General features: G+C 33.8%; 13 protein-coding genes and 1 long non-coding RNA gene across 17 annotated transcripts; 4 read left to right on the top strand and 10 right to left on the bottom strand.

The window, feature by feature from the left end:
* On the bottom strand, positions 118 to 1,552 carry LOC108663569. 4 transcript variants are annotated; one of them, XM_018128707.1, is made up of 3 exons: positions 1,175 to 1,552; positions 624 to 764; positions 118 to 511 (listed from the first exon to the last, which is right to left on the bottom strand). In XM_018128707.1, exons 2-3 carry the CDS (start codon positions 705 to 707, stop codon positions 185 to 187), a joined length of 411 nt encoding a protein of 136 aa, XP_017984196.1. In that variant the 5' UTR covers positions 708 to 764; positions 1,175 to 1,552; the 3' UTR covers positions 118 to 184. The 4 variants fall into 4 exon arrangements, with proteins under 4 accessions (XP_017984196.1, XP_017984197.1, XP_017984198.1 ...); XM_018128708.1 differs by having other exon boundaries at positions 624 to 761; XM_018128709.1 differs by having other exon boundaries at positions 1,413 to 1,552.
* LOC18587454 (phenylalanine N-monooxygenase) lies at positions 19,565 to 20,908 on the bottom strand. Its single transcript, XM_018128936.1, has 2 exons — positions 19,880 to 20,908; positions 19,565 to 19,744 (listed from the first exon to the last, which is right to left on the bottom strand). Exons 1-2 carry the CDS (start codon positions 20,906 to 20,908, stop codon positions 19,565 to 19,567), a joined length of 1,209 nt encoding a protein of 402 aa, XP_017984425.1.
* Positions 25,965 to 30,921, bottom strand: LOC18587453 (U-box domain-containing protein 62). Its single transcript, XM_007011229.2, has 8 exons — positions 30,246 to 30,921; positions 29,851 to 30,157; positions 29,272 to 29,353; positions 27,961 to 28,018; positions 27,384 to 27,472; positions 27,079 to 27,174; positions 26,907 to 26,977; positions 25,965 to 26,397 (listed from the first exon to the last, which is right to left on the bottom strand). The coding sequence occupies exons 1-8, from the start codon at positions 30,784 to 30,786 to the stop codon at positions 26,274 to 26,276; spliced, it is 1,368 nt and encodes a 455-aa protein (XP_007011291.2). The 5' UTR covers positions 30,787 to 30,921; the 3' UTR covers positions 25,965 to 26,273.
* LOC18587452 lies at positions 31,278 to 33,704 on the top strand. Its single transcript, XM_007011228.2, has 4 exons — positions 31,278 to 31,518; positions 31,598 to 31,727; positions 32,370 to 32,494; positions 32,865 to 33,704. Exons 1-4 carry the CDS (start codon positions 31,414 to 31,416, stop codon positions 33,315 to 33,317), a joined length of 813 nt encoding a protein of 270 aa, XP_007011290.2. The 5' UTR covers positions 31,278 to 31,413; the 3' UTR covers positions 33,318 to 33,704.
* LOC18587451 (pentatricopeptide repeat-containing protein At1g79490, mitochondrial) lies at positions 33,598 to 36,866 on the bottom strand. The gene has a single exon (XM_018129278.1). The coding sequence runs from the start codon at positions 36,274 to 36,276 to the stop codon at positions 33,814 to 33,816; it is 2,463 nt and encodes an 820-aa protein (XP_017984767.1). The 5' UTR covers positions 36,277 to 36,866; the 3' UTR covers positions 33,598 to 33,813.
* LOC18587450 (probable LRR receptor-like serine/threonine-protein kinase IRK) lies at positions 39,224 to 43,638 on the bottom strand. Its single transcript, XM_007011226.2, has 2 exons — positions 41,680 to 43,638; positions 39,224 to 40,961 (listed from the first exon to the last, which is right to left on the bottom strand). Exons 1-2 carry the CDS (start codon positions 43,176 to 43,178, stop codon positions 39,512 to 39,514), a joined length of 2,949 nt encoding a protein of 982 aa, XP_007011288.2. The 5' UTR covers positions 43,179 to 43,638; the 3' UTR covers positions 39,224 to 39,511.
* LOC18587449 (aminoacyl tRNA synthase complex-interacting multifunctional protein 1) lies at positions 49,446 to 56,030 on the top strand. Its single transcript, XM_007011220.2, has 12 exons — positions 49,446 to 49,617; positions 50,025 to 50,123; positions 50,393 to 50,563; positions 51,129 to 51,194; positions 52,412 to 52,477; positions 52,780 to 52,896; positions 53,327 to 53,478; positions 53,614 to 53,704; positions 53,840 to 53,908; positions 54,726 to 54,817; positions 55,266 to 55,329; positions 55,594 to 56,030. The coding sequence occupies exons 1-12, from the start codon at positions 49,537 to 49,539 to the stop codon at positions 55,696 to 55,698; spliced, it is 1,173 nt and encodes a 390-aa protein (XP_007011282.2). The 5' UTR covers positions 49,446 to 49,536; the 3' UTR covers positions 55,699 to 56,030.
* LOC18587448 (two-component response regulator ARR17) lies at positions 59,069 to 60,351 on the top strand. The gene is made up of 5 exons (XM_018128543.1): positions 59,069 to 59,519; positions 59,609 to 59,688; positions 59,771 to 59,848; positions 59,934 to 60,004; positions 60,153 to 60,351. The coding sequence occupies exons 1-5, from the start codon at positions 59,390 to 59,392 to the stop codon at positions 60,247 to 60,249; spliced, it is 456 nt and encodes a 151-aa protein (XP_017984032.1). The 5' UTR covers positions 59,069 to 59,389; the 3' UTR covers positions 60,250 to 60,351.
* On the bottom strand, positions 61,639 to 62,645 carry LOC108663554. The gene is made up of 2 exons (XR_001929636.1): positions 62,307 to 62,645; positions 61,639 to 62,231 (listed from the first exon to the last, which is right to left on the bottom strand). It is a non-coding gene; the product is annotated as an uncharacterized LOC108663554 (long non-coding RNA).
* Positions 64,681 to 72,856, bottom strand: LOC18587443 (putative F-box/FBD/LRR-repeat protein At4g13965). Its single transcript, XM_018128935.1, has 3 exons — positions 71,894 to 72,856; positions 64,806 to 65,768; positions 64,681 to 64,719 (listed from the first exon to the last, which is right to left on the bottom strand). Exons 1-3 carry the CDS (start codon positions 72,854 to 72,856, stop codon positions 64,681 to 64,683), a joined length of 1,965 nt encoding a protein of 654 aa, XP_017984424.1.
* LOC108663676 lies at positions 81,158 to 83,436 on the top strand. The gene is made up of 3 exons (XM_018128934.1): positions 81,158 to 81,667; positions 81,887 to 82,638; positions 82,734 to 83,436. Exons 1-3 carry the CDS (start codon positions 81,158 to 81,160, stop codon positions 83,434 to 83,436), a joined length of 1,965 nt encoding a protein of 654 aa, XP_017984423.1.
* Positions 96,122 to 98,435, bottom strand: LOC18587446 (F-box/LRR-repeat protein At3g26922). Its single transcript, XM_018128933.1, has 3 exons — positions 97,473 to 98,435; positions 96,306 to 96,420; positions 96,122 to 96,150 (listed from the first exon to the last, which is right to left on the bottom strand). The coding sequence occupies exons 1-3, from the start codon at positions 98,433 to 98,435 to the stop codon at positions 96,122 to 96,124; spliced, it is 1,107 nt and encodes a 368-aa protein (XP_017984422.1).
* Positions 104,955 to 107,494, bottom strand: LOC18587445 (F-box/LRR-repeat protein At3g26922). Its single transcript, XM_018128931.1, has 3 exons — positions 106,517 to 107,494; positions 105,244 to 105,403; positions 104,955 to 105,125 (listed from the first exon to the last, which is right to left on the bottom strand). Exons 1-3 carry the CDS (start codon positions 107,492 to 107,494, stop codon positions 105,118 to 105,120), a joined length of 1,146 nt encoding a protein of 381 aa, XP_017984420.1. The 3' UTR covers positions 104,955 to 105,117.
* Positions 112,527 to 113,728, bottom strand: LOC18587444 (F-box/LRR-repeat protein At3g26922). Its single transcript, XM_018128930.1, has 2 exons — positions 112,766 to 113,728; positions 112,527 to 112,607 (listed from the first exon to the last, which is right to left on the bottom strand). Exons 1-2 carry the CDS (start codon positions 113,726 to 113,728, stop codon positions 112,527 to 112,529), a joined length of 1,044 nt encoding a protein of 347 aa, XP_017984419.1.

Here is a 129,253-nt window from a genome sequence, read left to right as displayed (position 1 = left end):
ATATAGAGCAGCAATTGATTTCAGAAGAGGTAACAAAAATGATGAATTTAACTTTTGGAAAATTAAAGAATCATTCTTTTGATAGAAATCATTGAGTTGTATATTCATCTTCTCAATTATTACTGCAGTCACAAATGAATGCAACAATGACCATATTTAAGTTACAACATGAGCAGAAATGATTTTAGAAAACAAAGAACAAAGATTTCAAAGGTAAGCTCACCAGATATGCCCGGAAAGTACTCTGAATCTTAATAGCAGCCAAGTTTCTATCCCTTGTTGTGAAATGAGGGAAAGGCTTGGAGGCACCCGCTAGACGGACAACCTCAGCTGCCGCTTGGGCAGCAGCAACTGCAGCCTCTGCTGCAGCAGCTGTCGCAATGGCAACATTCAGAGCATGCTTTCTTTGCTCCTCTGTTGCTTGACAAAATGATGTCTGTGGTGCTGGAAGTGCAGGGTGGTATTGCTTAAGCTTCAGCCTTCCAAGAATCCATCTCCACCTCCTTGATTTCTGGAAGGTACAACCCATGATTACACAAACACACAAAAAGTACCAAAAAGATCAATCAAAACTGTTATGTGGAAAGGGGGGAAAATAAACAGAAACAGTCATATTTATGAACCTTTTCTGTTTTTGTTTTTGCATCAGAAGTGAATATCTTCTTCACCCAACTAAACCAGCTCCTTTTCTTTCCCATTGAATTCATGGAAGGATTTTAATCAAATTCATTGCAGAGCATCTTTTATACATGAAGTCACACCTACTGATTGAGAAGAAAAAGAAAGGTTACTTGAGTATAGAGGACAGCTAAAGAAAGTGAATAAAGGAGGGCAGTTGAAGAGAATTAACTATCAGAGAAGCCAAAACACAAGTTCAAAACGATTTCAGTTGACAGCTATGAATGAAATCTAAAACATCTTGGCAATGATATATAAGCACCTACATCTCCAAATCTAACCCAGAATCCAAAAAGGGAAAGAAATCGAGTAGTTATTCTATCAAATAGAGAAAGTTCATCAAAAATAGGAAACCTCTCAAGTTTAAAAAAAAACAAAGAAAAAAATGCATCAGAATATTTCAAAAGTCCTACTTCTCCATAATATCAAAGAACACTACTGAACTGAAAAACCCAGAACAAGCTGAACAAAAAAATATATAATGAACAAGACAGACCTGAATTCCTTGTTTCATAATATTGAAACACCTCAAACAAACCCACAGACAACCTTCACCATATATATTGATGATGATAATCAAAGTGGGTCATTCCTCTTACTTTCTCTATTGAATTTGCAGCTCTGAATATATATGAACATTGCCTTGTTTTTCAACTAGGATAATCAAATGCTGATGGAAAAGCAAAAAAGAGTGGACTTGAAACAGAAAAGAAAGTATGAAGTTTTTGCATTACCACATCAACTCATTTCCAATGATGTGGCAAATGCAGGCACTATGACCTCCTCAAATGAATCATGACTTAAAGAGCAAAGTGTATTTTCCCTTTTTTTTTCTCTCTCTTTTCTCTTTCTGTCCCAACTGTCGCCATCACAACTGCCCATCACCTCCTCAAATGTCTGTTGTATGGAATTTACAGTCATCTCCTCAGTTCATATGCTTCATTTCGTCACGTAAATTCAGCACATAGGCCCCTCACCTTTTGCTAGATAATGGTAACTCGACCCCATTGAGTTCACGGCTGCCTGGTGGCCTATTCCATCCATTCAAACTCCCATTTTACATGTTAGTTAATTAGTCAATTAGCCAATTAGGTTGCAGATTTCCAACATGACCCAAAGATTCTGTTGGAAATCATCTTGAGAATTTATTCTAGTCATCTATATTAGTAAATGAAGTGATGATTAATTGAATTGGGTATCATGTAAATATTTTTAATTTAAAATTCAATTTTTTTTTATTTCTTCCTAACTCTTTTTTATAATAAAATATTTTTATTTTTTTAAAAAAAAATCAAAACTTGATTTTTTAAACAAAGAGACACATACATTCATCATGAAGTCAAATATTAAAACGTCATGATATTATAATAAAGATAATAATTCTTTCGTAAATATGTTTGAGGTGTTTCCATATGCCTATGTCAAACTGCAAAGAACATAATATAGTGTATATGGCATTAGAAAGGCAACACCAATAGAATTAAGTGAATGAATGGAGTGAGATTGTACGATTATTCAAAATCCATTTCCATGTAATGCAATGTTACATTCAGTCTTTTAGGATGTAGACTTAAGACTTTGGACCCAACTGTCACAGCAACTCCTGAATTTTGAAGGGGAAAGAGGAGCCAATGTTGTTCTGAAAATTAATTATGTTGGTTTAAGTCAAACAAGGAGGCCCTAAAACTCATATTGAATTCAAAGTTGTTTGAATATTAAATGTATATATCCCCACTTCAGTTGACAAAACAATCAAAGATATATCACATAATTACTTTACATATTGAAAAGAATAAATATATAATTGTAATTGAGAATGACATGCTTTGCCAATAATATGGTATAATATGTAAACATAAATAAAATAATATCTAATAATTTATTTATTTACTTATTGATGTATGACCTCCAAAAGATTTGAAAACTTTATCAAAGCCATGCCAAAAAGCCAATGGGTTGAGACCGTTTTGTTCTTTCAAAACTCGAGAATATTCAAGTGATCAGTTATTTTAAAAAAAAAAATTGTATTTTGATAGTTTGTGATTATGATAGAGTATTTATTTGTTGTTTGAAAATGTTTATGCTAACAAAAATAATTTGGTGCAACGTGGTGAAATAACCAAAGAATATATATTTTAGGAATGAAGGGAGATTCTTGAACAAATCATTGTTTTTATGAATAATTATAAAGAAATAAGATTAAAAACTAATTATTTTTATGAATATTGAGTTATCATCCTATCACTAATTTGAGCTTTTGTCTCCAATGGGGCATACCAGTAGTTAAAACTTAGGATTTCTTTTTTGAGGTCTCGAATCCGAATCCATAAATGGGTAAGTGTGGGATTTCATGGAATGAAAAAGCTACCTCTAACTGTGTAACTCAGTATCACATGTATGCAAAAAAATAATAATAATTTGAGGTTCTGTGTTTTTTTATGTTTGGTAAGTGTTTGAGTTGAGAATAAAAAATCAATACCTTTCCTCATATATGTGAAATCCCATATTATGTTCTTCTTTTATCTATTTTGCTTAGTTTCATTCATAACTTTAAATCAACAAAGTAGTAGAGCAGATTGATTAGGTAACCTTTCATCTCATAATGTGTGTGTCTTGGATTATACAATGAGAGATAAGTTTCTTTATATCACATAAATTTCATCATCTCCATTAAACTAAAATTTGAAGTTCCAATCAAGGAGATGCCATTAATTACTGAAAAACTATTCTAATTTCAAAGCATAGTATGTTTGAAGAGCAGATTGTTGCACTTGGAAGCATTCTTTTGCAATCCCATTGTTATTATGTCTAGATACATTGGAGTATCCACTTCTATTGCATTGCTTTTGTTGGTTTATAGGGAAAAAAAAAATATGTCCAGAGGGAGGTACCTCTCTTAGTTTCTCCCATCTCATAAACAATATATTCTCTCCTTTCTAAAGTTTTAAAAAAAATTCTCAAATACTAATTATCATACATTTTATAAGTTGATTTATAAAAAATAGAATAAGTTATCTATTTTTGAAAAATTTTATTTTGATCATTCAATTTTTATAATAACAAGTTGATTACTATTGTTGTATAAATGATACATTCTCAATGATCTAACTGTTAAATATTAATGGGTTATATTTGGACAGTCTACAAAAGGATAACATATCAAAAGGGTGACAATAAGTGCATCATTATATATATATATATATATAGCTGATGATCAAAATATTATTTTTTGAAAATTAAGATGACTAAATAGATAAATTTATTTATTCTTGCTTAAATTATAGCATTGCAAAGAAAAAGTAAAAGGAAGAAGTGAAAAGTAGTGTTCTTTTAGGAGGAGAAAAAAAAAAAAGAGAAAATGCTTAATGTTGCACAAAAAATGCAGCATCTTTTTGAGGGTAATGTGGCTTTGAAGCTGTGTGGAATGGCCCTCAGCAAAGCAAGGCCATGGCCTAATTGACCTGCTATGAGTTGTCCTAATTACAAACAAGGAAAAAAGTAGCTTTTGAGCTGTTCACAGTCACAACCACAACAATAATCTATAAAATAAATAAAAAAAAACTCATAATTTTAAAAATATTATTTGACATGTAATACTATTTTTTATTAGCTAGATTCTGTTTAGGTCCCAAACTATCAAATTAAACAAAACATATTTAAAAATGAAGTATTTTTTAAAAACTTAATTTGAATTGAAAATTACTTACAATTAAAGCCTAGATGAGTTATTTTGAAAAGTAAAAAATGCAACCAAAGACCAAGAAGAATAAGCGACACTACAAGTTTTAAAAGTAAGATTTGAATTTTTAGACAAGTAGAGTAATTTGGGTTTAGCTAAATATGCAAATAAGCCCCCGAACTATACCAAGAAAGTCAATTTAACCCTTATCTTTTTATTGCATTCAAATAAACACCTAAACTTTTATTTTGAAATCAAATAATCCCTTCACACTAATCATTGACTAACTTCCGTTAGTCAACAGCATAATCAGCAATTTTTTATGCCACGTCATCTTTCATGTGGCATGTTGACATATCATCTTGATGACGTCAATGTCATGTGGTAAATAGTGAGACATTAAAATTTGTTGACTAGAAATTGGATTTTTTTCTTTTTGTCTATCCAAATATCCAAATATTATTTATTAAGGATTTGAAACCAAAAGTTAAAAAAAAAACTAATTGTTTTAAACTGATTACCATCGTTTCTTAAATTATTACTATCTTCTTAATTTAACTTGTGCTTTACAGTCGAATTTATTATTCTAAATATATATATGTATTTCTAATTTAAATAATGATAAAATTATTGTTTTTATTGAAAGTCAAAATAACCCAATATCAACTGCCCATAAAAGAAAAAAAGTGTCATCCCCTAAATCAAATTAAACCCATCATTATATCCCCTTAATTTCTCCCCTAAAATCAAAATTCTATCCTCAAACCCAATAACATAACACTCTATTGGTCCAATGTAGAAACCCAGATCCATTCATTCTTTCCCCCTTCCCCTTCAACCCAAACCTTTACTCTTTAACCAAATACATTTTTAGCCAATACATAAGCCCAACAACATAGAGCAAAACTCAACCTACCTATTTTAATCCATCAAATCTCCACAATCAATCTAATAATACCTCAATTATCCCAAAAATTAAAGCCACTTGGCAATCGACTAGAGAGCCAATTTTTTGAAGTGTCCACAATGTTATTGATTTGGGGAGCAGGAATGAAATATGAAGGCTGTAACACCTCGTATCCTCGTTTAATCGTCAATAAGACCTATCAACAAGACAAAGGGATAATTGATGTAAATTTAGGTGTCGGAGAGCGATTACGAACGAAAAGAATATTTTAAAAATAAAATATTATCAATTACGAAAATTAGTTTGAAAATGGGCATATGCTTAATTTAAGTGGGGGAGAGTTTATATGTAAACTTTATTATTTTGAGAAAATAAAATAATTAAATTATGAGATAAATATATATATATAATAATAGTAAGAATAATTTTTTTTAAGTAATGAATTGGGTAGTAGGGGTCGGCCATTTGAGGAACAAAATGGCTATGCTTCTTATGAAATTTTAAGTTATAAAAATATATATGATTCAAATAATAATACGGATTAGTAAAGGTGTACAATGAGTTACGGAGAAATTTCTTTCAAGCTTGTTCGGGACTTAGCGAGATCTCCCGGAGGTCTCGAACGTCGGTAGCTACTGAGGAGGGGTCGTTATAAAGTTGGTATCAGAGCCCTAGGTTTAGTCGAGTCCTAGGATGTTTTTGTGTTAAGTAGCGGAGTAGTTGAGTAGACGTAGAGTCTTGCTTATAGTTAGTGACTGCAGCACCGATTATAGGCAAGAGGCTACGTAGACTCTTTATCTTTAAAAAACCACCTTGTATAATTATAATGTGATGATTAAATAATGATATTTGACTGTTGATGTCCAGGTTTGAGATGCCGCCTCGGACTCGAGAATCTACAAGGGTTGCGGGTAGATCAAATGCTCCCAGAGAAATCGATGAGCGATTGCGAATTTCTGCCCCGCGAGGGAGAGGCCATTCGAGAACGAGAGGAAGGGAAAGTTCCTGATGATCTAGTGAGGGTAGCTCGAGTGGCTGAAGAAGTGCTAGTACCGATAGCACAGGAGCAGGTAGACGTACGTTGGAGAGTGTCACTCTGGATGAGTTAGCTGTCGGATTGTGAAATTTGACCCAGTAGTTTACCGAGTTTACTCAACGATGTGCTAGTCCAGCTGAGGACTATATGGATTTAAATTTACAAGATCCAGATTATGATCCGAATGTAGATATGATTGAGGAAAAAGAATCAGAGGAGGAAGAGTTGGAAGTGGATAATGATTCAAATGAAGACGAGGGAGATGATTCAGTTTCCTTATCAACATTTATGAAGCTACAACCTCCGTCTTTTACTGGTTCCATTGTGGGAAAGGACCCACACAGATTTTTAGATACCATGGAGAAGATCTGTCGTGCCTTAGGAGCTTCGAGCACAAGATCAGTGACATTGGCTAGCTTTCATCTTGAGGACGTAGCACAACAGTGGATTACATCATACCTATGAGGTAGACCTAGTGATGACGGTCCACTTGGGTGGAAGGAATTTGATAAAGCTTTTATGGACAGATTTTTGCCTCAAAGTGTACGAGCGGCTAAGGCTAGGGAGTTTGAGGCTTTAAAACAAACGCCCGGAATGACGGTGCCTGAGTATGATGTACAATTCACACAATTATCTAGGTACGCCCCATACCTAGTATTTACAGAAGAAATAAGGGTAAATCGATTTGTGGCTGAGTTATCCGAATATTTGTTTAGAGCGGTTGCTTCGCAGAGATTCAATTCATACTCTGATGTTGCGAATTGTGCCCGATTAATAGAGGGACGCAGTATAGAGGCTAAGGCACTTCGTGAGAGCACTGGACGGACTAAGGTTGAAGGACAGACTAGTCAAAGGCAAGGTGGTCGAGAAATGACTTTTGAAAGGCCAAGTCGATCTGATCGAAGGGAGAATATGCAGAGTATAGGGCAAACGTCAACTAGATTTCAAGGGTCGAGAAGAAATCCCTAATTCAATAGTCCACCTCGTTGTGGGAACTTTTCAGGAACAAGTAACCATCGAGGACCTAGTAATGAAATGACCAGCCTTGACAGTCGACAGAGGGGCTAGAGAAGTCCTTATTGTACGCATTGTGGTACTACACATGTGGGGCCCTGTGGTCAGACTTATAATGTATGCTTCAACTGTGGTCAACCGGGGCATATGCGAAGAGATTGGCCATACGAAAGGAGATTCCAAGGAACTGGTCGTGGGTATGCACAATCAGCATCAGTGGTAGCATTTGCAGTTTCACCTCTAGCTAGGAGAGGTCGACTTGACAAAGGTAAAGGAATAGCTTCTACCTCTCGATTTCGACCTATGGAGTCAGTGTCGCAGGGTACTTCCGAGGGAGGACAAGCGAGAGTGTTTGTTATGGGTTCGCAAGATGTGCTTGCTTCTAATGATGTGGTGACAAGTACTCTTCTAATGATGGATAGCATGTGCTGGTAGCAATCTTAGGAAATTGTGGTTTCAAATTACGTTTAGAAATTGGTTTGAATATATATATGTATAAATTATATGTAAAGTGTTTATGAAATCGGGAAACAAGCCCTTTATACTTTTTACATCAAAATCTATGCCTTATATTTGTGCAGTATGCATTCATGGTTATATTATTTATTCACCATGCGAATTATTATTTTAAAATTCATGCATAAATATATTTTAAGAAAATGATAGATTTTATCATACCTTGTGTTGAATACTTTGAAAATAATTTTAAGATGAGATTTCAAGGACATAAAGCGATTTCTAAAATGATTTTTTTTTAAAATCGAGAAATTCGAGAGTTGACCGGATGTCACATCGGTTAAGTGTGGCTCTCGTGCACAAGTGTGCTCTAGCTAGAGAACCTTCGAGTCACTGACGCGGTTAGGCGTTGTTGGGGCCACGGCCTGTGATATTTGTATGTGTGGCTAGGCCACCAGATGATTTCACGGTTATGACCGTTTGATTCTCCGATGTCGGCCAACATCGTGAGATTGCCATGGCACATGGGAATCCGATGGAAGCAATGCTCCCAGATGTTATTACGTGGGAGNGTTTATAAAAACGGGAAACAAGCCCTTTATACTTTTTACATCAAAATCTATGCCTTATATTTGTGCAGTATGCATTCATGGTTATATTATTTATTCACCGTGCGAATTATTATTTTGAAATTCATGGATAAATATATTTTGAGAAAATGATAGATTTTATCAATTCTTATGTTGAATACTTTGAAAATAATTTTAAGACGAGATTTCAAGGACATAAAGCGATTCTAAAATGATTTTTTTTTAAAATCGAGAAATTCGAGAGTTGACCGGATGTCACATCGGTTAAGTGTGACCCTCGTGCACGAGTGAGCTCTAGCTAGAGAACCATTGGGTCGCTGACGGGCGGTTAGGCGTGGTTGGGGCCACGGCTTGTGATATATGTATGCGTGGCTAGGCCACCAGATGATTTCACGGTTATGACCGTTTGATTCTCCGATGTCGGCCAACATCGTGAGATTGCCATGGCACATGGGAATCCGGTGAAGCGATGCTCTTGGATGTTATTACGTGGTAGCGAGACCACGGGTTTATATTCATTCCCTACTCGAGAGTGGCATCTCTGGATTTTCAAACTCATATTTCTTTGCATGGTGAAAACGAAAATTAACAGTTTTTCTGCAGCTCCATTTATTTTTACGGTGAAATGAATTTTAACTCCTCGGGTGCGAGGTGATTTTTGATTTACGTATAAGTTTGATTAACATTTGATTTCATGGGAGCTTGCCGAATATACTGATTTGATTTGAGTAAAATGTCAATTGATTTTGACGACGGAATTTTCTTTATGTAAAATTATTTTAATTCAATATTTCAAATGATTGACTTGAATAAGGTTATTGATCGGTTTTATAGCAAAGTTTTTATCTACCTTGGTTGATTTATCAATTGAAGTGTTTACAATGCATAAGAAATCCTTGGTTTTTCATATAAGGCACAAACTCCCGTTTGAAATAAATTATGTTTTTAATCTTGCATTTTTATAATCAATTGATCTGCTATTTGCTTGTTTCTCATCTATGCCCTACTCACGGAGCCGATGATCACTGAGTCTATGAGATTCACACCCCTCTTTTTCCTCTTTTGCAGACAAGGATCGACCTAACGAGTAATCATCAGCGCATTCGGCCCACCGCAAATAGGTAAAGGCATCTCTTGGCCTTTTATTCCGAGTCACTCCGCTTTTAGAGATTGAGTTGTAGTACTTTGGTTTTACTATGTAAACAAATATTAGTTTTGATAAAAACATAAATTTTAGATTCTTGAACTTAATGTATTTAACTGTGATATCATGACTTAAAGTCAAAATTTAATGGCTATGCTTCTTGTGAAATTTTAAGTTCTAAAAATATATATGGTTCAAATAATAATACGGATTAGTAAAGGTGTACAATGAGTTATGGAGAAATTTCTTTCAGGCTTGTTCGGGACTTGGCGGGATCTCCCAAAGGTCTCGGACGTCGGTAGCGACTGAGAAGGGGTCGTTACAAAGGCATTTTGCAGAAAGAAAATTGATTTGGGTGAAAGCATTCCAAGCAGCTGGCTTACCAGGATTGTTATGGCTGGTAATGTGTAAATAGATCTTAAAGCAGCTAAAAGTTGTTGCAAATTGATTCATCACCACTGAACTTACAACCTTTAGGACTAATCTATTATCTTGCGTTACTCAAATTTATAATTTATATTTTTAATGATCGTACCAATATATATCACGGGACCATTACTCTCTTTTCAAAAAATTAACTCATTAGAATATGCAGCATTCACAGTTATAAGCTTTTCAAAATTTCTCTACCTGCCCAATGTGAAATTAAAACATCTTATCTACTTTTTCAGAAACACTTGACATGACATTCTCTCTCAATTGATCCAATGACGCTCTCAGCACTGTCTTCCTCTAAAATGTTTAACACGACATTCTCTCTCACCCAATGCTAGAGTCGTTGTCAACTACCCTTCTTACCTCCCTCTAAAGGTACTTGACATAAAATGGATCCAAGTTAAATCCACTTTGATACCACTTCATCATAAATTCATTACTCTCCTTTCAAAAGATTAACCTATTGAGCTGTGCAACATCCACATTTATAGATTTCTTAATATTCTCCTACTTATTGGATATAGAATTAAAACATTTTATTTACTTCCTTTAAAATGCTTGGCGTATCTATATATATAACAACTATTACAAAACAATTGTAGGTCAATTATTTATGTTTCATTTTCTTCAAAAAAAAACTATTACAAAAAATTATATATAAGGTACTTATTGACATCTCTACATGCACGTATCTATATATACATACATATATATATAATTGACCTAAATCTAATAAAAAAAGGAATAAAAAATCATGCAGGCTGAATTATAATTAGTCATTATTGGTAATTGACAATAAAACTTTAATAACTTATAGTGTTTTTTCTCAACGATAACTCATTGTTATACTGAAAGGAATCTCTTTTTATTGAAATTTGTCTTAATAGTAGGTCATTTGTCAAAGTTTCATTTTCTTTTGAAAAATACTATTACAAAAAGTCATATATACCAATTATTTAGTCTTTGTAATAAATGTTAGAACTTTAATAACTTATTGTTTTATTCAAACGACTTCATTTTTCTCGAAATTGTGTCAATAGTAGTTCATTTATTTAAGTTCCCATTTTCTCAAAATAAAATAGTTACTAAAAATCATACGGATCGGTTTATTAGTTTTGTATTGCAATCAATGTTAAAACTGTCAAACTCACTGTAATACAAGAAAGAATTTGTTTTTCTCGAAATTCATTTTAATAGGTCACTTATTCAAGTCCTCACCTTTTTGAAAGGCAACGGTTGCAGAAAATCATATAGACCAAGTAATTAGTCTTATATGACAATGAATTGTAGAACGTTGATAACGTATTGTTATATTAAAAGAAACAAGAACCAGTTTTATATAATCCAAAATGTCTCTTCTCATTAATTTCTCTTATGGGTAATCAATCTTGTATACCTTATTTAGACACTAGATACTCTGAATTTGGAGTAGTAGGACAAACTTTACAATAATAGTATTTACCTTTTTAGGATTTTCATCATAAGAAGAATTCTTTCTTACAGATTTCGCATCTGTCAAAATGGATTTTATGGGATTTTGTATTGATGAAAACAGATGTAGAATTTTTCTTAATAATTCAGAGAAAAATTATGAGCCAATTACGTGCCGCCACGTGGACTTGATGATGTCATAACTGTGTAATTAATTATAAAGTAATTAATTTATTGGTTGGATTATTTCTAAGACACATAGTTGAACCAATTCAGTTATGTGTCATATATTTATCCCTTGATATGATTTGAAGATAACATTTAAAGTGGACTAATCAAAACTTAGTTATTGGTCATTCAATTTGTCTCTAAATAAATCAAGTTAATTTAAAGATAATATTCATATTTTTGACCAATCAAAAATTTAATTATTAGTATCCAATTTTTCTCTAAAACAAATCAAGGTAATTTAGAGATAATATTCATATTTTTAACCAATCAAAATTTAATTATTGATCATTTAATTTATCTATAATAATTTTGATATTTTAGAGATAAAAATCAAATTTGATTATTTAATTTACTCTAAATAAATTGAGCATAATTAAGAGATAACACCTAACTTTTGCCAATCAAAATTCAAGGACTCAAAGTCCTGCCAATCAAAAGACTTTCAATGAGTCATCATAATTTGTCTCTAAATAAATTAAAATAGTTTAAAGATAATTCAAAGAGATTACATTCTCATCAAAGTCTCCCACTTAGCATTATAAATAGGGGGCTCCTTTAAGCCATTTTCATTCATTCGAAAGCATTCGAAGATTGGGAGGCATTTGAAGATTGAGAGCATTTCAAAGATCAAGAAGAGTAGAAGATTTATGAAGTGAAGATCAAGCGGCAACAAAGTTCGTGATCAAGATCGAGCGGCAGTGAAGTTCGTGATCAAGATTAAGTCATAAAGACCCTTGAAGTGAAGATATTAAGTGTTCGTGATCAAGATTAAGTCGTAGAGACCCTTGAAGTCAAGATCAAGCAAAGTTCGTGATTAAGTCATCAAACAAAGTTAAGTGTTCATGATCAAGATTAAGTCTTAAAAACCCTTGAAGCGAAGATATCAAGTGTTCATGATCAAGATTAAGTTGTGAAAACCCTTGAAGCAAAGATTAAGTAAAGTTCGTGATCAAGACTAAGTCCGGGTTCGTGACTCTTGAAGAAAAAGTGAAGAAATTAATCAAAAGAATTTCTAGAGAATATCACTCACATCAAAAATTTTGTATTTGTCTCATCATTTTGAAGTCCAGAAATTTCAACAAGAAATTTGTTTGTACAAATTTCTAGCATGCCCAGTGGGACCATCTCTACCTCTCATCTTCTTTCTTCAAACAAATCTCTAAATATCTCCATGTTGAAATGGCTCTTAAGAAGAATCTCGCCTTTAAACCCACTGTCAATAAACCTACTATCAAGCTGCTCGAGTGAATCTTGTAGTCTTTCCAACTTCATTATCAAGCATGGATGTTCCAACACATCCATATGGCACTCGGAGAAAGATAAAAGCTCTTACTAAATTGTATGAACAAAGTTCTAATCATCAACCAAAATCCTTTATATGATGCTTCTTCAACAAGTTTTGAAGAAGTTTCCTCCTTACAACTTGCTTCCTCTAAAAGATCAAGTACCAATCAACTCAAGGAACAGGATGGCTATTCAAGCAACAGCTCTGTTTCATCGTCACCTCGCCAAAGTTCTTTGACAAAAGTGAATTTTGAAGCGATACTTGTCATGACAACTAGAATAGCATTTCTAGAAGAACAAGTTTTGCTTCTTGCGAAAACTGTGAAATCTTTTATAACAAGCATCAAAGAAAAAGATGAACAAGTTGCCTCAAAGATTGCAAAAATTAACAGCCTTACTGGAAAGGCACCAATGGATCTTGGTCAAAATCAGCGTCAAGATAATGAAGAGAATTCCACTACAAAGGTGGAAAATAATCTCCAACAAAAATCTAACGAAGTGGTCACCACTAACCAATTGAAGGAATTCATCAAGGAAGCCATCAAGGAACAAGTGGAAAATGTCTCTTAGCCTTTACATAGTATGCCAAGCGATACTCTCAGAGGATTGATAACTCTATTATATAGAGTTATTTTGACACATTCTGGGGGCTTAAGTAGTTAGATCTTTGAGATTTTAGGTTCAAATCATAGCATTTTAGGTGTTTTTCTAATTTAAGTTTGATTATATGTTGACTAGTTAATTTACGTTATTTTAGTTAAATTTTATGTTATTCTGTTTTAAATTACTTTAAGAGTACTATTGGTAATTTCTCTTATTGCTTTTGTAGGAAGTTTAATGAAAAAGGCTCATTTGATCCAAATATGTGTAAGTATGGTGATGGCTTCATTCATATATGTTGCGGTATTTTGACCATATCTCTATTTACAGAACTTCAAATGAAGTTATTCTTCAACCACTAGACTTATAAGAGGAAGGGCTACAACTTTTATGTTTACCACTTTAACCAGTTTGGATTGGATCATGAACAAAATATTTGTCTAAATCGGAGCACTACAGCAGAACGCATGGACTGAATATGATGCAGTATTTGGAGTATATCTTTCAATCCAGAAGCTCAATTAACATGATTCCTAACCCATTGGAAATTTAAGAGACAGGGCTACAACTTTTTTGTTTTCAACTTTTCCTATTTCGAAACAGATTAGGGTGAAAACTACCAATGAATTTGATAGACCTTCGCAGCACAGGGAAAACAAGGCTGCAGTGCTGGTGAAAGGAAGCTCACCATACAATTTTCCCAAGAGCACAACACTACACTGCTACTGTAGCAAAAAATCTAGCGCCGTAGCGCTAAGAAATCAAGGTTGCGGTGTTGGGCGATTTTCCAAAAGTTAAAATTTTACAGGATTTTGCAAATTAGGTTACTTGGAACCAATTTAAAGGACCTTTTTCAAAGGTTTTAAGAGAGAAGCAGCAACCAACTATTCTGGAGATTTGGAGCCAAGAACAAAGCAAGTAAACTAGAGAATTTGAGAGAGAATTGAAATTGCAAGCTTCAATAATTAGTTTCTTTCTCTTCTTTTGTGTTTCTTTTATTTTCTTTGACTTGGATTCATAGCTAAATTTCTTGGGATGTTGTTTTTATTAGTTATTATGAGCTAAATTATCTTTCTAAGATTGTGGTGGATTTCAACTTATTAGTTTCTTTTTTATTTACCATGAATGGGTGTAGTTTTGCTTATTCAAATTTGTTTTAATGCTTTTAATTGCTTAGCCAACAATTAACTGATTGGTGAATCTAATTGAGACTCAACAGAAAGATTTTAGATTGGACTAAAGTTTGAATAGTGTATGTTCACGTCACTTAGGTGATTTGATTTGTGATTCGGGTAGACATACGCCAATTGCCATACATAGCCACATTAGGACACTTGCTTAATGAACTTAATTTAATTGATTCCTATAAACATATAGTGAACTAATTAAGATAGGTATTTGTACAAGCAACTCGACAGAGACTTATCCATAGCTTTGGATTCTAGGTTAGTAAAACCACCTAGGAAAGATAAATAACAAGAAAAGCTCCTATGAGATGAAATGTTAAATGAACCCATAATCCTAGGTCTTTAATATATTGCTTTTCTCAACTTATTTAGTTTGTTAGTTTATTTAGTGTTTATTTTTAATTGTTTTTAATTAATTTTTCTTTAATTTTTGGATTACTTAAATAAGATTAATTTGTTTTATAATTTTAGTGCTTAATGAAACTTTAGAAACAAATCTTCGTGGGAACCATACTCTACTTTATCACTATATTACTTGTTCGATACGTATACTTGTGTATGCAAAATCGACAACAAGTTTTTGGTATCGTTATCGGGGATTCTATTTTCTTTGTTAATTGCTAATATTAAATTTTACAGATTAGTCTTAATTTAAGTTTATTTTTGTTTTGCAGTTATGTTTAGCTGTTGTATGAGAAGAGCAAACGGTTTAGACACTATCCCGTGTGATCCAAAAATTAAGAGAACATTTCGTAGACTTCGATGAGAAAATCAACAAGGTGTTCCTCTAATAAATACAACGGCTGATCAACAAGGTGGATAGCAAATCCAAGAGCGCGTAGTAGCTGACAATCATTGCTTAAGGGATTATGCTATTCTTTTGGTTCAAGGAATCCATTGCGCATTCGAAGGCCAACTGTTTAAGCAAACAATTTTGAAATCAAGCCAGCTATCATCACCATGATTCAAACATTGATTCAATTTGGGGGTCTTCCAACAGATGATCCTAATGGCTAGATAGCAAACTTCTTGGAGATTTGTAACACGTTCGAGCACAATGGTGTCACAGATGATGCAATTCAATTGAGGCTTTTTCCTTTCTTCTTGAGGGATAAAGCTAAGGCATGGCTAAATGCACTCCCTATTGGCTCCATAGCAACATGGGATGATCTTGCTCAGAAATTTCTTGCCAAATTCTTCCTTTTGGCTGAGATAGCAAAAATGCAAAATGACATTACATCATTCATGCAACAAGATTCGGAATCATTGTATGAAACCTAAGAAAGATACAAAGAATTGCTTAGGTGTTGTCCCCATCATGGGCTCCCAAAATGGCTTCAAGTGCAAACTTTTATAATGGTTTGAGTGGGCATTTTCAGACTACCATTGAAGCTGCTACAGGAGGAGCTTTGATGGCTAATTGATCGATGAGGCATACAATTTGTTAGAAAAGATTGCTGCAAACAACTACCAGTGGCCAACAAAATGAACAATGCATAAGAAAGTAACTGGAATACATGATGTAGATGCATTTCAGCGTTATCCACTCAGGTAGCAACTTTAACTAAAACTCTTAAATCTTTTGGTATTAATAGTTTTGCTTATTCAAATCTGTTCTTAATACATTTGATTGTTTGGCCAACAATGAACTGATTTGAGAATCTAATTGAGACACGATAGAGAGATTTTATACTAGACTAAGGTTCGAATAGTGTATGTTCACGTCACTTAGGTGATTTGATTTGTGATTCAGGTAGACATACGTCAATTGCATGCATAGCCACATTAGGACACTTGCTTAATGAACTTAAATTTAATTGATTCCTATAAACATATAGTGAACTGATTAAGTTAGGTATTTCTACAAGCAACTCGATGGAGACTTGTCCATAACTTTAGATTCTAGGTTAGTAAAACCATCCAAGAAAGATAAATAACAAGAAAAACTAGTATCAAATGAAGTGTTGAATAAACCCATAATCCTAGGTCTTTAATATACTGCTTTTCTTAACTTATTTGGTTTGTTTGTTTATTTAGTGTTGATTTTTAGTTGTTTTTAGTTAGTTTTTCTTCAAATTTTTGGATTACTTGAATAAGATTAATTTGTTTTATAACTTTAGTACTTAGTGAAACTTTAGAAACAAATCTCCGTTGGAATGATACTTTACTTCATCACTATATTACTTGTTCGATAGGTATACTTGTGTGTGCAAAATCAAGAACAAGGATGCCACCAAACTATCAGCCACCAAAGTTCCAACAGTTTGATGGTAAAGGAAATCCTCGTCAATATGTTGCACATTTCATAGAAACTTGTAACAACGCTGGCACTTATGGTGATCTTATGGTGACGCAGTTCGTTTGCTCTTTAAAGGGCAATGCCTTTGATTGGTACACAGACTTAAAGCTTGGGATGATTGATAATTGAGAGCAATTAGAACGTGAGTTCCTCAATTGCTTCTATAGCACTCGACGTGTGGTGAGCATGATTGAACTTACAAGTTCGCACCAATGCAAAGATGAGCTTGTGATTGATTATATCCACAACTGGGGAAATCTCAGTCTTAATTACAAAGAGCGACTATCCGAGTCCTCAGCTCTTGACATATGCATCTAAAGGATGAATTGGGGATTATGCTAATTCTTCAAGGCATTAAGCCTAAGACTTTTAAAGAATTAACTACTCGCTCTTAGGACATGGAATTATGCATGTTAGCAGCTAGAAATCAAGGACCTCTAATGCAAGAACCAAGGAAAGGTAAGCAAGATGTCCTTAAAGAGGGCAAAGCTTTGGTAGATGAGGGTGAAGGAAAACAATCTATGACTATAAATACCAAACCCATCAAGGTGAATGCCAACTCAAAGAAAACCAAAAAGCCAAAAGTTGGCCTTTCACAAGATAAAAGGAAAGCATCTCTGAAAGAAAGACAAGAAAAAAAGTGTCCTTTCCCTAACTCAGATATCGCAAGAATGTTGAAAAAACTTTAGAAAGCTAACCTCATTCAATTACAAAAGATGAAGTAGCCGGAAGAAATTGAACAAGTAAATGACCCTAACTATTGCAAGTACCATCATTTAATTGGTTACTTCATAGAAAAATGTTTTGTCTTAAAAGACAAAATCATGGGTTTATACCAAGATGGGAAAATTGAGTTTGACGAAGAAACGGCTACAGCAAATGTAGCATCAGCAACTAGCATGCTTTCTCCAGTTAATGTGTGGAGCAAGATAAAATTCGAATCCTTCGACTGTATAATGTTGGCTCCGAACGTTGAAGAGACATCCAATCCTCAAGATAATGGGGGCAAAGCTTGTGGTTCTACAATTAAGGATCCAAACAACGAAGGATGGATTTTAGTTACTCATCGAATAAGAAGAAAGAAAAATCCTCCCAAGGACAAGCAAGCACCAATAAGATCCAAAATTGTGAAACAGCCATCTAGGAAAATGATGCCAAAGGTAATGCCCAGAAAAATAAGAACGAGCAGACGTGAAAATTTGGTGGTGCAAAGGCCTAAACGACCAAGCACCTTGAATGACTTCATGCCAATCAAATTCAGAAATCAAAATCCAATTCCCACATCATGTTTCAAAATTGATGAAGATGTTGGGAATGAAGAAAAAATTAAGTTTGATTCTAATTTATCTTATGGTGTAGAAATTACATTTTTTAATGAAAACTTATCGTTAGGGTATACCCCTCACAATCGACCTCTTTTTGTTCAAGGATACAGTCGTGAACAAAAGATCAATCGAATCCAAATAGATGATGGATCTACTGTCAACTTACTCCCACTAAAAACAATGAAAGAGCTTGGGATGCCTCTCGACGAATTATCAAAGAGTCGCTTGATGATCCAAAGTTTCAATTTTGAAGGGCAAAAAGTTGTAGGAAAAGTTAAACTTCAACTTTTCATTGATGATATGGAATCTAATCCATTGTTTCATGTAATTGATACTAACACAACATACAACATGTTATTAAGGCGACCTTAGATACGTCAAAATGATGTATTATCATCAACACATCATCAATTCTTCAAATATTGTAGAAATGGTCAAGTGAAGGCAGTCATAACGGATGCTAAACCATTTACTACAGTAGAAGCCCATTTGGCTAATGCTAAGTTCTATTTGAAAAGTACATTTATGAAAAGGTATAACCCAAAGGTGATCAGGGAAATGATGAAGAAAAATCATCAAAGGAAAAGGGAAAGAAACCATCTTCATCTATAAAGGAAAATGGTGGTCTTATCAAAGGCTTAAAAAAATTGACTTTCCCACTTACTAGCCTAGAAGAGTCAAAACTCATTAAGTCTCCATTGAAGGGATTTGTAAGGCCAACAAAAGGACCATTGGTTGAACATGATGATCTTCTCTTTCAAAGAGTTAATGGTTTCGACCTTAATGCTTATAAGCTCCTAATAAGGGCTGGCCATAAGTAAGAATAAATTTCAAAGTTGGTACACGAGCTTAGTGAACCAACCAAAAAAACTCCACAAGATCCGTCCAAGAATCATATAGTTTGGCAGAAAAAGATAAATGTTGTCAAAGCTACAAATCAAGGTTTGGATTTACACCCCTAAAGTTGAAGATTCACAAAAAAGCTTCAAGATATACAATGACTAAAGAAATCGATAACAAGGAAGAAACCTCAGCGGAGTCATCTAGACTTTCAATTTTCAATCGCTTGGGCACAGCCACAACTCGAACTTCAGTTTTTGATTGATTAAGCATGTCTTCAAATCGAGGTTCTATGTTTAATCATATCAAGGAAGATTCTACAAAAAGGACCTCAAGAAATTCTATCAGTCCAGGGCTAAAACGAAAACTTTCACAACAGAGGAATAAAAAAAGCCTCATGATACATGAACTAAAGGATTTCCATAGAATCATCCCTTCACGNCGTAGTTGAGTTTGGGAATGTCAGCTTCTTGAACCAGCCTCTCTTTTCCTACCACAGCATCTATTTCCTCGACAGCTTTCAGGAGAATTTCAGGCTGGTTGATCATTTCCGCCATTGCCCATTCCACAGCATTTGAAGGATTGTCTACGGTTGCAAGCATTAACTCCTACATAAACAAAATAACATTCATAGAATTATACCAAACGCAAATTTGATGATAAATAACTAATCAAAATAATTTTTGTTATAACTAGACCAAAAACACATGGCGAAAAAGGCACGTATGGTTAGATTATCTCACCGTGCATTGGGCTTTAATCTCTTCGATTGAAAGAGCCGGCTTCCCATTCGAATCCTTGGCTAAAATGAAGGCATCAAGGAGGTCTTCAGACTCCGTCCTCTTGCCTTCCCTCCACTCTTGGACCCTCTCGTCAATCAAGGGATCCTGGTAGTCATTCACAATTTTCATGGCCTTCCTTACAGTCTTCTCATGGCCCTCCAAATCAAATGATCTCAACCAGGGTATATAGTCTGATAAGATGAAAGAGTAAAGGTGCTTGAGCACTGTGAAGAGTGATTCCACATGCTCTTCTTCTTCATATCCAGGCCCTCCATCTTTTCTACCTTCCCCAAAGTATCTTCGGTTGAATATCATCTTCCTGATGACATTCCCGCTGTATTGCCTCATTGCAAGTCTTAGATTAACGACTGCTGAGGCAGTGGAATTATCACCGCCATTGCTCTTGCATTGGTTGTAGATGAACCTAACAAGGTTATCAGCTTCTTCGGTTCTGTTCTCAAGTAAAGAGTGAAGTTTGGATGCGCTGACAATCTCACAGGTTACAACCCTTCTCATTTTCTTCCATTGATCTCCCCACGGAACCACAGCTATTGTCAAGAACCTTCGGCTGGAGTACTCGGTTGCCATCGTAACAGGCCTTGATGCAAAAACTGAATCATTTTTCTTCAAGAACTCCCGAGCAATGGCAGGCGAAGTGACAGCGACGACATGAGTGCTTGCAAGGCGGACACAAAGAATATCGGTGTGGAGTTCTTTCATAAGGCCATGAATCCACCGAAAGGCTGGCCTCTTTCTCCATATCTCCGGAAGGTTTCCAATGATTGGCCAGGGGGTTGGGCCTGGAGGGAGAGGTGCTTGGTCGCTCTTTCTCTTGCTGGCTTTGCCCTTTGCTTTGACAACAGAAAGGGATATAATGAGAAGCACGAAGAGAAACGTTGAATGAAAAGAAACAAGTCTAGATGTAGCAAAATCAAGCAAGCCCCATGACAACAATGAAAAGGTAACATTTTCTGAGGAAGTATTTTCCATGGCTGAGAGCAAGGCTTCCTTCGGATTTAAAGAAAGCTGATAGTATCTGGGGAAAAAATAGCTCTAACTGGGTGACAATGGAAGATTTTTCTCAACTTCTCCTTAGAATGTGAGGTCTGGAATGAATAGAAAGCCAGGGGAACCAGGTTTATATAATCGAAAACGTCTCTTGTCCTTAATTTCTCTTTTAGGTAATCAATCATGTATAACTTTTTAGACATTAGATACTTTGAATTTGGAGTAGTATGACAAACTTTCCAACATAAGTATTTACCATTTCAAGATTTTCTTCATAAGAAGAATTGTCTGTCAAAGTGGATTTTATGGGATCTTGGATTGATGAAAACAGATGTAAAATTTTCCTTAAGTATCCATTTTCACATCTCTACACACACACACTTAATAGTGGGTCAATTATTTATGTTTCATTTTCTTCAAAATAAAGTTATTACAAAAAAAACCACATATATATATATATAATTGACATAAATCTAATAAAAAAGAATAAAAAATCACGCAGGTTGAATTATAATTAGGCACTAATGGTAATTCACGATAAAACTTTAATAATTTATTGTTTTTTTTCTCAGCAATAACTTATTGTTATACTAAAAGGAATCTCTTTTTCTTGAAATTTGTCTTAATATTAGGTCATTTGTCTAAGTTTCATTTTCTTCTTAAAAAAACTAGCACAAAAAATCATATATACCAATTATTTAGTCTTTGTAATAAATGTTAGAAATTTAATAACTTGTTGTTTTAATAAAACGAATTCGTTTTTGTCGAAATTGTCTCAATAGTAGTTCATTTATTCAAGTTCCCGTTTTCTTGAAAGAAAACGGTTACAGAAAATCATACAGACCGGTTTATTAGTTTTGCATTGCAATCAATGGTAAAACTGTCAAACTTACTATAGTTCAAGAAAGAATTCCTTTTTCTCGAAATTCGTTTTAATAGGTCACTTATTCAAGTCCTCACATTTTAGAAAGGAAACAGTTGCAGAAAATCATATATACCAAGTAATTAGTCTTATATGACAATTAATTGTAGAACTTTGATAACTTATTGTTATATTAAAAGAAACAGGAACTAGGTTTATATAATCAAAAAGGTCTCTTTTCATTAATTGCTCTTCTAGGTAATCAATCTTGTATACCTTATTTAGGCACTAGATACTCTGAATTTGGAGTATTAGGACAAACTTTTCAACATAAGTATTTACCTTTTCAGGATTTTCATCATAAGGAGAAATGTTTCTTACATAATTAGCATCTATCAAAGTGGATTTTATGGGATCCTGCATTGATGAAAACAGATGCAGAATTTTTCTTAAGTATCCATTTTTGCATCATAACGAGCAAACAATGTAGACATATACAACTCAAGTCAAAGCAACTTACATTGGATGCACCAAATGTCAGTGTAATGACTAGATTCACAATACATTTGTACAAAATTAGAAAAGAATTGACATCTCTACACACACACACACTTAATAGTAGGTCAATTATTTATGTTTCATTTCTTCAAAAAAAAACTATTACAAAAAATTATATATTTATGTAAGGTACTTATTGACATCTCTACATGCACGTATCTATATATACATACACATATATATAATTGACCTAAATCTAATAAAAAAGGAATAAAAAATCATGTAGGCTGAATTATAATTAGTCATTAATGGTAATTGACAATAAAACTTTAATAATTTATTGTGTTTTTTCTCAAGGATAACTCATTGTTATACTGAAAGGAATCTCTTTTTATTGAAATTTGTCTTAATAGTAGGTCATTTGTCTAAGTTTCATTTTCTTCTGAAAAATACTATTACAAAAAGTCATATATACCAATTATTTAGTCTTTGTAATAAATGTTAGAACTTTAATAACTTATTGTTTTATTAAAACGAATTCTTTTTGCTTGAAATTTGTCTCAATAGTAGATCATTTACTCAAGTCCCTGTTTTCTTGGAAGGAAACAGTTACGAAAAATTCTACAAATCGGTTTTTTAGTTTTGTATTGCAATTAATGGTAAAAACTCTCAAACTTATTGTAATATTAAAAAGAATTCCTTTTTTCTCAAAATTCGTCTTACCAATATGTCACTTATTCAAGTCATCACTTTTTCGGGAGGAAACAGGTATAGAAAATCATATAGACTAGGTAATTAGTCTTATATGACAATGAATTGTAGAGCTTTGATAACTTATTGTTATATTAAAAGGAATTCCTTTGTCTAAAAATTTGTCTCACTCGGAAGTTGTTTATTCAAGTTTCAATTGTCTTAGAAAAATAGTTACAAAAAATCATGCAGACGAATAAAGATTAGTCTTGTATGGCAATTAACCATATTGCATTGATATTCGAAATTTTTATCAACAATGGGTCATTTATTCAAGTCTCCATTTCTTCGGGAAAAAAAATAGTTGCAGAAAATTATATCTACATAGCAATTAGTCTTATATAATATTAATAGAACTTTGACAATTCATTGTTGTATTGAAAGAAATTCCATTCTCTCGAAATTGGTCTCAGTAGTAGGTCATTTATTTAAGTTCTTAGTTTTTCAAAAAAAAAACAATTATAGGAAATCATTAGACCAAGTAATTAGTATTAGATTAAGAGAGATGAAACCACTTGAAAAGAAGAAGGAAAAAGAGGATCAGAGACTAACTCAAGAATTTTTCTGAGTGATGTTATTACTAAAATAATAATAATTTTTGAAAAAATTTTCCTCAATCTAGGAATTGCCGAGAGAGTACTTAGATCAAATTCAACATGACTTGCTTAGAAGATTGTTGAGTACCATCATTAGTAGAATTATTTTGTTGTTGCCCAAAACTTGAGTTTTGTGAGACAATTTTTTGTATTTTAAAATATTTTTTCATTACTTATTTATCCAAAAATCTGTTAAAAATTACTACTCATTTCTCATTAGCAAATTATCAAGTTCAATAACAAACAATTTGAAAAATTTATATTCATTGATCAGAAGCATCCACAAACCACATAAAATTAAATACAAAAATCAAATAATCAAACAATATATCTATAAAATAAATAAAAAAACTCATATTTTTAAAATATTATTTGACATGTAATACTATTTTTTATTAACTAGATTCTGTTTAGGTCCCAAACTATCAAATTAAACAAAACATATTTAAAAACGAAGTATTTTTTAAAAACTTAATTTGAATTGAAAATTACTTACAATTAAAGCCTAGATGAGTTATTTTGAAAAGTAAAAAATGCAACCAAAGACCAAGAAGAAGAAGCAACACTACAGGTTTTAAAAGTAAGATTTGAATTTTTGGACAAGTAGAGTAATTTGGGTTTAGCGAAATATGCAGATAAGCCCCCGAACTATACCAAGAAAGTCAATTTTACCCTTATCTTTTTATTGCATTCAAATAAACACCTAAACTTTTATTTTGAATCAAATAATCCCCTCACACTAATCATTGACTAACTTCCGTTAGTCAACAGCATTGTTGACATATCATCTTGATAACGTCAATACCATGTGGTAAATAACGAGACATCAAAATTTGTTGACTAGAAATTGGGTATTTTTCTTTTTGTCTATCCAAATATCCAAATATTATTGATTAAGGATTTGAAAACAAAAATTAAAAAAAATAATTATTTTAAACTGATTATCATTGTTTCTTAAATTATTACTATCTTCTTAATTTAACTTGTGCTTTGCAGTCGAATTTATTATTCTAAATATATATATGTATTTCTAATTTAAATAATGATAAAATTATTGTTTTTATTGAAAGTCAAAAAAACCCAATATCAACTGCCCATAAAAGAAAAAAAGTGTCACCCCCTAAATCAAATTAAACCCATCATTATATCCCCTTAATTTCTCCCCTAAAATCCAAATTCTATCCTCAAACCCAATAACATAACACTCTATTGGTCCAATGTAGAAACCCAGATCCATTCATTCTTTCCCCCTCCCCCTTCAGCCCAAACCTTTACTCTTTAACCAAATACATTTTTAGCCAATACATAAGCCCAACAACATAGAGCAAAACTCAACCTACCTATTTTAATCCCTCAAATCTCCACAATCAATCTAATAATACCTCAATTATCCCAAAAATTAAAGCCACTTGGCAATCGACTGGAGAGCCAATTTTTCGAAGTGTCCACAATGCTATTGATTTGGGGAGCAGGAATGAAATATGAAGGCATTTTGCAGAAAGAAAATTGACTTGGGTGAAAGCATTCCAAGCAGCTGGCTTACCAGGATTGTTGTGGCTGGTAATGTGTAAATAGATCTTAAAGCAGCTAAAAGTTGTTGCAAATTGATTCATCACCACTGAACTTACATCCTTTAGGACTAATCTATTATCTTGCATTACTCAAATTAATAATTTATATTTTTAATGATCGTACCAATATATATCACGGGACCATTACTCTCTTTTCAAAAAATTAACTCATTAGAATATGCAGCATTCACAGTTATAAGCTTTTCAAAATTTCCCTACCTGCCCAATGTGAAATTAAAACATCTTTATCTACTTTTTCTGAAACACTTGACATGACATTCTCTCTCAATTGATCCAACGACGCTCTCATCACTGTCTTCCTCTAAAATGTTTAACACGACATTCTCTCTCACCCAATGCTAGAGTCGTTGTCAACTACCCTACTTACCTCCCTCTAAAGGTACTTGACATAAAATGGATCCAAGTTAAATCCACTTTGATACCACTTTATCATAAATTCATTACTCTCCTTTCAAAAGATTAACCTTTTGAGCTGTGCAACATCCACATTTATAGATTTCTTAATATTCTCCTACTTATTGGATATAGAATTAAAACATTTTATTTACTTCCTTTAAAATGCTTGGCGTGACACTTAACACTTACCTTACTTTCCCTGTCTTGATGAAGATTCAACTATCCATCACAGCTTTGTTCAAGCTCATATATCCCAAAGACAACCTACATTACATACTCATTCTGAAACATACAAGCACACAAGGGTGTGAAAGAAAGAGAGAGAATCAACAGTTAGCAGCAAGTTTGACAGAAGAACAATGGCATTGCATTCATATTTGTACACTGGCTATTTGTTAAATACAAAGATATCTGCTCAGATATATGGAACAAAAATGATTACATATATTCAACTCTTGCATGTAACATTAAAGGTTCCTCAAGCTACAATGTGAGACAAGGCTTTTCTATAATTTACAAGGCTCGTACCACAAATCTTGGTTTTCACGAAACACTATAATAATGATACAGAGAAATATTTCAAGTTAGATTAAATATCGAACCGTGGCACACGGGGAACAAAGTATCACTTGACCATCTTATGAACTGCGGGTCTACAACCAGTTTGGTCCCATCTTGCTTGCCATTGGCTTCGAGGATGGATCGTCTGGAACTTTGGCAAGTGACCGATACTGCAACTTAACACTCTCTGCATTGTCCAATGTCTTCACAACGTACCTGCAAATGGATATTGTAATAAGCAAGAAGGATCATTTTATTTTGCCTTAACAAGATAATTCGACAGACTGGGGCTGAGATCAAATTGCTAATGTGATTCCCTGTCTGCAGTGCTGTCCATTTTCTTCATATGAACAACCCACATATATAATACAACCTCAAGTCCCAAAAACAGGATAGCTCCCGTTATGCTCTATCCAAAGCCTACTCCCAACTACTACTGTTATGGAAATCGAGGCCAATGTCACATATGCTCTACTTTGCCAACCAATTGATAATCCCATGCAAATTGATACACTAGTATCCACATAATAGAGTTTTATCTTTGGCAGAGGTATATGAGTTGATCAAAGATTTTGCAACCATTAAGAGAAAGTGAGAGACTCCAGCCAAAAAAAGAAAAGAAAAGGGCAATGCAGCATTTTCAAGACATAAATGCAGAATCCTATATTAATAACATGTTTATTTAATCCATTGTTGATGGGAGCAGAAAGATGATAGTGCCTAACCATCCATTCAAGCATTGTGTTGTTACAACAGCCTCACGTCCAACAAAGCGCTGTGGTGTCCTCTTGTTCCCCTGAATCAATTTACCTCAAGTCACGGAATTCAACTATCTAAAACAGGCATTAAAAGAAACCAAAAAAAAAGAAAACATGGGATTTTCACTAGATATAATACCTTTATGATAACCCGATCTGTCACAGCAAATGGAAACTGGACACCTCTACCCCTTGGAGGATCCATCATATTTGAGTCACCATAGTTGCTCTTATCCTACAAGAACAGACAAGTAAAAGGAAGAGTCAGGGATGACAAAACAGAAGGGGCAACAGCAACAGCAACAGCAAGTTGCCAAGTATAAAGCAAGATAATTGAAGTGCATGCAAAACTGGAAACGGTTAACAGAATGCTACAAGCAAATTTTGAAAGATAGTTCTTTAGAAAGCTAACAACACCAAAATGAGGTATGATAAAAGAGAAACCTGGTCAAATCTGTCTCTCCTCCTTTTAGGTGAGCGATAGAACTGTAACTCTTCTTCCCGACGAAATGCCTGCACCGCAGCTCGGAGAGCTGCGTCATGAACATCAACAAAAATAAATAAATAAGTCCATAGAATAGAAAATTTGTATACATAGCACAGCCCATGGATACTTTGTGCATTATTGAATTGTATAATAGCCCTGCCAATTATAACTTCATAATTTTCACCACGTGTTTGCCCCTTCCTCTGAATTATATCAAATAGCATCCACATCAATGTACGCAATCACTACACATCCAGAAATCCTAGGTTATCTTGACAAACCTTTTCATGTAATACATGTGAGACAGGGATGAAAATAGACGTCCAAGAAAAATAGAAGCTTGCAAAATGGCAACTGGGAAACAGTGTAAGACACACAAAGATGGGATGCCTAACACCAATAGGATACTGGTCTATGCATATCATCATTGCATAGAAATATGTGCAAATTAGAGTAAAAGTTCACAAAAATAACCAAGATTCAAAAATTAAAGGGGACAAAGATTTTCCTTTGAAACAGAAGAATATTACTTACAAAGATTTGGAGCCACCGACTCCTCTGATACTGAATGCGAACAAGTGTAGCAAACTTTCTGCCAATGCATTCATGATATCACAATTAATATACAGTTACAACCATTGTTAACAAATGGCTGGGCGTAGGCTGACCAAGCAGTTTCAACCCAAAAGCTAGTTAAATAATCCAGAAAAAAAGATAAATGATACGATTAAAAAAATTACCATTCAACAGTTATTTAATGAAAATAATATGCTAAGGCACCTCAAAATAAAGTTCATCAAATCAGATATACAAGACCTCACTAAGAATAGTATAAAAGAGGAGAAAACTTCAGATGCCAACAATCAATCACAAAAATCAAATTGAAAGGTCATTCTTGATATTCTTCAGGCCAATGCATTATACAGCATCTACAGCACCAATATGTTTTTCAGTCCAATGCCATAGAGTGAAACCCAGCAAATAAAAGTTAAACAGAATGATTCACACCATGACTAGCAATTCACCCAAGAGACAATGCTTAAGAATGACTTCTAGGATTGCAGGGAGAAAAAAGATATGGGTACACAGGGAGGTACAATTATTATACTGGTGAAAAGACTATAAGTTCAATTTTTTCTGAAAGATAACAATCACCCTGACAACAAAATCAGACAATAAGCACAAGTTTGGCACAATGATGCACACTTATATACAGGCTCCTCATATTATTTGTTTCAAAATGGTAAAAAGCAGTGTCTCACCAAGAATATAACCACTGTAAAGAGGTAAGCAATCTCAAATTGTACCAATATGCCGAGCCAAATATTTTTCATGCTAGATTGCTTTAGAGCTGATTGTCAGACTGAGATGGCAGACTTACATATTATGGCTTGGCATGGGCGTTCAGCTAAAATGGTGGAACTCAACCAGTAAATAAAGAATACAAAGATTGAAAATTGTACAGATTAATCACACCCATGATTTATAGTGCAGCCAGGAAGCAATACTTCAAACATGGCCTGGACCAAAAGCCATAACTCATCTTATATCAGAGTATCAAATGCACCAATCTTAGCCAAATGCGCTCACGTGGAGGTACAACTAGTTCACAGAATCGGAAAGAATGTAATCAATTTCATTATATAACTAAAGCTATGTGCATCTGTGACAACATAGAACACATATATAAATAGCCAATGTTGGAGTCAAACCCATCATTTGTAGTGATTCAAACCATTCCTTGGCCAATCAAAATCATTCTTCAAAGCATACCACAAACTTCATCAAGCACTAAGCATCATAATAAGGACCAAATATGATAAAAAGGTTTCACCAAGAACTCACCAGTCTAAGAACATGCTGTATTCCAGCAGCACCAAAGGAATGTCCACAAGGTAATATCATTGCATCATCCATGAGAGTTCCCCTGAATTTTTCAGAAGGCAAGCAAACAGTAAAAACATAAGTCCAACTATTCTTTTCCCCTTCTTTCTGTAAGTAAAACTATTCCTTGATAAGAAGTGACAAACATCAACAGACCAGTTAAAAGTGCGAGAATGGGATCTAATCTTTTAGCATTAAAAAAAATTTTTAAATGATCTCAGATAAAAGAAAGCATATTTCTCCACAGTCCTACTTGTTCCATAGCCTTGCACATACAACTTGCTGCACAGTAACTTATACAACTACTATCAACTTTCCCGCATCTCAAAATCTCAGTTGAAGCTCACTAGTCAAGGAACTTGAAGAATTCACTACTATATGAACTAGCTCAGCATTACATATTAATACATAAAACCGAATGGTCATTAAACAACTATAATATCACGACCGTACCCTACTGAAAATATCACCAAATTCAACATCAGGGAGTAGAAATCAAACAAAAGCACTGATTTTTCATCAACATTTAAAGATACTTACGTGACAGGATCGGACAAAATGGCCCGCAAGGACTCACCGGACTCACTCGAAAAGGAAACATCTTTCCTCCCACTAAACCCACATCCACTACCACCATTCTCCACCACAATATCCTTCTGCCCACCACCACCACCACTACCACCAGACCCTTCTCCACCTTGCAAATACTGTGTGTAATAAATATCCCCATCCGGATCCGCAATCGTCACCGCATTCTGATAATTATTGTTACTGTTACTCTCTCTCACCCCTTGCCCCAGACCACTCCCTCCTTCCTTCACTACCAACTCCCTGCAGCTCTCTCCCACTTTCCAATAATAATTTTTTTAAAAAATCAATAAAATTTCTAAACTTTAAAACTAAATAAAACATAACAGAAATAACAGAAAACTTACCAAAGGAATGCTTTGCTTTTCCATTTCCCATTTTTTCGGGATTTGTAGTTCCTGCATTATTTACAGTCTCATTTCCACTATTAATTTTATTTTTATGATTATTTATATTAATATCACTACTGTTATTATTATTAGCAGTTTCGTCGCCATCTCCTCCTTCATCGTCATCGACATCGTCATCCTCGTCTTCCTCGTCGTCGACATCGTCTCCGTCGGATTCGTCGTCGCCGCTGTGCGTGGAACCACCTCCGGCGCTGCTCCCCCAATTTCGATGGTGATGCGTGGGCGGGTCTCGGCGGTCTGCGGAAGCGGCGGCAGCAGCGGCGGCGGCCGCGTAGATGTTGGAGGAGCGAAAATCAGGAGGTTGAGAAGGGGGGAAGGAGAACATCTTGTCGTCGATGAAGCCGGTGAGTTCTCGGGTTTTAGGGCCCGGTCGGGTGGTGGTGGTCGCGGTGGAGGTGGGTCCGCAATTGAAGGCCCGTAACGGGTCGTCTTGGAAGACGTTGAGTCCGTTCTGGAGGGAGATTTCCTCGGAGGACATGGCTGGTTAAGGGTAATTTTGCATCTTTTCAGGGGTAAAATTGACAAATTGAGGAATCAAATTTCGGGGATTTACCAAAGAGCACGAGCCGTAGGGTTTTAGATTTTTCCTTCACAGTTCACATTCTTGGGGGAAGGAGAAGAAGGAACGGAATCCGAATCAGAAACCAAAACGACGTCATGTCGAGTCCACCAAAACAAAACTCAGAAAAAACCTATGAAGCAAACGACGTCGTTCCAGGAGTTCCTGTCCGGGGCCCTCGCATCTCATAGCTTGGTTGGCACGCTCTCACCGTCGTACGGGCAACATTATACATAGATTCCATGAAAAACGATGTCGTTTTACAATCTCCAATATTTCGGGAGTGGGACCGGGAATTTAGCAAAAAACAGTCTAAGATTCTGCCACGTGGCTAACAAACGAGTCTGCCCAGCGTGTAAAAGAAGACAAAGGGTCAACGGAAAAGCCAGCGGAGCCATCGAAGAAGAAGAAGAAGAAGTCAAGAGAAAATTCCACCCCAAGCTTTGGATTTGACCTTAGAAGAAACGAACAAATGGAAATTCTTGTAAATGGAGACTTAAAGGGGAGAGGTTTAGGGCTCAGAGAGATCAAAGACTTGGAAGTAAAATGGATTCCAAGAAAATCCTTTCAACTTTTTTCTTCTTCTTTTTCACTCTTCTTACGCTCTCTCGTCAATCCCGTGTTCCATCTCCGGATTCTGTATCTCCGCTGGTATTTTTTTTAATTTTCTTTTTTTTTCTATTTTGCAAGAGCATAATGAAAATTTGGCTGCTTTTTTCCCTTTTTTAAGCCTTCTCCGTCGCCGTCTCCGTTGCCGTCGCGGTCACCGGCTCCCGGGCCAAGTGATGCGGGGTGTTGGCTTTTTTCAGAGAGTTGCCGTAACCGTAGTTTAGCGGCGTGCATTGATCCTTCGTCATCCGGTAAGTTTAGAAAATCGCCGTCGTAATTGATTAAATATGAACAAATGATTAATTCTAAGTTTGTTTTATTTTATTATTCAGGTAAAATCGTGAACGTCGTTCTTCCAACATATTACTAGTATTTGAAGCTTGAACCTTTAATTTCAATCGATTTCATCGGATTGAACTTAAAATTTCAAAAAAAAATCAAATTAATAAATTCTCGTAAATAATCAAACCGACCGATTTATATTTTAACATTGAAATAATCGAAATCAATTTATATCTGATCGGTTTAATTACATTTATTATTGTTAATAATAATAATATTTAGATATTAAAAATTGATCGAAATAATCGAATAATTCGATTATTTTCAGTTTAATTTTCACCTCTAGTCTTGAGAAAAATGGAAAATGATAAATTTTATTTAAACTGGCGTCAACTCTTGCCCTTGTGAGAAATAATATATGGACTGCGCTCTTGCCCTTTTGCTATGAATTGCTTACTGGGTAACTTTCCTTCTACTTGCTTGATGCTGTCATGGGGAAATTTGGAAGAATTGGCTACTTGCTTGATGCTGTCATGGGGAAATTTGGAAGAATTGGCTTTCTTTATGTGAGGGAAATGCTGAAGTAATATTTCTTTGTTTTTTGCATGTAGCTTCAAAGGAATTATTACTACTTGTCAGGAATGATGGTGAGAAACCCCTAGAAGTGAAAGTCACTGTCTCACATGCTAAGCTTCTCATCAAGAACATCCCAATAGCAGCACACAAAATAAATAAGGTTTCATTTCTATGGCTTCTGTTGCTTTTCCTCGAACTCTTTTTTTGTATGACAGGGGAAAAAGAACTTCATTTTTGGTTGGAAAAGGTTTGGATGAAAGATGTTAAATTAGGAAGAAACGTGTTGAAAAATATCTGAAGTGTTCTATTTTAGAGAAAGATGGCTAAATGCTTTGAGCATATCATATATGCACTTTATCATTGAATCAAATATCCGACTCGTAACAGAAATGATTTAGAAGTGAAAGCTTCATTCAGTTGTACTGCTGCAAATATGGAACTACTCAAAAGCAAGTTCAAAACATTGGGTCATTGATTTGATTTGAACCTTTTATTTTCAATCAGTCATACTGCTGCTTTTGTTGTTGTAGGTTAATGTTTCAGCAAATCTTGGAGGAAATTCATCCATACTATTAGATGCTGGAGAGTTGAAGTGTGTAATTCGCATAAGATCACCAGCATCAAGTGGTGGCATCTTCGATTATATCCCTTTTGCCACACACATAACCCGTATCAATGGAGCTTACTTACTGCTTCTAACAGGTCTGATCTTTGGTAGTACCTGGGCCTGCTACAAGCGGGGGAGCAGGGGACAGCAGGGCGATGGAATCCCATATCAGGAGCTTGAAATGGGGCAGCAACCTGATTCACCTTCAGCTAACAATGTGCGAACATTTGGGGGTTGGGAACAAGAATGGGATGGTGACTGGGATGAGTTAAAGTCAGACACAGCAATAGGACATCAAATGGCAAATGGATCAGGTAACATCCTTACTTCCAGGCCACCCAAAAGAGATGGTGAGACAAATACTTGGGATGATTAGGATGAGAATCAGCAACAGGGGAAAATGAAAAGTGTTGTAGAACAAAAAATTAGATATCAGTACCGCCTTTTTTCTCTCACGGGGAATGAAAAATTCAAGTGTTCCTTGTGTCTACTGTTTAAGTTAGAAGCAATGAAAACAATTTTGGTCTATAAAACTTTGTTCAACAGCAAACCAGCTCTCAATGCAAACTTGAAGATGTCTGTTGCTAACAAGTTTCTCACTCTTATCACAATTGAGGATGCAGCTTTTGATAGAAAGTTCATAAACAAGAATTTGAACTCAAACCAAAAAACCTCTTGTATTAATAAGGATATCAGGCTATGACCAAAGACTATAAACATCTTATTCCTCTTTGGACGATATGTTAAACTGAATTTATAAATTTAAAAAAAAAAAAAAGAGAAAAAGAATGAGGATGAAAATAAACCAGCACCTTACAATCAGGCTTCACACATAGGTAGCCTCTGCACTCCCAGCTAAATTTCATACATGGTTACATTGCCTTCCCTGCAATGAGAGGTTTAGGCGGGGACAATGATCTAATTTCAGGTGCAGAACTGGGAAAAAGTATATTCAGCTTGTGCATGAGGATGTCAGCCCTTGATGGAATCTCATTCAAAAGGAATTGCTGAACAATTGGCTTTTTAAACCAGTCCATCACAGAGTCCCCGGGTGCCCTTAAAACAACCTTACTTACTTCAAATGGGGATTCTACAGAGCTCAGCATCTGTGCAACCACAATCTTCAGAGTGGGTCCTGTAACCAATTTGATGCGCCTAGGGATAACTCCATAATACAACATTCGCTTCCTAAATCTGTGGAGGGTGTGCGCGACAGCTATAAGAGCAGCTCCCACTGACAAGTTTCTAACATCAAGAGACCAAGCAATATGCTGATCAAAAACTATTGCCTTTGGGAAAAGCTTATTCTCATAGGCGACTTTCCAAACACAGCGAGCTCTGTTTATCTGTCCCATGAGAACAAGGTAATTGAGGAGAACATTGACAAAGTACCTTGCAGCCCCCTCTTCCAACTCATAATCAATACCTTGAAAAAATTCTCTCACAAATGATAAGACTGGTTGTTTTCTCTGTTCGGGGCCGGTAAAGAGTCCACACATAAAAGCATGAGCCTTGTGCTTTGTAGCACCAAGGATTTCCATCAAATGTCTCTCATTGTGCTCTTCCTGGCATCGTACCAGATAGGCAAGAATTGATGTGTAAAGAACTAGATCCACCTTTGCAGCGGAGCTCACATAGGTTTCAAGGAGAGGCTTTGCTGACTCATATAAACCACTCTTCATACATGATTCAAACAACTGCCTAACTATGAAATTATTTGTTCTAATCCCTGATGAACCCATAAACCTTAACCACTTCAAGGCAAGCTCAATGGAACCATCCTTAATATAAACCATTAGAACATCACTAGCACTCACATCAACAGAAAATCCCATGGACTTCATTTCAAGTAATATTTTTGCTGCAACATCCACAAGTTTCTTATTAGCCAATAGTGTTAAAAGGGCAGTATACGTGCTCAATCCAGGCCTCAAGCCTGCATTTATCATTGAGTTATAAAGCTTCATTGCAGAATCCACCTGTCCAGAGGCTGCATGCATTTCCAAAAGACATGAGTAGGTAGATGGAGTGGGTAGAAATCCAGCTTTCTCCATGTCTTTAAAAATAGAGGTTGCTGTTTCAAGCTTTCCTGATTTTGCATGAGACTCAATTATCATGGTGTATAAGCCAAAATTTGGCCTAAAACCAGCATTCTTCATCTCATTCCAAAGCCGAAGCGAAGTATCTAGCCTCCCAGCCTTTGCATAGGACTCAATCAAAGAAACAAACATAGTAGCAGATGGCCGTAGCCCAGATCCCTGCATTTCCATGTAGATTTTCATTGATGTGTCCAGTCTCCCAGCTTTCCCCATTGAATCAACAAGTGAGGTAAAGATGCTAAAGCTTGGCTGAAACTTCCTTTCTTTCATCTCTTGGAAGAGCTTAAAAGCTGCATCAAGACGTCCTGATTTTGCTAAGCTAGGTATTATCAACTCATAGGTTGATCCATCCAACAAACATCCTGCCGCTTGCATGCTCTCATATATCTCAAATGCCTTATAAGGCAAACTTTTATTCAAGAATAAGATCATAAGAGCATTGTACGTTTGTGTATCAATTTTACAACCATACTCCTGAGCCTTCTTGAAACAACAAAATGACACCTCCAATTTATCAGCTTTAGCTAAATACTGAATCACCCTATTATATGCAGTAAACAAGGAAACACCATTATCACTAGACTCTTGAACCATCTCCTCAAACAGTGACTGAATCGCATCAAAATCTCTACTTTGATTTAACCCATCAAACAATATGTCATAGCACTCATCACTCGGAACATACCAAGATTGTCTCTTAGCCCATCTAAACAAACTCAATGATGCATCACTATCTTTAACAACCTTCATGGCTTGAGTTACATGAATCATTTTAGGCATAAACTGTAGTTTATCCAATTGGCTCTCTAATTCTGGTCCCCATTTCCACCTCTTAACAACCTCAACAATCTTAGCAACTGCTGAGGCATTCATAATTGGCTTCTTTAACCCACCCACCATGACATGATCATCAAGCCCCGGCTCAACAGACCGAATACCTTTACCGGAGTATATAACAGTCCCCGATTCATCTAAGTACTCTATATCCTCGGTCCACTCACGAGAACAGTAACTTCTAACAAAAGTAGGGTTTGTAACAAATTTGGGGGTTTTCAATAAAGGAACAAAGGGGGAAATTTGATCGATACCCATTGACGAGCTGAAAAAACTGAAGGTAATGGAACACTTATCGATTCCATTTTTGCTAGAATTAACTTTTCTTGAAGAGCTAGGGTTTAGTGTCAGAGTGATGTAGAGATTTCTAGGGCAAAATCTACGACTTAAACGATGAAGCATTGAAATTATCAGGTGGAAAATATTGGGGTTTAGTTGATGTAGAAATTGCTTACCAGATAGTCTTCAAGTGTTCTGCTTTGTTAATCTCCTCAAGGCCCCTAAACCCTTAAACCCTACAGTTCTTACTGAGTTAGCAATGGAGGAACTTTTTTTTTTTTTGAGCCCTCTGGGGTTCTGACGTGGCAATTCTAATTTCCTATTGACAATGCTGGGAAAGAAGGAACAGTTTGTAATGGGCATCCGGCCCACAGCAGGAGCTTGTAATGGGGCAAGCCTGACTCAGCTTAGGCTAATCAAACAATCCTGAAACACTGGAACCAGCTGTAAAGTTGAGAAGAGATTGGCTGATTGGAATGAGATCAGGCCCATATGGGAAAAGCCACCACATGAAACGCCAAACTGGGGGAAAAATGGGTCACCTAATGGGTTTGCTTCTAGTTTATAGGTCTACCATGAGTGATGGATGAGAAAATGATTGGGATGATTAAAGAAAAGACTGAGAACTTGTTATATTTAGCAATAAATGGAGACGTCTTTGTTATATCTATACGTCAAGATAAAGTGTAAGGATAATGGACTTATCACGAAAATGATAACCATGAGAAGGACAACACCTACTTTGATATTTTAAGAATTAGATATAAGAAAGTGAGTATTCCTTGTGTCACACTTGTGTGTTTATTTCAGCAGGCTTTGAAGTGGACTAATGAAAACAACTTTGGTCTTTTAAATCAAAGTCTGATGCTTTTTTAAAAAAGAAGTTATTCAGTTGCTATTCAATCTTTTCCTTTGATGTATACTTTGATTAACTCTTCAAAGAAGCTGTGATATGACTTTTTTTTTTTGTTTTTGTTTTCATTTTACTGCCTTGAATTTGATTCTAGAAAAAGTGGAAAAAGCCAAGATTTGTGGAACAAAACAATAGTCTTTTGTCCCACAATGATTATTGTCCAAGCAGATTGTTTTAACTGAACAACAAACCAGCTCCCCACAGTGATTTATGCTGTTTGCTGATAACAAGATTTTAACTTTCTTGATCACATCTGAGGATGCAGCTTTTGACAGAAAGAGAACAAGAATTCAAACCAAAATTTTACCCCCCACCCTTGGTTTATGAGAATGTTGATCTTTGCTGAATCATTGAACTTGCTTTAGGCCTTTGGGCCAACTCTGCTCAAGCTCCAATATTTTCTCCTGGAAAGTAGAAAATAAAAATGCCAAGCTTGCTCAATGGCTGATATTAATAATCTGCATGACTGCATCGAGTGGGTATCTGTTGGGAGGGGTGCATTGGCCTCTCCGGGCACCAACCCAACATCATAAACTCCAAAACCATCCCCACTGCTCTATGTTCTTGGCAAAAAAGTTGAGAAGTAGTTTTCATTTTAGCCACTCAATAAAAAGCAAGGATTTTCCATATCCTAATGAGCAAACACTTTATCCTCAACTTACAACTGTTTGCCTCAGTGATACCCCTATCCCTAAGCCGCAAAAGTTGGCAAGCAAGTTTTGGGAGAACAAAAAGAAGGAAAAAGAAGAAGTTTATTTCACTTTCAAAACAAAAAGCTACAGGAACTAGCCTAAGGGCTTAATTTGATTTTCAAATCTGATGCCTGAGACAGCAGCATTGTGCCTATGTGTTTAATCATGTAGCTATTCTAAAACTCCATGTTGCCCCACTACAAGTTGATCAAATCAATGATAAGCTGGTGGGATGATATATGGAGATTAAATATATATAAAAACATTAGCAACAAATACTATGCTTAAGCACTTTAAAGTACTACCCCAAAAAATAAAGAATAAAAGTAGGTACTTTCTTTCTGTCATTTCCAGGGATGAAGAGGATTTGGATATTCCATTTTTACAGAAAAAATTGAGATTTATGTTAAGATAAGAGCACCCATGTGGCTTAGTTGATTATGACAATTCCAATCAATTTGGCTATCTTGGGCCCAACAACCATTTTATTTTCATAACTTTTGGCTGACTGCCCTAGGTACACAACTCATTGCTTTGTATGCACATGGTTATGGGTATTTATATTCTTTGACTCCCCACCTCCAACTCCAAGAAGAAGGCGGTTTTTTTTTTCTTCCACAAGGTGAAATGTTCTTTTTTACAGAACAAGAAACTGTGGGTAAACTACAAAAATGCTTTAACTTGTCCCTCTGTCAACCCTCCACTTTCCAACTGCACGAATCTTGTGAAACATAATAAGTTAAAGGGTAGCATCACATTCATTAAAGATCCTCTCATGGCAATGAACAGTGGGAAAGAGAAGAGCAATCCATGTGACAGGATGGAAATAAAGAGAGCTAACAAAGACTAAACAAAAAAGAAAGAGTGGGTTTTTGAACCTATATTTACACATGGTTGGCAAAACATGAAAGGAGAACTTCTATTCCGACAGGAATCATAATATGATATTCTATTTCCACACCTTCAACATCGTTATCTTAAAGGCACTACTAACTCTTTTCCTTCTTTAATCCTACTTTTTCAACTTTTGCATTATTCTATTCAGCACTAACGATAAAATTGCCTCAGAGTGGGTGCTGAGAATCTCTGGCAGTCTTCAGACTCTTTAAGTCACTTTTGACTTGTAACATATGTGTTTTCCATGTCTTCACCATTTGCTATCATTGAAAACACATGACTTTGGTATGTGGAACTAGCATTTTTTATGAAGCCATGAAAATTCAGATTTGCCCTAGACTACAATATCAAAACCACTACCAGGCTATTCTGGGAATTATAGAAGATCATCGTTTTAAAGACCAATTATATCAAAACAATTAGCCATGGACAAGTAAACCTCCAAAAGATGTAAAGAATGCCTTCTGTTGTGCAATGGAACAGAGCTCAGTTCCCAGCTCAATTTGGTTACTGGCTATCATATAGAACCTAATGATACTATCAGTTCATCATATGAAACAATGCCAAGGGAACAAAAATTGCAAAAGACTGCAGATTAGTAACTTGGTAACAATATCCAAAGGGGTCCCAAAATGGAACCCGGTGAAAAAGAATCCGGCAACCTAACTATAACATAGAGAAGAAATCACAAAGGTGAACTGGAAAATCAAAAAGTGAAGAAACAATACAACAAAAGGGAAAAAAACGATTCCAACAAACAAATATTTCTTCTCTTTGATCGAATGAACAAACCGGATTCTTCTTCGCCGGATAACCCCTTATAAATCTTTCAATTCCTTAAAGTATTAGTTAAAACTCATCCCATATCCTCTTGGCCTTCTGAGGGGCATCTGATCAATTCCAATATATTAACTACTTCTCCCATATCTGGCCGATTTGATGGTACTTGTGACGTGCAGATCAAGCCTAGTTTCATCACTGGAATTGCCTCCTCGGCTGGGAATTTTCCTTGCAGCCTTCCATCAACACATTCGTCCACCCTGCCTTCTTCCAGTGCTCCTCGGACCATGTCACAAAGCACCACCACATCATCTTCCATGTACTCAACAGGCCTCTTCCCAGTAACCACTTCCAAAATCAAAATGCCAAATCCATACACATCACATTTCTCAGTAATTTTCACTGTTCGGCAGGCAAACTCAGGTGCCATGTAGCCGAGAGCACTCTGAATCTTGCTGCTTAAAACATAGCGGTCTAGCATAGGCAACAACCTTGCTAGGCCAAAATCTCCCACTTTAGGTTCACCTGAGCCATCAATAAGGACATTGCTTGACTTTATATTGTAATGAATAATGTTTGATTGGTGCAAGTGAGCCAAACTTTTCGCTGTCCCTAGAATGATACTGAACCTGTCATTCCACGAAAGATAATTTCCACCTGATCCTTCATGGAGATGTTTGTACAAACTTCCACCAGACACAAATTCATAAATGAGAAGCTGCAGCGAGGGAGTCCAGTAATAGCCTTCAAGAGCCACAAGATTAGGGTGCCTTATTTTCCCTAGTTTTTTAACTTCCCTTTCAAATTCTTCTTGTGACTTGACAAGACTTGAGACAGTGAGCTTCTTGATTGCCACCGAGCGCCCATCTCGCAAAACTGTTCGATACACTGCTCCAAACCCACCACGCCCAAGCTCACAATCCTTGTTAAGCAGAGCATGTGCTCCTGTACTAAAGTCAGGCTCACCAGAAAACATGACAAGTTTGCCAGAATTGGCATCTGTAGTCGGGGAACGGCTAAAGTCGTCCCCAGCATATAAAGTGAGGGCTGCAGCAGACCGGGATGTTGATGACCTGACACGTAGATTAAGGACAGTGATGGCAATCACTCCAACAACAATGACCGCAGCTGCACCAATAGCAATCAGGGCAGAGATACTGAGAATTATCCTTTTGTGACCAACATTTGGAGGTAAATCACCAGAAATGGAGTCAGAAGAGGAGTTAGGATTTAGGACAATGGGTTTAGGGAGAACAGCAGGGCAAGATTTGTTAACCGCAGATCCACAAAGTGAGGGATTGCCAGAGACAGCTGTGGGTGATATGGTGTTAAAAAATCCACCAGCAGGCAGTTCTCCTTGTAAATTGTTGTGAGAAATGTTGAAGGACAAGAGGTTGGGAAGATTGGCCAATTGCTTGGGTAAGGTTCCTACAAGGCCGTTGACAGACAAATCCACATTTTGTAGGTTGCTCAGTTTTCCAATTGCTGCAGGTATCGTGCCACTCAGGTTGTTTTGAGATATGATCCTACACAATTCAACAACAAAAGAAAATGGAAAAGAAAGTTAGAATGATGTACCACGTCCTTTCAGCAATATTGAATCTGATGTAAAATTGACAGCTGAATACTAAAGCATTCAACGACAACAAATTTGGACATTCTCCTGTTTCTAGATTTAGAGGTAAATATGTTTCTGAAGCCCTGATGTCAACAAATTCAAACTTAATTAGTTCTTAAGTAGCATATAACTCTACAATCACATATATGAACAGTCCAAAAGGAAAGAAGACCCAACAGACACGTGCAGCAACCAAATTTTCCACACAGATGTGCGATCGAGAGAATGTATGACACATCAACGCATCATTGCAGGAAAAGCTTTCCACATGTTTTTTATATCAAACACCAATAAAATACCAGTGCAACAGAAAACCAGACCACAAAAATGGAGATTTCAAATTTAAATTAATTATGTCGAAGAAACATAATCCAGAACTCATAAAACCTTTGAGCAAATAGATCAAAGCTTACCCACCAAAACTCATCTTCGCTTTGAAGGTAACTCTATGACTATAAATTAAGTTATCAAAATATCAAGGTACTAATTGAGTATAATAACACACTCTGAGCATTAAAAAAACTACAAATTGACCTAACTACATGTAGATCAATGCAGACAGCCTACCTAAAATTGAAAGAGAAGTTAAAAAGCACAAATCATATTAAAGACAAGGAGAAACTTACAAAGACATTAGCAAAGTACAATTCTCGATTGACATAGGAATTTTCCCTTCTAGAAAATTCTCATTGAGCCTCAGATCCTTCAAGGAGTAAGCTCCTCCAATTTCCATAGGAATGCTTCCATTAAGCTGATTTTGACTCAAATCAAGAACAGCCAACGCCTTCAACTCTCCAACAGTTCCTGGAATACGCCCAATGATGGAGTTCCTTGACAGATTCAAGAGCTGCAAGCCGCTTAAAGCCCCAACATCAGATGTTATTTCCCCAGAAAACGAATTGTGAGATAAATCCAAGACTTGAATCTTTTGAAGGGAGGTTCCTGGTGAAGTTGAAATGGGATTATCCACATTTGCACCAAGCTTTTTCTCCGAAAGTGAAACTTGATTCAAACCTGATTTGAAAATCCACGCAGGAAGGTCACCAGTCATCAAATTTTGGCTAAAATCCAATGCCAAAAGATTCACATTGTTTCCCATAGATGCAGGCAAGCTTCCAGTTAAACCGTTAGCAGAGAAATTTAACACCTTCAAAAACTTAAGATTTCCTATAGAATTAGGAACCTGACCAGAAAACTTATTCATAGAGAAATCCAAAGTCTCAAGACTTTTCATTTCTCCTATCCATTCAGGAACCTCACCAACAAACGAATTCATACTCAAATTCAAATAACTACACAAGCTAAGCTTCCGCATTGTCTGTGGAACTGACCCAGAAAGCAAATTCATGCTAAGATCAATCGATCTCAACAACAAACAACTTCCAACCCCATCAGGAACCTGCCCAGAGAACCTATTCTTACCCAAATTAATGGATCTCAAATTATTCAAAGCCTCAATCCCTTTTGGAATCTCTCCTTCTAACAAGTTTTCAGACAAATCCAATGACCTTAAACCACTCAAAGCCCAAATCCCACCAGGCAATGACCCTGAAAACTGATTCCTGGACAAGTTAATAGCAGCGAGAGTAGCACAAGAGCCTAAACTCCCAGGAATCTTACCCGAAAACCGGTTGTTAGCTAAAGAAATGGACCTCACAGACCCACATTGTTTAAAAAAATCATCAGGAATAGAACCTGAAAGAGAATTCTCACTCAAGTCAATGATTCTGAGACTTTCAAGCTTTGCCAAGTTGGGGCTTATACTTCCAGTGAGATTGTTCTTTGCTAAAGAAAGTTTCCTTAAGAACTCCAACTGCAAAAGGCCACGGCCGATCCGACCCGAAAGAGAGAACCCGTCAAGGTTGAGCTCAGTAACCCGGTTCAACCTTGGGTTACATTTGACACCAAACCAGTTACAAGGAGTGTCATCATCTTCATTCCAAGATAAAAGCTTTTGGTTTGGATCTAGAATGTCTGCTTTGAAGACTATTAGCCCCAAAACGTCATCGTTCAAAGATGGGCTCAAAGATCTCACTGGAAAAGAAGCAGCAACCAAAAGAACCAGCCAAAATAGAAGTAAAGTTAAAAGACTTTTCACCTTCATCTTCTTCTTCCTATTCAGCATTTCAAAAACTCCATTTTCATTTAGCTTCACAGAACAAAAGGTTGACAGTTGCAAAGAAAGAAAGTTGGAGAAGCCAAAAATGTGGCTTAAAACAAGGAGATTCTTTTGGCAAAGTAAAGCAGTAGGGAACAAAAAGGAACCCAGAGGAGAAATATGGGAGGGGAACAAGAAACACTCTTCAAAAAGCTAAGATTTTTGAGGTTTAAGAACAAGAGAGAATGGAGTTTTTTGAAAACTAAATCTGAGAACTATTAACTGAAAGGTAGAGGGAAAAATGTTTGGTTTCTTTCAAGTTTCAAACATTTCAAGGAAAACCCATTACTGAGAGCTCCACCGGTGGTGCAGTTCCGGTTAGAGTCTCCGGAAAAACGGAAGAGTCGTGGAGAGAGAGGAGAGAGTAAGAGTAAGAAAGGCTTTGGCTTTGTTCTGTTTTTTGGTAAGAGAGAGAGAGAGAGAGAGAAAGAGAAGTGAGGAACAGAAGAAGAATGGCTTTGTTCGTAATTAATAAAAAGAAATTTATTTATTTATTTTTTAGTTTTTTTTAATTAAATAACGGGAAAGAGAGGATAGTGGGCCCCTGTAGTGGGTGGGGGCAATTTAATGAAAGGAAGATGAGGCAACGTGGAGAAATCTAACAGGTGGATGAAAATCCTACGTGGCAGACACGTAGTCATTGTCAGTGATGCTTTTGAGGTGGTACATGGTATGGGTGGGGAAGCTTGGTCTTGTAACGAGGAAAAGTAGTACAGCAATCGACCCTATATTTCGCGGGGAATTACGGATACGCCATTTGTAACGGACCAAACCAAAATCTGAAGGTTGCCCTAAACTGGTAGTTGTAGGAATTTTTGCAGGGAAAGGACCGATCATATGTTTTGTTTTTCCGGTATTTAACTGCCAACATCAATGTGTGTTTCTTCCCAATCAAGTAATGCTAGATCAATTTATTATTTGGAAAATTTTCCGATACTTGATCGGGGTCGTTTTAAACTTCATCGACGAGATTAGAGAGTTGTCACATATTTTATTAGATGATATTTTAAAAAAAAGTTAATATTTTAATTTCATTTATAAAACTCTATTGATGATATATAAAATAATGGTCAAGAAATTTTATGTCTCTTAAATTGTAAAAATAAGGACAATGTTAGAATGCTAAATAAATCTCATAATTATTTCAAAACTTTTTTTAAAAATTTGTATCTTTTTATTACATCTAAAAACAAATTTATATTTTATGACTTTTATTCTTCTATTCTGCTTGAGAAGTCATTACCTTGACATTAAAAAAGAGTTCGACTCAATGCTTTGTATTACAAAACAATGTCACACAACACATGTGACCTTCACAATCATAAGTACGCTCATGATCGACTCACATTTTTCGCAATTATAAAAGATGGTACGGTTTTTTTAATATGACAAAATTGATTAATTGAAATGATCATACTTAAAAGATAAAACACCTCATTTAACTAATTTTGTTATGTAAAAAAAATTCACATCAATATCCATGTGTACAGAAAATGCTAGTTGGTCAAGAACCAAACAACCGTTAAAGTCATGTAACAAACGTATCATTATTTCGTCAATACCATAAGTTATCTGGCTACAAATAATAAGATAGGGATATTTGAATAAATAAGAAAAGATCAAGAGCTTATATAGTATTGCAATATAAATAAAATTAATGGCAAACAAATGGAGCTATTTAACCTCATGTACTCTCAACTACCTAAATAAAACTCAAAAAACATGAAGGCATATTGGGCTACTAAATTAGCCTTTTCTATTTGAATCCATCCCATTCTACACTATAACAAGACAAAAAAAAAGAAATCATTTATTAAAGGTCCCCCCACATGCATTAAGTATTCATCATTACAAAAAAACTGAAATCAGGTATTACCATGTTAAATGTGAAAAATTCAATTCAAAAGTTTGGGACAATGATTAAACTTTATTCATGATTTCCCACCATGCTCTCCTTATCATTAAAATTAATTGCACCCAATTAAATCAAAACATTTTGCATCTTATACATGAAAAAGGTGATGCCATATAGTTATTATTAATTAGTATCAGGCAAACATTATGATTTATGTCTACTACTTAGATTAATAAACTTTGGATTTCCCTAACGACTATCTCAAACACTCTTTAATGCAGTAGTTGACAAATAATATGATGATTTATGATTCATTGAAATAAGATGTAACTTTAGTACTCTTTAACTATATAAGATTATATAATAAGAGACCGTCATCTCTCGTCTTATAAATCATACAAAAAATCGAAATCGAGACTTAAATAAAATGATCCTTTACAACTAGTATGACCATTATGATTATTACATCCTTTTCCAATTCAAGTTTTTTGAAAAAAAAATTTGATGATTAAAAGTTGGCCGCTGTCCTCTAAATGGGACCAGAAAAAGGGGTAGTGATGGCAGTAGAGGTGAATTGAAGGAAAGGAAAGGGCAGCATGGGATAATGGGGAAACAAAAAATGTAAGGATGCTGGAAAAAGGAGGAATGAGAAAGCAAAAGGCAATAAAAGCAGACAGGTGGCTTGGTGGGTAGTGCAATAAAGGGGAGGGTATTGTGAGCAGCTGCTGCTGCTGGTGCTGCTGGGGGGTTACAGACTGCAGCAGCAGCAGGAGGGGCTGTTTGGAGAGGGACTCAACTTTTGCTTTTAAGCTTTTCTTAGGTTCCATTCAACAAAAAACAGAGAAAAACAACAAAATAAATAAATAAATAAAGGGTCCTCTCCTCTTCTCCTGCCCCCATCCTTCCTCCTCAGTTCCTCAATTCCATAATCATAACTGTTCTGCTTTGGCTTTGCTTTAAATGCACATTCACATGCCCTATCTAGGCTCACTTTTTAACCTTGATTGAGGAAACTTCTCTTCTGTTTTTGTGTGGGTAAATTCATTGTCACCCCCCATTTGTCAAAAGAGAATTCTTTTTTTTATCAAAATACGAACCCTAATGATTTCATATGGTGGATGGAGAATTCACTGTTTTTTTTTTTTTTTACTTTGATTTAGTTAAGTGTGGGAGTTGGGTTGGTAACATTGATTTATGTGTTTCTTTTTAAGACAAATGGATGATCAATTATTTTTGTTATATCTGAATTTTAAGTATAATTTGAATAAATGATTAATGAATATAATTAGAGATCATCGATGAACATTTTTAGTAACTACAAAGGAAAAGTAAAAAAAATATTTTTAATATTTAAATATGAAACTTATGTTCACATATTGTGTTAAAGATATCGAATATGACATGATAATTTCGTGTCTTAAATAGGTTAAATCTTATTAACTCTCATATAACATGTTTAACGTGTTTCGTTAATCGTGTTATCTTGTCAATTAGTATAATATGATCTATTTAACTTTGTTTATGAAGTCCATTTAAACAAGTTAATCGTATTTTAAAAATGAGTTTATAGTGTCATAATCGTATCGTATAAAATTTAATTCGACTTATTTAATAAATGTGTTAATTGTATCATATATGTGTAATAAAAGTATCTATATATCGTGTCATATATTATATTTACTTGTATAATTTTTCATTCTCAACTTAAATGTCATGGGTTGAAACTTAAAGTCCAACCTTGTGTAACCTTAAACTCTAAAAATAAAGTTTAACTAAGCCTATAAAATCACGAGTTTATATTCTCAACCCAAAAGATATATATAATAGGTGGTGAAAAGACTCATGTTTATATACCCAAGACTTACCCCATCTCTTATTGATATGAGATCCTTGACATACTACCCTACCCAATTGTACAATGCTTCAATTGCACTGGTTGAAAATAAAATTTAAATAAGTTTATAAATCACGAGTCCATATTCTCAATCAAAAAGATATGCTTGCCTCTCGATACATTTCTTATGGGGGTTTATATCGGTGAAGATCTGGGTCTATTCTAATACCACTTATCATGAGTTAGAGTTTAAGTAAATTTATAAATTATGAGCTCATATTTTCAACTCAAAAATATATACCTAATAAGTGATGAAAAACACATATTTATATATCCAAAACGTATCACATTTTTTATTAATGTGAAATTTGTGACATTAAACACACGCTATTATAATCCGAAAACACGAATTACCAATCTAACTTGATCATACATAGATTAGAGAGAAAGCTTGGAGTGAGGGCCAAGATGGCGTCGAGGTGGGTTTGTTCATATCTTCTCTAGCTAGCATACTTTTGTCTTGAAGCATGTATATATTTAGTATAACTTCCAGATATGTGGTCGACTCTGGTAACAAGTTTGGAATTTATGCTAAAGCAGAGGAATCTACTCTTCTGCTCTTCTGCATTACACATTTCAATCCATAGAATTTCTTTCTTGACCTGTTACTGTCATCTGCACATCCTCCTACAAATGGGTTTTCTTTCTTTTAGAATTATCAATAAAAAGGACAAATTTTTAAAATTTATACTTACTATTTATGTATATTTTCTTACACAATGAGAAGTACTAATTACAACTCAAATCGAAACCCTATCAAAACCCGAAAACCTAATTCTTTATCATTTGAATTAAGTTCGAGTTGCTTATATGTAAATTACATCTATAAACGCTCGTTAATTGAATCCAAATTTTATTAATAGACGTTGACGGGTGCCGTTAACATGTGTTTATTCACATTCGTTAAAGTGATATTTATTAAAAAAAAGTAAAAAATAAAAAAAATATATGGAGAGGAGGAGAGTGACAAGAGTCAAAGTCAGAGAGTGAAAGTGGATTTCCATGTGAGGCAAGGGGGCAAAATTCTAACAATCTGTCAATGGTGTTTTAGGGTTTCTGTTCCTTCAAGGTTTAATAAGTGAGAAATCCAAGTACTTTAATTTTGGCTATCCCCAGGGGAAAATAAAGACAGGCAGCAAAAGGACACACCTTCTTCCATGCTTGTTTTGTTTTCTTCCTTTTGTTTTTACCTCTTTTTAATTTGCATTGGTCAATCCATGGTGGTCGGCGGGAATTTTTGGGCCAAATAAACCCTACTTTCATATATTTTCTTTTGTTTTTTTCTACATTCATTATTTGGTTCTCCTTATTCCAAATTTAATGCTAATCAATATATCATATCACAGAAGACATAAACCCTAAAAAATGTTCTTGTACTATGCTCATTTATTCAGTTAAACTTTTCACTTTTTATTACATTTAAACGGATTTGATTTAGGTCCGATAAACCTTTAACTCTAATAAAAATTTAATTGTCTTTAGATTTATTACTGATAAATTTTTTTTTTATCTAAATGGCATATGATTTGATAAGTTGACGTGATAAAAAATAAAATTAACGTATTTAGTCACATCAATTGTCACGTGACTTTGATAGCTCGTTAAATTACAAGTTAGGTGAAAAAAAAAAAGATTGGATGGTGTTGAATCTTACAGTGGTTAAGAGTTTACTTGGATCTAAATTCGAGTTTGAAGGTTTGTTTGAATGGTAGAAATTTACTCTCAAATGGTACTAACTTTCTTTTTTGTTACATAATGGTACAACATAAGTACATAGAGATAAAAGCTTGCTCCCAAATAATTTTTGGGATCCAAGAATGAATGAATCTGGCCTATCAATATCATATGTGGTATGTCTACACTCTACATGTGCATGTAAGATGGTACTTTTTGTCACTCTCTTCCTCCCTCTAATTTTTTAATCTTGTCAAACAAAAGGTAATTTTATTTTATAACTTTGAAATTCTCTTTCCAAAATGAAATTTTTGTTCTTGAAATTCCTCGTTCAAAGGCGCCCTTGTTGTTTGGCAATGTCATGACTCGTAAAACAAATCAAATGTCGGGATAGTTTATTTTTCTCTTTGATTAACGATATGGTCTTGATATTTTATATTTATAATTACACCTACATAAACAGGATAATCATATCCTTTTCTTTTATTTTCTTACTTTATTGTTATCTAAACATTCCTATTTGATCAATCTTGTCAACTTCCTTTGCAAAAAGATTACAAATGAATCTTCTTGTAAACAATAATTTAAGGAACATATTGCAAGGAAAGAATTTCAAAGCAAAGTCCATGTCCACTAAGGTGATATATGGGCTCAAAATGCTCTAATATATCTTTCACAAGTTTAAAGTTCATTAGGCTAAGCCTAGTCAACTCAAAACCCAACAGCATGTGCACTCAGACCCAGCTGTCATCAAAGCAGGCTGAGTCCAACTATGTCATCAGGCTTTCAAGCACAAAAACCCTATAAATCTTGGTATAGAGTAGCAGTCCCTTAAACTGCTGAGTGCAGGAAGAGAAATTAGACTTCAAAGTTCAAAGGGAAAGGAAGAAAAAGTAAAACCCATGGCAACCAGTGGAAACAATGATCCCAAAAGGAGGCAGTTGATAGTATCATCTATTTGCAAACACTTCTCTTTGGATCCTGTAAGCAAAATAAGCATCACCCCATTTTTTATTTTCATCCATTTTCATGTTTGCATGTCATTTTCTATCTGTATACCTTTGTGAGGTTTATGACAAATCTCTTTCATTTTTGCTTAAAAAAGTTGTTTTTATTGTGTTTGACTTGTTTTTATGTGATGGGTTCTACTTCAATTCAGTTATTCTTATGTTAGCTTTGGTTGTTGAGTGCTGCTTAGGAAGCTGTTAATGGGCTTTTATTAAATGTAAAGGAGGGAAAAGGTTTTTCTGTATTCGAATTTGTAAATAACTAAGCAATTTTGAAAAATTCTTCTTACATTTGCAATCTTGTGAGCTATACTTAATTTATCTGGTTTTTTTATTATGTGGCAATTTTGCTGGCTATATTATGTTCCTGCTAAATTTTGCAGAAGGCTTTTTCAAGTGAAGTGCCAGGGAATGATATTAAGAACTTGTACTTAAACATTTTGAAGTCATCTGGGAAGGAATCACCAAAAAACAATGATGAGGTAATGTGTAATTAGCCTTTTTGCATGAAAGCATTCATCTTTATGTAACTTAACACCTAGAGCAGTGTTACTGAGGTCATTGAGAAAACTGTACCTGTATAAATCACTTGTGAAATGATTTGCCACTTGCTATAAATTACTGAGGTCATTGATGAAATGATTTGCCCCTTACATGAGTTGGAATTTTTCTCGGCTAAGCTTTCTCTTGCGGAACAGGTTCTCTTTTAATTCTTAATCTGAAAAGTCAAATTTTGAATTTTTGATTGCAGGTGATGAAATGGATAGCTTTCGCAGAGAGCTTTCCTAAAGATTCTAAGGCATGCCATGGTGTTTTAAATGAATTGAATGCTGACTTGGCTCAAAAGTCTGTACTTTTGGGCAATGGATTTACACCCTCAGAAGCTGATGTTATTGTCTTTTCAGCGGTTCATAATTCAGTGGTATGCATTTGATATATATATTTCAAACTTTCAGTGTGTTTCACAGAGTGAGGATCTTAGTGCATGTTTGGCCTAGCTTTTTTTCAGCTTATCTACCTCTTAAAAGTAAAAGTCAGACCAAATATGATCTTTTGAGAAGCTCTTAAAAAAAAAACAGTTTTTTTTAAGAACAAAATTTTTAAAAAAAGAGTTAAAAAAAAAGCTCCAATGAGGAGCTTTTTCTTCTCTTCTTTTAAAAATACAAAAAAAAATTTATTTTTGTTTCAAAAATATCCTCATTTGTTAAAAATAATTACAATATTACTCTCTTAAAAAAAAGAAATACCTTCTATGATAATTTTAATAAAAATTATAACTTATAAAAAAATTTATCAAACAACTTTAACTTAATTTTAAAAGTTATTATTTTTCATAAGAGCTTCATAATAGCTTTTAAGTTAGAAAAAAGCCAGGCCAAACAGGCTATTAGTTCCAAATTGCTGTTATACTTGATGAGGAAAATTTGGTGTGATTCCTTAGTGGGATATTGAAAGCCTAATTGCTTGGTATACTTGTTTGCTGTCAGATTGGCCTTTCAAATTCCGAGAAGGATAAATTGCCACATGTGATGCGATGGATGGATTACATCCAGGTAGAGACATTTTCTGTTTTTTTGAATTTAAAATATGTTGGGTTTTTTCAATTGCTTTTGGGAAAGCAAAGTATTTATAGTTACAATAGCTTTGTTTAGATGCAAAAAGAATGAATGTTTTCACCCAAAATAAATGTTAAGGGGTGTGGCTCTTTTGAACCTGTGTGGATCTGCTGGCCATGTTCTGGCTGCAACCTGCTAGCAGACTAAATTGTATGAATAGAGGTATCAGGAGGTGCATTTTAAGGTAGGATTTCACTGTATGCTTTACACTATAATGTTTATCCTCTGGCTGCTTTCCAACTGCAATAGCAAACTCACCAACACCTAGTCCAAGAAGATTTATCTACTTGAATGCCTGGTATCTCATATTTCAGAAGATTGAAAAAAACAAACATTCGAATTGTGGACATAAAGAAATTAGATAAAATTGTTCTAATGAGGTCTTAGTTATCAGATGTCAAATTTACAGTGCTGCATCTATCCATGACTTGTAAGTAGAGACATAAGTCCCCGGTTGTCAGGCGAACTCAGTTATATGCAAGAAAATGGGAAGAAAATGGTGGATTCTGGCTACCTAATGGATACTTGTAGTAGCTTGTTTCTGGGCATCATTTCGTTTTTCCTGCATTTTTTGCATTCTTTTTTTTTGGAGAAACATAGAAAAAGCTATTTGCAGCTTAATGCAGGAATCTGAAATCTGGCTTTAGTAATTGAACACAGCTTGGTATCACTTGGGACAGCCTCAGCTATTTACTTTCTTGAGGTTTAATCCATCCTATAGTTTAGCTTAAGCTTTTAATATTTCATCAACAATATTTTTAGCCACTGAGAATTATATGATGTTATAATTTTGATGCCAAGTCGACACTACACTCTTAGCGACATTTATATCATGAATATGTATCTTCAATTTATCCTCTGACTTTTAGTGGCCTGTTTTATAATCAAGTTGGGGAGTGGGGATTGAAACTTGGAACCTCATTTTTGGAGTTAGGTTGTGGCTATCATTTGGTATGGCCTCAACATTGACTTTTTTAGTGCTCTTGGTTAAAAGTTATCAATTATTTTAGACAAATTTATCAAAACACATTGCAAGTTTTATAAGATGATATTTAGGGCCTGAGAGGGGTGTTCCCAATTTGTGGTCTCTTCAGAAATTTAAATTCCTACCCTTGTTACCTTTGCTTAGAAACCCTTTTTAATCATTCTTGCAGAGCAAAGAGGATCTTGGTGCACTTTTTCAGAAAATATTGCTGGAGAAGCCTGGTTTTGAGCCTCAGGTAAGTTATCTGTAAATTATTTGCTTTGTATCCACGATCTTTGTTTCTAATTGTTTCTAATTTTGTGCTGGAACATAATAGATGATTTTGAAGTGAATAGGAATGAAAAATTTCAGTTCAAGTGAAATGTGATGTTATGTTTGTTGAAAAGAGGGGTCTTGACCTCTTCACCTTCCTAACCACTCCTCCATTCCCCCAACCCCTCAACCTGCCATTTATTTTTACTATAGAAGGTTGTTAATTACTTTTAAAATTTGGCAAGCATTTGAGTCCTTATTATTCTTTTGTTGATTCGGTTGCAGAGAGCAAAAGCTGCAGCTAAGCCAGAGATAGATTTAAACGCTAAAAAGACTGTTCAAAGCACAAAAATTGCTGACAAGTCAGTAGCAGAAGTAAATGCAAAGAAAAGTGATTCTGGGGTACCATTTTCCCCCTTCTTGTCTATTCCAGTGTATATTCTTGATGTTATCCACTGGGCAATTGCTTCAGCATTTGAACAAACTTATTTGAGTCATTTCTTGCTTAAATAACACTCATAATGACAAGTCCTTATGTTTGATTATTAAGTTTTTATGCAATAAGAAAATTTGTATAAGAGAATTGTTTTGCTGCCTTTTTATGATTAATTGATTATCAAACATCCTATATAAATAGAAGGAGGTACTAGTTTCTTTCGAGGTTTAGATGTAGGAAAGTTACAAATTCATACATTAATGGTGCTTTTTTGCGGGTAGGGGTTTCCATTGCCATACACTGGAATTGTGATCAATGCCTAGACTTTATCTAGATTCTCATGCCGGTAAAATTCTTTGACAACTCCTCTTTGCTTTGCTATTTGGGAATTTGAAGAAAAAGGCTAAGGGAGATAAGGAAGCTGTTCAAGAGAAGAAGAAAGCACCTGAAACAGAAGCATCTGATAAAGACAAAGAACTCAGTGTCAGTTTACTAAATATACAGGTTGGTCTTATTTGCAAAGCATGGAAGCATCCATCTGCTGATAGGTATGTTGACAGACTTGTCTAGTTTTTTACTTTCAAGGACCTTAGTATCATAATGGTTGAGTTTATCTAATTTTTCTGCACGGCTGTCTAGAAGCAAAATTGGTGGAATGATGTTTTTGTTTATTAACAATGCAGTCTACTGGTTGAGGAGATTGATGTTGGAGAGGCTAAATTGCGACAGGTGGTTAGTGGATTGGCAAAGTATTGCAGTCCAGAACAGTTAACGGTATTTCTTTTAGTTAGCTCTTATGTAGATTTTCATTTATTTGATTTTTAGCTTTTATCTTCATATTTTTTGGTTCATTGAGTTTTGGACCTTACATTTTGATGTTCTCTATGGTTTTTGCTTGTGCCTGTGAAGAATCGTCGTGTTGTGCTGATTACAAATGTAAAACCTGGAAAGCTACGAGATGTGATGTCAGAGGGACTGGTAATTTTTTTTCCCAACATTTGTATATTTGTCAAATATAGATTTTTCTTACCTTTTGTGAAGCTTTAGTGCAGTAATTGGGTCTTATGAGTTTAACATTTATTTATTTTTTTAATATGCTTTCATGGCCTGGGGTAAGGTAAAGTGAGAAGCAATTGACCGAGGAGTGTGTCTTGGTAAAGTGATGATGATGCTTTCATTGAAGGTGTCAAGGTTCTTGCCATCACTTTGATTTCTTCCACAGTCTCAATTGGATGCTTATTCCAATTTACAAATTTGCAGCTAATAAAAGGGTCACATTTAATGCTCTTGTTGTTTTATGTTTCAAAAATTTGGCAGTCGTTTACCTATTTTCTGGTCTCCATAGATGATAAATTTGGTGTCCATTGGATTTCGTATACAAAATAATTCTGGGCTGGAATCTGGATGTCAATTCCTGGGATAAAACATATCTCTTACAAAAACAAATGAGTCCCCTGGGCCCCCTCCCCCATTGCCAAAGCCAAAAGAAAGAAGGGAAAAAGAAATCAACAACAGGACTTGTGTATAAAACTTGATGTGATTTCTTGAATTCTGTTTGCTTTTCTTTGTAACAATCCCCTTAAAGTCAGTCCATTGAATTCCTAAATGAGCTTACACTCGTCGCAAGATAAATCAAGTGTGTGTACATTTGTAGATACTATTTTTGTTTTTCTTTCAGCAGAAACTATGGTAGTTTGCAATCTCTGAAACTAGAGCTAGTTTGTGACTTGTGTTCTTATATATTTGAAGCCTTAATGTTGATCTATTTTCATGTTTGTAATCTCCCCCTTTTCAGGTGCTTTGTGCTTCTAATGAAGACCACACTGCCGTAGAGCCTTTACTTCCCCCAGAAGGGGCTAAACCTGGCGAGCACGTTTCATTTTCAGGGTAAGCATGTTGTGAGTTGCATAGAAATTAAAATTTTTATTGCACAAACATTTCATAGCCTTGCTTTTGTGTGAGATTATTTGAAAGAACATGAAAGTTATTTATTGCCATTAATAGACATTGTTGCTTAAGCTTGCTTAATGTTTGGTCAGTCCTTGTTCAGCTTATTCTCAGGTCATCAGGACACTGTTGGGTCTACTTAAGGACCACTGATTCAGCATCTCATGCACACATTATGACATAAGGGGTGCTAGTTTAGTTCACTCGTATTTTAGAGACCTGCAGATGGCTCTGTTCCCATTATGGTGCTTGTGTCTTGCATCTTCCCCATTTCCCGTTTGCGCATATTTTGGCTTTGAGATAGGTTTCTGTTGTTTGAGATGAAGTTTTTTCTCCTGGTATCATCACTTGTATCTCACATGCAAAAAATTGTTATTCTTTCATTCAGGATTGATGGAAAGCCAGAAGATGTCCTAAATCCAAAGAAGAAGCAGTTGGAGAAAATAACACCAGTATGTTTTCCATGTTTTGGCTTGCGGATTCTTTTTACCTCATCGTTTGGATTCTCGGTGATACTTTTTCACGGGTTGTGAAAATGGCTAATGATTTTAACTATGGTTTATCTCTATTCATGTTCTTCATTATTGCACTTTTCTGAATCTGGGGATTCGATCTATGTGTCTGGTTTCTGTCATCACTTTCGGTTTTGTTATTGGCCTGCTATACGTTTGCTTCCGGTTCTGCATGTATGACTGTGGGATTTGTCTGTGCTGCAGCATCTTTTCACAGATGAGAAGGGTGTGGCCACATTTAAGGGCATTCCGTTCATGACCTCAGCTGGGCCATGCACATCCTCCATTCCTAAAGCAAGCATCAAATGAAGACAATAAAAGATTACTGTACCTACAACAAAACAATATAGGTTACTGTTCGGAGGTTCTGATTGCAAAGTTCTCAGGGGGTCAGTACTACTTGCTGCTGGAACAAGATGAGACCGTGCGAAATGCAGTTATTGTTTTTTTATGTCTTTGAATGGTCTAAATCAGTGTATGTTGCTGTCACAATCTATGTGAAAAGATTTGGTTGCTACTACATTTAATTTGAATCTGGTAGTACAGAAAGTTTAGGAAGAAAAGTTGCAGTCTAAACCAGCTCCAATCCTGATTGTTAAACTTGTTTATGAATGCATCAGAAACTTCTGATTCCTGGCCCATCATGCTTGTGGAATTTATGTGAAGTTGTGAACATTACATGATGGATGGTTCATGGGTTATCAGTAACTATTGGAAGTACGTAGCAACACTACTTCAACATCTTAATCACATATATTTAGTATCCAAATTAAAGTTTAATTTTCGATTTGGTATTTAAATTGAAAAATGCATAACTAAGTACTGGAATTTATATGATCTGTTCAAAAAAAAAAAAAAATTTCAAGAAAAACATGTCGGGTGTCTCAAAAAATGTAATGTTGACATATCAAGTGTGGTAATTTTATTGAATGTTTTGAGTACGTCATTTATCTGATTTACGGTGTTAGAAAAATGTGTCACTTATCTCAAAAAACGAATGTCGACATGTCAAATGTGGTAATTTTATTGAATGTATTGAGTACGTCATTCATTTGATTTACGGTGTTAATTTTGTATGTAAATTGATGGATGGAAGCAAACTTCAAATATGTAATTACAATTTTTTAAACTTTAAGTATTAAATCGAGAATTTCATTTTAAGTCAGATACTAAATATATAATTAATCCAAAATACATTTTCAAAGGTTTACTTTTCTGGCTAGACATTGCATGGGATCCTTGCACATGTATGACGTTAATGTCATGAGACATTGCTGTTATGGGGTTTATGACAAACACCATGCATTTCTGCTTAGGGGAAAGTCATCAGGTAATCTAGCAATAGAATTTAATAGAAATGCATATCCTATAGAAACAGAAGGCTACCCTGTCCCTATGAGGGGGCCCTTCATCTCTTTTAAGGATCTGTATGGAGTAAAATCTAATTAGATTTTGTTTGCAGAATTCAACTGCATTATTTTTCCAAAGGCCCACAGCAGCAGCAGAGGAAAGAGTCTTCCCAGGGATTTCATCAGAGACTTTAATGTCAAGATGTTGCCCGGGTATTGAATGGGAGTGAGTAGGACTGTAAGTTGAGTTGGGTCAACATGGTAAATTAGCTCAACTTTTTTTTTTTCTGGATTCGAGTAAGGGTTCGAATTTAACTCTTTCAACAGAGAGATGATGTATCAATTAATAAGTCAAATGCTAAAAAAAAAAAAGTTCAACTTGTTTAAACAAAAACAATAAATCAAATGGTCCAGTCGAAATGGTGAAAACTGCATGGTGATTAGAGGAAAAGTCCTCACATAACAGCAAATTTTGCTAGGAATTGCATGGAAGAGTATAAGCAGGCACAGGTAAAGATCAGATTGCTCCCCCAAAGAGACAAAGCAAAATGGGAACCACCTTCAAGTGACAAAGTGGGAGGTTCGGATGTTGTTTATGTGATATGTTGATGGCTATGGTCTGGCTGCAGCTCATTCTGCCAAAGTGAAATGTGTGACAGACCCTTAAGGCTCTTGCAGTTGTAAAAGCTTTGGAGTAGTGTGCATTGGGAAATAGGATTGATCAAAAGAATTATCCTTGAAGCAGATGCATTGAGGGTAGTGAAGACATTAACAAGCTTTGATCCTCACTCTTCTCCAATTGGTTGCTGATGGAGGAAATGAAGCTGCTCATGCACTACCTAAGTATGGGATGAATGTGGAAGGAATATGCTTACTTAGGTAGAAGACTGCCATGATTAATTGGTTTCTCCCCCATTATTTTTGCTAATTGTAATCCAATTTCTTGAGTTGATCAAGTTACAAAATTAAATTAGATTTTTTAAGTTACTCGAGTTTGAGTGTTTTCATATTCAAATCAGAGTTGCTAACCTAAACTCGAATCCGAAATGTTTAGGTCTCTATGGATTATTAATTAATCAACAAAAGTATTAAATCATTTTTCAAAAAAATCTTGTGTATTGATAAAAAAAACTATCCCCGTTTATGTAAAAAAAACTCTAATAATTAAAACTTGAATTATATATATATATATAAAATAATTACTCATCGAATCTTTTTTCGTAAACGATATTTTCATATTCTTTCCCGTTTCAAAATTATAAATACAAAAAAAAAGAAGGAACAACTTCAATTAATATTCCTTTTCTATATCATCTCATTTAACAAATGATGATTAATCTATCAATTACACCAATTCAAAGTTGTGGAACCCACTCATAGCATAGGTTACAAGTTGACATATATAATAAAAATATGGTTATAACCATTAAGTATTAACATATTAAAAAAATCCACAATCATATAAGTTTATATTCGATACATTATCAATATATATAAGTAATTCTATCATATCTATAGCACATCATATATACCATATGATAAATAAATTTTTAAAGCTGAAAATCTCTGCATGAATGGGCAATCCCAGTTTGTCTTGATTGTAATGGAATGGACCATGATTGATGGTAAGAAATCAAATAAGCAAAAAAAAAAAAAATAATAATAATAATAAAGAGAAAAAAGAAAAGGAAAATCAATCACTTTGGATATTGTTTGTTTCTGACCCATGATTCTAATTGATCCGTACAACTACATCATCAACTTACAATGGTTCTGTTCTTTCCCCCCTACCAAGAAAACATGTTCCCAACCCTTTACATGAAGAATTTCTTTTATGTTATTTTTATTCTGCATATCTGTGTAGAGGCAGACCCAGATTCTTTGGTGATCAGATTGGATCTTTTCCCCATTGCTCTGATCTGGTAAACCAAACCCTCTTCGAATCCTATAAAATCAATATGATTTCAGAAATTCGTGTAATATATTTTTTTACCATACCATGCCATAAATGAAAAAAAAAACTGCGGTGGGAAATCTTTAAGAAAAGTGAATATGCATTTAAGTTAGTTCTTAAATGTGATGTGGTCCAATTCAGCCCAGGAAAGGATCCTGCAGAAAAGGATTGAAGATACTGATACTGATTATGATTCTGTAGTGAAATTAATAAAGAAAAAAAGCAAATTGGCAGTGTTTGTTTTGAGAGAAAGACAAAGAAAAACAGGCAATGAAGGGGGACTGAATCAAATCCAAGAGAACCCCAAGAAGGATCACGAAATATCTGTGATTTACTTTGGTTTTAATGATTTTTTGGTTCTATGAATTTGTTTTCTTCTGATACCCTTTCTAAATTCCTCAAAGGGCTCCACCTTCCTCCTCCCCACCAACCTTCAGTTTTCCTGTTGTTTTCTCTATAAATACAGTCTCTCATTACATTCATACATCTCTTGTGAGCTTGTTTATTGGTCTCTTGTATTAATGACCAACTCCTATTTAGTGCACTAGCTTTTTTGTTTTCTGTTACATTATGTAACACAGGCCAACTGCCTGCCTGCCTGCTTGGTTTTTATATCATTAATGTTGATGTTTGTGAGTAGCCTGGAATACTGCCTTGTTCATCATCAGACTACTGCTTAGCAAGAAGATTTCAAAGTATGGCTGGAGGCGGCTGTTCTAAGGACACGGCGGTGGATTTTGGAGATCAACCCCATGTCTTAGCCGTGGATGATAACCTCATTGACAGAAAACTGGTGGAGAAGTTGCTCAAGAACTCCTCTTGCAAAGGTACATTCACTCTCTCTTCTTCTTGCTTTCCATTCTGTAACTAAGAATGTGTTAAGACTTCTTAACATATTTCCTGTGTCTTGCTGCAGTAACTACCGCAGAGAATGGGCTGAGGGCATTGGAATATTTGGGGTTGGGAAATGATCAGAGGAGTGCCATGGAGGGCACTGTAAGTAACATAACATTCCCTTTGCAATCCCATACTTTGACAAAAGATTTTCCTAACATTGTGTTTCCATGTCCATCTGCAGGTCTCAAAGGTCAATCTAATAATAACAGATTATTGCATGCCTGGAATGACAGGGTATGAGCTGCTAAAGAAAATTAAGGTACTGAAACATTTTTCCAAGTACCCTTTTCAGGAATAATTGACTTCGCACCATTTGCAATGATGGTTTATGGTATCAAAAACAGGAATCATCAGTTCTGAAGGAGGTTCCTGTTGTAATCATGTCCTCTGAAAATAGCCCAACTCGCATTAGCCAGTAAGTTTCCCTGAAAGTCTTTTTATTCCGAACATTTGGCTTAATGATACATGCATGTATCTCTCCATTCTCAATCGAGTTGGGTTCAAATTCTTTTTCCCATTTTTTAAAAAAAAAGAACAATGAAAGTTTCACTGTATGTGAACAGGTGCTTAGAGGAAGGTGCTCAGATGTTCATGCTGAAGCCCCTCAAACAGTCAGATGTGAAGCAGTTGAAATGCCATTTGATGAAATGCAGAAGCTGAAAATAGATTTTTGTTTAATTCTTAATTAGCCATGACCAAGATTAATGTATGGGAAAGATTTGTAATGAGAATCACTTCACACTCACATTTTCCAGTCTTTCACATCCAAATTGGTCCTGCTTCCTCCATCTCCACATTTTGTATGAGAATAACATTTTCAATTAATTTCTATACATAGAGAAGGGTTCTTTTAATGGAAACAAAGATCACCATGGTTGGGTTTTTTTGTTTTACCTTGTTCTTGAATGCAAACATCATAAAATGAGAAGTCAATAATGAAATTCGGGATCTCAGGGATCTCTGTAAAACGATTAAGGTAATAAATATGACTAACCTCTATTTATAGTTTAATAATATAATTTACTTATCATTTGTCACGTACCATAGTCACCAATGAATATAAATTTTTTATCTATTTTAATGAGTCAAATTTTCAATTTTTCGAAGCAATGGGGAAAAAAAAAATCATTGGATTCCTTTTCACCTGATTGATGAACACAAAGTCTCATCCAAGTTCCAAATGTTACCATTAAATCTTTTCAATTGCTAATTAGCCCTGTTTTGCTCAAGTTTAAACAATATAATATTCATTTAATCAAAACAAAAACCATCATAGGATTCTCTTTTATTAATGGAAAACAAATCAATAGTGAAAGTTAAGAGTTTCGGAAAAACGAACAAATTAATAAATTTGGATCGTCTTGACACATTGCATAATTCAGTTTGCTTATCATTTTATGACGAAATTGTTATAAATTCACCCGTGAACATGTATAGATTTATATCATCTCCAATTAAGTCATGTGCTCCAAATCATGGCACATGGCTGCTATCAATCAAAATGATTTTTGATTATACAGATAATCAGAAATTGATTTTGTAATTGTTGTCTGCTTTGACCCTAATCATCCTTTTCCATTATTGGAGGGAAAAAAAAGTCCTAATCAGTGGAGCAATTCCCTCCTCTAATTTTGCTGAATTCTGGGTATTATGAACCATTGTGGGTTAGTGAAAGTTCTATCCAAAGTTTCTTTGTTTCTTTTACTTGGGGATAAAACTCTTAACCAGTGGAGCTACCATTTAATCACAAGACCGTAAATTTTTTAACTGTTAAATTTATTTATTAACGAGGTAGTAATATTTGAGTTTACTTATAACTCTGACAGGACATCAAATATAAATTGGTAAGAATTGTATTTTCTTATCATAATTTAAGTAGTTATTTTTTTTTACCTGATGCAAGGTTATCTGAAAAATGATTCAGCTTGCATCATAGGGCATCTTTGTCTAATGTTGTCTTACACAAAACAAGCATCTCTCAATGTCTTTCATGTCATCTTGTCAAACAGCAGGATGAATTCAATTTAATAGTAGTAGTAAATAGACAGCTTTTAAATCAATGGAAAAAGTAGCAGATAATGATAAGATAACACATCAGCCAAATGCAGATTCCTATACTAAGCATTGACGAAACCTTCAAATTTTTTGGATTCATTCAAACCCAAGTGATTGGATTCCTTTTGTTCTTTTCCTCCTCTTTTTTTTCTCCCTTAGGAAAAAGGAGCACAAAAGAACCCCCCAAAAAAGAAAGAAAATTGTATATGTTCATCTTAAAACCTGACAAAACTAGGCTATTTTTGATCCTGTGGAAGCACCATACAAGTTATTTTTCTTCTGCTGAGACAGGACCAAATCACAATTCTGATCCTTGCATACAATTCAAAGAAAAGAAGAAAAGAGTGGGGAATCAATGGAAATGCCTGTGGTGATGGTGGTGGTGTCTACAGTCATCCCAGCCAAAACATTGCATGACAGGGTAACAACTCACAAACAAGCATCTCCCTAGGCCTCTGAATGCTGAGGCTGTCACTCTAACACAGGGGCAGTGGCAACATGCTTTGAATGAACCCCTTTTTCTGCTCTTTCTTCCTTGAACACCACCACCAGGGCCATCACTGCTACACATGCTTCCCCTTGATTGCCTGAAACACCATAGACCCAAGACAAAGAATATGAAGAAAGAAAGGGCTGTAAAGAAAGGTTACCCACACACCTACCTTGTATCATTAAAATTCATCAAGAACAATGGAAATAGAAAGAATATTCCCTTGGTGGGAATTTTTTTTTTCTTGAATTGAAGAGAGAAGTGAAAGATTTGAGGAAGAAAGATGGGGCAGATCAGCCAATTGGGATTGCGTAGACAACGTGTGGTTTGCGTGTTAGGTTGTCTTATTATGGTAAGTATGGTGGGTTTGCAATGAAAGTTAGAGAGAGTTAGCTGCTTTGTCCACCAAATTTGGATTTGAAAGCTTCTAATGAATAATTGAAAATTTCAGAGCATCCTGAGGTAGGTGTTCCACAAAGAAATTCCCAATTTTTTTTTTTTGTGCGCAATCGTTACCTTTTCATTATGTGAAAGGACATATTTATTTTTATATAAAACCATTGTTTTACCTTTTACATATTCTCTTATCTTTTCAGTTCAAAGTGGCCAAGTCTCAACCTCCACTGGTAGGTTGCAAATGAACTAGTCAAGTATCTTTTAGGTTCCTTCTTGACTGTTGAAAAATAAATAAATCAAAGTTCAAGTTGGACTTCAGCTTGGAATTTCGTATGATAGAAAATATATGTATGTATATTTTAGGCTGGGCTAAGTATGTGCTGATAAAGGCTTGTGTTGTTAACCTGACAGAAAGTCTAGGCCTGGCTAGGATTGGGCTTGTTAACAGTACAGCCTTATACCAAGATGCCGTGGTACATGTCTTACACATGGTGAATGAGATACACAAACAAACTTGCAGGTCTAGAACAATGAATTGACTAGGCATAAAATGTTCATATGGATTGAATGGGCAGCATACTGCTCAAATCTGCAGAAAACACAATGAGCAAAAAGGAAAATAAACAGTATATGATTCTAATGTTTTCTAATGCTATAAACCAAATGTTTTTGCTTAAAAATTGCTGTTCTTTTAATTGCTTAAGAATATTTTATTGAGATAGAATAGAAATGAAAATCTGATAGTGAAATTTATCCATTTATACAGTCAAAGTTTCTCTCAACTTTAAAAGCAACTCCATACATAAACAAAACAACAAAGATCAAAATAAAAGACTGACAATCAGTTTTAGAAAGAGTTTACAAATCTCAAGTCACTCGGTATCCTCAGAACTGTCCATGCCTGAGAAATCAATTGCAAAGCAAAGCTCGTAAGATAATCAATTTTCACATTTTAAGTTAAATATACATTAATTATTAACAAAAAATAAAAGATAAAGTAAAAATACTTACATATTTTCAATACAGTAGAGTTGTTGAGAAAGTAGTTTAGGATACATGCAAGCATTTCAAACCTCTTGCTTTCCCACTTCTTAGCTTTTATCTTTAGATGCTTTAAATTAGCAAATGGTAATGGATTTTGATCCAACAAGGATGGAAATTTGGTGAGAACCTTACCACAAAGAAATGGTTATAAGAGATTAGAAAAGGAAATCTTTGAGAAAATCACATATTAAGATGCATTCGTTTGTATCTAAATCACAATAATTGTCGTTGTCCGTTGTAAGAATGAATAAGATAACAAAAGAGAACTATAACTGATTTGCTATGCTGTCTTCCAAATGTAAAATAGAAGAAACCAAAGCCAAATATGTCAATGATGCTCCAAGTGAGTCTAGCAATATATGTCCACCTTTTGTGTTTAATAAGGAGTTCAAAAGAATAAATGGATGGCTGTTAGTGAAATATAGATCAGTAGGTATGCTACAATAAAACAAATTAAAAGCCAACCCTTATTAAATATAATTAGAGAAGCAACGACTAGATCAATGCATTAAGGAAGAATTACTTTTTCTCTTAAATTCTATTTATTCAACATTCAGATTTCCTTAAAATTTCTTTTTATTAAAATTTTCATGAACCAAATAATGTCAAAATGAACATGTTGGGGATCTGAAATGGAAACAGATTGTTAAATCTAAGGCACAATGTATCTCATGCTTAAACATGCTCTTTTACAATTGAAAGAGAAAGCTAAAATGATCTTTCAGGCTTCGGTAAATTCTATACAACTTGTCAATATAAGACAACAAATAACCTTGACATGGAAAATTTCTTACCATCCTATGCAATGATCCATTTCCTTTTGTGCAGGTGAATTCCTATCTTTAAATTCTTTGACACGATAATTTAAAAGTACAAGACACATTTATAAAGTGGTGATGAGAAACGTAAATTTAATATGAAATCTATCTGAATAAGTTGAGTTTTGTTATGCTTTTTGAATGATGATACAGTATCCTTCTAGATGCTGTAACATTTAGTTTTCCATTTCAGTTTGGCTCCTCTTTCGTATCAATTTCCAAGCAAGAGTTGAAGAGAAAATGAACAATATGCTGCTCTGTACCATAATCTATAAAACTAACAACGCATTACACACGTGTGATGGAGAGAAAGCGTTGCAAATCACTCTAAGCAACAAGATCAATACACCATAATCTATCATAAATTCAAAGGTGCAATAATATGAAATGGAAAATGAGTAAAAGCAATTTACCTGCACTGTTGACGATGATAATGTTAAAGATTTTGCATGACGAAACTCATTAAGGGTTTTGATCAAATGAAGAACAGACTCTTCTTCATTGCGTTTAAATCCGGGTGTCTTTATATCAAAATATACATCATCGACAGATGCAAGGTGATCTGTTAAGCACACTATGGGAGGAATACCAGAATACTTAAAAGTTGTGAGTCGGGGAGCATAAATCTCAACCTTGCCGTGACGAAGAAATGCAAATGAAAGTACCAAGCTCGTCAGCTTAAGAGCATCAATACATAAACCTTCACTACCCACCGTCAAAATATCAAAAAGTTGCAAAGTTTCAAGATTTGGGCATCCTGAGAAAGCCGTTGGTTCAAAGTTTGGTCCAGCCGCAGAGAAATGAGAAAGATGCAAAGACTTAAGAGCTGGACAAGCCAGTAATGTGGGTAGTTTCACGGGCATCCAATCACTACCTTTCAACTCGAGTGATGTCAATGATTGACAAGTCCAGAAGCTCTCGGGCAATAAATATTGGCAATCAGAGCGGGAATGGAAGGTGAGTTGTTGGACATTGTGTTTAACAGCATAGCAAAGCAATCCGTCTACGAGAAAACAGTGCGGGTCATAGATATGGGATTGGACACAAACCTTGACAAGGTCAGTGGGGCAACGCCGGAAAAGGACTTGGCTGATGAAATTGCTGAAAGAACACATCTTCATCTCTACCTCCTCTTTGTCTTCGTCATCTATTTCCTGTTGGAAAGGGAAAGTATCGAAATCGAAGTCAAGGTTTGGAAGGGATTGCCAGAGGGGCTTCCATCTCTTGGACAAAACACAGGTTTGAACCGCCTGCTTGGTGTTTAAGAGAGACATGATTTTAAGGAGAAGATCATCAGGTAACTTGCTGATCCTGTCTTCAACAGTCATGTTCCTCCTCCCAAGTGTTAACAGCAACATATCGCTGAAATCTTCCATCTAAAGTTTTCCAAGACCACCCAAACTTGCAATATCAAAGGGGGAGAGAGGGGATTTTGGGTTTTCTAAAAGAGAAGAGACTGTTTGAGTGAGAGGCAACGGCTTGAGAGGTTTGCAGAGAGAAAATGGTAAGGAAAATGAAAATTCGGATTCTTACCTTATACTTGTGTTTTAACCATCAATGTCCTCTCTATTATTTTTTTGGACAATATGATATTTATCATTAAATAGTTTTCTTATGTAAAATGTCGAATAGTCCAATGAAAGTTAAAATGCATATATATGCTACATATTTTGTTTGACTTATTGCTATCATATGTAATACTATTTAATTAAAAATTTAATTTTATCTGACAATTGTTCAATATCAAATTATAAGGCTTTTTGTTGTTAGCATAAAAGAAAGGCTTGGCCTGGCTAGACCTGATAGTAGCCAAGTAAACATGACCATGAAGAGTGAAAACATACCTCAAGATGCCATGATGCCATGGCACATGCCTTGCACATTCTGATTAAGATATAAAAACTTGCAGCTCTAGAACAATATAATTAATTAAACATAAAATATTCATTTGGATTAAATGGGCAGCATAGTGCTCAAACCTACTAAAGACACAACACGTAAAAAGGAAAATAAATAGTATATGATTCTAATGTTTTCGAACTTTTCAATCCCATCAGCCATGTCTTCGTATCTATAAGCCAAACAGTTTTGCTTAAAAATTGCTCTACTTTTAATTGTTGAAGAATCTTTGATTGAGCCATTTATACATTTATACAAATAGCGAAATTCATCCATTTATACAGCCAAAGTTTGTCTCAACTTTAGAAGTAGCTCCATACATAGAATGCCAATAAAATTTTACAAAATGCACATAGATCAGAAGCTTAAAAAAATCTTGATATTATGATCACGAAGCCGACCTTTACCCACCTTAAATGTCACTGCGTAACACAGGTATCAACTGAGTCTTAAAATAATTTTTATACACCTTAATCATAATTTAGTTCAAATATGAAAATTTAATTTTATCTAATAACTTTTCAATATCAAATTAAAAGGCTTTTTGTTGTTTGCATGAAAGTAAGGCGTGGCTTGGTTGGACTTGAGAGTACCTAAGTAAACATGACCATGAAGAGTGAACCAACACCTCAAGATGCCATGGTACATGTCTTACACATTCTCAATATGATGTACAAACTTGCAGCTCTGGAACAATATAATTGATTAAATATAAAATGTTCATGTGGATTAAATCTGTTGAAAACACAAAGAGCAAAAAGGAAAATAAACAGTATATGATTCTAATGTTTTTGAACTTTTCGATCCCATCAGCCATGCTTTCATATCTATAAATCAAATATTTTGACTAAGTGAGTCTAGGAATATATATCCACTTTTTGTGTTTAATAAAGAGTTTACAAGAGTAAATGGATGGCCGCCAATAAAATAAAGACTTGTAGGTATGCTACAATAAAATAAATTAAAATATAATTGGAGAAGCAACAACCAGATCAATGCATTAAAGAATAATTACTTTTTATTTTTAAATTCTATCTGTTCAGCATTCAGATTTCCTTTAAGCTTCTTTTTTCGAAAATTTTCACGAACCAAACAATGTCAAAATGAACATACCTGGGGTCTAAAACGAGAACAGATTGCTAAATTCAAGACACACTGTATCTCATGCTTATTAAAAGAGAGCTAAAATGAACTTCCATACTTTGGTAAAATTTACACAACTTATCAAGACAAGACAACAGATGACCTTGTCATGGAAAACTGCCTTACTATACCCTATTTAATAATCCATTTCCTTTCGTGTTGGAGAATTCCTATCCTTGAATTCTTTGACATGACAGTTTAAAAGAACAAGACATATTATAAGTGGAGATGGGAAACAAAAATTTAGTAGGGAATCTATTTGAATAAGATGAGTTAGCATGAGTTCTGTTATTCTTTTAATATGATGAAATGGTGTCCTTCAAGATGCTGTAACATTTAATTTATCATAAATCTAAACGACTAATGATATGAAATGGCAAATGAATCAAAGCAGTTTACCTTAATTGTTGACGTTGATAATGTGAGAGATTCGTACACTGATTTTTAAATAGAAAGATCTTATATTATTCATTGAGTCAAATGCTTGAATACGTAAATATCGTGTTTCGTTTTACGAAACACTAGAGTTGACCCTGAACACTGCATTCGGGTCAAACAAAAGACTTGTCATTGGTTTTAGTGCAAAGTTAAAGAGATTTTGATTGATGTTCATAATTTCATACATTTCTTGAACAAATTATAGATGATCATCTGCTTTTATGGTATCATTATTTAAGTACAAAAGTTGGCAATTCTTTTCCTTTGCTGGTGGAGGATTGTTTTTACATTGTGGTTTTTGGGAAAAGTTCTCTGGCCACATAGGTGTTGGTCGGTGATGCTAACAGTTGTTCTTGTGGCTGTTGTATTGTTGGCGAGGGGTTGTTGATCGCAAAGTACCAGCAGGCTTTACAGTGTTCCATTCTTGGCTTTGCACTTCATTGCAGTCAAACATCTTGTAATTGGCGATTCCTGTTTTCATCGCTTTGGTTGTTAACCATACGGTGAAAAATTTTCTTGCTTGATTCTAGATTTCAGAGGTCCGGGTATTGTCATCCGGCTGATAGTTTGTAGTGTAGCAAGTTTGGTAATTGTTGCACAAAAAACTTTTCCACTGGCTTGCCAAAGGCCACCAACTCCATTTGCGAAGTATGATGTTCCACAATAAGTTATTTGCAGTATCTAAAATCAAGAAGATATAATATGTTATTTTTTGTTTGATATTAAAAGCTGGAAATAAGATGATATCGGAGATGAATCCAAAAATTTATGCATGAAAAGAGTAGTAATTAATGTTCAAACAGATGAAACAAATGGGTTAACCAAAGATGTATGTTTAGTGAACTCAATTTTTTCATGAATACCATGATTACTCAGATAAGCAATCTGTGTAGATCCGCCGAACAATTTTTTATTATTGTAGAAACTAGTTCCTAAATAAAAAGAATTTCATAGAAACATATAAATCACATAAGACACGCAACAGATTTATAAGTAATTTTTACACTCAATGATTAAAGAGATGAAACAAGTTGGTTAAGCAGAGATGTATGTTTAATTAAGTGAATTCTTTAACGAATACCATTAAAGGTTATATAAGCAACCTGTGTATACGCAGACTAGAAAAAAACAAATTGATAAAGTGAGAAAACAGAGATTAAGGCGGAAAGGGGTTGTTTATTAAATTTATAACACATTCGTTGAATAATTTTTTATCATGTTAGAAATCAGTTCTTAAATAAAAAAAATTCATCGAAACATAGAAATCATCTATGATGATAGTCACCAAACAAAACAAACACACATAAGACAGCCAGCCCATTTATAAGCAACCTTTGTGCTGAATCCCATATTGGTTTCTCATCACAAACATAATTTTTCCACATCAGAAAACGGACAGAGGAATTCCAAGTTTATTTTTTATGATAGACTATTAGTTGCAATAGATGAGAATAAAAGAATAGAAGCAGAGGATCCTTAAACCCAAGACCCAAATTTGAAAAACACGAATAGAAACTTCTAGGAACACCAAAACTAGGTAGCAAGGTTGATAGGCACTGTTTGATAGACGTAGAGAAGATAGGGCTGTGTAGCCAAAACACGGCACTCGTTTCAGAGCCGACTTTTTGCCCCGCCGTACAACATCAATCGAGTGTTGAGCAAATATTGAGAAACCAACTTAGACACCAAAAGAGTCACACATCACTCTAGAAATACGGCAAAAGACGAGGGGCGACCATTCGCCATGACCTCAACCCAAGCCGACCAAAGGCAGCTAGCCAAATAACCACTCTTGAGCTTCCGAAACCCAGTGAAATTAACACAGCCAGAGGAAACCGGCAAACAACCCAAGACACGTCCCAACCGGCTCAGATGGGGAGAAGATTCGCCAAGGAGAAAAAACCAAAGCCAGTCAAAAAACCTTCCTTGGCTTCCAAAATCAAGGGACATTAAAAAACGACGTGTTAGGAGCTGGTAAATAAAACAAAGGCAAAACACACGGAGACATCACGGGCCACTTACCCTGCTCGGGAAATCCCCTTGGCTTTCCAAGATCAACGGCCCCCCATTCCAAAACAAAGCTAGATAGCCCCTCCTAAGAGCTCCACGCGGCAAGACCACACGAACCCACGTGTCAACACCATAAAAAGCCGTATGGGATTCCTTTTAATATAGAGGTATTTATTTTCGGACCAAGGTTGCAACCAAAAATACTTTAAATGGGCTTCATGCATGTTAGAGATTGATGGATGGTTTTACTTCATACTATCAGCAAATGGGCTTGCCAAATTTGCTATAGCCTAAACAAGAAAGCCCTTTTCTTCTCTCCCCAAAACTAAGTGAGGTTGTGACATATGTTACTACTTAATAATATCAAGGATATTTGTTGAAATATCTACAATATTATCCTATATATCTTCACTATATGCAAAATTTATCATTTTTATAATAGATATTCATAAATATTTTAAATATTCGTAAACTTATCTGAGTTCATGGATAAGAAAAAGTAAATATTCATAGTGATCCTCGCAAATACCCAATATATGGATGAATAAGTTAATGGATATATAATCAAAGTCAAAGTCCACTCTAATTTTGAATATCTTGTACAAATCAAAGTCCACTTCAATATTTCGGACAATATAGTGTTTATCGCTGAATATAGAATCACTTTTTTGTACATTTTCTATACATATGTAAAATGTCTATTTGCAAAATGAAGATGGATATATGATATCAAGTTTTATGTTTCATTTTCTTATCATATGCTACACACTTTTGTTTAAGTTGTTGCTACCATATGCAATACTACTTACAATTCTTAATATAGAATGTCAATAAAAGTTTACAAAATGCACATCAATCTAGCCATTAAAAAAAAAAAAAATCAAGATATTACTATCGTGAAATCGACCTTTATGCATGGTAAATCTCGTTGCGTAACGTAAGTATCAATTTAGTCTTAATTTAATTTTTATACATCTTAATCATAGTTTACTTAAAATATAAGCATTTAGTTAAAAATTTAATTCTGTCTAACAATTTTTCAATATCAAATTATAAAGCTTTTGTTGTTAGCATGAAAGAGGGGCTTGGCCTGGTTGGACTTAAGAGTAACAAAGTAAACATGACCATGAAGAGTGAAACCATTCCTCAAGATGCCATGGTATGTGTCTTGCACATTCTCATTAAGATATACAAACTTGCAGCTTTAGAACAATACAATTGATTAAACATAAAATGTTCATTTGGATTAAATGGGCACCATAGTGCTCAAATATGTAGAAAACACAATAAGCAAGAAGGAAAATAAACAGTATATGATTTTAATGTTTTTGAACTTTTCCATCCCATCAGCCACGCCTTCGTATCTATAAGAAAAATATTTTTGCGTAAAAATTGCCGTACTTTTAATTGCTTAAGAATTTTTGATTGAGATAGAATATAAATGAAAATCTGATAGTGAAATTCATCCATTTATACAGCCAAAGTTTCTCTCAACTTTAGAAGTAGCTCCATACATAAACGAAACAACAAAGACCAAAATAAAAGACTGATAATCAGTTTTAGAAAGAGTTTACAAATCTTAAGTCACTCGTTATCCTCTAATTGCTATCTTTGAATTCTTTGACACGATAATTTAAAAGTACAAGACACATTTATAAAGTGGTGATGAGAAACACAAATTTAGTATGGAATCTATTTGAACAAGATGAGTTAACATGAGTTATGTTATTCTTTTTGAATGATGAAACAGTCTCCTTCTAGATGCCGTAACATTTAGTTTTTCTGTTCAGTTTGTCTCCTCTTTTGTATCAATTCCCAAGCAAGAGTTGAAGAGAAAATGAACAATATGCTGCTCTGTACGACAATATATAAAACTAACAACACATTACACACATGTGTGATGAGAGAAAGCGTTGCAAATCACTTTAAGCAACAAGATCAATACACCATAATATATCATAAATTCAAAGGTTCAATAATATGAAATGGAAAATGAGTAAAAGAAATTTACCTGCACTGTTGATGATGATAATGTTAAAGATTTTGCATGACGAAACTCGTTAAAGCTTTTGATCAAAAGAAGAACAGACTCTTCTTCGTTGCGTTTAAATCCGGGTGTCTTCATATCAAAATATACATCATCCACAGATGCAAGGTGATCCGTTAAGCACACTATGGGAGGAATACCAGAATACTTAAAAGTTGTGAGTTGGGGAGCATAAATCTCAACCTTGCTGTGACGAAGAGATGCAAATGAAAGTACCAAGCTCGTCAGCTTAAGAGCATCAATACATAAACCTTCACTACCCACCGTCAAAATATCAAAAAGTTGCATAGTTTCAAGATTTGGGCATCCTGAGAAAGCCGTTGGTTCAAAGTTTGGTCCAGCCGCAAAGAAATGAGAAAGATGCAAAGACTTAAGAGCTGGACAAGCCAGCAATGTGGGTAGTTTCATGGGCATCCAATCACTACCTTTCAACTCGAGTGATGTCAATGATTGACAAGTCCAGAAGCTCTCGGGCAATAAATATTGGCAATCAGAGCGGGAATGGAAGGTGAGTTGTTGGACATTGTGTTTAACAGCATAACAAATCAATCCGTCCACGAGAAAACAGTGCGGGTCATAGATATGGGATTGGACACAAACCTTGACAAGGTCAGTGGGGCAACGCCGGAAAAGGACTTGGCTGATGAAATTGCTGAAAGAACACATCTTCATCTCTACCTCCTCTTTGTCTTCGTCATCTATTTCCTTTTGGAAAGGGAAAGCATCGAAATCGAAGTCAAGGTTTGGAAGGGATTGCCAGAGGGGCTTCCATCTCTTGGACAAAACACAGGTTTGAACCGCCTGCTTGGTGTTTAAGAGAGACATGATTTTAAGGAGAAGATCATCAGGTAACTTGCTGATCCTGTCTTCAACAGTCATGTTCCTCCTCCCAAGTGTAAACAACAACATATCGCTGAAATCTTCCATCTAAACTTTTCCAAGACCACCCAAACTTGCAAGAGAGAGAGGGGATTTTGGGTTTTCTAAAGGAGAGGAGACTGTTTGAGTGAGAGGTAACGACTTGAGGGGTTTACAGAGAGAAAATGGTAAGGAAAATGAAAATTCGGATTCTTACCTTATACTTATGTTTTAACCATCAATGTCCACTCTATTTTTTTTGGACAATGTGGTATTTATCATTAAATAGTTTTCTTATGTAAAATGTCAAATAGTCGAATGAAAGTTAAAATGCTATTGATGATTCACAAAATGTACATCAATCAAACACTTCCAAAAAAAAAAAAAAAAAAACACAATGAGTAAAAAGGAAAACATATTCTAATGTTTTTGAACTTTTCGATACCATCAGCTATGCCTTTGTATCTATAAGCCAAGTGTTTTTGCTTGAAAATTACCCTGTTTTTAATTGTTGAAGAATCTTTGATTGAGATAGAATAGAAACAAAAATTAGATTGTGAAATTCATCCATTTATACAACCAANGAAAACATATTCTAATGTTTTTGAACTTTTCGATACCATCAGCTATGCCTTTGTATCTATAAGCCAAGTGTTTTTGCTTGAAAATTACCCTGTTTTTAATTGTTGAAGAATCTTTGATTGAGATAGAATAGAAACAAAAATTAGATTGTGAAATTCATCCATTTATACAACCAAAATTTCTCTCAATTTTGAAGTATCTCCATACATAGAATGCTAATAAAATTTTCAAAATGCACATTAATCAAACACTTAAAAAAGATCTTGATATTATGATCATGAAGTTGACCTTTATCCACCATAAATCTCATTGCAAAGCATGGGTGTCAACTAAGTTTTAATTTAATTTTTATACATCTTAATCGTAATTTAGTTCAAATATAAAATTTAATTCTATCTAACAATTTTCCAATATCAAAATTAGAAGGCTTTTGTTAGCATCAAACAAAGGCTTGGCTTGGCTCGACTTGGGAGTAGCCAAGTGACCGTGACCATGAAGAGTGAAACCATGCCTCAAGATGCCATGGTACATGTCTTACTCATTCTCAAGATCTTGATAGTACGACCACGAAGCCGACCTTGACCCACCATAAATCTAACTTCGTAACACAGATAACAATTGAGTCTTAATTTATTTTTTATACATCTTAATTATAATTTGGTTCAAATATAAAAATATAGTTAAAAATTTAATTTTGTTTGTCAATTTTTCAATATCAAATTATAAGGCTTTTTGTTGTTAGCATGAAAGAAAGGCTTGGCCTGGTTGGACTTCAAAGTAGCCAAGTAAACATGACCATGAAAAGTGAAACCATGCCTCAAGATGCCATGGTACATGTCTTACACATTCTCAATATGATGTACAAACTTGCAGCTCTGGAACAATATAATTGATTAAATATAAAATGTTCATTTGCATTAAATGGGCAGCATAGTGCTCAAATCTGCAAAAAAAAAAAAAAAAAAAAAACACAGTGAGCAAAAAGGAAAATAAACATTATATGATTCTAATGTTTTTGAACTTTTTGATCCAATCAGCCGTGGCCTCATATTTATCAGCCAAATGTTTTTGCTTAAAAATTACCCTACTTTTAATTGTTGAAGAATCTTTGATAGAGATAGAATAGAAACGAAAATTCATCCATTTATTGAACCAAAGTTTCTCTCAACTTTAGAAGTATCTCCATACATAGAATGCTAATAAAATTTATAAAATACACATCAATCAAACACTTAAAAAAGATCTTCATATTATGATCACGAAGCCGACCTTGACCCACCATAAATCTCATTGCAAAGCACGGGTATCAGCTGAGTCTTAATTTAATTTTTATACATCTTAATCATAATTTAGTTAAAATATAAAAATTTAATTCTATCTAACAATTTAACAATATCAAAATTATAAGGCTTTTGTTAGCATGAAACAAAGGCTTGGCTTGGCTAGCCTTGAGAGTAGTTGAGTAAACGTGACCATGAAGATTGAAACCATGCCTCAAGATGCCACGGTACATGTCTTACACATGCCATGGTACCTCCATACATAGAATGTCAATAGAATTTACAAAATGCTCATTAATCAAACACTTAAAAAAGATCTTGATATTATGATCACAAAGCCGACCTTTACCCACTATAAATCTCATTACAAAGCACGGGTATCAACTGAGTCTTAATTTAATTTTTGTACATCTTAATCATAATTTAATTCAAATCTAAAAAATTAATTTTGTCTTACAATTTTTCAATATCAACAGTTTAAGGCTTTTGTTGTTAGCATGAAAGAAAGGCTTGGCCTGGTTGGACTTCAAAGTAGCCAAGTAAACATGACCATGAAGAGTGAAACCATGCCTTAAGATGCCATGGTACATGTTTTACACAATTTCAATAAGATATACAAACTTGTAGCTCTAGAACAATATAATTGATTAAACATAAAATGTTCATATGGATTACATGGGCAACATAGTGCTCAAATCTGTAGAAAACATAAAGAGAAAAAAGGAAAATAAACGGTATATGATTCTAATGTTTTCGAACTTTTTGATCCAGTAGCCATGCTTTTGTATCTTTAAGCCAAATTTTTTGCTTAAAATTTGCCCTACTTGTAATTGTTTAAGAATCTTTGATTGAGATAGAATAGAAATGAAAATCAAATAGTGAAATTCATCCATTTATACAGCCTTTCAACTTTAGAAGTAGCTGCATACATAAACAAAGCAGCAAAGACCAACATAAAAGATTGACAATTAGTTTTAAACAGACTTTTACAAATCCTTAACACTGTCATAGCCTTCTACTTGGCTATCCATGCTTGAGAAATCAATTACAAAGCAAAGCTTATCAGATAATCAATTTCACATTTCAAGTCAAATATTTATTAATCATTAACAAAAAATAAAAGACAAAAGTAAAAATACTAACATATTTTCAATACAGTAGACTTGTTGAGAAAGTAGTTCAGGATACAAGCAAGCATTTCAAACCTCTGGCTTTGCCACTTCTTAACTTTTATCTTCAGATGCTTTAAATTAGCAAATGGTAATCGATTTTGATCCGGCAAGGACGGAAATTGGGTGAGAACCTTACCACAAAGAAATAGTTGTAAGAGATTAGAAAGAGAAATCTTTGAGAAAATCACATATTAAGATGCATTTGTTTTTATCTAATTCATAATAATTGTCGTTGCCTGTTATCAGAACGAATAAGATAACAAAAGAGAACAATAAACAATTTGCTCTAATGTCTTCCAAATGTAAAATAGAAGAAAACCAAAGCCAATCCTTATTAAATATAATAATTTGTCCGTTATCATTGTTGTTATCAATGATGCACCAAGCGAATCTAGCAATATATATCCACCTTTTGTGTTTAATAAGGAGTTCAACGAATAAATGGATGGCTGTTAATAAAATATAGACCGGTAGGTATGCTACAATAAAACAAATTAAAAGCCAACCCTTATTAAATATAATTAGAGAAGCAACAACCAGATCAATGTATTAATGAAGAATTACCTTTTCTTTTAAATTCTGTATATTTAACATTTAGATTTCCTTCAAATTTCTTTTCAGTAAAATTTTCACGAACCAAACAACGTCAAAATGAACATACTGGGGTTTTAAAATGGAAACAGATTGTTAAATTGAAGACACAATGTGCCTCATGCTTAAACATTCTCTTTTGCAATTAAAAGAGAAAGCTAAAATGATTTTTAACGCTTTGGTAAATTTTACACAACTTAGCAGGACAAGACAATAGATGACCTTGTCATGGAAAATTGCCTTACTACCCTAATTAATGATTCGTTACCTTTTGCATAGGTGAATTCCTATCCTTAAATTCTTTGACATAAGATTTTAAAAGAACAAGACACATTTATAAGTGGAGATGGGAAACATAAATTTAATAGTGGAATCTATATGAAAAAGATGAGTTAGCATGAGTTCTGTTTTTCTTTTATAATGATGAAAAAGTATCCTTATAGATGTTGTAACATTTAGTTTTCCTAAGAAAAAGAACAATATGCTGCTCTGTATCATAATACATAAAACCAACAACCCATAAGTGATGGAGAGAAAGTAAGTTTTGCAAATCTTTTCTTGCTTAAGTTTGATTCCACTCCAACCCGTAATGGTTGAAAAAGAGATTTAAGCAATAAGATCAACATACCAAGATCATAAATTTTCAAACAAATTTATGATATAAAATGGCAAATGAGTAAAAACGACTTACCATGAGAGATTTTGCATGACGAAGCTCTTTGAAGTTGTTGATCAAATGAATAACACTCTCTTCTTCATTGCGTTTAAGTAAGTTTGTCCTTATATCAAAATATACATCATCGAGAAATGCAAGATTTTCCTTTAAACACACTATGGGAGGAATACCGGAATAATTAAAAGTTGTGAGTCGGGGAGCACAAATCTCAACCTTGCCCTCACCATGTAACACAAATGAAAGTAGTAAGCTTCTGAGATTAACAGCATTAATACATAAATTTTCACTTCCAATCCAAATATCAAAAAGTTACAGAGTTTGAAGATTTGGGCAACTTGAGAAAGCCGTTGGTTCAAAGTTTGGTCCAGCCATAGAGAAATGAGAAAGATGCAAAGACTTAAGAGCTGGACAAACCAGTAATGTGGGTAGTTTTATGGCCATCCAATCATTACCTTTCAACTCGAGTGATGTCAATGATTGACAAGTGTAGAGACTCCGGGCCAATAAAAATGGGTGACCACCTCCACCTCTGTGGAGTTGGAAGGTGAGGTGTTGGACATTGTGTTTGACGGCGTAACACATCAAGCCAGCTAGGACAGAAGCATGCTGGTCATAGTTGAGAGACTGGACACACACCTTAACAAGGTCAGCGGGACAACGCCGAAAAAGGACTTGATTGATGAAATTGCTTAAAGAAAGCATCTTGATACCTTCCTACTCTCGGTCTTCGTCATCTAACTGAACTATTTTCTGTTTGAAAGGGGAAGTATTGTAATTGAAGTCATATGGTACTCGGAGAAAGACAGAAGCTCTTACTAAATTGTATGAGCAAACTTTCCCAGTCCTCAACCAAATTCCTTTGTATGATGCTTATTCCCCAAGTTTTGAAGAAGTCCTTACTATGCAACTTGCCTCCTCTAAAGGATCAAGTACCAATCAACTTAAGGAATATGATGGCTACTCAAGCAGTAGCTCTGTTTCATCATCCCCTTACCAAAGTTCTTCGTCAAAAGTCGATTTTGGAATGATGGTTGTCATGACCACTGGAACAACATCTTTAGAAGAACAAGTTGCGCTTCTTGCGAAGATTGTGGAATCTCTGACAACAAGTATTAGAGAAAAGGATGAACAAATTGCGTCAATAATGGCAAAAATCAGTAGCCTTACTGGAAAGGCACCAATGGATCTTGGTCAAAATCAACGCCAAGATAATGAGGAGAATTCCACTACGGAAGTGGAAAATAATCTCCAATAAAAATCTAATGAAGCAGTCACCACCAATCAATTGAAGGAACTCATCAAAGAAGCCATCAAGGAATAGGTGGAAAGTGTCACTCAACCTTCATACACGTATGCCAAGCCATATTCTCAGAGGATTGATCTCATGAGGATGCCACCAAACTATCAGCCACCAAAGTTCCAACAGTTTGATGGTAAAGGAAATCCTCGTCAACATGTTGCACACTTCATAGAAACTTGTAACAACGTTGGCACTTATGGTGATCTTATGGTGAAACAGTTTGTTCACTCTTTAAAGGGCAATGCCTTTGATTGGTACATAGACTTAGAGCCTGGGATGATTGATAATTGGGAGCAATTAGAACGTGAGTTCCTTAATCGCTTCTATAGCACTCGACGTGTGGTAAGCATGATTGAACTCACAAGTTCGCGCCAATGGAAAGATGAGCCTGTGATTGATTATATCCATAGGTGGAGAAATCTCAGTCTTAATTGCAAGGAGTGACTGTACGAGTCCTCAGCTCTTGATATGTGCATCCAAGGGATGAATTGGGGGTTACGCTATATTCTTCAAGGCATTAAGCCTAAGACTTTTTAGGAATTAGCTACTTGCGTTCATGACATGGAATTAAGCATGTCAGTCACTGAAAATCAAGGACCTCTAGTGCAAGAGCCAAAGAAAGGTAAGCAAGATGTCTGTAAAGGGGGCAAAGCCTTGGCAGATAAGGGTGAAGGAAAACAGTCTATGACTGTAAATACCAAGCCTATGAAAATGATTGCCAATTTAAAGAAAACCCAAGAAACGAAGTTGGGTCCCTCACAAGATAAAAAGAAAGTGTCTTTGAAAGAAAGACAAGAGAAAAAGTATCCTTTCCCTGACTCAGATATCGCAAGAATGTTGGAAGAATTTTTGAAAGCTAAGCTCATCCAATTGCTAGAGATGAAGCGACCGGAAGAAGCTGATCAAGTAAATGACTCCAACTACTGCAAGTACCATCGTTTAATTGGTCACCCCATTGAAAAATGTTTTGTCTTAAAAGACAAAATCATGGTTTTATATCAGGATGGGAAAATTGAGTTTGAAGAAGAAACGGCTACAGCAAATGTAGCATCAACAACAAGCATGCTTTCTCCACTTAATGTGTGGAGCAAGATAAAGTTCGAATCCTTTGACTATATAATGTTGACTCCGAACGTAAAAGAAACATCCAATCCTCAAGATAATGGGAGTAAAGCTTGTGGTTTTACAAGTGAAGATCCAGACAATGAAAGATGGATCCTAATTACTCATCGGAGAAAAGGAAAGAAAAGTCCTCCCAAGGACATGCAAGCGCTAAAAAGATCCAAAATGGTGAAACAGCCATCTAGGAAGATGATGCTAAAAGCAATGCCAAGAAAATAAATATAGGCAAGTGTGAAAATTTGATGGTGCGAAGGCCTAGACGATCAATCACTTTGAATGATTTCATGCCAATGCAATTCAAAAATCAAAATCCAATTCACACATCATGTTTCCAAATTGATGAAGGCGTTGGGAATGAAGAAAAAATTAAGTTCAATTCTAATTCCTCTTATGGTGCAAAAATTACATTTTCTGACGAAGACTTATTGTTGGGGTCTACCCCTCATAATCGGCCTCTTTTTGTTTAGGGATATAGTCATGAACAGAAGATCAATCGAATCCAAATAGATGATGGATTTGCTGTTAACTTACTCCCACTAAAAACAATGAAAGAGCTTGGGATTCCTCTTGATGAATTATCAAAGAGTCGCTTGATGATCCAAGGTTTCAATCTTAAAGGACAAAGAGCTATAAGAAAAGTTATATTTCAACTTTTCATTGATGATATGGAATCCAATCCATTGTTTCATGTGATTAATGCTAACACAACATACAACATGTTATTAGGACGACCTTGGATACATCAAAATGGTGTTGTATCGTCGACACTTCATCAATGCTTCAAATATTATAGAAATGGTCAAGTGAAGATAGTCATAGCAGATGCTAAGCCATTTACTATAGCAGAGGCACATTTGGCTGATGCTAAGTTCTACTTGGAAAGTACTTTTGTAGAAGAGGTACAATCCAAAGGCGATCAGGGAAATGATGAAGGACAATCATCAAAGGGAAAAGGAAAGAAACCGTCTTCATCTACAAAGGAAAATAATGACCTTATTGAAGGCTTAAAAAATTTGACTTTGCCACTTACTAGCTTAGAAGAGTCAAAATTCACTAAGTCTCCATTGAAGGGATTTGTAAGGCCAACAAAAAGGCCATTGGTTGAACACGATGATCTTTCTTCTCAAAGAGCTAATGGTTTCAACCCTAAGGCTTATAAGCTCCTAATAAGGGCTGGCTACAAACAAGAAGAAGTTTATAAGTTGGTACATGAGCCTAGTGAACCAACCAAAAAAACTTCACAACATCCTTCCAAGAATCGTAGAGTTTGGCAAAATAGGCAAATGTTGTCAAAGCTACAAAATCAGGGTTGGGATTTACACCCTTAAAGTTGAAGATTCATAAAGAAGCTTCAAGATATATAACTACTGAAGACGTCGACGATGAGGAAGAAACCTTAGTGGAGTCATCTAGACTTTCAGTTTTTGATCGCTTGGGCACAGTCACAACTCGAACTTCAGTTTTTGACAGATTAAGTATGCCTTCAAATCGAGGTTCAGTGTTTAATCGTATCAATAAAGATTATACAAAAGGGACTTCAAAAGATCTATCAGTTTGAGGGTAAAAAGAAAACCTTCACAAAAGACGAATAAAAAGAGCCTCGTGACATATGGATTAAAAGATTTTCATAGCATCATCCCTTCATGAATGAAAAGAAAAAGTGAATGGATTGTAACAAATGATGAAACATTAAAGGCTAGAAGGTGCACTGTGATTGTGACTAAACAAGCCTCATCTTCAGAAGAGGAAGAGCAAGAAGAAAAGGAGATCTCCACATGTAATCACATGTTTATAGTAGAAAGTGATGAAAAATCTGAAGAAGAAGATATCCAAGAAGCTCCTTCATCATTAGAGGAAGGAAATCGAATTACAATTGATGAATTAAAAGAAGTTAACATAGGCACTATAGAAGATCCTCGTCCAATCTTCATAAATGCTAGTTTAACTTCTGTAGAAGAAAAATCTTATCTTGACCTTTTGACAAGGTATCGAGACGTTTTTGCATGGACTTACAAAGAAATCCCAAGGTTGGACCCTAAAGTCGCTGTGCATCATCTAGCAGTAAAGAAAGGTGTTCGACCCATTAAACAAGCTCAACGACGTCTTCACCCTAACTTGATTCCCCAAATAGAGGCTGAGGTCAATAAACTCATTGAGGTTGGCTTTATTCGAGAAGTCAAGTACCTTACTTAGATCTCAAATATTGTTTCAGTTAAAAAGAAGAATGGCCAAATTCGAGTTTGTGTGGGTTTTCGAGACTTGAACAATGCTTGCCCAAAGGATGATTTTCCTCTCCCTTTGACAAAAATAATGGTGGATGCAACAACTGGCCATGAGGCTTTATCTTTTATGGATGGCTCCTTTGGTTATAATTAGATTCACATGGATCCAAAGGACGAAGAGCTCACTACATTTCAAACTCCTAAAGGAATATACTGTTACAAAGTTATGCCTTTTGGGTTAAAGAATGTAGGTGCCACTTATCAAAGAGCAATGCAAAAGATTTTCGACGATATGCTGCACAGGAATGTTGAATGCTATGTGGATGATTTGGTGGTTAAGTTCAAAAAGAGGGTTGATCATCTTGAAGATCTTCGCCAAGTATTTGAGAGACTGCGTCAATATCAATTGAGGATGAATCCCTTAAAGTGTGCCTTTGGAGTATCTTCAAGAAAAGTTTTAGGATTCATAGTGCGCCATCATGGGATTGAAATTGATCAATCAAAAATAGATGCAATCATGAAAATGCCTGAGCCAAGCAATCTCCACGAACTTAAAAGTTTGCAAGGAAGATTGGCTTATATTAGACGCTTCATATCCAACTTGACTGGTAGATGTCAACCATTTAGTCGATTGATGAAGAAGGATATGCCTTTTGTTTGGGATGAGTCTTGTAGTAATGCTTTTAAAAGTATAAAGTTTTACCTATTAAGGCCTCCAATTTTAAGGGCTCCTACACTAGGACGCCCATTAATCCTTTATATTGCGACACAAGAACGCTCTTTGGGAGCACTTTTGGCACAACAAAATGATGAAGGAAAGGAAAATGCACTTTACTACCTTAGTAGAACTCTTAATGGCATAGAATTAAATTATTCTCCCATTGAGAAGACATGCTTGGCATTAATGTTTACCATTAAGAAATTAAGTCACTATTTGCAAGCTCATTCTGTGCACTTAATTTCACAAGCAAATCCCCTCAAGTATCTTATGTCAAAATCAGTGCTAAGTGGGAGATTGGCAAAATGGACTTTTTTGTTATAAGAGTTCGACATCACATATATCCTCAAAAAGCTGTCAAGGGACAAGCACTTGCAGATTTTCTTGCAGACCATCCAATTCCAGATGATTGGAAATTTTCTGAAGATCTCTTAGATGAATATGTTCTTTGCATTGAAATCCCTAGGCCATGGAAGCTATACTTTGATGGAGCAGCTCGACAAGATGGGGCAGGTGCAGGAGTCATTTTTATCACCCCAGAAGGAGAAGTATTGCCTTACGCATTTACTCTCATCGAAAATTGTTCCAATAATGTGGCAGAATACCAAGCCTTGATCATAGGTTTGGAGATGGCAGTGGATATGCAAATCACTCAACTTAAGGTGTTTGGAGATTCTAAGTTGGTTATAAACCAAGTCCTTACACTTTATGAAGTTAAAAAGCTTGAGCTCTTGCCATATGTCAACTATGTTAAAAAACTTTTAAAGTGGTTTGACAAAACTAGCATAGAACATGTGCCTAGAAAAAAAAATAGGCAAGTAGATTCTTTGGCTAATTTAGCATCAGCAATTGCCTCACCAAATACAGAATTAAAAGTGCATCTTTGCAAGCGATGGATCATACCACCAATCACTCTAAGTGAAGAAGTCGACATAGAGTCTAATGTCGTCTCAGTCCTTGAAGTGGGAAAAGAAGATTGGCGATAGCCGTTGATTGACTATCTAGAGCATGGCAAGCTTCTTAATGATCCAAGACATAAAATAGAGATAAAACGTCGAGCTCCTCGATTTATTTATTTCAAAGGTACACTCTATCGTCATTCCTTTGACAGAGTTTTTCTTTGTTGTTTAGGAGATGAAGAAGCATACAAGGCTTTACAAGAAGCTCACTCAAGAATTTATGGGGCGCATCAATTTGGAGCCAAGTTGCACTTCCTAATCAAAAGAATGGGGTACTATTGGCCAACAATGGTGAAAGATAGCATGGACTATGCTAAAAGATGTCAAGCATGTCAATTTCATGCCAATTTCATTCATCAGCCCCCTGAGCCACTCCACCCAACAGTTACATCATGGCCATTTGATGCTTGGGGACTCGACTTGGTTAGACCATTACCTAAGAGTTCCACAAGGCATCTCTACATACTCGCAGCCACAGACTACTTTTCAAAGTGGGCGGAAGCAGCATCTTATCGAGAAGTAAAGAAAGAAACTGTTGCTACCTTCATTATAACAAATATCATTTATCATTATGGCGTGCCACGATGTATCATAACAGATAATGGAAAACAATTCGCAATGGAGAAGTTATGTGCACAATTTAACTTCAAGCAATATAATTCTTCTATGTACCACACACCAGCAAATGGGTTAGCAGAAGCTTTTAATAAGACTTTGTGCAATCTTCTCAAGAAAGTTACTAATCGCACAAAGAAAGATTGGCTAGAGAAAATAGGGGAAGCTTTATGGGCTTATCGTACGACATTTCGTACACATGCTCAAGCAACTCCATATTCGCTTGTTTATGGTGTGGAAGCTGTCCTCCCATTAGAGTGTCAAATTCCATCATTGAGAATTGCCATTCAAGAAGGTCTTTCAAATGAAGATAATGTTCGCCTACGCCTTGAAGAACTTGAAGCATTGGATGAGAAAAGGTTGGAAGCACAACAACGCTTGGAATGTTATCAAGCTCGATTGTCTAAAGCTTTCAACAAGAAAGTTAAACCACGATCATTCCAAGTGAGAGATTTAGTTCTTGCAGTGCGAAGACCCATAAACACTACACATCGTATGGGTAATAAATTCCTCTCAAAGTGGGATAGACCATATGTTGTTCAAGAAGTCTACACTAATGGCGCATACAAAATTGTTAATCAAGATGGAGTAAGAGTTGGCCCAATCAATGGTAGATTCTTGAAACGTTATTATGCTTGAAGGTCAAATGCTCCTCAACAAGAGCTTAAACTGCATCCAAAAAAAGAAAAAAGGGCCTGCTAAGTTGAAAATCCTTAACAGGACGACTTAGGCAAAAGTTAAGGCAAACAAAAAAAAAAAGCCTGCTAAGTTGAAAATCCTTACCAAGATGACTTAGGCAAAAGTTAAGGCAAATATATATATATATATATATACACATATGAACTATGTTATGACTTGATCCTTCTTCGTATTAGGAGGTACATAGGCAGTTTGGTCCCATTGCCAAGTTCAGCCACACCAAAAAAAAAAAATAATCTCTTGCATCAAGCATGACTCAATTATTTATGATGATGAAGCTACCAAGATAGAAGATCGAAGAATAAATCGAACGTACTACTGAAGGATGGTTCAAGGTCAATAAATTTGCGAACTTGTCCAAAGTATTCTTCAACTATGTTATTCAACGAGGCTGAATCAACAGTTTTGCTATGGGAAGAAACAACCTTTTCTTCATATCTTCATTCTTGGAGACAATGAGAAGATCTTTGTAATCCTTGAAGTATACCATGGTGATTATAAATTGTGTGCATTTTTAAAAAGCACCTCCCAAGGATCAACAAGTGCTATTATAAAGAGCATCCTCCAAGGATAATAAATTGTGTGCTAGTATAAAGAGCACCTCCCAAAGATCAACAAGTGCTATGACAAAGGGCACCCTCCAAGGATAATAAATTGTGTGCTAGTATAAAGAGCACCTCCCAAGGATCAACAAGTGCTATGATAAAAAGCACCCTCCAAGGATAATAAATTGTGTGCTATCATGAAGAGCAGCCTCCACGGATCAATAAGTGCTATTATAAAGAGCACCCTCCGAGGATAATAAATTGCGTGCTATTATAAAGAGTACTACTTTAAATTGCTACCAATTTCTCCGCTTCAATTTGAACTTGCTTTGATTATAGGCTGATAAATTTGAGATTTAACTGTAAAAAGAATATCAAATTATTAGTCTAAAACAACAATTTACAAAAAAAGAAAAAAAGTTGAAAAAAAAAATCGCGGCAACGTGGATCTTTAGCATGACAATTTGTGTTTGTGATGATATGCATGATTTCTTAGCTTGATTATAAGCTTTCAAGGCCACAAGATACAATGGGGATTTGCATGGCTTTTGTAACGTGGCAAGAGACAATGGAAGTTGATTTAATTCAAAATTTGTAATGTAAATTGATGGCTTAACGTGGCAAGCTAAAGCATGGTGATATCCATGGCTTTCTTGATAAGCTTGTAACGTGGCAAATGCTTGCATGACAATTGAAACATGCCAAGTTAGCATAATTTTGGGCATGGCCATTATAATGTGGCAATGGTGATTTTTTTTAGCATAATATTTTGCAATTGCTTGGCAATTTGCATGGCTTTGTAACGTGGCATAAAATCTTGGAATGCAGCAGAAATTGAATTAACAAGGTGACAAGATAGTAAGCTATCAAAATAAGAATAATAATAAATGAGATATATGTGGCATGCCTTGAAGATTTTTGCTACCTTACGGAATACTTGTAAGTCCAATATCTTGATGTGCAGAAAATTAACAAGGGAATTCCCTTTTTATAAAGTAAAAAGACAAAGTCCTTGTTGATTAAGGAATGTAATCCTAATTGCAATATACTTCTTTAAGTAGTTTTATTGCAATATACTTCTTTCAAAATTATAGCCTTATTGCAATATACTTCTTCAAATAGTTTTATTGCAATATACATCTTCCAAGATTATAATTCTCTTACCTATGAGTAAGCATAATTCAAATTTAATTTGGATTGCAAGTATACCAAGACACATTAGGATTTCGAGAAATCATAGAAATTTAAAATTTCAAGACTTGTCCACTTGTCACATTCAAAATCATGTGTGAACAAGTCTTGAGGGGGCATTTGTAGAAAGAGAAAAAAATTATTATCAACCAATTGCGTGCCGCCCCGTGGATTTAATAACCATGTAATTAATTATAAATAATTAATTTATTGGTTAGACATATAGTTAAATCAATCCACTTATTGGTAGAAAATATTTATTTTTTTGGACCAATAAAAAAATTAGTTATTGGTCATTCAATTTATCTCTAAATAAATCAAAATAATTTAGAGATAATATTTATATTTTTGACTAATCAAAAAATTAGTTATTGGTCATCCAATTTATCTCTAAAAAAATAAAGATAATTTAGAGATAATATTCATATTTTTGACCAATCAAAAATTAGTTGTTGGTCATCCAATTTATCTCTAAATAAATCAAGATAATTTAGAGATAATATTCATATTTTTGACCAATCAATTTTTAATTATTGGTCATTTAATTTATCTCTAATAATTATATTAATTTAGAGATAAAAGTCAAATTGGATTATTCAATTTATCTCTAAATAAATTGAGATAATTTAGAGATAATACCTAACTTCGGTCAATCAAAATTCAAGGACTCAAGGTCCAGCCAATCAAAAGACTTTCAATGAGTCATTATGATTTATCTCTAAATAAATTAAAATAATTTAGAGATAATTCAAAGAGATTACATTCTCATCAAAGTCTCCCACCAAACATTATAAATAGGGGGCTCCCCCTAACCATTTTCATTCATTCGGAGGCATTCGAAGATTGGGAGCATTTGAAGATTGAGAGCATTTCAAAGATCAAGAAGAATAGAAGATTTCTGAAGTGAAGATCAAGCAACAACGAAGTTCGTGATCAAACGGCAACGAAGTTCGTGATCAAGATATCAAGTGATGTTCGTGATCAAGATTCGTAATCAAGACTAAGTCGTGAAGACCCTTGAAGCGAAGATCAAGTGTTCGTGATCAAGACTAAGTCTTGAAGACCCTTGACGCGAAGATCAAGCACGTTCGTGATCAAGACTAAGTCGTGAAGACCCTTGACGCGAAGATCAAGCACGTTCGTGATCAAGACTAAGTCGTGAAGACCATTGATGTGAAGATCAAGCAAGTTTGTGATCAAGACCAAGTCCAAGTTCGTGACCCTTGAAGATGAATTGAAGAAATTAATCAGAGGAATTTTCAGAGATCATCACTTACTTCATCAAATACTTGTATTTGTCTCATAATTTTCAAGTCAAGAAATTTTGACGAGAAATTTGTGTGTACACAAGGTAAGGAAGGGATTGCCAGACGGGCTTCCATCTCTTGGACAAAACACAGGTTTGAACTGCCTGCTTGGTGTTTAAGAAAGACATGATTTTAAAGAGAAGATCATCAGGTAACTTGCTGATCCTGTCTTCATTATTCCTGTTCCTCCTCCCAAGTGTTAACAACAACATATCGCTGAAATCTTCCATCTAAACTTTTCCAAGCCCACCCAAAATGGGAGAGAGGGGATTTTGGGTTTTCTAAAAGAGAAGAGACTGTTTGAATGAAAGGGTCTTTGGATGAAACGGTTGGCTGCAGCAGCAATGACCAAGTGAGAGTGAGAGGAAACGGCTTAAGAGAAAATGGTAAGGAAGATGAAAATTCGGATTTTTACCTTAATTTTACATATGTTTTAATTACCTACAAACGACACTATGTATTTATCAAGGCAGGATCAAACTAATAATCTTGTCCACTCTAACTTTTTGGACAATATGTATTTATCATTCAATATTTTTCCTACATTTTCTCTACATATACACCATGAAACATAAAGTTGCATATATATATATATATATATATATATATATATATATATATATATATATCATATTGAGTTTTATATTTTATTTTCTTTTCTCATTTTTGTTTGAAATATTGCTACCATATGTAATACTTTTTACGATTCTTAATATAAAATGTCGATAAAGTTTTACAAAATGCATATCAATCAAACACTTTAAAAAATCAAAATATTACTACCGCAAACCGACCTTTACTCGCCGTAAATCTCACTACGTAGCTCACGTATCAATTTAGTCTTAATTTAATTTTTATACATCTTAATCATAATTTAGTTCAAATATAAAAATTTAATTCTGTCTAACAATTTTTCAATATCAAATTATAAGGCTTTTTGTTGTTTGCATGAAAGAAAGGATTGGCCTGGCTGGACTTGAGAGTATCTAAGTAAACATGACCATGAAGAGTTAACCATGCCTCAAGATGCCATGGTACAAACTTGCAGCTCTAGAACAATATAATTGATTAAACTTAAAATGTTCATATGTATTAAATGGGCAGCATAGTGCTCAAATCTACAGAAAACATAAAGAGATTTAAGCGACAATATCAACATATCGTAGTATATAAGATAAATATCATTTATTATAAAACCAAACCATCAATGAAATAAAAATGGCAAAAAGAGTTAATAGTTTCGCAAATCCTTTCTGACTTAACTTTTTCACTCCAAGCCATAATGGTTAAAAAGACATTTAAGCAACATAATTTATCATAAATCCAAATGACCAATGATATGAAATAGCAAATGAGTCAAAGCAATTTACCTTAACTGTTGACGTTGATAATGTGAGAGATTCATACACTGATTTCTAAATAGAAAGATCATATACTATTCATTGAGTCAAATGTTCGGATACATGAACATCATATTTCGTTTTAAGAAACACTAAAGTTGTCCTTGTGCACTGCGTTCGGAGCAAACAAAACATTTGTCATTCGGGTCAAATAAAAGATTTGTCATTGGTTTTAATACAAATTTAAAGGGAATTTGATTGATGTTCATAATTTCATACATTTCTTGATCAAATTAAAGATGATCATCTGCTTCTATGGTATCATTGTTTAAGTACAAAAGTGGGTTATGATAAAATATATTAACAAAAAGTTGTTGTTTGTAGTACAAAGTTAAAGAGCATTTCATTTATGCTCGTAATGTCATACGTTTCTGAAACAAAATGAAGATGATCATCTGCTTGTTATATACAAGCAAAAGTCTACGATGGCAGAGGTAGTTGTTATATACAAAAGTTAATATTAGATTGTTCATATCGTCTAGCTACCTGCTGGCCAAAAATGTGAGTCAGCATTGGTCAACGTTGCCGATGCACAAAAGTTGCTGTCAGTTTGTTCATCTTGTTAAGTTACTTTCAGACAAAAAATATTGGGCAGCGTGGGTTCCCGTGATGGACAAAAAATGTTCACTAGGGCCGTTTTTTGGTGTATGGCATGTCTTGGAGGATCCTCTGGATAGAGAAAAACCAAATGAAAAGTTAGGTTTAGTAAATAATCTTGCAGGAAAGGAATGAAGTTGGAGAAGGCAAATGCTAATGAATTCATGAAGTAACTTGATTAATGGGAGTTAACGTGATAAATATAAATGCAGAGTATGAATTATTTTGATATAAAAGTGAAGCTGGTAATGGAAGTATAAAAGAAGTTAAGAAGGTAACAATGATCATATTGTCAATACTTTGAGAAATTAATACAAAGTAAGTGTTCATAAGCAAAAAAACTCAGTGTAACATTAATGAAAATTGAGTATGACTCAGTTGCTGGAATGAGTTAAATGAGTACTCTGGAAATCAGCTGCTGTATGTGTTAAATTGATAAGAATATTAGTATATATATAAGCGAGATTTATGACCAATCGCATACTCAGTTTTGATTGGAGGATGATATCTTTACAATGAAAAATAGTAAGAATACCATGAAAGGTTATAAAACTTTCATCGAAACATAGAAATCATAGATGATAGTCACCAAACAAAAACATACATGAGACAGCCAGCCCATTTATAAGCAACTTTTATGCTGAATCGCATTTTGGTTTCTCAACACAACATAAGTTTTCCACAAAAGAAAACGGACAGAGGAATTTCAGGTTTATTTTTTTTGATAGACTATTAGTTGCCATAGATGAGAATAAAAGAATACAAGCAGAGGAGCCTTAAACCCAAAACCCAAATCTGAAAAACACAAATAGAAATTTCTAGGAACACGAAAAGAACACACAAACCCACGTGTCAACAACATAAAAAGCAGTATAGGCTTCCTTTTAATATAGAGGTATTTATTTTCGGACCAAGGTTGCAACCAAATATACTTTAAATGGGCTTCATGCATGTTAGAGATTGATGGATGGTTTTACTTCTTACTATCAGCAAATGGGCTTGCCAAATTTGTTGCAGCCTAAACAAGAAAGCCATTTTCTTCTTTCCCTAAAACCAAGAGAGGTTGTAACATGTAATACCCTGTACCCTCGTATAGGAATCAATATGATTTTATCGACAAGATGAATGATCAATTGACGTCAATTTAAGTGTCAAAGAGCGACGACAAGTAAAAAAAATATTTTATAATAAAATAATATTAAAATATTAATATTTTATCTGTTATCGAAATTAGTCATTAAAGATGATTATATGACTAATTTAAGTAGGGGAGAAGAAATAAAAAAAAATTTCGAAGAAAAACGACCATAATTATGCCCGCATATCTTTATTAAATAGAGTTAGAGCGGGTAAGGGAATATTTAAATATTATGGTGATACTGCGTTGAATTGCAACTTTGATATTTTGTTTGTACACGTGTAAAGAAAGAAAAATATAAGGAAATTGGAATTTAAGAAATGTTAAAAAGACCCAATTAAAAAGGATGAAAGTTGGATGATCACCCGATCAATAAAGAAAAGTTTGAGGACTTATGTGTAAATTTTAATATTTGGAATTAATTGAGAATTTATTAGTTAAGGAAAGTTAGATTATGTGGAAATGTGAGGTGCACATGTGATTTGAATAGGTCAAAGAAGGATTAAATAAGATATGAAATAAAGGTAGTGTATAGAATAAAATAATCAAGGAAAAAGGAATAGATTTCAAAGGCTTTGGTTTTATAATTTTACTAAATAACGGGAAAGAAGAAAAGTCAAAAGCTATTAAAGCATCGGCAAGCCGCCCATGAGGAAAATGTGGAGAGAAAAGAAGAAGATAAAGATGAAGGAAAACGCAAAATAAATAAACAAATAAAAAAATGGAAGTGATGGGCGGGTGGAGGAAGTAGAAATGTTTTGTGCCATGTGACTTAATACATAAATAAGTGAAAGAAAAAGTCAAAAAGCTATGGACATTGGGCAATCTGCCTATTGTGAGAAAACCAAGGAAGAAAGAAAGATTTAGAGCTTCCACCCGAGAGGAGGAAAAAGAAAGAAAGAAAAACATTTGCAAGGCTCGACCTTGGGGAAATCCGCCCAAAGCCAAAGAGAAAAAAGAAAGGAGGAAGGAAATCAAAGAAAGAAAGAAAGAAAAAGGGAGAAAGAAAGAAAGAAAAAAGAGAAAAATAGAGAGAAAGATAGGCACGGGTTTGGCTCAAAATTGAGTGAACCCGTGAGATTTCCTCTCTCACTCTTGAAGATTTATGTTGATTCATCACTCAAGGAGACTCCAATGTTCAAGAGAGAAGCCATGGAGAGTCCATGAAGGGATAGGCTCGATTTTGGTGGTTTAAGCAAGGAAAGGTAAGAATTTTGGTTTTAAGCTTAAGTAATTTTTGGAAATAAGTTGGTAATTGTGTGGGTATGTTTGTGGTAGCAATGGTGGCCACGGGTGTGAGGAAATTGTGAACCTTGTGTGTGGGATCCAAGCTAAAACCAAGAGCTAAGCATGCAATGTGATTATATTGTGTTATGCAAGCTTTGGTTGGTTAAAGTATATGGATTGTATGTTAAATGCTTGTGATTGAGGTTGATGGAAAAATATGAAATTGAGTAAGAATTTATTGATTGATGTATTGCCCGTATTCAAGTATGATTAATTGCATTGAGTTTGAATGGTTGCTAGGAAGTATATAAGTAGAAAAGTTTGCCATGGTGGCATGCTGGATGAAGTAACGAGTGACTAGCAATTAGAGTTAGCTAGATACGCACCCGAATCAATAGCGAGGAAGCGTCCCGCTATTGTAAGGTGAGTAGGGGGTGTCCATTTTAAAACTTCTGTAGCTAGACATATATATATATATATATATATATATATATATATATACGTGTTGGTTTATTGTAAACTCAAAATTGTGGAAAGCATAAGTTGAAAGAATCCTAGGTATTTTATGGATGCAAGTTGATTTAAAAGTTGGTTTGGATATATCTATAGATAGACTATATATGTAAAGTGTTTTAAAACTGGAAAACAAGCTTTTTATACTGTTTTGCATTCAAAATCTGTGCCTTGTACTTTTATGTGATATGCATAGTTAAATGCAATTGTTAAATGATTTAAAATGCAAGTTTTAAGCATTGGTTTTAGTCCGATCTTTGTATAAGAGAATACACCATGCCTTTTTACGTGAAAAATAATTTGAAAGGTTATTGAGCCTTGTTTTTAAATGGTTTTAAGCAAAAGACTTGGAAAGCTCTATATGATTTTTTTGAAAATGGTTTTAACAAACCAAGTGCGTCGAGAGTAGGTCGGCTGTCACTTCGGTTAAGTGCGACCCTTGTGCATGAGTGAGCTCTAGTTAGAGAACTTTTGGGTTGCCGACGGACTGTTCGGCATGGTGGGGGCCACGGCCTGTGATATATATACGTGGTTAGATCATCAGTGATATACGTGGTTACTATCGCTTGATTCTTTGATGTCGGTGAACATCGTTAAGACTGCCATGGCTATGGGAATCTAGTGGAGCGAGGCTCCTGGATTGTTATTACGTGGAAGTGGGTCCATGTGGTGATATTATACTTTCCAACTCGAGAGCTTTGTGAGTTTTTAAGGCGTACTCTTTTGCATGGTGGAGAGTTAATGTTTTCTTTGCAGCTCTCCTTATTTGAATAAAAGCTTTTAGTGCTTATTTGACGATCATGAGCTGGTTTACATGGCTTTATAAATTGATTTCTTTACGTGCTACATAACTTGGGAGTGTGCGTACTTTTATACTGTTTCTCGTATTTTGATAGTAAGTGATGATTTCTATGATTAAACTTGGTTTTGCTACACTTGTTTTTGGCATCGTTTTGCCAAGTGAAATATTGCACGATGATTTGACGGCATCATTTTTACAAGGCACAAACACTCTATTTGTGATTTGATTTTTCTAAGATTACTACTCTTATTCTGGTTTTATCATTCAAATGATTCGTTTATTGCTTGCTTCCCATCTACGCCCTGCTCATGGAGCCGATGATCACTGAGTCTGTGAGACTCACTCCCTTATCTTCCTTTTACAGATAGTGATCGGCTTAGCATGCAATCATCGGCACTTATGGTCCACCACGAATAGGTAAAGGCACATCATAGCAATTCATTCCAAGTCACTCTGCTGCTGAGGTTGAGTCATTGTACCTTGATTTCTTTGTAAATGAGTACTGGTCTCAATATAAGTGTTTAATTGGAGATTTTAGACTATGATGTATTTACATATGATCATATGGATTAAAGGTCAAAATGATTTGTTATGCCTATTGTTGAAATCATGTCACGAGAGTATATGGTTTAAAGCAATAACATGGATTGGTGAATGAGTATAGTGAATTATCAAAAATCTCTAATAAGGCTTGTTAGAGACTTGGCGAGTTCTCTCGAAGGTCTCGGACATTGGTAACGATCGGGGAAAAGGTCGCTACATGACATATGTTACTACTTAATAATATCATGGATATTTGTTGAAATATCTGCAATATTATCCTACATATCTTCAATATATGCAAATTTTATAATTTTTATAATAGATATTCATAAATATTTTAAATATTCATAAATTTATCTGAGTTCATGGATAAGAAAAAGTAAATATTCATAATGATCCTCGTAAATACCCAATATATGGATGAACAAGTTAATGGATATGTAATCAAAGTCAAAGTCCACTCTAATTTTGAATATCTTGTACAAATCAAAGTCCAGTTCAATATTTTGGACAATATAATATTTATTGTTGAAAATAGAATAACTTTTTTGAACATTTTTTATACATATGTGAAATGTCGATTGGCAAAATGAACATGGATATATGATATCTAGTTTTATGTTTTATTTTCTTATCATATGTTACACACTTTTGTTTAAGTTATTGCTACCATATGCAATACTACTTACAATTCTTAATATAGAATGTCAATAAAATTTTACAAAATGCACATCAATCAAACCATTAAAAAAAATCAAGATATTAGTACTGCAAAATCGACCTTTATGCATTGAAAATCTTGTTGCGTAACTCAGGTATCAATTTTGTCTTAATTTAATTTTTATACATTTTAATCATAGTTTACTTCAAATATAAAAATTTAACTAAAAATTTAATTCTGTCTAACAATTTTTCAATATCAAATTATAAAGCTTTAATTGTTAGCATGAAAAAGGGGTTTGGCCTGGTTGGACTTGAGAGTAACAAAGTAAACATGAGCATGAAGAGTGAAACCATGCCTCAAGATACTGTGGTACATGTCTTACACATTCTCAATAAGATATACAAACTTGTAGCTCTAAAACAATATCATAATTGATTAAACATAAAATGTTCATTTGGATTAAATGGGCAGTGTAGTGCTCAAATATGCAGAAAACTCAATGACCAAGGAGGAAAATAAACAGTATATGATTTTAGTGTTTTCAAACTTTTTGATCCCATCAGCCACGTTTTCTTAACTATAAGCCCAATATTTTGCTAAAAAATTGCCTTACTTTTAATTGTTTAAGAAGCTTTGATTGAGATAGAATAGAAATAGAAATCAGATAGTGAAATTCAACTATTTATACAACCAAAGTTTCTCTCTACTTTAGAAGTAGCTTCATACATAGAATGTTAATAAAATTTAAAAATTCACATCAATCAAACACCTAAAAAAGATCTTGATATTGCGGTCATGAAGCCAACCTTTACCCACCATAAATCTCACTGTGTAAGATAGGTACCAACTGAGGCTTAATTTAATTTTTATACATCTTAATCATAATTTAGTTAAAATATAAAAATTTAATTCTTTCTAACAATTTTCTAATATCAAAATTATAAGGCTTTTGTTGTCAGCATGAAAAAAAGGCTTGGCCTGGCTAGACTTCTGAGTAGCCAAGTAAACATGACCATGAAAAGTGAAACCATGCCTCAAGATGCCATGGTACATGTTGTACACATTCTCATTAAGATATACAAACTTGTAGCTCTAGAACAATAAAATTGATTAAACATAAAATGTTCATTTGGATTAAATGGGCAGTATAGTGCTCAAATATGCAGAAAACACAATAAGCAAGAAGGAAAATAAATAATATATGATTTTAATGTTTTCAAACTTTTTGATCCCATCAGCCACGCCTTCGTATGTATAAGACAAATATTTTTGCTTAAAAATTGCCCTACTTTTAATTGCTTAAGAATCTTTGATTGATATAGAATAGAAATAAACATCAGAAAGTGAAATTCATCCATTTATACAGCCAAAGTTTCTCTCAACTTTAGAAGTAGCTCCATACATAAAAAAACAGCAAAAATCAACATAAAAAACTGACAATCAGTTTTAGAAAGAGTTTACAAAGCTCAAGTCACTTGCTATCCTTAGAACTACCCATGCCTGAGAAATCAATTACAAAGCAAAGCTCGTAATATAATCAATTTTCACATTTCAAGTCAAATATACATTAATTATTAACAAAAAGTAAAAAATAAAGTAAAAATACATACATATTTTCAATACAGTAAAGTTGTTGAGAAAGTAGTTCAAGATACATGCAGGCATTTCAAACCTCTTGCTTTGCCACTTCTTAACTTTTATCTTCAGATGCTTTAAATTAGCAAATGGCAATCCATTTTGATCCAGCAAGGACGGAACTTTGGTGAGAACCTTACCACAAATAAATGGTTATAAGAGATTAGAAAAAGAAATCTTTGAAAAATTCACATATTAAGATGCATTTGTTTTATCTAATTCACAATAATTGTCGTTGTCCGTTATAAGAATAAACAATTTGCTCTACTGTCTTTTAAATGTAAAATATAAGAAAACCAAAGGCAAATATGTTAATGATGCAACAAGTGAGTCTAGCAATATATATCCACCTTTTGTGTGTAATAAGGAGTTCAAAAGAATAAATAGATGGCTATTAATAAAATATATACCAGTAGGTATGCTACAATAAAACAAATTAGAAGCCAATCTTTATAAAATATAATAAGAGAAGCAATGACCGAATCAAAGCATTAAGGAATAATTACTTTTTCTCTTAAATTCTATATATTTAACATTCAAATTTCCTTAAAATTTCTTTTCATTAAAATTTTCATGAACCAAAAAATGTCAAAATGAACATGCTGGGGATCTCAAACGGAAACAGATTGTTAAATCTAAGACACAATGTATCTCATGCTTAAACATGCTCTTTTACAATTGAAAGAGAAAGCTAAAATGATCTTTCAGGCCTCGTTAAATTTTATACAACTTGTCAATATAAGACAACAAATGACCTTGACATGGAAAATTTCTTACCACCTTATTCAATGATCCATTTCCTTTTGTGGAGACGAATTCTTATCCTTAAATCCTTTGACACGATAGTTTAAAAATGTAAGACACATTTATAAAGTGGTGATGAGAAACGTAAATTTAGTATGAAATCTATCTGAACAAGTTGAGTTCTATTATTCTTTTAGAATGATGAAACACTATCCTTCTAGATACCGTAACATTTAGTTTTCCATTTCAGTTTGTGTCCTCTTTTGTATCAATTTCCAAGCAAGAGTTGAAGAGAAAATGAACAATATGCTGCTCTGTATCATAGTATGTAAAACTAACAACGCATTACACACGTGTGATGGAGAGAAAGTGTTGCAAATCACTTTAAGCATCAAGATCAATATACCACAATATGAAATGGAAAATGAGTAAAAGCAATTTACCTGCACTGTCGACGATGATAATGTCAAGGATTTTGCATGACGAAACCCGTTAAGGGTGTTGATCAAACGAAGAACATACTCTTCTTCATTGTGTCTAAATTTGGGTGTCTTTATATCAAAATATACATAATCGACAGATGCAAGGTTATCCGTTAAGCACACAATCGGAGGAGTACCAGAATACTTAAAGGTTGTGAGTCGGGGAGCATAAATCTCAACCTTACCTTCACCAAGAAATGCAAATGAAAGTACCAAGCTTCTCAGATTATCAGCATCAATACACAAACCTTCACTACCCACCGTTAAAATATCAAAAAGTTGCAAAGTTTCAAGATTTGGGCAACATGAGAAAGCCGTTGGTTCAAAGTTTGGTCCACCCGTCGAGAAATGAGAAAGATGCAAAGACTTAAGAGCTGGACAAGCCAGTAATGTGGGTAGTTTCATGGGCATCCAATCACTACCTTTCAACTCGAGTGATGTCAATGATTGACAAGTCCAGAAGCTCTCGGGCAATATATATTGGCAATCAGAGCGGGAATGGAAGGTGAGTTGTTGGACATTGTGTTTAACAGCATAACAAATCAATCCGTCTACGAGAAAACAATGCGGGTCGTAGATATGAGATTGGACATAAACCTTGACAAGGTCAGTGGGGCAACGCCGGAAAAGGACCTGGCTGATGAAATTGCTGAAAGAACACATCTTCATCTCTACCTCCTCTTTGTCTTCGTCATCTATTTCCTGTTGGAAAGGGAAAGTATCGAAATCGAAGTCAAGGTTTGGAAGGGATTGCCAGAGGGGCTTCCATCTCTTGGACAAAACACAGGTTTGAACCGCCTGCTTGGTGTTTAAGAAAGACATGATTTTAAGGAGAAGATCATCAGGTAACTTGCTGATCCTGTCTTCAACAGTCATGTTCCTCCTCCCAAGTGTTAACAACAACATATCGCTGAAATCTTCCATCTAAACTTTTCCAAGACCACCCAAACTTGCAATATGAAAAAGGGAGAGAGGGGATTTTGAGTTTTCTAAAAGAGAAGAGACTGTTTGAGTGAGAGGTAACGGCTTGAGAGGTTTGCAGAGAGAAAATGGTAAGGAAAATGAAAATTCGGACTCTTACCTTATACTTATGTTTTAACCATCAATGTCCACTCCATTTTTTTTTGGACAATATGGTATTTATCATTAAATATTTTTTTTGGACAATATGGTAAGGCTTGGCCTGGCTAGACCTGACAGTAGCCAAGTAAACATGACCATGAAGAGTGAAACCGTACCTCAAGATGCCATGGTACATGTCTTATACATTCTGATTAAGATATAAAAACTTGCAGCTCTAGAACAATATAATTAATTAAACATAAAATATTCATTTGGATTAAATGGGCAGCATAGTGCTCAAACCTGCTAAAGACACAATTCGGATTAACCATCAATGAAAATTCGGATTCTTACCTTATACTTATGTTTTAACCATCAATGTCCACTTTAATTTTTTTTTTGGACAATATGGTATTTATCATTAAATATTTTTCTTACATTTTCTCTACATAGGTAAAATGTCGAATAGTAGAATGAAACTTAAAAAATGCATATTTTGTTTGAGTTATTGTTATCATTTGTACTACTATTTACAATTCTAAATATATAGAATGTCAATGAAATTTTACAAAATGGACATCAATCAAACACTTCAAAAAAAAAAAAAACACAATGACCATGAAGAGTGAAACCATGCCTCAAGATGTCGTGGTACATGTGTTACACATGCCATGGCATCTCCATACATAGAATGTCAACAAAATTTACAAAATACACATTAATCAAACACTTAAAAAAGTTCTTGATATTATGATCAAGAAGTTGACCTTTACCCACCATAAATCTCATTACAAAGCACGGGTATCAACTGAGTCTTAATTTAATTTTTATACACCTTAATCGTAATTGAATTCAAATATAAAAATTTAATTATGTTTAACCATTTTTCCATATCAAAAGTTTAAGGCTGTTGTTGTTAGCATGGAAGAAAGGCTTGGCCTGGTTGGACTTCAGAGTAGTCAAGTAAACATGACCATGAAGGGTGAAACCATGCCTCAAGATGCCATGGTACTTGTCTTACACATTTTCATTGAGATATACAAACTGGCAGCTGTAGAACAGTATAATTGATTAAACATATAATGTTCATTTGGATTAAATGGGCCACATAGTGCCCAAATCTGTGAAAAAACACAATAAGCAAAAAGGAAAATAAACAGTATATGATTCTAATGTTTTTGAACTTTTCGATCCCATCAGCCATGCCTTCTTATCTATAAGCCAAATGTTTTGCTTAAAAATTACCCTACTTTTAATTGTTGAAGAATCTTTGATTGAGATAGAAACTAAAATCAGATTGTGAAATTCATCCATTTATACAACCAAAGTCTCTCTCAACCTTAGAATTATCTCCTTACATAGATGCTAATAAAATTTACAAGATGCACATTAATTAAACACTTAGAAAAGATTTTGATATTACGATCATGAAGCCAACCTTTACCCACCATTAGTCTCATTGCAAAGCACAGGTATCAATTGAGTCTTAATTTAATTTTTATACATCTTAATCATAATTTAGTTAAAATATAAAAATTTAATTCTGTCTAACAATTTTCCAATATCAAAGTAATAAGGCTTTTGTTAGCATGAAACAAAGGCTTGGCTTTGCTAGACTTGAGAGTAACCAAGTAAATGTGACCATGAAGAGTGAAACCATGCCTCAAGATGCCATGGTACATGTCTTACACATGCCATGGCATCTCCATACATAGAATGTCAATAAAATTTACATAATGCGCATTAATCAAACACTTAAAAAAGTTCTTGATATTATGATCACGAAGTCGACCTTTACCCACCATAAATCTTATTGCAAAGCATGGGTATCAACTGAGTCTTAATTTAATTTTTATACATCTTAATAATAATTTAGTTCAAATGTAAAAATTAAATCCTGTCTAACAATTTCCAATATCAAAATTATAAGGCTTTTGTTGTTAGGGTGAAAGAAAGGTTTGGCTCGGTTGGACTTTAGAGTAGCCAAGTAAACATAACCATGAAGAGTGAAACCATGCCTCAAGATGCCATGGTACATGTCTTACTCGTTCTCAATCAGTTATTCAAACTTGCAGCTCTAGAACAATATAATTGATTAAACATAAATTGTTCGTATGGATTAAATGGGCAGCATAGTACTCAAATCTGTAGAAAACATAAAGAGCAAAAAGGAAAATAAATGGTATATGATTCTAATGTTTTCGAACTTTTTGATCCCAGCAGCCACGCTTTCGTATCTTTAAGCCAAATATTTTTGCTTAAAAATTACCCTATTTTTAATTGCTTAAGAATCTTTGATTGAGATAGAATAGAAATGAAAATCAAATAGTAAAATTCATCCATTTATATAGCCAAAGTTTCTCTTGACTTTAGAAGTAGCTACATACATAAACAAAACAGAAAAGACCAACATAAAAAACTGACAATCAGTTTTAGAAAGAGTTTACAAATCTCAAGTCACTCGCTATCCTCAAAACTATCCATCCCTGAGAAATCAATTGCAAAGCAAAGCTCGTAAGATAATCAATTTTCACATTTCAAGTCAAATATACATTAATTATTAAATAAAAATAAAAGATAAAGTAAAAATACTTACATATTCTTAATATAGCAGAGTTGTTGAAAAAGTAGTTTAGGATACATGCAGGCATTTCAAACCTCTCGCTTTCCCACTTCTTAACTTTTATCTTCATAAGATTTAAATTAGCAAATGGTTATGGATTTTGATCCAGCAAGGATGGAAATTTGGTGAGAACCTTACCACAAAGAAATGGTTATATGAGATTAGAAAAGGAAATTTTTGAGAAAATCACATATTAAGATGCATTCGTTTTTATCTAAATCACGATAATTGTCATTGTTCGTTATAAGAAAAAATAAGATAACAAAAGAGAACAGTAGCCAACTTATCAAGATAAGACAATAGATGACTTTGACATGGAAAATTTCTTCGTTCTTACCACCCTATTCAATGGTCCATTTCCTTTTTCGCAGGTGAATTCCTATGCGGGAATTCTTTGACAATATAGTTTAAAAGTACAAGACACATTTATAAAGTGGTGATGAGAAACGTAAATTTAGTATGAAATCTATCTGAACAAGATGATTTCTGTTATTCATTTAGAATGATGAAACAATATCCTTCTAGATGCTGTAACATTTAGTTTTCCATTTCGGTTTGTGTCCTCTTTTGTATCAATTTTCAAGCATGAGTTGAAGAGAAAATGAACAATATGCTGCTCGGTATCATAATATATAAAGCTAGCAACGCATTACACACCGGTGATGGAGAGAAAGTGTTGCAAATCACTATAAGCATCAAGATCAATATACCACAATATATCATAAATTCAAACGATCAATAATATGAAATGGAAAATGAGTAAAAGCAATTTACCTGCACTGTCGACGATGATAATGTCAAAGATTTTGCGTGACGAAACTCACTAAGGGTGTTGATTGAACGAAGAACATATTCTTCTTCATTGTGTCTAAATCTGGATGGTGTCTTTATATCAAAATATACATTATCGACAGATGCAAGGTGATCCGTTGAGCACACAATCGGAGGAGTACCAGAATACTTAAAGGTTGTGAGTCGGGGAGCATAAATCTCAACCTTACCGTCACCAAGAAATGCAAATGAAAGTACCAAGCTTGTCAGCTTAAGAGCATCAATACATAAACCTTCACTACCCACCGCTAAAATATCAAAAAGTTGCAAAGTTTCAAGATTTGGGCAACCTGAGAAAGCCGTTGGTTCAAAGTTTGGTCCAGCCGTAGAGAAATGAGAAAGATGCAAAGACTTAAGAGCTGGACAAGCCAGTAATGTGGGTAGTTTCATGGGCATCCAATCACTACCTTTCAACTCGAGTGATGTCAATGATTGACAAGTCCAGAAGCTCTCGGGAAATAAATATTGGCAATCAGAGCGGGAATGGAAGGTGAGTTGTTGGACATTGTGTTTAACAGCATAGCAAAGCAATCCGTCTACGAGAAAACAGTGCGGGTCATAGATATGGGATTGGACACAAACCTTGACAAGGTCAGTGGGGCAACGCCGGAAAAGGACTTGGCGGATGAAATTGCTGAAAGAACACATCTTCATCTCTACCTCCTCTTGGTCTTCGTCATCTATTTCCTGTTGGAAAGGGAAAGTATCGAAATCGAAGACAAGGTTTGGAAGGGATTGCCAGAGGGGCTTCCATCTCTTGGACAAAACACAGGTTTGAACTGCCTGCTTGGTGTTTAAGAAAGACATGATTTTAAGGAGAAGATCATCAGGTAACTTACTGATCCTGTCTTCAATAGTCATGTTCCTCCTCCCAAGTGTAAACAACAACATATCGCTGAAATCTTCCATCTAAACTTTTCCAAGACCACCCAAACTTGCAAGCGAGAGAGGGGATTTTGGGTTTTCTAAAGGAGAGGAGACTGTTTGAGTGAGAGGTAACGGCTTGAGGGGTTTATAGAGAGAAAATGGTAAGGAAAATGAAAATTCAGCTTCTTACCTTATACTTATGTTTTAACCATCAATGTCCACTCTGATTTTTTTTTTGGACAATATGGTATTTATTATTAAATATTTTTCTTACATTTTCTCTACATAGGAAAAATGTCGAATAGTAGAATGAAACTTAAAAAATGCATATATATGCTACATATTTTATTTGACTTATTGCAATCGTATGTAATACTATTTACAATTCTTAATATAGAGAATGCCAATAAAATTTTACAAGATGCATATCAATCAAACACTTCAAAAAAATCATGATTTTACGACCACGAAGCTAACCTTTACCCACCATAAATCTCACTTCGTAACACAAATATCAATTGAGTTTTAATTTATTTTTTATACATCTTAATTATAATTTAGTTCAAATATAAAAATATTACTAAAAATTTAATTTGGTCCATCAATTGTTCAATATCAAATTATAAGGCTTTTTGTTGTTGGTATGAAAGAAAGGCTTGGCCTGGCTAGACTTGAGAGTAGCCAAGTAAACATGACCATGAAGAGTGAAACCATGCCTCAAGATGCCATGGTACATGTCTTACACATTCTCATTGAGATATACAAACTTGCAACACTAGAACAATATAATTGATTAAACATGAAATGTTCGTTTGGATTAAATGGGCAGCATAGTGCTCAAATTTGCAAAAAAAAATAAAAACTTAATGATCCAAAAGGAAAATAAACAGTATATGATTCTAATGTTTTTGAACTTTTCGATTCCATCAGTCATGCCTTCGAATCTATAAGCCAAACGTTTTTGCTTAAAAATTACCCTATTTTTAATTGTTAAAAAATCTTTGATTGAGATAGAAGGAACGAAAATCAGTTTGTGAAATTCACCCATTTATACAACCAAAGTTACTCTCAACTTTAGAAGTATCTACACACATAGTGCTAATAAAATTTACAAAATGCACATCAATCAAACACTTAAAAAAGATCTTGATATCACGATCACGAAGCCAACCTTTACCCACCATAAATCTCATTGCAAAGCACGGGTATCAGCTGAGTCTTAATTTAATTTTTATATATCTTAATCATAATTTGTCTCAAATATAAAAATTTAATTCTATCTAACAATTTTCCAATATCGAAATTATAAGGCTTTTGTTAGCATGAAACAAAGGCTTGGCTTGGCTAGACTTGAGAGTAGTCAAGTGAACGTGACCATGAAGAGTGAAACCATGCCCCAAGATGCCATGGTACATGTCTTACATATGCCACGGTATCTCCATACATTGAATGTCAATAAAATTTACAAAATGCACATTAATCAAACACTTAAAAAAGATCTTGATATTACGATCACGAGCTTGACCTTTACTCACCATACATCTCATTGTAAAGCACAGGTATCAACTGAGTCTTAATTTAATTTTTATACATCTTAATCATAATTTGTCTCAAATATAAAAATTTAATTCTGTCTAACAATTTTTCCATATCAAAATTACAAGGTTTTAGTTGTTAGCATGAAAGAAAGGCTTGACCTGGTTGGACTTCAGAGTAGCCAAGTAAACATGACCATGAAGAGTGAAACCATGCCTCAAGATGCCATGGTACATGTCTTACACATTCTCAATCAGGTATACAAACTTGCAGCTCTAGAACAATATAATTGATTAAACGTAAAATGTTCATATGGATTAAATGGGCAACATAGTGCCCAAATCTGTAGAAAACATAAAGAGCAAAAAGGAAAATAAACGGTATATGATTCTAAATTTTTCAAACTTTTTGATCCCAGTAGCCATGCTTTCGTATCTTTAAGGCAAATATTTTTGCTTAAAAATTGCCCTACTTGTAATTCTTAAAGAATCTTTGATTATGATAGAATAGAAATGAAAATCAGATAGTGAAATTCATCCATTTATACAGTCAAAGTTTCTCTCAACTTTAGAAGTAGCTCCATACATAAACAAAACAGCAAAGACCAACATAAAAGATTGACAATCAGTTTTAGACAGAGTTTACAAATCCCAAGTTACTCGCTATCCTCAGCACTGTCACAGCCTGCTACTTTGCTATCCATCCATGAGAAATCAATTACAAAACGAAGCTCATCGATAATCAATTTCACATTTCAAGTCAAATATACATTAATCATTAACAAAAAATAAAAGACAAAGTAAAAATACTAACATATTTTCAATATAGTAGAGTTGTTGAGAAAGCAGTTCAGGATACATGCAGGCATTTCAAACCTCTTGCTTTGCCATTTCTTAACTTTTATCTTCAGATGCTTTAAATTAGCAAATGGTAATCGATTTTGATCCAGCAAGGATGGAAATTTGGCGAGAATCTGGCCACAAAGAAACGGTTATAAGAAATTAGAGAAAGAAATCTTTGAGAAAATCACATATTAAGATGCATTCATTTTTATCTAGTTGATACTAATTGTCATTGTTCGTTATAAGAATGAATAAGATGACAAAAGACAACAATAAACAATTTGCACTGTTGTCTTCCAAAGATAAAATAGAAGAAAACCAAAGCCAAATCTGGCAATGATGCAGTAAGTGAGTCTAGCAATATATATCCACCTTTTGTGTTTAACAAGGACTTTATAAGAATAAATGGATGGCTGCCAATGAAATATAGACCGGTAGGTATGCTACAATAAAACAAATTAAAAGCCAATTCTTATTAAATATAATTAGAGAAGCAATAACCAGATCAATGTATTAATGAAGAATTACCTTTTTGTTTAAATTTTGTACATTCAACATATAGATTTCCTCCAAATTTCTTTTCAGTAAAATTTTCGTGACCCAAACAACATCAAAATGAACATACTGGGGTCTTACAATGGAAACAAATTGTTAAATTCAGGACACAATGTGTCTCATGCTTAAACATTCTCTTTTGCAATTAAAAGAGAAAGCTGAAATGATCTTTAACGCTTTGGTAAATTTTACACAACTTAGCAGGACAAGACAACAGATGATCTTGTCATGGAAAATTACCTTACTATCCTCATTAATGATCCGTTTCCTTTTGCATAGGTGAATTTCGATCCTTGAATTCTTTGACATAAGAGTTTAAAAGAACAAGACACATTTATAAGTGGAGATGGGAACCATAAATTTAGTAGGGGAATCTATGTGAAAAAGATGAGTTAGCATGAGTCCTGTTCTTCTTTTAGAATGATGAAACAGTATCCTTATAGATGTTGTAACATTTAGTTTTCCTAAGAAAACGAACAATATGCTGCTCTGCATTATAATACATAACACCAACAACCCATTACACACATAAGTGATGGAGAGAAAGTTAGTTTTGCAAATCTTTTCTTGATTAAGTTTGCTTCCACTCCAAGCCGTAATGGTTGAAAAAGAGATGTAAGCAATAAGATCCACATACCAAGATGATAAATTTCAAACAGATTAATGATATGTGAGTAAAAACAATTTACCTTGACTGTTGAGGTGGATAATGTGAGAGATTTTGCTTGACGAAACTCGTTGAAGGTGTTGATCAAACGAATAACACTCTCTTCTTCATTGCGTTTAAGTGAGTATGCCTTTATATCAAAAGATACATCATCGAGAAATGCAAGATTTTCCTTTAAACACACTATGGGAGGAATACCGGAATACTTAAAAGTTGTGAGTCGGGGAGCACAAATCTCAACCTTGCCCTCACCATGTAACACAAATGAAAGTAACAAGCTTCTGAGATTAACAGCATTAATACATAAATTTTCACTTCCAATCCAAATATCAAAAAGTTGCAGAGTTTGAAGATTTGGGCAACCTGAGAAAGCCGTTGGTTCAAAGTTTGGTCCAGCCATAGAGAAATGAGAAAGATGCAAAGACTTAAGAGCTGGACAAGCCAGTAATGTGGGTAGTTTTACGGCCATCCAATCATTACCTTTCAACTCGAGTGATGTCAATGATTGACAAGTGTAGAGACTCTGGGGCAATAAAAATGGGCGACCACCTCCACCTCTGTGGAGTTGGAAGGTGAGGTGTTGGACATTGTGTTTGACAGCGTAACACATCAAACCAGCTAGGACAGAAGCATGCTGGTCATAGTTGAGAGACTGGACACACACCTTGACAAGGTCAGTGGGACAACGCCGGAAAAGGACTTGACTGATGAAATTGCTCAAAGAAAGCATCTTGATACCTACCTGCTCTGGGTCTGCGTCATCTAACTGAACTATTTTCTGTTTGAAAGGGGAAGCATTGTAATTGAAGTCAAGGTAAGGAAGGGATTGCCAGAGGGGCTTCCATCTCTTGGACAAAACACAGGTTTGAACTGCCTGCTTGGTGTTTAAGAAAGACATGATTTTAAACAGAAGATCATCAGGTAACTTGCTGATCCTGTCTTCATTATTCCTGTTCCTCCTCCCAAGTGTTGACAACAACATATCGCTGAAATCCTCCATCTAAACTTTTCCAAGACCACCCAGAATGGGAGAGAGGGGATTTTGGGTTTTCTAAAAGAGAAGAGACTGTTTGAATGAAACGGTTGGCTGCAGCAGCAATGACCAAGTGAGCGTGAGAGGAAACGGCTTGAGAGAAAATGGTAAGGAAGATGCAAATTCGGATTTTTACCTTAATTTTATATATGTTTTAATTACCTACAAACGACGTAGTTTACCAAGGCAGGATCAAACTAATTATCTTGCCCACTCTAATTTATCATTCAATATTTTTCCTACATTTTCTCTACATATACACCATGAAACTTCAAGTTGCCCACTCTATATATTTTTCCTATATATATATATATATCATATCGAGTTTTATGTTTTATTTTCTTATCTCATTTTTATTTGAATTATTGCTACCATATGTAATACTATTTACGATTCTTAATATAAAATATCGATAAAATTTTACAAAATGCATATCAATCAAACACTTTAAAAAATCAAAGTATTACTACCGCGAAGCCGACCTTTACTCATTGTAAATCTCACTATATAATGCACGCATCAATTTAATCTTAATTTAATTTTTATACATCTTAATCATAATTTAGTTCAAATATAAAAATTTAATTCTGTCTAACAATTTTTCAATATCAAATTATAAGGCTTTTTGTTGTTTGCATGAAAGAAAGGATTGCACTGGCTGGACTTGAGAGCATCTAAGTAAACATGACCATGAAGAGTGAACCATGCCTCAATACGCCATGGTACAAACTTGCAGCTCTAGAACAATATAGTTGATTAAACTTAAAAGGTTCATATGCATTAAATGGGCAGCACAGTGCTCAAATCTAAAAAAAACACAAAGAGATTTAGCGACAATATCAACATACCGTAGTATGTAAAGTAAGTATCAATTATTTTAAATCCAAAGCATCAATGTAATAAAAATGGCAGAAAGAGTTAATAGTTTCTCAAATCCTTTCTCACTTAACGTTTTCACTCCAACCCATAATGGTTAAAAAGAGATTTAAGCAACATAGTTTATCACAAATCCAAACGACCAATGATATGAAATGGCAATTGAGTCCAAGCAATTTACCTTAACTGTTGACGTCAATAATGTGAGATATTTGTACGCTGATTTTTAAATAGAAAGATCATATACTATTCATTGAGTCAAATGCTCAAATATATAAATATCGTAATTTGTTTTAAGAAACACTAAAGTTGCCCCATGCCCTGCGTTCGGATTGAACAAAAGATTTGTCATTCGGGTCAAACAAAAGATTTGTCATTGATTTTAATACAAAGTTAAAGAGAATTTGATTGATGTTAATAATTTCATACATTGCTTGAACAAATTAAAGATAATCGTACGCTTTTATGGTATGATGTTAACAAAAGATTTGTCATTCGGGTCAAACAAAAGATTTGTCATTGTTTCTCGTTGGTGTATGGCTTGTCTTGGAGGATCCTCTGGATCAAAAAAAAACCAAATGAAAAGTTAGGTTTAGGAAATAATCTTGCAGGAAAGGAATGAAGTTGGAGAAGGCAGATGCTAATAAATTCACGAAGTAACATGATTAATGGGAGTTAACATGATAAATAGAAATACAGAGTATGGATAATTTTGATATAAAAGTGAAGTTGGTAATGGAAGTATAAAAAAAGTTAAGAAGGTAATAATGATCATACTGTCAATAATTTGAGAAATTAATACAAAGTGTTCATAAGCAAAAAAACTCAGTGTAACATTAATGAAAATTGAGTATGAGTCAGTTGCTGGAACGAGTCAAATAAGTCTGGAAATCAGATGCTGCATGTGTTAAATTGATAAGAATATCAGTATATATATAAGCAAGATTTATGACCAAATGCATATTCAGCTTTGATTAGAGGGTGATATCTCTACATTGAAAAAAAGTAAGAAAAGTTTGTACATTAGAGTAGCACAGAATGTTAAGAGCATAATAATCAATCATAAAAGACATGAAAGGTACACATTATAATCATAATTTTGTATTTCTTGGTTGGCGATTCTTTTCTTTTGCTGGTGGTGAATTGTTTTTGCAGTGTGGTTTCTAGGAAAAGTTATCTGGCTACATGGGTGTTGGTTGGTAATACCAGAAGCTGTTCTTGTAGCTATTGTATTGTTGGTGGAGGGGTTGTTGATCTCGAAGTACCAACAGAATTTACAGTGTTCCATTATTAGCTTTGCACTTCAATGCAGTCAAACATCTTGCAATTGGCAATTCTTGTTTTTACCACTTTGGTTGTTAACCCTGCGGTGAAAAATCTTTCTTGCTTGCTCAGAGATTTCAGAGGTTCAGGTAGTGCCATCCAGCTGATAGTGTGTAGTGTAGCAAGTTTCATAATTATTGCACAAAAAACTTTTCCACTAGCCTGTCAAAGGCCACCAACTCCATTTGTGAAGTATGATCTTCCACAATATATTGTATGTAGTATCCAAAATCAAGAAGACATAATGTGTTATTTTTTGTTTGATATTAAAAGCTGCAAATAAGATGATATCGAAGATGAATCAAAAAATTTGTTCATGAAAAGAGTAATAATCAATGATCAAACAGATGAAACAAATGGGTTAACCTAACAACTTAAAATGTAAAAATTTAATTCGATCTAACAATTTTTCAATTTCAAATTTTAAGGCTTTTGTTGTTAGCAGAGGGGGCTTGGCCTTGTTGTTAGCATGAAACAGGGGCTTGGCCTGGCTGGACTTGAGAGTAACAAAGTAAACAAGACCATGAAGAGTGAAACCATGCCTTAAGATGCCAAGGTACATGTCTTACACATTCTCAATAAGATACACAAACTTACAGCTCTAGAACAATATAATAATTGATTAAACATAAAATGTTCATATGGATTAAATGGGCAACATAGTGCTCTAATCTGCAGAAAACACAAAGAGCAAAAGGGAAAATAAACAGTATATGATTCTAATGTTTTCGAATTTTTCAATCCCATCAGCCATGCCTTTTTATCTATAAGCCAAATATTTTTGCTTTAAAATTGCCCTACTTTTAATTGTTTAGGAATCTTTTATTGAGATAGAATAGAAATGAAAATCAAATAACGAAATTCTTCTATTTATACAGCCAAAGTTTCTCTCAACTTTAGAAGTAGCTCCATACATAGAATGTCAATAAAATTTACAAAATACACATCAATCAAACACTTAAAAAAGATCTTGATATTGCGATCACGAAGCCGACCTTTACTGACCATAAATCTCATTGCGTAACATAGGTACCAACTGAGGCTTAATTTAATTTTTATACATCTTAATCATAATTTAGTTCAAAATATAAAAATTTAATTCTTTCTAACAATTTTCCAATATCAAAATTATAAGGCTTTTGTTGTTAGCATGAAAGAAAAGCTTGGCCTGGCAAGACTTGAGAGTTGCCAAGTAAACATGACCATGAAGAGTGAAACCATGCCTCAAGATGCCTCAAGTAAACATGTCTTATACATTCTTATTAAGATAAACAAACTTGCAGCTCTAGAACAATATAATTGATTAAGCATAAAATGTTCATTTGGATTAAATGGGTAGGATAGTGCTCAAATTTGCAAAAAACACAATGAGCAAAAAAGAAAATAGACAGCATATGATTCTAATGTTTTCAAGCTTTTCGATCCCATCAGCCATGCTTTCGTATCTATAAGATAAATATTTTTTTAAAAAAATTACCCTACTTTTAATTGCTTAAGAATCTTTGATTGAGATAGAGTAGAAATGAAAATCAGATAGTGAAATTCATCCATTTATACAGCCAAAGTTTCTCTCAACTTTAGAAGTAACTCCATACATAAACCAAACATTAAAGACCAGCATAAAAGATTGACAATCAGTTTTAGAAAGAGTTTACAAATCCCAAGTTAATCGCTATCCTCAAGACTCTCATAGCTTGCTTTGCTATCCATGCCTGAGAAATCAATTACAAAGCAAAGCTCGTAAGATAATCAATTTTCACATTTCAAGTCAAATATATATTAATTATTAACAAAGAATAAAAGACAAAGTAAAAATACTTACATATTTTCAATATAGTAGAATTGTTGAGGAAGTAGTTTAGGATACATGCAGGCATTTCAAACCTCTTGCTTTCCCACTTCTTAGCTTTTATCTTCAGATGCTTTAAATTAGCAAATGGTAGTCGATTTTGATACAACAAGGACGAAAATTTGGTGAGAACCTTACCATAAAGAAATGGTTATAAGAGATTAGAGAAGGAAATCTTTGAGAAAATCACATGTTAAGATGCATTCGTTTTTATCTAATTCACAATAATTGTCATTGTCTGTTATAAGAATGAATAAGATAACAAAAGAGAACAATAACCAATTTGCTCTACTGTCTTCCAAATGTAAAATAGAAGAAAACCAAAGCCATATATGTCAGTGATGCACCAAGTGAGTCTAGCAATATATATCCACCTTTTGTATTTAATAAGGAGTTCAAAAGAATAAATGGATGGCTGTTAATAAAATATTGACTGGTAGGTATGCTACAATGAAACAAATTAAAAGCCAATCTTTCCTAAATATAATTAGAGAAGCAACAACTAGATCAATGCATTAAGGAAGAATTACTTTTTCTCTTAAATTCTATATATTCAACATACAGATTTCCTTAAAATTTCTTTTCATTAAAATTTTCATGAATCAAATAATATCAAAACAAGCATGCTAGGGGTCTAAAAAAAAAACAGATTGTTAAATCCAAGACACAATGTATCTCATACTTAAACATGCTCTTTTTCAATTAAAAGAGAAAGCTAAGAGGATCTTTCAAGCTTCAGTAAATTTCTTACTACCCTATTCAATGATCCATTTCCTTTTGTGCAGGCGAATTCCTATCTTTAAATTCTTTGACACGATAGTTTAAAAGTACAAGACACATTTATAAAGTGATGATGAGAAACGTAAATTTAGTATGGAATCTATTTGAACAAGATGAGATCTGTTATTCTTTTTGAACGATGAAACAGTCTCTTTCTCAATGCTATAACATTTAGTTTTCCTTTTCAATTTGTCTCCTCTTTTGTATCAATTTCCAAGCAAGAGTTGAAGAGAAAATGAGCACTATGGTGCTCTGTACCATAATGTATAAAACTAATAACGCATTACACACATGTGTGATGGAGAGAAAGTGTTGCAAATCACTTTAAGCAACAAGATCAATACACCATAATATATCATAAATTCAAAGGTTCAATAATATGAAATGGAAAATGAGTAAAAGAAATTTACCTGCACTGTTGACGATGATAATGTTAAAGATTTTGCATGACGAAACTCGTTAAGGGTGTTGATCAAACGAAGAACATACTCTTCTTCATTGCGTTTAAATCCGAGTGTCTTTATATCAAAATATACATCATCGACAGATGCAAGGTGATCCGTTAAGCACACTATGGGAGGAATACCAGAATACTTAAAAGTTGTGAGTCGAGGAGCATAAATCTCAACCTTGCCGTGACGAAGAGATGCAAATGAAAGTACCAAGCTCGTCAGCTTAAGAGCATCAATACATAAACCTTCACTACCCACCGCTAAAATATCAAAAAGTTGCAAAGTTTCAAGATTTGGGCATCCTGAGAAAGCCGTTGGTTCAAAGTTTGGTCCGGCCGCAGAGAAATGAGAAAGATGCAAAGACTTAAGAGCTGGACAAGCCAGCAATGTGGGTAGTTTCATGGGCATCCAATCACTACCTTTCAACTCGAGTGATGTCAATGATTGACAAGTCCAGAAGCTCTCGGGAAATAAATATTGGCAATCAGAGCGGGAATGGAAGGTGAGTTGCTGGACATTGTGTTTAACAGCATAGCAAAGCAATCCGTCTACGAGAAAACAGTGCGGGTCATAGATATGGGATTGGACACAAACCTTGACAAGGTCAGTGGGGCAACGCCGGAAAAGGACTTGGCTGATGAAATTGCTGAAAGAACACATCTTCATCTCTACCTCCTCTTTGTCTTCGTCATCTGTTTCCTGTTGGAAAGGGAAAGTATCGAAATTGAAGTCAAGGTTTGGAAGGGATTGCCAGAGGGGCTTCCATCTCTTGGACAAAACACAGGTTTGAACCGCCTGCTTGGTGTTTAAGAGAGACATGATTTTAAGGAGAAGATCATTAGGTAACTTGCTGATCCTGTCTTCAACAGTCATGTTCCTCCTCCCAAGTGTTAACAACAACATATCGCTGAAATCTTCCATCTAAACTTTTCCAAGACCACCCAAACTTGCAAGGGAGAGAGGGGATTTTGGGTTTTCTAAAGGAGAGGAGACTGTTTGAGCGAGAGGTAACGGCTTGAGGGGTTTACAGAGAGAAAATGGTAAGGAAAAAGAAAATTCGGATTCTTACCTTATACTTATATTTTAACCATCAATGTCCACTCTAATTTTTTTTTGGACAATATGGTATTTATCATTAAATATTTTTCTTACATTTTCTCTACATACATAAAATGTCGAATAGTAGAATGAAACTTAATAAATGCATATATATGCTACATATTTTGTTTGAGTTATTGTTATCATTTGTGCTACTATTTACAATTCTAAATATATAGAATGTCAATGAAATTTTACAAAATGCACATCAATCAAACACTTCAAAAAAAAAAAAAACACAATGAGCAAAAGGGAAAATAAACAGTCTATGATTCTAATGTTTTCAAACATTTCGATCCCATCAACCATGCCTTCGTATCTATAAGCCAAACGTCTTTACTTAAAAATTGCCATGCTTTTAATTGTTGAAGAATCTTTGATTGAAATAGAATATAAATGAAAATTAGATTGTGAAATTCATCCATTTATACAACCGAAGTTTCTCTCAACTTTAGAAGTATCTCCATACATAGAATGCTAATAAAATTTACAAAATGCAAATCAATCAAACACTTAAAAAAGATCTTCATATTATGATCACGAAGCCGACCTTGACCCACCATAAATCTCATTGCAAAGCACGGGCATCAACTAAGTCTTACTTTAATTTTTATACATCTTAATCATAATTTAGTTAAAATATAAAAATTTAATTCTATCTAACAATTTAACAATATCAAAATTATAAGGCTTTTGTTAGCATGAAACAAAGGCTTGGCTTGGCTAGACTTGAGAGTAGTCGAGCAAACGTGACCATGAAGAGTGAAACCATGCCTCAAGATGCTGTGGTACATGTCTTACACATGCCATGGTATGTCCATACATAGAATGTCAATAAAATTTACAAAATGCATATTAATCAAACACTTAAAAAAGTTCTTGATATTATGATCAAGAAGCTGACATTTACCCACCATAAATCTCATTGCAGAGCACGGGTATCAACTGAGTCTTAATTTAATTTTTATACATCTTAATCGTAATTGAATTCAAATATAAAAATTTAATTATGTTTAACCATTTTTCAATATCAAAAGTTTAAGGCTGTTGTTGTTAGCATGGAAGAAAGGCTTGGCTTGGTTTTTGGGTTTTCTAAAGGAGAGGAGACTGTTTGAGCGAGAGGTAACGGCTTGAGGGGTTTACAGAGAGAAAATGATGAGGAAAATGAAAATTCGGATTCTTACCTTATACTTATGCTTTAACCATCAATGTCCACTCTAATTTTTTTTTGGACAATATGGTATTTATCATTAAATATTTTTCTGACATTTTCTCTACATAGGTAACATGTCAAATAGTAGAATGAAACTTAAAAAATGCATGTATATGCTACATATTTTGTTTAGGTTATTGATATCATATGTAATACTATTTACAATTCTTAATATATAGAATGCCAAAAAAATTTATAAAATGCACATCAATCAAACACTGTAAAAAAATCAAGATATTACGATAACGAAGTTGACTTTTATCCACCATAAATCTCACTACATAACATAGATATCAATTGAGTTTTAATTTAATTTTTATACATCTTAATTATAATTTAGTTCAAATATAAAAATTTAATTAAAAATTTAATTCTATCTATCAATTTTTCAATATCAAATTATAAGGCTTTTTGTTGTTAACATGAAAGAAAGGCTTAGCCTGGCTAGACTTGAGAGTAGCCGAGTAATTACATGATCATGAAGATGAAAGAAAGGCTGCAGCAGCAATGACCAAGTGAGCGTGAGTGGAAACCGCTCAAGAGAAAATGGTAAGGAAGATGAAAATTCAGATTTTTAGCTTAATTTTACATATGTTTTAATTACCTACAAACGACGTAGTTTATCAAGGCAGGATCAAACTAATTATCTTGGCCACTCTAATTTTTTGGACAGTATGTATTTATCATTCAATAGTTTTCCTACATTTTCTCTACATATACACAATGAAACTGAAAGATGTATATATCATATCTTAAAGATGCGTACCCCGTTCCTTTTACCGCTTCAGAGTTTTTTTTTTTTTTTTGGCTTTTTTCCTCTGATTCAGATCTGAAATAGTTTATTCTCTCAACAGAGGACAATGATGTTGTGTTTTCTTTTTATTTTGCTCTTTCCGTTTTTTTGCTCCCTTTTTTTCATGCATTGACAGTCTAAATTTATATTGATTTTACTATGCATTGTGAATTAGGGGGATTAAAAGGGTTTATTTATTTATTTATTTATTCTCTACAAGGAGTAAAGAATTGTTTCAAGCTTTGGATCATCTCAATGTTTTTAGTGGTGAAAGGAAGAGAAAAAAGTTTGAAAAATATCTTCCAAGAATTAATATATGAATATCCCATAAGCAAACTAAAGTGAAAAGTGTGGCACTTCAATGGAAGTTGCAAGCATGCTTGAAGATATCTGTTTTAAATTAGACAAGTTCAAGAAATATAAATTACTATATGAATATCCCATTAGCTATTGTTACTTGAATGAACAGATTCCAATTGTTTTACTAGTCAAGAACTTAGAGCAGTTTAGACAAAGAAATGCTGCCTATTAAAATAGAATGGAATAGGAATTACAGGTTAGAGCAGAATTAACAATGTTACATGTAGATATAACGCTAAGCAGAGGTTGATTGATACCGACAAGGTGAAATTTGATTAGGATAAAGCAAACGAAAAGTCTATATTGTCTAGAAAATAACAATGGGAATTTCTCAATTCTTTTGGCTCTTTTCCTATCATTGAGATTTGAAATAGTTTATCCTCTCAATAGAAGAATTGTGGGAAATCAATGTTTGTGGAATGTTGATGATTTGTTATTCTTTTTTATCAAATTAGACCATGCATTTACAGTCTAAATTTATATTATTATGAATAGAATTTTGTACTTTTGAATTGAAGGAATGTCATTCTTGCAACTACGTAAGAGGCTAAAACGAATGGAATAGGTTATAATTTGTTACATTTCTAGCTATTTAATTTTAATATGATTGTATTTGTTTATCTCTTTGCTCCTGAATACAAGAAACATAAAATGAAAAAAAAAAATTTGTCTGATGATTAAATAAAATGCTTTTAAGAACACTTCTTAAACTTTCGAAGAACAAAGCAATCTTCCCATTCTTGATATCAAAATATAAACAAAAAAATTTTGTGCTCGACAATATTTATCCAGTCAATGGCATGCATTAAGCATAAAGTTGTGAAATTTATTATGATATTCAATGCAAGCATTCATGCTATAACTTTATATTCTTCAATTGTTATTTTATTTAACGACTTTTATTATAAAGTGTAATGTTGGTAATTTTATCTTGATATTTTTGGCAGTTCATTGCTGTGTTTATTGCAAGATCTCAAAGGCAGCACTCATTGCAATTTGTAAGTATCTTTATTTTTGTTTGCCTTTTCCTGGATGCTTAACAATTTCAAAGACAATTTTGTATTACTACTACTATTATTAAATATTTGTAAAGTTTGTTTATTTTTGTTTGCTTTTTTTGGAGTGCTTTACAATTTGAATGACAATTCTGTATTAATGTTACAATCTATTCTATATTTTCATTGTTAATTTTTGACTCCAAATATGCTTTATTCATGAATGCTAATTCAATTCAAATACTCATTCTTTGCAAAAGCTATTTTTTTTTTTGGTGGGATGTTGTTCTTTTTAATTTGGTCAAATTTAGCTAATCAAGTTGATATTTTTCTTGCGGATCGTGCCTGATCTATTTACATTGGTTGTGTACCATTATTTCTTTGATTGTTATAATTGTATTTGCAACTTTTTAAATACTTTATTTGCAAATCGTTGTTGTTTTTTTTTAATGACTATTTCTTTTGAGTGAATATAGGTTTCTTTCAATAGATTGAAAGTACCAAATCTTGATTTGATGTGGCAATTTTTTTACAACACTTTATTTGTTTTTTTTTTTATAGCCTTTTGTAATGATTGTTGGTGTAGATTTTTTTCAAAAACCACGGTTCATTCTTACTCCAAAATTGATGATTACCTATATATACAATCTTTCAGTTCTATTTTTCTATATGAATACCAAACAAATTAGATCTTTTGTTTTCATTATTTCTTCTTATAATTAATGCCTTAACAAGTTAATTCACTACAATTATTGTCTTGAAAAAATTACTATAACTAACTAAACCACACACATGAACTTATAAATCTCAAATCCCAAGAAAAAGGAATTAATTTTTTTTATCTTCTCATTCTCAAATAAACTAACCATGAATTTATGAAATGTATGCCCTTGCCAACCCTTAGCTTTTCAAAAAATTAACTGTTGGATTTCTATTAAATACCTATATATTTGATTCTGTGTTACTCTTAGCATGAGTTACAACTTCCTTCAACCCGTAAGCTAATTATTATTATTTAATTGCAATCTATCATTGATAGAGTAATAATATATAGAGATTATTGTGAGATTAGTGCATACAATACTCTTAAATATTAAGTCTTAAATGTGTTTATTTTTTTTATTACTTTGAGAGTGTTGTTGTTGTTTCCTTATATTTACAAAAAACAATTACATATTTGAATTGCATATAATTTCTATTCTTTAACATTTGTGTAAACTGTAAAAGGCTGTTGGTTCAACAAAGCTTTGAGCACTACATAACTTAAAATTAACAGAGGTTGTTCCTATGTGTTGTCAATGGTCTTGCCTACTATGTTTTTATTTATTCTTTTTTATTCATTTATGTGCTTTGATTTACATAAATTTTGCAATCCTAATTTATACAATTTATTATTGTTTTGATGATAGATTTTTTTCAGTAGAAAATAGAATTATTGTGATTTTTTTATTTCTTTAGCCATACAATTTTTTCTACTCTTTACTTTTTTTGTAAACTAAATACGTGGTTGATTATGCAAAGTTTAAAGATCTCAGTAGCTTTGCATTTGCAAGACCAGTTGATATGTATAGTCAACTATTATTTTATAAATATTTTTCTATTTAATTTGTTTAATACATTTATCTGTTCTACTTCACAAACCATCTGTAATTACTCTTTGTGTAATTTTTTAAAAGGAAAAATTATGCTCAATGACATGGATTGTTCATTCTTTTATTTTTTTTATTCATCATTTTACGATTTCTTTTCGCTTTTAATTGTTTATGTAGTTGATTGTGAAAAGATGTATGCTCTCTTTTTCAAATTTATATGTTCCGTTTTTTCATGAAAATAGTTCTTTATTTAATATGGTTGGGTTTATTTATGTATTATTGGTAGTGCTGCATTATTTGTACATTTAATCATGAGAACGATAGTACCAACATTAATAATATATGTATAAAAAATATTTTACCATGACTTAGAAGTTTATGATTCTAAAAATCGAAGAAAAAATATGATCAACTCATATATGCTAATATATCAATATCTAAAATATAAATATGATTTATCACATGTTTTTTTTATATTTTGCAAATTCACATCAGATATTGAATTCCATCTTTGCTTATTTACTATTTTTAAATGTACAATTTTTTTACATTGAATTGATGCAATCTTGAACTATTTTCAATATTTTCAGTTTTCTAATTATAAACATGACATTCAAATTTTCACTTATGTTCTTATTGTCTGATATTACATTAGTTACATGGAGTTTTCTCACCTATTTGTCTAACGTGTTTATGCTTTTTTGTTCTGAAGTCTTTTGTAGTTTTTTTTTTCTTTGTATATCACAGAAAGTACCAATTGAGCATTATAAAGCTTTCAACCTTACTTCGCCTTCTCATTTTTGCATCTTTTTTGTTCTCACTTCGTTTATTTGGGTTTTTTTTATCTAGGTGGTACCATTACGTTTTATGTTATTAATTTTTTTAAGTTTTCTGTTAGATCTTCCTTTCATAGTAATAAGTTAGTCTTCATGAATAGAAATAATCGTAGTAAACAAAATAAATGTAACAAGATCAAAATATCTAATTTTGTTATATCTGAGGATGATAGTTACTCATCCCAGATTCAGGGAGAATTTCCTCCTCAACATAACAACATGAATAATTTCCCCTCAACCCAATGTATCTATGTGCCTATAGAAGGACATGTAATTCTCCACTCTGCTGCAAATGCTCATAGAGAATTGCAAACAATTCAAGTTAAACCTGTTACAACTATTGCCGTAACTGGTTCAGCAAAAATGCTCCTTACCTAAGGAGAAAATTTAATTGCACATCCTTTCTTTCAGCTACCTCAAGTTATTTTTCCCAACAATATACTTCAATTATAATTGACAATTTGTGTAGAATCCAGCAACTTTATGATTTTGCATTTTATGCTCCTAGGTCATCAAAGGTCTTCAAAGCCAATCTTAACAGCAAACTTATCTGTCTTAAAATCACCTACACTATACTAGCATCGTTTTTCTCTTTTTTTTTCATAACAAGTAAAACCATGTAAACAATTTATGATTGAATTTTTCTTTAACCAAAATTATGAAGGTCACATGGAAGAAGTTGATTATCGATCCAATAATCATACGTCACGCCTTCAATTATCGTCTAAAAGAACTACTTTTATACATTTACGTAAGTCAAACAATATCAATAAAAATGTTCCAACTTATTTGAAACGTTGTTTCAATATTATCATTAACTAATGCTTACTATTATTTTTAATCAATTTAATAGGGAATTGCTTCACAACTTCTTGCTTCGGAGGACCCAATTATGTTCATCCTTTTTGCCATGCTTATATGTGGTATGAAGAAAGAACTAACATATCAAAGGGAAGTAGAAATCTTACTTTTAGTTTTTGTTTTCAAGAAGGAACAGTTAGAATACCTTCATTTAAACAAATGCCTTCCTTCCTAGATCAGTTGCTTAGTAACAACACAAATCAAACAAGAATGAAATTTAATGATAACATAAAAATGTATAACAATATATTCCAATTCACATCATTAGGAGGTAAATTAGATAACTTAATCAACAATAAACCAAGCCCCTACACTTTTAAAATTAATGGACAGCTTCATCATAGAATAGGCTCTCTTCTTCCTACAGTTGGTAACAGACCAAAATTTGCTCAGTTGTATGTTTACGATAGTGAAAATAAAATCTCAAATAGACTAGACATTTTCTTTAATAATGATAACAACAAATCTATTGATAGATCTATAGTAGAAAGTTTATAAAAAATGCTTGATGAAAATAATTAAACTATTAAAGTTTTTAGGATCACCAGAGATAGACTAATAATATCAAATTCTACACCTCTTAGGTTAGGACTTATAAGATCTTGTAATAACTCTAAACCAAACTATCGGTTGCCAACTACTTCTGAAATTGTTGGGCTAATAGTTGGTGATTTAGGAGAATATAATGGTCATCGAGATATCATAGTTGATCATATCAATGAAAGACTTAAACGAATAAACAAACTACACCCTTATTTTATGGCCATGCAATACCCTCTTCTTTTCCCTTATGGTGAAGATGAGTTTACACCTACTATAATTTATGTTCAATAACCAATAAGAAAAAAACCAAAATGCCAAAAAGTAACTATGTGAGAATACTATAAATATATAATTCAACAATGATTTATTGTTAAAAATACATAGTTAAGAGGTGGTAGGCTTTTTGAAAAATTTATAACTAACACATTTGCGGCTATAGAAGAGGAATGATTCTTATATATATGAAATAATCAAAAAAATTTAAGACCAAAATTGTATAAAAGCTTAAAAGACACATTTGCAAAAGGTGATAACAATGCAGTCACTATAGGAAAAAGTATAGTAGCACCTACAAGTTACACTAAAAGCCCACGATATTTATTACAAAATTACCATGATGCAATGGCAATTTGTAAAAATTATGGTTGTCTAGACCTGCTCATCACATTCATATGTAATGCTTGATGGAAAGAAATTTAAAATTTTAATCCCACATCAAACACCAGAAGATAGACTTGATATAACTACGAGTCTTCAAAATAAAATTCTATTGTTTAATGGAAGATCTAATGAAAAACAAACACTTTGGCCGCACTATAACCGGTATGTCAGTTAAACATAACGAATATTTATGACTTTAAATGAAATAATAAACCCATACTTTTCACAGACTAATACAAAATTTTTCTTCCTACATCAATTAGTAACTTATACCATTGAATTCCAAAAACAAAGATTGCCACATATCCATATTCTTCTTTGGTTGCATCATGATGACAAATGCTTATCCTCGGAAGATATAAATAAGATAATATCAGCTGAACTGCCAAACAAAGACATGGATCTAATAACATACCAAGCTATAGCAGATTTTATGGTCCATGGACCATATGGCTCATCATGACCAAACTCTTCATGCATGACCAAAAGGAACTATTCCAAATACTTACCAAAAAATTTCCAAACAAGCACTGTTATTAATAAAGATGGGTTCCCAATATATTGAAGAAGAAATATACCTTATAATAAAATTATCAAAAATGGTATTGAATTAGATAATAAATATGTAATACCTCATAATATTGATCTAGTTAGTCAAATATCAAGCTAACATTGATGTTGAAATTTACAGTCAATCTAAAGCCATTAAATACTTATTCAAATACATCAATAAAGGACCAAACCAAGCACGAGTTATCCTAGAAAATTTAAACTCAAACATTAATCAAAATAAACAACAAAGGTATATTCAAATAGATGAAATAAAAACATATCTAGATTGTGGATTTTTATCAGCATACAAAGTATGCTGGAGACTCTTTGCTTTTCCAATACACCATCGAGAACCGACAATTCAAAGATTAGTCATACATTTACCAGAACAACAAAACATTTACTTCCATGATAATAAAAATTTATTTAGAGTCATGCATAAGCCAAATGTCAATAAGACAACCTTTACTGAATGGATGATTGCAAATCAAAATGATCAAAATGGCAGGGATTTACTTTATGCAGACAATCCTATTGAATATGTTTAGCATCAAAAAGAAACAAAATGGAAGAAAAGGGAGAAAGGAAGATGAATAGGTAGAATAAACTATGTACATCCAGAAGTAGGAGAATTGTATTTCCTACGAATGTTATTAAATGTAGTGAAAGAAGCAACTAGTTATGAACATATCAGAACAATTGATGGCATTACGTATCAAAACTACCAAGAAACATGTAAGGCACTTGGATTACTAGGAAATGATCAAGAATGGCATGATGCATTAATTCAACCTTCACAACGGGCTTCAAGTTAACAATTAAGACAATTATTTATAACTATTGTCATGTTTTTCCAAGTAGCAAATCCATAAGCCCTTTGGGAAAGTAATTGGAGATTATTTTCAGAAGATATTGAATATAGATTAGAATATCCATTTGGATCAACGCAATATACAATTTCAAAAAATGTCTAAAAAATTATGTTCTAATAGCTTTGGAAGACCTGTTTAACAAAAATTGTTGCTTTTTTTCTAAATTTAAATTACCTATGCCTAATCAACAAAATCTTTACCATGGAGAAAATAGGTTGATGCATGAAGAAATTAGTTATGAGTTGATACATCTCCAACAACTACACCTAAAATTGCTTTCAAACTTAAACCCCGAAAAAATGCAAATTTATCAATGTGTTAAACAATCAATAGACAATGAAGAAGGACAAATGATCTTTTTATATGGACATGGAGGAAAAAGCAAGACTTACTTATGGAATACAATTATATTTGGAATAAGATCAATAGGGAAACTTGTTTTTGTTGTTGCGTCATCTGGTATTGTGTCATTGGTATTGCCAGGTGGCAGAACAGCTCACTCAAGATTTAAAATACCTTTCACTATCAATGAGTACTCCACGTGTCAAATAAAAAAGGAACACAACTTGCTAGGTTCATTCAAGCATGTAGCTTAATAGTATGGGATAAAGCACTTATGGTACATAGACATTACTTTGAAGCTTTAAAGAAACCTTGAAGAGATTTACTTGATAATGATTTTATTCAAGTTCTAAACAAACCCTTTGGAGGAAAAACCATTCTATTAAGAGGGGATTTTAAACACATTCTTCTTGTTGTTCAGTTTGGAAACAAAACAAATATTATTAATGCTACAATAAATCAATCACCATTATGAGAAAAATGCAAGATTTTTTGTCTTAAAAGTAACATGAGACTATTAAAGGATGACCTTGATGAGGAATTCAAGAAAGAAATTGAAGGATTTGCATAGTGTTTGCTAAATGTTGGTGATGGAAATTTAGAATCTTTTACCATGGAAAATGATGGTAAATCAAACTGTATACCATTACCAACGAATTTATTAGTTCCGCTTATGAATGACCCCATCCAAGACATGATCTCTGTAGTTTATAATAGATTCAAAAAATACTATGCAAACCTTGAATATCTCAGACAAAGACTATAGTCATACCTTATAACAAAACAATAGATATAATAAATGAACATGCCCTTAATTTGATACCAACAATGACAAAAACATACTTTAGTAGTAACTTAATTTCACAAGCTAGCGATCAAATATCAAATCATCAACTACTATACCCAACAGAATTTCTAAACTCACTTAAATTTCTTAGAATACCAGACCATCTATTTCATCTAAAAATGGGAGCTATTATTACGTTATTAAGGAATATAGAGCAAATTTTTTGTTTTTGCAATAGAACTAGGCTTATTATCACACAATTAGCTCCAAATGTCATAGAAGGAGAAACCATATCCAACTCTGAAAGAAACAAAAAAAATTTTATACCATGAATACTCCTAACCATGAAACATCGTAAATGGCCATTCCTTTGAGGTTATGCTATGGGATTACTATTAACAAAAGTCAAGGCCAAACCCTAGAAAAAATTAGTTTGTATTTACCTAAAGTTGATTTTATTCATGGTCAGTGATATGTTGCTCTCTCTATAGTAACATCTCAAAAAGGATTGCGAATTTTAGCCACTGACGAGAATGATAAACCAATTGCTAAAACAAAAAAAAAATAGTATACATGGAAATATTTGATAATCTGCATTAAGGTTTGGATCAACATCTTTTGACTGGTAGATATATTTGTTCAACATTTTTTTTTTATTTAAATCATCAAAACTTATACAAAATTAGATATTGTTCAATACTACCTCCCTTTTTTTGAGGGTTGGGGAGGCACTTATTACATAATGCCCATTTTGTTCCACTCATCATTTATTGCATGCATTTCATCCCATATTATTACATAGAGATGTGTTTCTTCAATTTATTCTATATTCAACTTCTGTCTTATAATTGCTTTAATTCGTGCTTATTTCCCAATTAAACATATAGTATAATGTAAACATTTTGCTCTTTAATATCTATTTAATTTAAAGGGCATAATCTATTTGCTATCAATACTGGGTAACAATGGCATATCAATTCCTATATGACCTACAATCTTTTCAACCACCTGCATCAGTCAAAGTGAGGATTGTGCGCCTATGGGAATCCATTGATCCAAATCGTCCGGACACACTCATCAACCTTGATTTCCCAGTAACTGATGCACATGTACATACTCTTTCTAATGATTGAATAGGATTTTCCTTAAAAAAATTAGATACTATTCCATAAGCATTAAACCAATCCTATACAGAATATATATATATAAAACCATATCTTAACAAAGTTGCCGACAAAATATATTACAAATAGTTTGGCCATTTCTCAATTAGGAAAGAGCATTGTACAATTGTATAAATAACAATAGAATTGATATTGCTTTGTACTTATTTCTTATAATTAAATAAAAATATTAACAAAGAAATATTTAATTATTTCAATCTCTATTGTTATAAAACAACACAGTTAATTGGTGCTGACTAAATAGCTAATCCAAAATACAAATGAATATAATTTCGAGTTACCATGTGGTCCAATTTTTCCAAAAACACTTGACCTTATCTTGCTACGGCAATAAACTTATTATATAGAAATTTTTAGGATATTTTTTTCTATTATTAGTTACTACTACAATGATAGGAGAATGTAAGTGATTACCATCCAAACATAAAAATTTGTTTATATTATGAAGAAGGCATAATGCAATGCTTAGTTAGCAAAGGAGTTATGACGGATTGTTGTTCCTTTGTATAGGATCAACCAAATTTTTAATGCCACACATATTTTCAATTCTTCTAGCCCATATTAATGTAAATTGATTTATATTTTCATTTGGTTGTGAGAATTCTGAGATATTAACAAAACACAAATTTTTCTTTATTTCAATTTTAACAAAACATAGATTTTTGATCGTTTCAAAATTTGGGTGCCTCACATATTAGGATAATAGAAATTTGCTTCTACATTTGTATGGTTATCCACAAAAAATTAATTTCAATGTTAAAACTGCATTTTGCATTCTTAGAGTTGCAAATTGGTGATAGCATTTTATATTCTTCATTCAATAGAGAAATATGTTGCATTTTATGGTAAGAACCCTAGACATGCCACAATTTCGACCTCAATTGAAAGAAGGATCTCTATATCAAATCAGCAAGTTTCAAACAAGTGATAAAAAGTCTAATTTCAACGCCATTCCTTCAAATATAACTGGGATACTTACAAGGAACACCTAAATCCATGAGCTTCATGAAGATCTGGCCCTATACCCTTCATCATATTTTACCTTTGCATCATTTAATCAGCTCAATGCAAGGATCCAGTATGATGCTATCTTGACAGGTACGACCAACTCAATTGTTTCCTAAATTGCTAAAGCATAATTTCCATAGCATATTTCATTATTGACACCGCAAATAGTCACTAACCCCACTTTAAATGATGTTTCAGAACCTAACAAATTTTATTAAGGATTTAAAATCGATGACCAATATTTCAAAGGTCTACTTGCATAACAAAACATATTACGCTAAAAAACGTGATCTTTACATTGAAGATCTCAAGTAAAAAAAGAAAAGTCATGAACACATTTGATCCTATGGCTGAATAAATTTTACATCAGATCTCATACTTGGTATTTTTATGTACAGTGGCAACAACTTAAAGGTTGTTTTATATGACGATAAAGCTGAAGACATAAATTGTAAAGTCTGACCTTATAAAATATTTTTCATGACATACATGTGATGGATAGTATGTTTGCATACTAGGAGAGTCTCGAAAAATTTATAAAAGTCGATATTGTACCTAGAGGTACAACAAAGTTGATTAAAGCCTCGAACTAGATCGAATAGAGATTTTATGGTGAAATTAAAAATTTTACAGTTCAGGAATGATTTAATATGGTGATTCGGAGTTCGAGGATCAATTTGAAGTCAAACTGAAATTTTCATAACCTAGGGGTAAAATGGTCATTTTGTCACTCGAGGTTAAGATGTGAGTGTTGGATGAAATTTTTGACTAAGATTGATCAAGATTGACTATTTAGAACACAATTTGAGGTTGAGAAGTGAAAAATTATAATCTTGGTATTTTTCGGAGCATAGGGGTAAAATGGTAATTTTGCCACCCTATGGGCAAAACAGTAATTTTCCACCACCAGGACATTTGTCCAGCACATGGTCTTCCCTTATCCTCATTTTGACCTTTGACTAATCATGTGGTGGAGATAAAAGGTTTAAAATTTTTAAAGTTTTATAAATGGACCAATGGAAACATGCCATGTGTCAAGCTTAGAACATTTTATTATTTTTTATAAAAATCAGCCTATAAACCCCTCATTTCTCTCCAAATATTCTGCCACACCAAGAACAAAGGGAAAAAGGAAGAGAACAAACCCTAGGTGGGGAATTTGAAGATAAAAAGTGTAGAAAATAAAGGAAAATAAGTTAAAAAAGTAAGATTTTTCAATTTAAACTTGAAATCTATTTTCCTTAAGCATTTCTCCTTATTTTCCATGGTTAAATTACATGTTTTCATGATGAATTCATGGCTGATCAAAATGGGTATGGAGAGAGAAAGATGTTGGATTGATTTGATTTTAAATTATGTTAGTGTTTTTAGTTAATTTAGCATATTTAGAAGCAAAACAACAAGAAAAGAATCCATTTTCCCCATGAATCTTCATTGGCCGAATCTTCCTTGATATGTGTGGGAGATGGATTGTTATTATTTCAAGAGAAATGGCTTAGAAAATGATGAATAATGGTGAGAAAATTAAGTAGACAAAATCACAGTGTTAGTGCACTGTAATGGTCAAATTTTTTCATGAAGAAATGGGAAGGTTTTGATGCTGAAATTAGTGTTTTTTGAATAATATTTGGTGAATTGAGGCATAAGAAAAGAAATGGAGTAATTTGGGATTAAATTGGATGCGTTAGTAATTAATCGGGTGATAAGACGAACTTGGCCGGTAGCGAAATTTAGATGGTTACTCGTGCATTTTGCATTCCATATCATGCATTAGTAGTCTAAATTAGTTTAATTTCGATTTAGTACCAATGTAGTGAGTTTCTCAATTTTGTACTGTGTCAAGGTGGTGAGTCCTCTGATAAAGGCAAGGGAATTGCATCCGAGGACTAGTAGTCAGAGTACTTCGAAAATCCGCACTCTAGACATTGTGAGTAAACTTACTGTCATTTTAATTATCTAGGGTGGTTTTTAGATGATTTCATGAATTCTATGGAAAAAAAGGATTTAAAAAGGTAAATTTTCATGTTCTATGAATAAATGTATTTCAATGAAATTAATTTATAAATTGTTTTGAAATTAATAATGATGTTGAAAAATAGAGTACACGGAGACTGTTAATTGTTGCAATTCGATTGTTTAAATTGATTGGCTTATGATAAATCGGGCATGATTGGCTAGTTGGCAATTGTATTGAAATACGAATTGTTTGGTTACCTTGAAAGACTGCGAATTACAAAAATTATCATATCATGTTATTGAATTTTATTGTATGGTGGATTATATATTAATTAATCACTACAGTAGGGGGTTTTTGTGGACCAACCTTTTAGAGGGGCACGGTAAACCCCATTATATTCTTGCCTCGATCAGAGAGGCACTATCGAACCCTGTTCTATAAAATAATTACGACGTCATTTACATGCTCAATAGAATGTTTGCATATTTAGGAAGTTCGAGAAATCGTTAAAAGACGATATTGCCCCTAATGGTACCATTAAGTCGATTAAGCCTCGCACTAGTTCAAATAGGAATTTTAAGGTGAAATTAAGAGTTTCACAGTTCATAGATGACTCAAAATGGTAATTCGGAGTTCGAGGATCAATTTGGAGTCAAATTGAAATTTTTACTATCTAGGGGCAAAATGGTCATTTGCCACTTGGGGACAAAATGGAAATTTTTAGAAAAGATTTTTTGGCCCCACTTGACTTATTGGAGTATGATTTGAAGTTTAGAAGTGAAAAATTTTAATT

Source organism: Theobroma cacao, chromosome 10 (assembly GCF_000208745.1).
Source record: "Theobroma cacao cultivar B97-61/B2 chromosome 10, Criollo_cocoa_genome_V2, whole genome shotgun sequence".
Lineage (NCBI taxonomy): Eukaryota > Viridiplantae > Streptophyta > Magnoliopsida > Malvales > Malvaceae > Theobroma > Theobroma cacao.
The sequence above is the reverse complement of the archived record's forward strand: the minus strand, read 5'-3'. Positions and strand labels throughout refer to the sequence as shown.

Coding starts and splice junctions, on each gene's coding strand:
- LOC108663569 (XM_018128707.1), bottom strand. CDS start 707: ATGAATTCAATGGGAAAGAAAAGGAGCTGGTTTAGTTGGGTGAAGAAG. Junction 512..623: donor CAAAAACAAAAACAGAAAAG/GTTCATAAATAT, acceptor TGTACCTTCCAG/AAATCAAGGAGGTGGAGATG.
- LOC18587453 (XM_007011229.2), bottom strand. CDS start 30,786: ATGTCCTCCGAGGAAATCTCCCTCCAGAACGGACTCAACGTCTTCCAA. Junction 27,175..27,383: donor GGAGAGACAGATTTGACCAG/GTTTCTCTTTTA, acceptor CTGTTCTTGTAG/GATAAGAGCAACTATGGTGA. Junction 26,978..27,078: donor CAGATCGGGTTATCATAAAG/GTATTATATCTA, acceptor AAATTGATTCAG/GGGAACAAGAGGACACCACA.
- LOC18587452 (XM_007011228.2), top strand. CDS start 31,414: ATGGATTCCAAGAAAATCCTTTCAACTTTTTTCTTCTTCTTTTTCACT. Junction 31,519..31,597: donor CGGATTCTGTATCTCCGCTG/GTATTTTTTTTA, acceptor CCCTTTTTTAAG/CCTTCTCCGTCGCCGTCTCC. Junction 31,728..32,369: donor CATTGATCCTTCGTCATCCG/GTAAGTTTAGAA, acceptor TTTTGCATGTAG/CTTCAAAGGAATTATTACTA.
- LOC18587451 (XM_018129278.1), bottom strand. CDS start 36,276: ATGCTTCATCGTTTAAGTCGTAGATTTTGCCCTAGAAATCTCTACATC.
- LOC18587450 (XM_007011226.2), bottom strand. CDS start 43,178: ATGCTGAATAGGAAGAAGAAGATGAAGGTGAAAAGTCTTTTAACTTTA. Junction 40,962..41,679: donor TGTACTTTGCTAATGTCTTT/GTAAGTTTCTCC, acceptor TGAATTGTGTAG/GATCATATCTCAAAACAACC.
- LOC18587449 (XM_007011220.2), top strand. CDS start 49,537: ATGGCAACCAGTGGAAACAATGATCCCAAAAGGAGGCAGTTGATAGTA. Junction 50,564..51,128: donor CAGCGGTTCATAATTCAGTG/GTATGCATTTGA, acceptor GTTTGCTGTCAG/ATTGGCCTTTCAAATTCCGA. Junction 53,705..53,839: donor GCAGTCCAGAACAGTTAACG/GTATTTCTTTTA, acceptor GTGCCTGTGAAG/AATCGTCGTGTTGTGCTGAT.
- LOC18587448 (XM_018128543.1), top strand. CDS start 59,390: ATGGCTGGAGGCGGCTGTTCTAAGGACACGGCGGTGGATTTTGGAGAT. Junction 59,520..59,608: donor CAAGAACTCCTCTTGCAAAG/GTACATTCACTC, acceptor GTCTTGCTGCAG/TAACTACCGCAGAGAATGGG. Junction 59,849..59,933: donor AGCTGCTAAAGAAAATTAAG/GTACTGAAACAT, acceptor TATCAAAAACAG/GAATCATCAGTTCTGAAGGA.
- LOC18587443 (XM_018128935.1), bottom strand. CDS start 72,856: ATGGAAGATTTCAGCGATATGTTGTTGTTTACACTTGGGAGGAGGAAC. Junction 65,769..71,893: donor TATCATCATCAACAGTGCAG/GTAAATTTCTTT, acceptor GGAAAACTTTAG/ATGGAAGATTTCAGCGATAT. Junction 64,720..64,805: donor TATCATCGTCAACAGTGCAG/GTAAATTGCTTT, acceptor CTTGTTGCTTAG/AGTGATTTGCAACGCTTTCT.
- LOC108663676 (XM_018128934.1), top strand. CDS start 81,158: ATGAAAAGAAAAAGTGAATGGATTGTAACAAATGATGAAACATTAAAG. Junction 81,668..81,886: donor AGGTCAATAAACTCATTGAG/GTTGGCTTTATT, acceptor GGTTATAATTAG/ATTCACATGGATCCAAAGGA. Junction 82,639..82,733: donor AAGACATGCTTGGCATTAAT/GTTTACCATTAA, acceptor TGTCAAAATCAG/TGCTAAGTGGGAGATTGGCA.
- LOC18587446 (XM_018128933.1), bottom strand. CDS start 98,435: ATGGAAGATTTCAGCGATATGTTGTTGTTAACACTTGGGAGGAGGAAC. Junction 96,421..97,472: donor TATCATCGTCGACAGTGCAG/GTAAATTGCTTT, acceptor ATTTGTGGTAAG/GTTCTCACCAAAGTTCCGTC. Junction 96,151..96,305: donor GAGGTTTGAAATGCCTGCAT/GTATCTTGAACT, acceptor TTGATTTCTCAG/GCATGGGTAGTTCTAAGGAT.
- LOC18587445 (XM_018128931.1), bottom strand. CDS start 107,494: ATGGAGGATTTCAGCGATATGTTGTTGTCAACACTTGGGAGGAGGAAC. Junction 105,404..106,516: donor TATCCACCTCAACAGTCAAG/GTAAATTGTTTT, acceptor CTTTGTGGCCAG/ATTCTCGCCAAATTTCCATC.
- LOC18587444 (XM_018128930.1), bottom strand. CDS start 113,728: ATGGAAGATTTCAGCGATATGTTGTTGTTAACACTTGGGAGGAGGAAC. Junction 112,608..112,765: donor TATCATCGTCAACAGTGCAG/GTAAATTTCTTT, acceptor ATTATGGTACAG/AGCACCATAGTGCTCATTTT.